This window comes from Oncorhynchus keta, chromosome 22 (genome assembly GCF_023373465.1).
Source record: "Oncorhynchus keta strain PuntledgeMale-10-30-2019 chromosome 22, Oket_V2, whole genome shotgun sequence".
NCBI classification, from domain to species: domain Eukaryota; kingdom Metazoa; phylum Chordata; class Actinopteri; order Salmoniformes; family Salmonidae; genus Oncorhynchus; species Oncorhynchus keta.
The window spans coordinates 43676105-43820283 of NC_068442.1; the positions used below are offsets into that span (position 1 = coordinate 43676105).

The 144179-nt window shown below is 45.1% G+C and overlaps 2 protein-coding genes across 10 annotated transcripts; one reads left to right on the forward strand and one right to left on the reverse strand.

Moving 5' to 3' along the window:
• The first annotated feature begins 13418 nt into the window (after window positions 1-13418).
• Window positions 13419-113937, forward strand: LOC118371897 (choline transporter-like protein 5-B). Of its 9 annotated transcripts, none has more exons than XR_008075646.1 (23): window positions 13420-13605; window positions 39633-39681; window positions 75644-75717; window positions 82215-82299; window positions 83223-83307; window positions 83442-83570; window positions 84174-84234; window positions 84435-84558; window positions 95294-95377; window positions 95561-95673; window positions 95985-96122; window positions 99966-100065; window positions 100187-100279; window positions 100543-100630; window positions 101925-102187; window positions 103708-103802; window positions 103914-104017; window positions 104193-104266; window positions 104403-104473; window positions 104724-104812; window positions 105305-105389; window positions 105982-107571; window positions 107604-108009. XR_008075646.1 is itself a non-coding variant. In XM_052475293.1 (22 exons), the coding sequence occupies exons 1-22, from the start codon at window positions 13569-13571 to the stop codon at window positions 108674-108676; spliced, it is 2154 nt and encodes a 717-aa protein (XP_052331253.1). In that variant the 5' UTR covers window positions 13419-13568; the 3' UTR covers window positions 108677-113937. The 9 variants fall into 9 exon arrangements, 2 of the variants coding, with proteins under 2 accessions (XP_052331253.1, XP_052331252.1); XR_008075647.1 differs by having other exon boundaries at window positions 105982-107538; XR_008075648.1 differs by having other exon boundaries at window positions 105982-107505.
• A 14534-nt stretch (window positions 113938-128471) lies between these two features.
• LOC118371895 (LIM/homeobox protein Lhx8-like) lies at window positions 128472-140687 on the reverse strand. The gene is given in 8 exon segments (XM_052475298.1): window positions 128472-128551; window positions 130450-130639; window positions 131233-131328; window positions 131624-131723; window positions 139564-139788; window positions 139998-140080; window positions 140082-140120; window positions 140312-140687. Coding segments are annotated over 8 exon segments (891 nt in total). The 5' UTR covers window positions 140390-140687.
• Between the last annotated feature and the right edge of the window lie 3492 nt (window positions 140688-144179).

Below are 144179 nucleotides of genomic sequence, written 5' to 3' on the forward strand. Positions count from 1 at the left end.
GAGCATGGCTCTTGTAATGGCAGGGTAGTGGGTTCGATTCCCAGGACCATCCATACATTAAAATAAATGTATGCACGCATGACTGTAAATTGCTTTGGATAGAAGTGTCTGCTAAATGGCATATATTATATTACAAGCTTAGTGATAGAAAGGAAGCAAATGCTGTCTGTGGACCAAAATAAATATTTTTTAATTAACTAGGCTCTCCTTTACAGTAAAACGACAGACGGTGGCTCGCCCAAGCTGCACTAGACACAATACAGAAGAGGACTAGGCAGCTCTGCTTGCATCTGTTTGATATTCTTCATGCTTTTCGTCACTCACTCCATTGTCCAGCCCTCTGAAGTGTCATAATTCTACACTTTAAAACATTCCAGGGTTTTTTCTCTTCAGGTAATTTACTGGCAGCCAGTAAAACATGTTTTTTTAAAGTACAGTATGTCACAGTAAATATTGTATTATCTAGTATTTTATAGGAATACACATTGGTTAGCAGAAAAGCATAGGAGGCGGTATGTGGATAGATAGCCACACAAACTAAAAGGAGCTATATGGGAGGCAGTGCAGTAGACACAACACAACCTCCAACAGATAATAGCAAGGTACAGTATAGGATGGACAAAGCTGCTGAATGTTAAGTTATTCTGGACAGATTCCGGGTGGGAGCTTTGACTCTGCAGTCCCCGGTGGGTCTGAGACTGTATCAATTGCCAAGAGACTCCACATATCAGCATCTCCCAGTGAATCTATATCTGACAGAAGATACTACTACTACCTGAGTAGAATGGTCAATTCTCTATCGGCAGGTGCACTGTACACTTCACATGATTATACTTCATGCCAGATAGTCACTAACTTGTTCTTTGAGCAAAGCCTCTGTATACCAGTGCAATCCCCTTCATACCTTTAGTGGATGCAATTTCCTCTTTCAGATGGACCTGATCTTTCACAACAGAATACTCTCAAGTTTGTTTTGTTATTGTGATCATTTTTCCGGTTGTTTTGTTGTTTTGTTTGTTTGAAACTCAAGAGAAAAAGCATTGCCGAGAGAACTACTGAATCACTTCCCTTCCTTATTTTGGAACTAGTTGTGTTTCAATACCAGGGAGTCACTGGGGTCGATTACAACCACAGTTCCTCATTACCCACTGAGTAGAAACAGAAGTAGTCTAGAGAAGCATGGCCCTGCCGTCCCTGCACTGATTGTCAACTCACTTCAGCTCTAAAATTGCAAATGGAAAATTACCTATTGTGTCTGCAAGTAGTGTAGCATCAGCAAATCTTCAGCCTGGAAACAAGAGAGAGATGGAAACACCATTAACCCATCACATCTGGCATGTACTGTTATTATAGATTATGCAATTAACAAGCTGTTGGTTGTTCCTCGTTATTTCAGTCAGATGGTGCGACAGGCAGCTTTTTGGCAAAGTGCTACTCCAGGACATTTGAGTGATTCTTGTTAATCAGGCTTTTTCAATCTGCCTAATGCAACTTCAATGTCTGTGCAATTACTAATCTGCTATCGTAATTAGATCACTCTGTTGTCACAGATCATTTTCCTCCGCTGCAGGTACTGTTTAAAAAGGCTTCCAAGGCTTGTAATTTCCACTTAAAAATGTCAGGCTTGATTTGCCCTGACACAAAATATATCAACCTCTACAAAAATGCCCATGAATTATAATGCACATAATAACTCACATTTCCCGTTGCTGCAGGATTATTTTCCAGCTGTGAGAAACAGGTCAAATTAAGACAGCACACTTGTAGATGGGTGGGTGTATAACACGAACGTCTAACAACTCAAAAGTTTGAATCTCCTCATGGACAACTTTAGCATTTTAGCTAATTAGCAATGTTTCAACTACTAAATACTTTTTTGCTACTTTGCAACTACTTAGCATGTTAGCTAAGCATTCCCCTAACACTAACCTTAACCGTTTTAGCTAAACAGTCCCCTAACCATAACCCTTTAACCTAACTCCTAAACTTAACTTTAACCTTAACCTTAACCCTAGCCCCTAACCCCTAGCCTGACTAACTTTAGCCAGCAAACTAACATTAGCTACCTAGCCACCTATCTAGAATTCATATCATATCAAACGTTTCACAAATTCGTAACATATAGTCCATTTTGAGAATTATTAACATATTGTAGATTTTTCAAATTCGGAACATACAGTGCATTCAGAAAGTATTCAGACCCCTTCCCTTTTTCAACATATTATATCAGACTTTTATGGCCTTTTATTACGGCCATTATATTACAGCCTTAATCAAAAATATATTTAAAAAAATGTATACTGATCAGTCTACACAAAATAACCCATAATGTAAAAGATTCTTATTTTTTTGGGTGCAAATATATTACAAATAAAAACAAAAATACCTTATTTACTTAAGTATTCAGACCCTTTGCTATGAGACACAAAATTGAGCTCAGGTGCATCCTGTTTCCATTGATCATCCATGAGATGTTTCTACAACTTGATTGGAGTCCACCTGTGGTAAATTCAATTGATTTGACATGATTTGGAAAAGCACACACCTGTCTATATAAGGTCCCACAGTTGACAGTTATTGTCAGAGCAAAACCCAAGTCATGAGGTCGAAGGAATTGTCCATAGAGCTCCGAGACAGGATTGCGTTGAGGCACAGATCTGGGAAAGGGTACTAAAACATTTCTGTAGCATTGAAGGTCCTCAATAACAGTGGCCTCCATCATCCTTAAATGGAAGAAGGTTGGAACCACCAAGACTCTTCCTAGAGCTGGCCGCTTGGCCAAACTGAGCAATTTGGAGGAAAGGCATTGGTCAAGGAGGTGACCAAGAACCCGATGGTCACTCTGACAGAGCTCTAGAGTTTCTCTGTGGAGATGGGAGAACCTTCCAGAAGGACAACCATCTGCAGCATTCCACCAATCAGGCCTTTATGGTAGAGAGGCCAGATGGAAGCCACTCCTCAGTAAAAGGCACATGACAGCCCGCTTGGGGTTTGCCAAAAGGGACTTAATGGACTCTCAGACCATGAGAAACAAGATAATCTGGTCTGATGAAAACAAGATTGAACTCTTTGGCCTGAATGCCAAGCGTCACGTCTGGAGGAAACCTGGCACCATCCCTAAGGTGAAGCATGGTGGCAGCATCATGCTGGGGAGATTTTTTTCAGCGACAGGGAGACTAGTCTGGATTGAGGGAAAGATGAATGGAGAAAAGTACAGAGAGATCCTTGATAAAAACCTGCTCCAAAGCACTCAGGATGTCAGTAGGAGTGACGGTTCACCTTCCAACAGGACAACAACCCAAAGCACACAGTCAAGACAACGCAGGAGCGGCTTCAGGACAGGACTTTGAATGTCCTTGAGTGGCCCAGCCAGAGCCCCGACTTGAACCCGATCGAACATCTCTGGAGAAACCTGAAAATAGCTGTGCAGAAGAACTCCCCATCCAACCTGACAGAGCTTAAGAGGATCTGCAGAGAAGAATGGAGAAACTCCCCAAATACAGTTGTTTCAAGCTTGTAGCGTCATACCCAAGAAGACTCGAGGCTGTAATCGCTGCCAAAGTACTGAGTAAAGGGTCTGAATGCTTATGTAAATGTGACATTTCTAAAAAACAGTTTTCACTTTCTCATTATGTGGTATTGTGTGTAGATTGATGAAGAAAAAAACGATTTAATACATTTTAGAATTAGGCTGTAACGCAACAAAATGTGGGAAAAGCCAAGGGGTCGGAATACTTTCTGAAATGTATAGTATTATACGAATCGCAACATATTAAATTAAACGGGTGATGGACATCTACAAACTAATACATACCATATGAAACAGAACATATCATACTTGCATAGCGTTTTTATGTACAGAATAATATGAAATGCTCTGAGACCAGGTTGGTATAATACAGTTGAAGTTGGAAGTTTACATAAACCTTAGCCAAATACATTTAAACTCAGTTTTTCACATTTCTTGACATTTAAATCCTAGTAAAAATTCCCTGTTTTAGGTCAGTTAGGATCACCACTTTATTTTAAGAATGTGAAATGTAAGAATAATTGTAGAGAGAATGATTTATTTCAGCTTCTATTTCTTTCATCACATTCCCAGTGGGTCAGAAGTTTACATACACTCAATCGCCTTTAAATTGTTCAATTTGGGTCAAACGTTTCGGGTATTGGATGAAGTTTGGCCCATTCCTCCTGACAGAGCTGGTGTAACTGAGTCAGGTGTGTTGGCCTCCTTGCTCCCACACATTTTTCATAGGATTGAGGTCAGGACTTTGTGCTGGCCACTCGAATACCTTGACTTTGTTGCCCTTAAGCCATTTTGCCACAACTTTGGAAGTATGCTTTGGGTCGGCAGGGTAGCCTAGTGGTTAGAACGTTGGACTAGTAACTAGCTGACAAGGTACAGATCTGTCATTCTGCCTCTGAACAGGCAGTTAACCCACTGTTCCTAGGCCATCATTGAAAATAAGAATTTGTTCTTAACTGATCTTGCCTAGTTAAATAAAGGTAAAAAATTGACCCATTTGTGACCAAGCTTTAACTTCCTGACTGATGTCTTGAGATGTTGCTTCAATATATCCACAAAATTGTCCTTCCACGTGATGCCCTCTATTTTGTGAAGTACACCAGTCCCTCCTGCAGCAAAGCACCCCCTGTGCTTCACGGTTGGGATGGTGTTCTTCATCTCCCAAGGATGAACCTGTAAGGGGTGCGTAACTGGTGGCAGGGAAGTCAGACGCAGGAGAGCAGAACTAGGTAATAGCCGGAGCAGTTTAATTGCAAAACCAATGGCATTAAGAAAACAACAACTTGGATACAAAACCCGATGCACACCAGTCAACATGTGCACAAGCACTTACAAACAAACAATACAACACAAAGACATGGGGGGAACAGAGGGTTAAATACACAATACATAATGATGGAATGAAAACCAGGTGTGTGGGAAAACAAGACAAGACAAAACAAATGGAAAATGAGAAATGGATCGGCGATGACTAGAAGACCGGTGACGGCGACCGCCGAACGTCGCCCGAACAAGGAGAGGAACCGACTTCAGTAGACGTCGTGACTGAACCAGACTTGTGGAGGTCTACACATTTTTTTCTGAGGTCTTGGCTGATATCTTTTGATTTTCCCACGATGTCATGTAAAAGAGGCACTGAGTTTGAAGGTAAGCCTTGAAATACATCCACAGGTACACCTCCAATTGACTCAAATGATGTCAATAAGCCTATCAGAATCTTCTAAAGTCATGACATAATTTTCTGGAATTTTCCAAGCTGTTTAAAGGCACAGTCAACTTAATGTATGTAAACTTCTGACCCACTGGAATTATAAGTGAAATAATCTGTCTGTAAACAATTGTTGGAAAATGACTTGTGTGATGCACAAAGTAGATGTCCTAACCGACTTGCCAAAACTGTAGTTGGTTAAACTTCTTAATGCACCCATCCCTTTAGCGGGATAATTTTTGTCAACATCCTCTGAATTGCAGAGTGACAAATTCAAATTAAATTACTTAAAATATTTAATTTTCATGAAATTACAAGTGCAATATAGCAAAACACAGCTTAAATTGTTGTTAATCCACCTGGCTTATCAGATTTCAAAAAAGCTTTTCCAAGCGTTTATGTAAGGACATCTCTCTCAGCAGACAAAACATTACAAACAGCTAGCAGGAAAGTAGATTGGTCATGAAAGTCAATAACATTAATTGCTTACCTTTGATGAACTTTGAATGTTTGCACTCACGAGACTCCCAGTTACACAATAAATGTTCCTTTTGTTCCATAAAGATTATTTTTATATCCAAAATACCTCCATTTTGTTGGCACGTTTTGTTCAGAAATCCACAGGCTCGAGCGGTCACGACGGGGCAGACGAAAATTCCAAATAGTATCCGCAAAGTTCGTAGAAACATGTCAAACCTTTTTTATAATCAATCCTCAGGTTGTTTTACAATATATAATCGATAATATTTCAGCTGGACCTTAGCTTTTTCAATAGGAGTGAGAGAGATAATGTCTGCTCCACTCTGTTGGTGCACGCAAAACGCTGCTGGCACCCAGCCATCCACTGACGCGATGGGATCTTTCCAGCTCATTTTTCAGAATAAAAGCCTGAAACTATGTCTAAAGATGGTTCAGACCACGTGGAAGCCATAGGAAAAGGAATCTGGTTGATATCCCTTTACATGGAGGGAAGGCATGCAATGGAACAGGGAGCTTTCAAAATAAGAGGCACTTCCTAGATGGATTTTCCCCAGGTTTTCGCCTGCAATATCAGTTCTGTTATACTCACAGACAATATTTTGACAGTTTTGGAAACTTTAGAGTGCTTTCTATCCTAATCTGACAATTCTATGCATATTCCAGCTCCTGGGCCGGAGAAATAGGCAGTTTAGTTTGGGTACGGTTTTCGTCCAAACATCAAAGTACTGCGCCCTACACTCAACAGGTTTTAACAAGAAATTTGTTGAGTGGTTGAAAAACGAGTTTTAATGACTCCAACCTAAGTGTATGTAAACTTCTGACTTCAACTGTATATCAATTATAAGACATGCATGATTCATGTATGACATGCATAAGACCAGGAGAAGCAACATGCTTATGTTACTAGCTCCTAACAATGCAGTAAAGTGTCCAACAAGTTCACAAATATTTGACATTATACTGCATTGTTAGGAGCTAGTAACATAAGCATGTTGCTTCTCCTGCTATAATATCTGCTAAACTGTGTAAGCAACACAGGGGTTAATATAATAATAATAATAATAGGTAATATTATTATTTTATTTCTTGCATGTTTGTCTTATGCATATTTTCCTTAGAAAATAATGTACTCCATACATTTCCCTGACACTCAAAAGTCCTCGCTACATTTGGACAGGAAAATCATCAAATTCACACATTTAGCAAGAGAATATCCCTGGTCATCCCTACTGCCTCTGTTCTGGCGGACTCACTAAACTAAAATGCTTTGTTTGTAAATTATGTCTGAGTGTTGGAACATGCCGCTGGCTATCCATCAAAAAAAATTGTGCCGTCTGGTTTGCTTTTACAGAATTTGAAATGGTTTATATTTTTACTTTTGATACTTAAGTACATTTTAGCAGTTCCATTTACTTTTGAATATTAAGTACAGTTAAAACCAAATACTTTTATACTTTTACTCAAGTAATATTTTACTGGGTGGCTTTCACTTTTACTTGAGTCATTTTCAATGAAGGTATCTTTACTTTTAGTATGACAAATTAATACTTTTCCCACCACTGCTTGTCACAACACAGCCGATTGGCTCAAATGCATTAAGAAGGAAGGAAATTCCACAAATGAACTTTTAACAAGGCACACCTGTTTATTGAAATGCATTCGAGGTGACTACCTCATGAAGCTGGTTGAGAGCAGGCCAAGAGTGAGCAAAGCTGTCATCAAGGCAAAAGGTAGCTATTTTGAAGAATCTCAAATATAAATATATTTTGATTTGTTTAATACTTTTTTTGGTTACTACATGATTTCATATGTGATATTTCATAGTTTTGATTTCTTCGCTATTATTCTACAATGTAGAAAACAGCAAAAATAAAGAAAAACCCTTGAATGAGTAGGTGTGTCCAAGCTTTTGACTGATACTGAGCCTTCCTCCTCTCCAGCGCTGCCGGAGTCTCCAACCTGTCCGGCGCTGCTGCCGGAGTGTCCCTCCTGTCCGGCGCTGCTGCCGGAGTGTCCCTCCTGTCCTGAGTGGGTATTCTATGTTACATGTCCAGTTTGTCTAGTTCTATGTTTGGCCTGATATGGTTCTCAATCAGAGGCAGGTGTTCGTCATTGTCTCTGATTGGGAACCATATTTAGGTAGCCTGTTTGGTGTTGGGTTTTGTGGGTGATTGTCCTTGTTACTGTCTCTGTGTTACTTTGCACCAGTATTAGGCTGTTTCGGTTTTCGTGGTACGTTTATTGTTTTTGTATTTGATTCGTGTTTACTTTGTTTCATTAAACATGGATTGCAATAGCCACGCCGCATTTTGGTCTGACTCTACTTCACCTAAAGAAAACCCTTACAGATACTGTATACTGTATCAGTCAAAAGTTTGGACACACCTACTCATTCAAGGGTTTTTCTTTATTTTTGCTGTTTTCTACATTCAAGGATTTTTCTTTATATATAGTATATAAATATACATATTTTTTACAAAGAAATGTCAGAACAAGTCCATTTAACAACCAAAATATCACTGTAACAGTAATCCAAATGCAATCTACAGCCAAGTACGTACTGTATATACACCACTTATAGTTTAGCGTAGAAAGGCATCACAAGAGATTGCATGAGCAACTTAGGTCAATAAAACTGTAGTGGATTGGATGTCATCGTTAATACCAGAGCTACAGTATAGTGTATATTTCTGAGGGAATTAAATATCTCAAACGGCATTTAATGCATTCTGATCTCCAGGACTAATCAAAATGTATTATCTGTAAAGCAGGAAACAGTTACTACAATTTTCATCTCTATAAATGACTCCTCATTTCAGTGCAGAAAATCAGTAAATCACCATCTGACCTGCCTGGGGGAAGTCAATCACTTTTTAATGATTGCCCTTGGGCAACTTGAGTAATTTAAATGGGTTTCATCGACAGCAACATTAGAGAGAGAAAGCAGATTTGGGTGTAAATGCTTTGGTAATCAGGCCACATAATCAGGGACGGTGTTCTTGTGGTTGCTAAGCCACTTGGGAGTTGATTAGTCTAGTATCAAATAACAATTGTACTTTAATAATCATAGGGGAATTTAAACAGATTCCCTCTTATTTGATGACGAGACATAGTCTGTAAAATAATGATAAAGTCAATATATTTTATGTTAAAGTACTTCAGATACTACATCCTGCCAGGATCAAACCTATAGCCTACTTTATACTCTATGGCTTTTCTACCTTCTGCTGCCACTCTCTGGCCATGCCCATGTAACGTAGTGTGTGTGTGTGTGTGTGTGTGTGTGTGTGTGTGTGTGTGTGTGTGTGTGTGTGTGTGTGTGTGTGTGTGTGTGTGTGTGTGTGTGTGTGAAGATGCCATGTCTTTGAATTCAATGCATCTTCCCTTATACATTGTAAATGTGTGTTTTATATTTGTGTTAATTGGACCGAAAACGGTGTTGTATTATTCAAACCTTTCAATATACAGTATGTATACATTTACTATCAACTTAATTCCCAACAGTCAGTAGTTTTTCTTGTCAATTTCAGTGTGTTCAGGTGTGTTGGCCACACCTAATAATTGGCCACACATGATGGGTATCCTACTACTGTCACATGTGCCGAATACAACAGGTGAAAGTAGACCTTACCGTGAAATGCTTACTTACAAGCACTTAACCAATAACGCAGTTTAAGAAATAGAGTTAAGAAAATATTTACTAAATATACTAAAGTAAAAATGACATAACAATAATGAGGCTATATACAGGGGGTACCGGTACCGTGTCAATGTGCGGGGGTACAGGTAAGTTTGTAAAGTGACTATGCATAGATAAAGAGTGAGTAGCAGCAGTGTAAAAACCAAGGGGGGAGGCAATGTAAATAGTCCGGGTGGGCATTGGATTAATTCTTCAGCAGTCTTACTGCTTATGGCTGTTAAGGAGCCTTTTGGTCCTAGACTTGGTGCTCCGGTACCTCTTGCCGTGCGGTAGCAGAGAGAACAGTCTATGACTAGGGTTGACTGGAGTGACAATCTTTCCTCTGACACCGCCTATATAGGTCCTGGACGTCAGGAAGCTTGGCCCCAGTGATGTACTGGGCCATACGCACTACCCGCTATAGTGCCTAGCGGTCGGAGGCCGAGCAATTGCCCTACCAGGCAGTGATGCAACCAGTTAAGTTCTCGATGTTGCAGCTGTAGAACCTTTTGAGGATCTCAGGACCCATGCCAAATCTTTGTAATTTCCCGAGGGGGAATAGGCTTTGTCGTGCCCTCTTCACAACTGTCTTGGTGTGTTTGGACCATTCTAGTTTGTTGGTGATGTGGACACCAAGGAACTTGAAGCACTCAACCCGCTCCACTACTAAACCGTTGATGAGAATGGGGGCGTACTCGGTCCTCCTTTTCCTGTAGTCCACAATCATCTCCTTAGTCTTGGTCACGTTGAGGGATAGGTTGTTATTCTGGCACCACCCGGCCAGGTCTCTGACCTCCTCTCTATTGGCTGTCTCGTCGTTGTCGGTGATCAGGTTTACCACTGTTGTGTCATCTGCAAACTTGATGATGGTGTTGGTGTCGTCCCTGGCCATGCAGTCATGGGTGGGTGAACAGGGAGTACATGAGGGGACTGAGCACACACCCCTGGGGGCTCCAGTGTTGGGGATCAGCATGGCAGTTGTGTTGCTACTTACCCTCACCACCTGGGGGCTGCCCATCAGGAAGTCCAGGATCCAGTTGCAGAGGGAGGTGTTTAGTCCCAGGATCCTTAGCTTAGTGATAAGCTTTGAGGGTGCTATGGTGTTGAACACTGAGCTGTAGTCAATGAATAGCATTCTCATATAATTGTTCCTTTTGTCCAGGTGGGAAAGGGTAGTGTGGAGTGGAATGAAGATTACATCATCTGTGGATCTGTTTTGGCGGTATGCAAATAGGATTTCTGGGATGATGGTGTTGATGTGAGCAATTACCAGCCTTTCAAAGCACTTCATGGCTACGGACGTGAGTGCTACGGGTCTGTTGTCATTTAGGCAGGTTGCCTTTGTGTTCTTGGGCGCAGGGACTATGGTGGTCTGCTTGAAACATGTTGGTATTACAGACTCAATTAGGGACATGTTGAAAATATCAGTGAAGACACCTGCCAGTTGTTCAGCACATGCCCGGAGCACACGTTCTGGTAATCCGTCTGGCCCCACAGCCTTGTGTATGTTGACCTGTTTAATGGTTTTCGTCACGCCAGCTACGGAGAGCGTGATCACACAGTCTTCCAGAACAACTGATGCTCTCATGCATGCCTCAGTGTGGCTTACCTGGACGCGAACACAGAAGTGATTTAGCTCGTATGGTAGGCTCGTGTCACTGGGCAGCTCGTGGCTGTGCTTCCCTTTGTAGTCTGTAATAGTTTGCGAGCCCTGCCACATAAGACGAGCGTTGGAGCCGGTATAGTATGATTCAATCTTAGCCCTGTATTGACGCTTTGCCTGTTTGATGGTTCATCGCAGGGCATAGCAGGATTTCTTGTAAGCTTCCGGGTTAGAGTCCTGCATCTTGAAAGCGGCAGCTCTGCCCTTTAGCTCAGTGTGAATGTTGCCTGTAATCCCTGGCTTCTGTTTGGGGTATGTACGTACGGTCACTGTGGGGACGATGTGCACTTATCGATAAAGCCAGTGACTGATGTGGTGTACTCCTCAATGTCATCGAACGAATCCCGGAACATGTTCCAGTCTGTGATAGCAAAACAGTCCAGTAGTTTAGCATCTGCTTCATCTGACCACTTTTTTATAGACCGAGTCACTGGTGCTTCCTGCTTGAAAAGAACAAGAATGTGAAAGTCCTTGAGTGGACCAGCCAAAGCCCAGACTTGAATCCCATTCAAAATCTGTGGAAATACTTGAAGATTGCTGTTCACAACTGATCCCCATCTAATTTAACAGAGCTTGAGAAGTTCTGCAAGAAATTATGGGAGAAAATCCCCAAATCCAGATATGCATAGCTAATGCAGACATACCCAAGACAACTCAGAGCTGTGATTGCCGCCAAAGGTGCTTCTACAAAGTATTGATTCGGGGGTGTGAATATTGAAAGTAAATTAGATATTTCTGTATTTTATTTTCAATAAATTGGCAACAATTTCTAAAAACATGTTTTAAGTTTTATCATTATGGGGTATTGTGTGTAGATGGGTGAGAACAAACATCTATTTAGACGTTTTGAATTCAGGCTGTAACACAACAAAATGTGGAATAAGTCAAGGGGTATGAATACTTTCTGAAGGCACCGTAGCTGTAAAATATAGATAGGATCTGTGCTGTCACAAGAAGTCCTGCAGAGGACAGTGTTTCATCACAAAGGGTCCATGTTAAACTCAAGAGATTTTACACAGTAAAATAGTGAAAGCTGTTTGAGAGAAAGCTATGGGCCAATGTTTACAAACTCCAGTCCTCCAGTATCCCCCAACAGTACACATTTTTGCTGTGGCCCCGGAAAAACACACCCGATTCAACTTGACAACTAATCATCAAACCCTAAAAGAGATGCGTCATCCCTTCGCAAAGGAATAGCTGCCGTGATTGGCTTTTTAGGTGCCTCTGCTACCACACGTAATATGAAGACTGATGATCGCTGTGTGGTACTCCTACACACTAATTTAGTTGAATAAGGTGAGTTTGTCAGGGGCTACAACACAAATGTGTTACTGGAAGGAGGAAACACTGCATAGGCTAGCAAACATTCATAATGTCACATATACAGTAGCATAATTAAGCAATAAGGAACGAGGAGGGGTGATATATTGGCAATATACCATGGCTAAGGGCTGTTTTTAGCATGACGCAATGCGGAGTGCCTGGATACAGACCTTAGCAATGGTATATTGGCCCTGAGGTGCCTTATTGCTGTTATAAACTGGTTACCAATGTAATTGGGGCGGCAGGGTAGCCTAGTGGTTAGCGTGTTGGACTAGTTGCAAGTTCAAATCCCCGAGCTGACAAGGTACAAATCTGTCGTTCTGCCCCTGAACATGCAGTTAACCCACTCTTCCTAGGCCGTCATTGAAAATAAGAATTTGTTCTTAACTGACTTGCCTAGTTAAATAAAGGTAAAAAAAAATTAGAGCAGTAAAAATAAATGTTTTGTCAATACCTGGGGTATTCGGTCTGATATACCACGGCTGTCAGCCAATCAGCATTCAAGACTCGTACCAGGCTCGTACCACCCCGTTTTAAAAAGAGGGATATAGTAGGCTGACTTTATTTGGATATTCCAACTGTAGATGCTCTACAGACTATCAGTAACATTTCAACTAGCTACTAACCCTAACCTTAACCCTTACACTAACCTTTATTCTGATCCTAACCCTAACCTTAACCCTTACTCTAACCTTAAGCCTTATCCTAACCCTAAACTCAACCCTAACCCTAACCTTTATTCTGATCCTAACCCCAAGGGTTGAGTTTAGGGTTAGGATAAGGCTTAAGGTTAGGGTAAGGGTTAAGTACTATCCAGACTATCCAAATAAAGCATGACCAACTGTAGTGTGACCATATTGCTTTCAAATTTGACTAATACATTCACAATATAGATGATTGTAACTATGTGTCAAATGTGAATCAGGTCTACATCGAGATTCATGTAAAACATTTTCATTGCAATCAGCCCTGGTGTGTGTGTGCCTTTTAGGGTTTTAATCACACAGTTGATGACAATACATGGTGCTGTAAACACCGCTGACGCTCAGTTGCGTTGCGGAGACAGCTCAAACCAAGGGCTGGAGCTGCTGTATTTACGTAGACTGGGCCATTCAAACGCTGTATTCACATCTCAAGCCTCATATGCCATCTCAAAGACGGTGCAGAATCTCCTGTCTGAGGTGCAATGGCTAGAAAGACAGACATTCCTCCTTCATACTATGGTGAGTCGCCACATTCGTCCTTGTTTAACGTCGGTAACCTCAAGTTCTTTCTTCAAGACAACAAAGGGTAACCAACAACGATATTCTTCAAACGCTATTCTTGACTTTGGTCAATGGGGCGGCTTTTCGCGCTATGGCTGATTTACAAAATGTACCATTGAAGCAAGATACAATGTAACAATGGTATGTCAGTGTAACGTTCATAGAAAGCGCTACAACTGGATACCGATAATGAATCATGAATGGAGCGGAGCCTCCTACCAAATTAGAAATTGCTTCGCGATAATATTTTAATTTGAAAGTAGGCTACTGGATATAAACATGGTAACGTTAAGATATTGTTTCTGTCACTCGAATCATGAAATGTAACACCAGTGGAACTAACAATCGTAGTTTGCTATGGAAGTCGAGCGTAGTTTTAAATGTATTTTTTCACATGATACAGGGCATCCTCTTGGGGATCGACACTTGGCATGTAGTGTACCTAGCTAACCGTATTGTTACGACATGTTATTGTTACAGTATTAAACACATACTATAGCTTAATTCTAACGATGTAAGACTGTTTTCTTTTCCCCAACCGTTGACAGACGAAAGACCTAAAGGTATTGTTTTGATGAAGAAAAAAAGTGAATTGCATCTGAAAGCCAAGACGAACAACAATACTCATTAACCATGTCCGTTGTTATTTGGCAAATACAAGGCAAACGATGTAAAAGACAATAGATGTTTGCCTTTGTCCCTAAGTGAGAGTTGTCCTCTGGTCGGCATATGGATAGTCAATCTCTGTGAAGATTTACTGGTCCATTAGCTGGTCCTCTTTGTTAGGTTGTCTATGAAAATCTGGGACTCGTGCCAGATGCCATAGAAACCACATTACTACAGTGTTTCAATTGTGAAACGACAGCTTTCATAAACAGTAACACGGTAATAAAACAGTTTACCACAGATTGTCAGACAAAGGAGCACTAATACGTAGACTAAGGCAGCCCCTGCACCTCTCTGATTCAGAAGATCCATTTCAGTTGAAGGAATTCAGTTGTACAACTGACTAGGTATCCATCTTTCCCTTTCCCCTATAGTAGTGCATGCAGAGATATGCAAGCTATGGCGTATGTAATTACAGTATAATAGTCAATACATCAAGGGCTTTATGACTCATGTCTGTTGGTTATTATAGACAGTGCATGTCATGGCATCTTATAAGTAACGGTTTTACTGTCATTATCATAGGAGGTGAACCCTCATTATAATCAATCATTTCTGTACATGATCATTCATTATAATTAGGCTCAAGCCATCCATATTATTGGTGAATTTGTCAAAAGACTGCTAATTCAACCAGCCCAGTTCATGCTGTGACAACTGGCAGATGTATATAGCATTGTCATTGTCAGTAAGTGACATAGTTAGTCTACTCAGTATGACTTCATGGGAAAGCTGCAGTGTCTCTCATCTCTCCCTACACACTGACCCAGGGTTTCACTCAGTTGCCATGACTCCAGGCCCCTGCCAATCATGTTTGTAGCCTGTCAGATGGAGATGAGGATTGGCTGCAGTGAAATAGACTCTCGCTGCCATCTCATCTCCAACTGCCCACTCAGAATTCAGCCCACACTTGAACATTGTGTCGAAGCAGAGGAAGCCGTACTGTACAGTACAAAATGATGTTCCGAACATCAGCATTTTATAATGAATAGTGCGTGCTTATGGTGCTGGGGCGGCAGAGTAGCCTAGTGGTTAGAGTGTTGGACTAGTAACCGGAAGGTTGCAAGTTCAAGCCCCCGTGCTGACAAGGTATAAATCTGTTGTTCTGCCCCTGAACAGGCAGTTAACCCACTGTTCCTAGGAAACAGAATAAGAATTTGTTCTTAAAAAATGGTACATGTGAGTTGATCATGCTTATGGTACATGTGAGTTGATCATGCTTATGGTACATGTGAGTTGATCATGCGTGAGTTGATCATGCTTATGGTACACATTTTGGTGTTTATTGTTGAGAGATTTGGGATAATCTTACTCTCCTCCATCTGAAAAGGAAACGAGGCCCTGCGTCTTTAAATGCAGCCTGGGCAGTTGGAGACTCAGCCAGTGGAGCATGGGATGGAGTTGTGCCGACTCCCCATGTTCAGGTCAGCTGCTGTGTCCAAGTGGCGTCTCTGGTGCTGGTGCTCAGTCAGCCAGCCTGTCCAAATGGCCTTTCACAGGCAGCTCAGGGCAGGGCTGTCATGCAGAGAGGGATGATAGGTGCAAAAACTCTATAGTCCTCGCCAACCTGCCTTTCTAGCAAATGGAAATGCGTGGCGAATGGTCACACACACACACGTACACACACACACACACACACACACACACACACACACACACACACACACACACACACACACACACACACACACACACACACACACACACACACACACACACACACACACACACACACACACACACACACACACACACACACACACACACACACACACACACACAGAGGAACACAGGAACACTAGTCAATCAAGCACCAATACACATCGAATCAATGCACACTTGCAGACATGCTCAATTTGTGCATTTTCCATCACACACCAACATTCACACTTCTTAGTGCATTTTTACAGACAAATAAAAATGTTAAATCATACATTTGCACAGTCATAGACAGTCCCTTCATTCATCCTCAACCTATTATAATGGATCCACAGCCAATACTTTCATCAATAATGCATCCTGAATGATGTTGTCATTCAGAAAGGTAGAAAATACTTGAGTTCGTAAGTGACTGTTTAGATTGAGTCTCGTTCAGCAACCAAAATGTTGAGCTGGTCACCTTGTTAATTAACACATTTCTCACATGGTCAGGATGCCTGAGCGTGGCATTCTCACACCCAGGCAATGCAGACTTTTCACAGAGGCTGACAAAGAGCTAGGAATACTTTTTTTCAAAGACTCTCCTCTCCTTATAAACTACCGCGGTCGTAGTTCAGATGCCTCATCCCTTCAGACAGGAATAAGTGCCATGATTGGATTTTTATTCAACCTTTATTTAACTAGGCAAATCAGTTAAGAACAAATTCTTATTTACAATGGTGGCCTACCGGGGAACAGTGGGTTAACTGCCTTGTTCAGGGGCAGAACGACAGATTTTTAACTTGTCAGCTCGGGGATTTGATCTAGCAACCTTTCAATTACTGGCCCAAATCTCTAACCACTAGGCTCCCTGCCGCTGTTAGTTGCCTCTGCTATCACACGTAATATGAAGACTGATGATGGGTGGTACTCCTACACACTTTAATTTACTCTTTATAATGCTCCTACTCAAATAAATAAAATAAATATATGCCATTTAGCAGACGCTTTTATCCAAAGCGACTTACAGTCATGTGTGCATACATTCTACGTATGGGTGGTCCCGGGAATCGAACCCACTACCCTGGCGTTACAAGCGCCATGCTCTACAAACTGAGCTACAGAACCACTACTGAATGAGGTTCTTCCCCTATGAAATTCTTCAGTGCTTTTCTCTGGCTACTACAGCAGGATATCACGGTTCCCTGATGTGTTTAGAGACTACAGAAAGGTATTCACAGTGCTGGCAGGCTTGACACAGTAAATACTTACACAAACTGGCTTCGTATCACGACAGGCAAACATGAACTACCTTTTGTAAACCCTGTGCGAAGTGAACAGAGTTGGCTCTAAATGTCCAGCTGTGTCTCCTTGTTACAGGCAACGCTATGCACGAAGGCGTTGGATATCCAGTTTGCAGTATGAATACAGTCCCTTTCTTTGTTGGGGTAGTGGGCTAACTGACATTATACAACGAGTGGCTCTAATCTAATCGTGGATGATTGTGCTGATTGATTAAAACTGACAATGATTTATTAAACACAACTCAACGATACAAACTGTGTATAGTGAGTGAAAGAGCTGCCGTTACAACACACATAGAAAACAGCTTCAGTCCCTGCTACTGTGAGGTTGGTGATGAGGACTTTGGTTGAGAGCAACACACTGTACTGAATGATTCAGGTCTATCAACAGATTCCACTCAGATGGATCATTATCCTGAGATGAAAGTCAGCTACTGTTGCTCCCTGTGTTATTTATTCTGTATGTGGGGAGATGAGGGACTTGCATAACACCTCAGGGATGTGCTGCGTTGCACCGGTTTCTCAGCCAACTCCAGGCTGATCTGAATGACAAAATGACTGTGAGAGATGAGAAGGAAAGGAGAGAGTGGTAGAGGCATACGCTTATGAGAATCCTTTATCGTGAGGATAACCCAGTGTTCCTACTGACATTGATCACGTTAGGAGGCTGATCCAGAACCAATTCTTACTGTCACTTAATCAGTGAAGTCAAGTAAGTCTGATTGCTTTGGGTCCTGTAACACCCCATGCAACCTCAGGCAAATTGACAACAGAGTCGAATTAGCGAGTTGTTATGCTCGACATTGAAGCTCCGCTGTAGTTAGGGAGAGGAGGCAGTCTGAAATGCAATATTTAGTGTGTGAATGACAATAAAGAAACATTGTGTGTGTTTATGTGTAGCTAAGCATTTAAGCTGTGCTGTCTCTCCCTGAACCTACACATTACACAAGACGGAGATGAAGAAACAGGCGTCATTCCCGTGACTCAACCTTAAAATCCATATAAACCCAAACCAAAGCCTGTTGAGATTGTCACTGATCCAGCATGAGAGACTAATTTCACAGGAACACAGGGCTGCTACTGATATGCCTGGGGACCTAGCTGCATTTCTGTCCCATCACACCCTGCTACATCACACAAGTAGCCAAGGTCACAATCCCCGAAACACTGCCTGCCTCTCTCTCTACTCTGCTCTGATCTCTCTCTCTCTCTCTACTCTCTACTCTGCCCCTCTCACTCTACTCTGCCCCTCTCTCTCTCTACCTCTCTCTCTCTCTACCTCTCGCTCTACTCTGCCCCTCTCTCTCTCTCTCTACCTCCCTCTCTACTCTGCCCCTCTCTCTCTACCTCTCTCTACTCTGCCCCTCTCTCTCTACTCTGCCCCTCTCTCTCTACCTCCCTCTCTACTCTGCACTTCTCTCTCTACCTCCCTCTACTCTGCCCTTCTCTCTCTACCTCTCTCTACTCTGCCCCCTCTCTCTACCTCTCTCTACTCTGCCCCTCTCTCTACCTCTCTCTCTACTCTGCCCCTCTCTCTACCTCTCTCTCTACTCTGCCCCTCTCTCTCTACCCCTCTCTCTACTCTGCCCCTCTCTCTCTACCTCCCTCTCTACTCTGCCCCTCTCTCACTACCTCCCTCTCTACTCTGCCCCTCTCTCTCTCTACCTCTCTCTCTACTCTGCCCCTCTCTCTCTACCTCCCTCTCTACTCTGCCCCTCTCTCTCTACCTGCCCCTCTCTCTCTACCTCTCTCTACTCTGCCCCTCTCTCTCTACCTCCCTCTCTACTCTGCCCCTCTCTCTCTACCTCCCTCTCTACTCTGCCCCACTCTCTCTCTACCTCCTTCTCTACTCTGCCCCACTCTCTCTCTACCTCCCTCTCTACTCTGCCCCTCTCTCTCTACTCTGCCCCTCTCTCTCTACCTCTCTCTCTACTCTGCCCCTCTCTCTCCACCTCTCTCTCTACTCTGCCCCTCTCTCTCTACCTCTCTCTCTACTCTGCCCCTCTCTCTCTACCTCTCTCTCTACTCTGCCCCTCTCTCTCTACCTCTCTCTCTACTCTGCCCTCTCTCTGCACTCTGCCCATCACTCTGCCCCCCTCTCTCTCTACTCTCTCTCTACTCTGGACCCCCCCCCCCTTCTCTCTCTCTACTCTGCCCTTCTCTCTCTCTACTCTGCCCTTCTCTCTCTCTACTCTGCCCTTCTCTCTCTCTACTCTGCCCTTCTCTCTCTCTACTCTGCCCCTGTCTCTACCCCTCTCTACTCTACCTCTCTACTCTCTCTCTACTCTGCCTCTCTGTTTGCTGTAGGCTAGCTGCCAGAGGCTGACACTGAAATGCCAACCCAAACCCCCTGTGGGAGCCCATCCTGTACCCTGCTGCCTCTTTCCCCTACGGAGTGGATGTCAGTGTGGTGTGTTTACAAGGCTGGTAACAGGGAGATGTTATAAATACTAGTCATGTCTTAATGTACTAACTCAGTGAGAGTCCACTCCAGATATTCCAGCCGAGTGTAGTTCCGGGGGCTCAGTTGGTTGGAACATGCTGGTTGTAACATAAACGTTGTGGGTTTGATACCTACACGGGCAGATTATCTATTGGGGAACCGAGTTAAGCTCAGGGAGGACCCAGGAGTTGGTTATATGAGTTCCTGTCTCTCAAAGGAGGAACTGGTGGCTCACATATGATTTTTATGTTTTCTGAGCAGATCAACCGATCAGCTGGTCAAATGTTTTAGGACATCTACTCATTGAAGGGTTTTTCCTAATTTTTTACAATTTTCTACATTGTAGAATAATAGTGAAGACACAAACTATGCAATCTCATATGGAATCATGTAGTAAGTGTTAAACAAATCACAATATATTTGAGATTCATTAAATAGCCATAATTTGCCTTGATGACAACGGCACACTCTTGGAATTCTCTCAACCAGCTTCACCTGGAATGCTTATTCAACAGTCTTGAAGGAGTTCCTACACATGCTGAGCACTTGCTGGCTGCTTTTCCTTCACTCTCCAGTCCGTCTCATCCCAAACCATCTCAATTTGGTTGAGGTTGGGGATTGTGGAGGCCAGGTAATCTGATGCAGCACCCCATCATTCTCCTTCTTGGTCAAATAGGCCTCACACAGCCTGGAGTTGTGTTGGGTCATTGTCCTGTTGATATGAACTGTAACTCAGAATCTTTGAAATTGTTGCTTTGCTGCAGGAGGGACTGGTGCGTTTCACAAAATAGATGGCATCATGAGGGTGGAAAATTATGTGGATATATTGAAGCAACATCTCAAGACATCAGTCAGGAAGTTAAAGCTTGGTCGCAAACAGGTCTTCCAAATGGACAATGACCCCAAGCATACTTCCAACGTTGTGGCAAAATGGCTTCAGGATAACAAAGTCAAGGTATTGGAGTGGCCATCACAAAGCCCTGACCTCAATCCTATAGAACATTTGTGGGCAGAACTGAAAAATCTTGTGCGAGCAAGGAGGCCTACAAACCTGACCCAGCTCTGTCAGGAGGAATGGGCCAACATTCACCCAACTTATTGTGGGAAGCTTGAGGAAGACTACCTGAAACGTTTGACCCAAGTTAAACAATTTAAAGGCAATGCTACCAAATACTAATTGAGTGTATGTAAACTTCTTACCCACTGGGAATGTGATGAAATAAATAAAAGCAGAAATAAATAATTCTCTCTACTATTATTCTGACATTTCACATTCTTAAAATAAATTGGGGATCCTAACTGACCCAAGACAGGGATTTTTACTAGCATTAAATGTCAGGAATTGTGAAAAACAAAGTTTAAATGTATTTGGTTGAGGTGTATGTAAACTTCCGTAAACTTCCGACTTCAACAGTATTCGATCGTATACTTAGGATGTAAGCAAGGTTTGAAATTATTATGTTTTAGTCTGACTTCTTGTAGTCCATTTGCCGTCCACAAATTATTTGTAATTATGTTCCGGCACCCTGAACTTCCGCTCAAGAAAAATTGACCCGTGGCTGAATCTAGGTGATGATCCCAGGCCTAGACCAGGTTTGGTGCCCCTGAGGAATAGTGAGAGAGAGGGAACTGTTTAGAGAGAAAGAGTGTGTGTGTGTCCATGTCTAAAATATAATACAGCCATCTGCAGCTGCTTCTAAGATAGATTCCAAATCATTTAGGTTGGGCAGAGAGAGTGTGATCAGCACACTGTACCCAATGGAGCCTCAGAGGAGTTTATGTGCAGGTCACTCACACTGCCTGTGTGTCATAACCCACCAAGCAGAGTTGAGATTGGTGTGCCAAGCCTCTAAGTTGGGTTTGGTGGAGAGACAGCACACAGTTATATTTTAGTCATTTAGCAAACACATTTATCCAGATAGAATTACAGTAGAGGTTTCATACGTTTTCTTCTCACTGATCCCCGATGGGAATCGAACCTGCAACCCTGGCATTGCAAGTACCATGCTCTACCAACTGGGCACCACAGGACCACAGACAGGGTTGCTACAGTAGAGACAGACCTGACAGAATACTAACAAGCGAGACATGTCTTAAAGGTGAAAAACACCACTCCCAGAGTCTTTGATATGTTCCTGAATGGATAGAATGAGAAAAGGTCAACCAAGAGCCATCTCAGGTCCAACCCATGCGTTGCACCGGCAGCTGTTGAGCCGTTTTCCTGGTCACCTTATGAAAGAAAGGAAGGTTGCAAGTTCAAGACCCCGTGCTGACAAGGTACAAATCTGTCGTTCTGCCCCTGAACAGGCAGTTAACCCACTGTTCCTAGGCCGTCATTAAAAATAAGAATTTGTTCTTAACTGACTTGCCTAGTAAAATTTTAAAAAATATATAAAATAAAATGGGGAAAGGTTGAGGAAATGGGGAGAATTTGAGGGTGTAGGGAGAAACGGTACTGTACTTATATTGTATATTAGGACAATAATGTACACAATCCCAGTAGGCCAATATCTCAATTAAGAGGTGTTTTAATAAAATAATATACGGCTGTGTTTGTGACCTGAGACATGTTTTATAACAGACACATGCATTCAGTCTGGCCTCATCTCTTTTGGAGCCTTTTGTTCCACCAATGATCATCACAACATTCATTTCTGTACAACGTCACTCTCACAACCCTCTACCAAGAACATCCTGTTCCACCAATGATCATCACAACATTCATTTCTGTACAACGTCACTCTCACAACCCTCTACCAAGAACATCCTGTTCCACCAATGATCATCACAACATTCATTTCTGTACAACGTCACTCACAACCTCTACCAAGAACATCCTGTTCCACCAATGATCATCACAACATTCATTTCTGTACAACGTCACTCTCACAACCCTCTACCAAGAACATCCTGTTCCACCAATGATCATCACAACATTCATTTCTGTACAATGTCACTCACAGCCCTCTACCAAGAACATCCTGTTTCACCAATGATCATCACAACATTCATTTCTGTACAACGTCACTCTCACAACCCTCTACCAAGAACATCCTGTTCCACCAATGATCATCACAACATTCATTTCTGTACAACGTCACTCTCACAGCCCTCTACCAAGAACATCCTGTTCCACCAATGATCATCACAACATTCATTTCTGTACAACGTCACTCTCACAGCCCTCTACCAAGAACATCCTGTTCCACCAATGATCATCACAACATTCATTTCTGTACAATGTCACTCTCACAGCCCTCTACCAAGAACATCCTGTTCCACCAATGATCATCACAACATTCATTTCTGTACAACGTCACTCACAACCCTCTACCAAGAACATCCTGTTCCACCAATGATCATCACAACATTCATTTCTGTACAACGTCACTCTCACAACCCTCTACCAAGAACATCCTGTTCCACCAATGATCATCACAACATTCATTTCTGTACAACGTCACACTCACAGCCCTCTACCAAGAACATCCTGTTCCACCAATGATCATCACAACATTCATTTCTGTACAACGTCACTCTCACAGCCCTCTACCAAGAACATCCTGTTCCACCAATGATCATCACAACATTCATTTCTGTACAACGTCACTCTCACAACCCTCTACCAAGAACATCCTGTTCCACCAATGATCATCACAACATTCATTTCTGTACAACGTCACTCTCACAGCCCTCTACCAAGAACATCCTGTTCCACCAATGATCATCACAACATTCATTTCTGTACAACGTCACTCTCACAGCCCTCTACCAAGAACATCCTGTTCCACCAATGATCATCACAACATTCATTTCTGTACAATGTCACTCTCACAGCCCTCTACCAAGAACATCCTGTTCCACCAATGATCATCACAACATTCATTTCTGTACAACGTCACTCACAACCCTCTACCAAGAACATCCTGTTCCACCAATGATCATCACAACATTCATTTCTGTACAACGTCACTCTCACAACCCTCTACCAAGAACATCCTGTTCCACCAATGATCATCACAACATTCATTTCTGTACAACGTCACTCACAGCCCTCTACCAAGAACATCCTGTTCCACCAATGATCATCACAACATTCATTTCTGTACAACGTCACTCTCACAGCCCTCTACCAAGAACATCCTGTTCCACCAATGATCATCACAACATTCATTTCTGTACAACGTCACTCTCACAACCGTCTACCAAGAACATCCTGTTCCACCAATGATCATCACAACATTCATTTCTGTACAACGTCACTCTCACAACCCTCTACCAAGAACATCCTGTTCCACCAATGATCATCACAACATTCATTTCTGTACAACGTCACTCTCACAGCCCTCTACCAAGAACATCCTGTTCTACCAATGATCATCACAACATTCATTTCTGTACAACGTCACTCTCACAGCCCTCTACCAAGAACATCCTGTTCCACCAATGATCATCACAACATTCATTTCTGTACAACGTCACTCTCACAGCCCTCTACCAAGAACATCCTGTTCTACCAATGATCATCACAACATTCATTTCTGTACAACGTCACTCTCACAGCCCTCTACCAAGAACATCCTGTTCCACCAATGATCATCACAACATTCATTTCTGTACAACGTCACTCTCACAACCCTCTACCAAGAACATCCTGTTCCACCAATGATCATCACAACATTCATTTCTGTACAACGTCATTCTCACAACCCTCTACCAAGAACATCCTGTTCCACCAATGATCATCACAACATTCATTTCTGTACAATGTCACTCTCACAGCCCTCTACCAAGAACATCCTGTTCCACCAATGATCATCACAACATTCATTTCTGTACAACGTCACTCTCACAACCCTCTACCAAGAACATCCTGTTCCACCAATGATCATCACAACATTCATTTCTGTACAACGTCACTCTCACAACCCTCTACCAAGAACATCCTGTTCCACCAATGATCATCACAACATTCATTTCTGTACAATGTCACTCTCACAGCCCTCTACCAAGAACATCCTGTTCCACCAATGATCATCACAACATTCATTTCTGTACAACGTCACTCTCACAGCCCTCTACCAAGAACATCCTGTTCCACCAATGATTATCACAACATTCATTTCTGTACAATGTCACTCTCACAACCCTCTACCAAGAACATCCTGTTCCACCAATGATCATCACAACATTCATTTCTGTACAACGTCACTCTCACAGCCCTCTACCAAGAACATCCTGTTCCACCAATGATCATCACAACATTCATTTCTGTACAACGTCACTCTCACAGCCCTCTACCAAGAACATCCTGTTCCACCAATGATCATCACAACATTCATTTCTGTACAACGTCACTCTCACAGCCCTCTACCAAGAACATCCTGTTCCACCAATGATCATCACAACATTCATTTCTGTACAACGTCACTCTCACAGCCCTCTACCAAGAACATCCTGTTCTACCAATGATCATCACAACATTCATTTCTGTACAATGTCACTTTTACAGCGCTCTGAAAGGATGCTAGAGATCGTCTAGTTGAAACTGTCCTATATCTTCAAGTACATCCATTGATTAGACACAGCATGATTGGAAGTGGAATGTGGTTGGAGTGAAACTCCTGTTCTGTACAGTATGTCACAGTCAATGCTGTCAGTTCTGTGGTGTACATTGACCCATAATGCTATCGCTATGGCAGACTGAGGATGCAAATGGGATTGGAGTATGAGGATTAGTGACAAAGCCTCTGTCTGAACCTGATGTGTAATGTCATACCCAGTCTGCCCTCAACGCCCCAGAGAGTAGCTATAATCGCCACAATTAATTTGCTGGGCTGAAGACATCCTATTGTTTTTAAGGTAAGGCAATAAATAGTCCATAGTGGAGAAATAATTACAATATAGCAATTAAACACTGGAGTGATAGAAGTGCAGAAGATGAATGTGCAAGTAGAGATACTGGGGTGCAAAGGAGCAAGATAATTAAATAAATACAGTATGGGGATGAGGTAGTTGGATGGGCTATGTACAGGTGCAGTGATCTGTGAGCTGCTCTGACAGCTGGTGATTAATGCTAGTGAGGGAGATATGAGTCTCCAGCTTCAGTGATTTTTGCAGTTTGTTCCAGTCATTGGCAGCAGAGAACTGGAAGGATAGGCGGCCGAATGAGGAATTGCCTTTGGGGGTGACCAGTGAAATATACCTGCTGGAGCGCGTGCTATGGATGGGTGCTGCTATGGTGACCAGTGAGCTGGGATAAGGCGGGGCTTTACCCCCGCTTTGTGAGTAAGACCTTTAGACAGGTCAACATTCACAATGTTGAAGCATGCGCTGACCAACTGGTAAGTGTCTTCACTGATGTTTTCAACCTGTCCATGACCGAGTCTGTAATTACTACATCTTTCAAGCAAATCACCATAGTCCCTGTGCCAAAGAACACCAAGCTAACCTGCCTAAATGACTACCGACCCGTAGCACTCTCGTCTGTAGCCATGAAGGGCTTTGAAAGGCTGGTCATGGCTCACATCATCACAAACATCCCAGAAAAACCCTAGACCCTCTCCAATTTGCATACTGCCCCAACAGATCCACAGCCATCTCTATTGCACTCCACACTGCCCTTTCCCACCTGGACAAACGAAACGCCTAAGTGCGAGTGCTGTTCATTAACTACAGCTCAGTGTTCAACACCATAGTGCCCTCAAAGCTTATCACTAAGCACCTCCCTCTGCAACTGGATCCTGGACTTCCTGACGGGCCTCCCCCAGGTGGTAAGGGTAGGCAACAACACATCTGCCATGCTGATCTTCAAGACGGGGGCCCCTTAGGGGTGTGTGGTTAGTCCCCTCCTGTACTCCCTGTTTACCCATGACGGAGTGGCCAAGCACAATTCCAACACCACCATTAAGTTTGCCAATGACACAACAGTCGGCCGCCTGATCACCAACGATGATGAGACAGCGTATTGGGAGGAGGTCAGAGACCTGGCCGTATGCTGCCAGGATAACAACCTCTCCCTCAATGTGATCAAGACAAAGGAGATAATCGTGGACTACAGGAATAGGAGGACCAAGCACATCCTCATTCTCATTGACAGGGCTGTAGTGGAGCAGGTTGAGAGCTTCAAGTTCCTTGGTGTCCACATCACCAACAAAAATATAATGTTCCAAGCACACCAAGACAGTCGTGAAGATTGCACGACAATATTCCCCCTCAGCAGACTGAAAAGATTTGGTATGGGTCCTTAGATTCTAAAAGTTCTAGAAATGCACCATCAAGAGCATCCTAACGGGTTGCATCACCGCCTGGTATGGCATCTGCTTAGCCTCCGACCGCGAAACGCTAGAGGGTAGTGCTTACAGCCCAGTACATCACTGGGGCCAAACTTCCTGCCATCCAGGACTTCTATACAAGAGAAAGACCCTAACAATTGGCAAAGACTCCAGCCACCCTACTCATAGACTTTTCTCTCTGCTACCGCACGGCAAGTGGTACAGGAGCGCCATGTCCAGGTCCAAAAGGCTTCTTAACAGCTTCTTCCCCCAAGCCATACTTCTGCTGAACAGCTAATCAAATGGCGACCCAGACTATTTGTGTTTGTTGTACGCTGCTGCTACTCGCTGTTTATTATCTATGCATAGTCACTACCCCTACCTACATATTACCTCGACCTACCTGTACTTCCGCACACTGACTCGGTACCAGTACCCTTTATATAGTATATAGTATAATATATATATATATTTTATTGTTGGTCTTTTTATTTATTTTTGTAAATATTTTCTTATCCAACGACGCAGTTTTAAGAAGGGCTCGTAAGTAAGCATTTCCCGGTATTGTATTCGGCGCATGTGACGAATAAAATGTGTTTTGATCCTTTACATATACACCCTCCAAACATCCTCATTCCTAAACTTTGTTTGTGCATGCATACTACAGACATCAACATATTTGTCTTTGCTCTATGTACACAACCTGCATCATCATCTAATGTCTTATGTAACAACACCTCAACGTGAGATGAGCCAACGCACTGAGAGTAGAGGAGCCGAGCAGGCACCAGGCAACATAGCCAACACACAGAGTAGAGGAGCCTAGCAGGCACCAGGCAACATTAGCCAAAACACTACATTAGCTAACTGCCACAGTATGCCTTGGAGGCATTTTCCAAATGTTGTTGACTACAGCCCTTCATTCAGCCTGACTGACCCCAGCACATCACACATCCACTACTCTCTCTACACTTGTTAAGTCTAAAAACAGCACAGTCGTCAACCAGGGCCGAGTCTACTGGTGGCCCAGTGTTACCGATTTAATGTCAGGCCCCCGGTACTGTATAATGGGACTGAAATCACTTGAGAATCAGAGTAACAGGGCAGGCTACTGTGGTGAGCCAAGTAGTCAAGGAATAAAGCCAAGCAGTCAGGTCTCATAGGTTGTGCCCAATAAGCAAATCCTGGTTTTGTGTGTACTGTAGAATCTAGTGCATTTCAGCTACTCATATTGTTGAGTAATGTTCTTAGGTGTTCACTGAGTCCCCTGATAACTTGTGTTTTATGTCCAAGAGAGTATTCAGACAATAGTATGATGAGCCACCCATGCCAAGCTGGTGTCCTCTCTTTACACCCTATAGTTGGCCGGGGCCCACGGCCCCCCCATCCGTTCCCCTGTTGGACACTGTGGGGTTTGTCAATGAAGTGGAGAGCGATATTGCAAGCCCTCCAGGGAAAAATATTCTCCTGCCCCTCGCTGTTGCGCAATCTGTCCTCTCAACATTAGCTTCCCTTCATCTCTGTATGAATTAGCTTCCACAATACCCCCCCCCCCCTCCCCCCGTACAGACCAGTCTGTTTTCACCACGATGGATGACAAAGACCAGGGAGCACTCAGTCGTTTGAAATGTTCACACCCTGAGGTCAATGAAAGAGATTTTTCTCTGTATTTCTAATCTACTTGGCTGCTTGGAACCCGGTCCAACAGATACAGTAGTCAGCTCACGGCCCCCGGCAGCTGGACCTCTAATGATCTCTGATGTTACTTCATCTAATCTACCTGGCTGCTTGGAACCCGGTCCAACAGATACAGTAGTCAGCTCACAGCCCCCGGCAGCTGGACCTCTAATGATCTCTGATGTTACTTCATCTAATCTACCTGGCTGCTTGGAACCCGGTCCAACAGATACAGTAGTCAGCTCACAGCCCCGGCAGCTGGACCTCTAATGATCTCTGATGTTACGTCATCTAATCTACCTGGCTACTTGGAACCCGGTCCAACAGATACAGTAGTCAGCTCACAGCCCCCGGCAGCTGGACCTCTAATGATCTCTGATGTTACTTCATCTAATCTACCTGGCTGCTTGGAACCCGGTCCAACAGATACAGTAGTCAGCTCACAGCCCCCGGCAGCTGGACCTCTAATGATCTCTGATGTTACTTCATCTAATCTACCTGGCTGCTTGGAACCCGGTCCAACAGATACAGTAGTCAGCTCACAGCCCCCGGCAGCTGGACCTCTAATGATCTCTGATGTTACTTCATCTAATCTACTTGGCTGCTTGGAACCCGGTCCAACAGATACAGTAGTCAGCTCACAGCCCCCGGCAGCTGGACCTCTAATGATCTCTGATGTTACTTCATCTAATCTACCTGGCTGCTTGGAACCCGGTCCAACAGATACAGTAGTCGGCTCACAGCCCCGGCAGCTGGACCTCTAATGATCTCTGATGTTACGTCATCTAATCTACCTGGCTACTTGGAACCCGGTCCAACAGATACAGTAGTCAGCTCACAGCCCCCGGCAGCTGGACCTCTAATGATCTCTGATGTTACTTAATCTAATCTACCTGGCTGCTTGGAACCCGGTCCAACAGATACAGTAGTCAGCTCACGGCCCCGGCAGCTGGACCTCTAATGATCTCTGATGTTACTTCATCTAATCTACCTGGCTGCTTGGAACCCGGTCCAACAGATACAGTAGTCAGCTCACAGCCCCCGGCAGCTGGACCTCTAATGATCTCTGATGTTACTTCATCTAATCTACCTGGCTGCTTGGAACCCGGTCCAACAGATACAGTAGTCAGCTCACAGCCCCCGGCAGCTGGACCTCTAATGATCTCTGATGTTACTTCATCTAATCTACCTGGCTGCTTGGAACCCGGTCCAACAGATACAGTAGTCAGCTCACAGCCCCCGGCAGCTGGACCTCTAATGATCTCTGATGTTACTTCATCTAATCTACCTGGCTACTTGGAACCCGGTCCAACAGATACAGTAGTCAGCTCACAGCCCCCGGCAGCTGGACCTCTAATGTCCTCTGATGTTACTTCATCTTATGCTACCTGCTGGCCGCTGGTTTGTAGGAACATCCACTGGGATATACAAACAACAACATGCGCCATGCATATACAGATCAAACCAATCTCTTACTGCACAGGACCTGGTTTCTAATATCTGCTCTGAAGCCATATACATTTACATTTACATTTAAGTCATTTAGCAGACGCTCTTATCCAGAGCGACTTACAAATTGGTGCATTCACCTTATGACATCCAGTGGAACAGCCACATTACAATAGTGCATCTAAATCTTTTAAGGGGAGGGGGGTGAGAAGGATTACTTTATCCTATCCTAGGTATTCCTTAAAGAGGTGGGGTTTCAGGTGTCTCCGGAAGGTGGTGATTGACTCCGCTGTCCTGGCGTCGTGAGGGAGTTTGTTCCACCATTGGGGAGCGAGAGCAGCGAACAGTTTTGACTGGGCTGAGCGGGAACTGTACTTCCTCAGTGGTAGGGAGGCGAGCAGGCCAGAGGTGGATGAACGCAGTGCCCTTGTTTGGGTGTAGGGCCTGATCAGAGCCTGGAGGTACTGAGGTGCCGTTCCCTCACAGCTCCGTAGGCAAGCACCATGGTCTTGTAGCGGATGCGAGCTTCAACTGGAAGCCAGTGGAGAGAGCGGAGGAGCGGGGTGACGTGAGAGAACTTGGGAAGGTTGAACACCAGACGGGCTGCGGCGTTCTGGATGAGTTGTAGGGGTTTAATGGCACAGGCAGGGAGCCCAGCCAACAGCGAGTTGCAGTAATCCAGACGGGAGATGACAAATGCCTGGATTAGGACCTGCGCCGCTTCCTGTGTGAGGCAGGGTCGTACTCTGCGGATGTTGTAGAGCATGAACCTACAGGAACGGGCCACCGCCTTGATGTTAGTTGAGAACGACAGGGTGTTGTCCAGGATCACGCCAAGGTTCTTAGCGCTCTGGGAGGAGGACACAATGGAGTTGTCAACCGTGATGGCGAGATCATGGAACGGGCAGTCCTTCCCGGGAGGAAGAGCAGCTCCGTCTTGCCGAGGTTCAGCTTGAGGTGGTGATCCGTCATCCACACTGATATGTCTGCCAGACATGCAGAGATGCGATTCGCCACCTGGTCATCATAAGGGGGAAAGGAGAAGATTAATTGTGTGTCGTCTGCATAGCAATGATAGGAGAGACCATGTGAGGTTATGACAGAGCCAAGTGACTTGGTGTATAGCGAGAATAGGAGAGGGCCTAGAACAGAGCCCTGGGGGACACCAGTGGTGAGAGCGCGTGGTGAGGAGACAGATTCTCGCCACGCCACCTGGTAGGAGCGACCTGTCAGGTAGGACGCAATCCAAGCGTGGGCCGCGCCGGAGATGCCCAACTCGGAGAGGGTGGAGAGGAGGATCTGATGGTTCACAGTATCGAAGGCAGCCGATAGGTCTAGAAGGATGAGAGCAGAGGAGAGAGAGTTAGCTTTAGCAGTGCGGAGCGCCTCCGTGATACAGAGAAGAGCAGTCTCAGTTGAATGACTAGTCTTGAAACCTGACTGATTTGGATCAAGAAGGTCATTCTGAGAGAGATAGCGGGAGAGCTGGCCAAGGACGGCACGTTCAAGAGTTTTGGAGAGAAAAGAAAGAAGGGATACTGGTCTGTAGTTGTTGACATCGGAGGGATCGAGTGTAGGTTTTTTCAGAAGGGGTGCAACTCTCGCTCTCTTGAAGACGGAAGGGACGTAGCCAGCGGTCAGGGATGAGTTTATGAGCGAGGTGAGGTAAGGGAGAAGGTCTCCGGAAATGGTCTGGAGAAGAGAGGAGGGGATAGGGTCGAGCGGGCAGGTTGTTGGGCGGCCGGCCGTCACAAGACGCGAGATTTCATCTGGAGAGAGAGGGGAGAAAGAGGTCAGAGCACAGGGTAGGGCAGTGTGAGCAGAACCAGCGGTGTCGTTTGACTTAGCAAACGAGGATCGGATGTCGTCGACCTTCTTTTCAAAATGGTTGACGAAGTCATCTGCATATATTGCAGAAATTGTCCATGGTGAATTAGTTTGGCCATTTGCCATTGGCAGTTAATTGAACTGGCTTTGAAAGTTCTGTTGAAACCTTCTCCATGACCCTGCTGGTGTCCCAGGGTCCATCCCGACATGTTTCACTCATCTAAGGGACATTTCTAAACATCTGTGTCCGGGTCACACAGATACTAAGGTGTTAGATGGTAGTTAAGGACAATGCGGTTGTTTTTCTGCTCTTGCCTGAGGAAATAGATGGTGTTGCTGTCATGACCTTCATGTCTTGGAACATGGCAGGCTAAATCACCAATTGGTTTGTCACTGCATCATTGATGTCTCATATCTTTATAGCACAGATGTGCATCCGTGTGTCAAACATATCGATGTGGTTTGCCTATTAAAATAACTTGATGTGCTATATAAGGAAATAGCTAACTCAGTAGCCTGGTCCCAGATCTGTTTGTGATGTCTTGTCCTGTGGTCATTGTCATGCAAAACGTGACCAGGCTGTTAACACAACTCTACATCTACGCTCTCTCTTATCTGAATTCCAAGGTTGCTGTAGTCTCCTGCTGACTGCACCTGGTCCTGTGACTCTTTGTGCTTGGCTGAGAGATGCAGATTAATCCTAGAAAATCTCCAAGGTCCCGGGCGTCTTTATTTAGAACCAAAATACAACGTCATTGCGGTAGAGAACAATGGACTGTATACTCAGTGGATTGGAGGAGCACAGCGTCTCTGGCACAGGGGGGTTATGGGTCCAAGTCCTTTTGAATGTCGTACTTTTACATTTCGCTTTGCATAAATAACTAATGACCTCCTCCGAATGTGATGCCTGAATGTCGGGACAGTGCTGATGGAGACAATGTCTTCACCCGGAAATGTTGAACACTTCAGCCACGTGATTGATCGTCAACATGAGAGCGTTGCCATGTATCTTCCTCACTCTCTCTCTCTCTCTCTCTCTCAGCCAATGACACCCAGTGATTCATGAGTGCTCAGTGAGGAGGCCAAGTGCATAGTACAGTGTCCCCGGTGCTGGGTTCTGCCAAGTGGGCTGTATCTCTGAGAGCAGAAGCAGGCCTTCAGAGACAGATGGGAGATAGGCCCACTCATGTTGCTCTGAGAAATTACACTCTCTGTGTGATGATGAATGTGCTCACAGGAACAGTTCATACTGCAACTCCACATGGACACCGGAAAACATATACAGCACACATACAAACACACGTTAGGAAGTGGATGTGGACACACTCTCACACACTCAAGCAGGCACGAACACATACACATAGTAGCTTGGCATCATGTTAGCATCTCAGTACTGGTACACAGGATGCGTCACAAATGGCACACCTCTACTTAGTCCACCAACTCAGCGACATTTGTGGGTTTTCAAGCATGAACTGCTCATTTCAAGTCCTGCCACAACATCTCAATTGGGATTAGGTCTGGACTTTGACTAGGCCATTCCAAAACTTCAAATGTGTTGCTATTTCACAATTTTAATGTAGACTTTATTGTGTGTTTTTGGATCATTGTCTTGGTACATGACCCAGCTGTGCTTCAGCTCCGATGGAAGGCTTGACATTCTCCTGTAGAATTAACTGATACAGAGAAGAATTCATGGGTCCTTCTATTAAGGCAAGTCATCCAGGTCCTGAGGCAGCAAAGCATCTCCAAACATCACACTACCACCACAATGCTTCACTGTTGGTATAAGGTTCTTACTGTGGGATGCAGTGTTTGGTTTTCACCAGGCATAATTGGACCCATGCCATCCAAAAAGTGATACTTTTTCCTCATCTGTCCATAGAGCATTCTTCCAGAAGTCTTGAGTCTTGATGATCATCCAGGTGCTTTTCAGCAAACATGAGTCAACTTTTTGGATGAGATGGGTCCCATTTATGTCTGGCGAAAGACCAAATTCCACAGTAAGATGTGAGAGACTGATAAGCAACTACAGGAAGTGTTTGGTTGTAGTCATTTCAGCTAAAGGTGACACAACCAGTTATTGAGCGTAAGGGATGTGGAAGGACCACTAGAGGGCAGGCTGGGCTCATGGATAGTAGCCCAACAAAGCATGGGAGACAAGGTAACCAGAGTCAATTAAGCACAGCTGACGGTACTAATGGGATACTCTCCTTCCCCTATAAAAGAGAGAATGGAACCAGCAGAGAAGGGGGAAAACTATCTCTGGAAGATGGCCACCGAGAGAGAGAGGCTGTGCTGAAAGAACCACGAAGATGGTGACAAACCCGTGATTTATGTTTGTTGTAGTTTAAAGATTATCCTATTGTGTTCTTGTTTCATCTGGAGAAGAAGATGTGTTTTTCCTTGGAAGATTTTTCATTGATTATGTTAGAATGTTTTTGGTTGACAAAATACCTCAATAGAGAACCGTGTTCAATCAGAAAAACCTACTCCTGACTCGTTTATTCCACCTTCCCGCTTTAGAGTGACGCCTAATTACTTGGTACGCTCACATTGCGAGAGGATGCGGGTATTAGGTGGACGAGTGACACAAGGATAAGTGAGTAAATTAATATTCTTCCAGAAGACCCGGAGGAACCATTCAAGAACGATGGATAACGCCCTACTACAACAATTGATCACGGCACAGCAGACAACCATAGAACTCCTGCAACAACAGCTGAGTCGACGAGAAGAACCTACAGTTAGGCCAAGAGCGGCTGCTCACGCCATCTTACCTCGTCTCTCCAAGGAGGATGATATTGAGGCCTTTCTCATGACCTTCGAAAGGACGGCCACCTTGGAAGAGTGGCCGCCCACAGAATGGGCTAGCGCATTAGCTCCTCTTTTGACCGGGGTGGCTCAGGAAGCCTATTTTGACCTGGATTCCCACGAAGCGGCGGACTATGGGCGACTAAAAACCGAGATCCTGTCCCGGTACCAGCTGACTGCCAGAGATAGGGCTGTAAAGTTCCATCAATGGACCTATACAGCTGATCAACCCGTCCGTGCTCAGATCTTCGCCTTAATACGACTGACGAAACAGTGGCTAGAACCTGGAAAGGGAGTAGGACATGTGATAGAGACTCTCGTAGTGGACAAGATATTGAGAGAATTACCCAGTGACTTAAAAAGGGTTGTGGGGCAAGCCAACCCGTTGTCAGCCGACGACATAGCCCAGGCGGTGGAAACATATCGGTCTACAGGGGAGTTGTTAAAAAGTGACAAGGAGGAACGGAAGGAGTCTTCCAATCCCGTACCACGACTCACCCCGGCGCGCCCGCCACCGAAACGCCCAAGCCCCCCGGAGGTGGGAGAAGTCAGCCACCACACAGCCGGGTCGGTGTTTTAAGTGTCAGTCTCCCAACCATTATGCCCCACAATGTCCTAGCAAGGATGAGCCCATGGTCACGGAGTCGTCACTGCCTACCCCCACACATCCCGTTTTGAGGGGGCAGGATCAACACTGTTGGTTAGCAGAGATAGCCCCAGCCTCAGAGATTCCGGTGCGAGTTGAAGGACAAGATGTGGTAGCTATTCTCGACTCGGGAAGTATGGTTACGTTAGTAGAGGAGCGGATGGTGACCTCCGCCACACTGCTACCAGACAAAGTAGCCGTATCCTGTATCCATGGAGACACCCACTATTACCCCACTGTGAATCTGCCTATTCTCACTCCAAAAGGAAGGTGTACAGTCAGGGCAGGGAAAGTGCCCCAGCTGAAGGTGCCATTATTGATCGGGAGAGACTGTCCCCTATATAAGGAGCTTCGGCAGATGACGTTATGCACGGGAAGAAGGGGGACAGGAAAGAAGAGAATCTCCAAGCCCGAGGTAGTAGTACTACAAGGAGACGTAGCCGCGTCCTCGTCCTCTACAGCAGAGGAAGAAATAGCGACCCAACGTTTACGACAGATATTCCAGGAAACCACTGACGAAGACACCTGTGAAGGGTTATACACAACGCAGGAAGGAAGGAGCAACCAGGCACTAAGGGATATATTTGAAGCTCCATCCGAGGAGGGAACCTGGAAGGGATTCTCCTCGGTCTCCCCTGATGGGGATGTGGAACAACCTCCACATCCCTCTACTGAGGTTGACCTGCCCCAGGAATTAAAGGGACAGTTCGGCACCTCGCAGCATAGAGACCCAGACCTAAGGGAGGCCATGAGGAAGGTGAAGGTGATCGACGGAAGGAACGTCGACGGATCAGGTGAGCCCCCTCTTCCTTACTATGCAATCAGGCGGGGTCTCTTATACTGGGTCGTACGACGAAGGGGGGAAAACCAGGAATTACTAATGGTGCCTAGACCATACAGGGATACAGTTCTACAGTTAGCCCATTCCCACGTCCTAGGAGGACACCTGGCACGAGACAAGACGATTGACAGAATCATGCAGAGATTCTATTGGCCCCGTGTCACCCGAGATGTGGCCAGGTATTGTAAGACGTGTGATCAATGTCAACGTACAGCCCCACGGCCACACCTACGTAACCCTTTGATTCCTCTCCCCATCATAGAGACTCCTTTGAACGCATAGCTATGGACCTCGTAGGACCCCTCCCAAAATCCGCCAGAGGACACGAGTACATCCTAGTGGTTATAGATTATGCTACCAAGTTCCCGGAGGCCATACCCCTACGTAACATGTCGTCAAAGGGAATTGCCAAGGAGTTATTCCTGATGTTCTCTCGTGTGGGCCTTCCCAAGACTATCTTAACCGATCAAGGAACCCCGTTCATGTCCCGGTTGATGAAGGACTTGTGTCGGTTATATCAGGTTCAACAGATACGTACAAGCATATTCCACCCTCAAACAGATGGGTTGTGTGAACGCTTGAACAAAACAATTAAAAGCATGTTGAGAAGAGTGGTGTCCCGAGACGGGAAAAACTGGGACATGCTTCTCCCACACTTAATGTTTGCCCTGCGAGAAGTACCCCAGGCATCCACTGGATTCTCTCCGTTTGAATTGCTCTATGGCAGACCCTGTCGAGGAATCCTCGACTTAGCCAAGGAGACCTGGGAGACCCAACCATGCCCCTTTCGATCTACAATAGAACACGTTACCCTGATGAGAGACCGCCTGTCAGCAGTGTGGCCCATAGTCAAGGAGCATATGGAGAAGGCCCAAAGGACCCAAGGTCGGGCCTATGATAAATCTGCGACCCCCGTGAGTTCACCGTGGGAGAGAAAGTGATGGTGCTTGTGCCCACGGCCGAACATCGCTTGCTGGCGCAGTGGAGGGGCCCTACGAGGTAATGAAAAGGGTCTCACCGGTCAATTACCTCATCAAGCAACCTGACAGGAGGAAGAAGGTCCAACTCTATCACATAAACCTGCTGAAGACGTACCATGGACGAGAGGAGGAGGTGGCTTTGATGGCCCTGGAGGGCAAAGAAAAAAAGAGGCTCTACCACAGGTGCGCCGTGGCCAAACTCTCCTACCGGAGCAGTCAAGACAGCTAGACAAGCTGATTATGAACTTTGGTCGAATATTCTCTCCATTCCCAGGACAAACAGATGTCCTGTTCCACCATATCCACACTGAACCCGGCAAGAAAGTGCATATCCGCCCTTACAGGATTCCTGAGGCTCGCCGAGTCATCGCTAAGAAAGAGGTGAGGGAGATGTTGAGGATGGGCGTGATCGAGCCCTCGACGAGCGAGTGGTCCAGTCCCATAGTCCTGGTCCCCAAAGCCGATGGTAGTATGAGACTCTGCAACGACTTTAGGGGCGTGAATGCCATCTCTACATTCGATGCGTACCCCATGCCCCGCGTGGATGAACTCTTGGAGCGCTTAGGAAAGGCCAAGTTCATCACTACCCTGGATTTGACGAAGGGATATTGGCAAGTGCCGGTGGCTCCGGAGGATCGCCCAAAGACTGCCTTCGCCACCCCAGAGGGGCTTTTCCAGTATGTGAGGATGCCCTTCGGACTGCACGGAGCTGCTGCAACCTTCCAACGCCTCATGGATGCCATTCTACGGCCCCATCAAGAGTATGCAGCGGCGTACATAGACGATGTGGTCATCCACAGCGAGGACTGGGATAGTCACCTCCTGCGATTACGGGCGGTGCTCGTGAGTTTGGAAGCCACAGGGTTGACAGCCAATCCAAATAAATGCTGCCTGGGCCTGTCCGAAGCGGAATACCTGGGGTATACCGTGGGGAATGGGAAAATACGCCCGCAGGCAGAGAAGACCAGGGCAATTCGTGACTGGCCTCGACCCCGGACCAAGCGAGACGTTCGGGCCTTCTTAGGGATAACAGGATATTATCGCCGTTTTATCCCGGGATATGCAACCATTGCCAACCCCTCACAAACCTCATCAGGAAAAACCTGCCAAACCAGGTAGAGTGGAAAGACGAGACGGAAGAGGCCTTTCAATTGTTAAAAGATGGCCTGTGTTCCGATCCCGTTCTACAGGCTCCGGACTTCTCACAAGAGTTCATTGTGCAGGTCGACGCCTCGGATACAGGGCTCGGGGCCGTACTAGCTCAGGGTGAAGGTGAAGCAGAGAAGCCGATTCTCTTCATTAGTAGGAAACTCAGCGATCGGGAACAGAGGTATGCGACCGTAGAGAAAGAGGCCTTAGCCATCAAGTGGGCCCTCGATTATCTCCGGTACTACCTACTGGGTCGGAGGTTTGCATTAGTTACTGACCATGCGCCCCTCACGTGGATGGCTGGTAAGAGAAACAATAACAACAGAATAGCCAGATGGTTTTTGTCTTTACAACCGTTCTCTTTCCATGTCATCCACAGGGCCGGATCGAGGAACGGGAATGCAGACGCGCTGTCCCGACGCGACCAAGACGGTGCGTCTGGCGCCCGATCCTCCGGTTCGGTCCTGGGGGGGAAGGTATGTGGAAGGACCACTAGAGGGCAGGCTGGGCTCATGGATAGTAGCCCAACAAAGCATGGGAGACAAGGTAACCAGAGTCAATTAAGCACAGCTGACGGTACTAATGGGATACTCTCCTTCCCCTATAAAAGAGAGAATGGAACCAGCAGAGAAGGGGGAAAACTATCTCTGGAAGATGGCCACCGAGAGAGAGAGGCTGTGCTGAAAGAACCACGAAGATGGTGACAAACCCGTGATTTATGTTTGTTGTAGTTTAAAGATTATCCTATTGTGTTCTTGTTTCATCTGGAGAAGAAGATGTGTTTTTCCTTGGAAGATTTTTCATTGATTATGTTAGAATGTTTTGGTTGACAAAATACCCTCAATAGAGAACCGTGTTCAATCAGAAAAACCTACTCCTGACTCGTTTATTCCACCTTCCCGCTTTAGAGTGACGCCTAATTACTTGGTACGCTCACAGGGAGCAATAACTTTTTAAACAATGGGGAATTGGATGTTGCATAACTTTGTTCATCAAATAAACAAGTATAAAAAAATGTGTATTTGTAAATTCAGGTTCCCTTTATCTAATATTACATTTTGGTTGAAGAATCAAAAATATACAAAAATAGAGTAAATCAGAAAAGTGGCAATTACTTGTACTTGTTCACTGTACATGTAAATGGTCTTAGCAATATTATAGACTTCCCTGTTTCTAAGCCGAGTAGTTCTCCGAGACACCGTTGTGTTGCATGTTAAAGAGGTAACAGACTCTTGGTTTATGAATGGTAACCACTCTATGATCTGCTTCCCTTACAGGTGAGCCACGCAACTTTGACCCGAGCTTCAGAGGACCAATCCATAACAGGTACTGTACTCACTGGTCAACTCCAACTTCCCTTGCATGTTTATTTCGACTTTTTCAGCTGAAGAAGCTACAGAGACATTACGTTTACATGTTAGTTATTGATCAGATGCTCTTATCGAGAGCGACTTACAGTAGTGAGTCATTTAGCAGACACTCTTATCCAGAGAGACTTACAGTAGTGAGTCATTTAGCAGACGCTCTTATCCAGAGCGACTTACAGTAGTGAGTCATTTAGCAGACGCTCTTATCCAGAGCGACTTACAGTAGTGAGTCATTTAGCAGACGCTCTTATCCAGAGCGACTTACAGTAGTGAGTCATTTAGCAGACGCTCTTATCCAGAGCGACTTACAGTAGTGAGTCATTTAGCAGACACTCTTATCCAGAGAGACTTACAGTAGTGAGTCATTTAGCAGACACTCTTATCCAGAGCAACTTACAGTAGTGAGTCATTTAGCAGACACTCTTATCCAGAGCGACTTACAGTAGTGAGTGCATACATTGTCATTCGCATTGGTTCCCCGTGGGAATCAAACCCACAACCCTGGTATTTCAAGTGCCATGCTCTACCAACTGAGCCACACGGGACCAGACATGTACAGTAATAAGCTGCATGATGGATGTTCAGCAGCCTATAGACAGGAGGCCTAGATTCTTCTTTACAAAAGTGTTATTTTCTTCTCTGCCCCAAAGATATGCCTATAGTCATCCTGTAAAACGGACCTAGAATGTAATTGTGCATGCTTTTAGAACCACACTGTTTCATAAGCTTCTTCGCGTGTCAACACACTGATCGTTTGTCAGGCAGTGTTAATCGAGAGCGGCTGAGGGCTGGCAGGTCTCTTTGCTACATCACACAGATCATTAGTCACATGGTGGTCTGGAGTTTACACACTCACATATCATAGGGAGTTTAGCGCGTTCACTGCAATATAAGATCCTCCTTTGACATATTTTCATTTAACAAGGAAGCAGTCAGAGGTTGAATGTTTGATCTTTACCTGGTCCATTGACCAATGCCATGTTGCTATGTCTTGTTTGCATTTGTTTGGATCTCACTTGACGATGTCATCTCAATAGACAACACAGTAAACAACATTGGTAACTTAGTATGCAGCTGCGTATGTCTGATAGCCTTTCAAAGTTGTGCTTATTCTCTTTGGACCACTGAAGCGTATCATTACTTCATACTGTAGAATATATTCAAGACCAGTTTCACAAGCTGGTGGGAAAGCATGTTCAGGTCCTCCTGAACTTCTCCATCCCACCCTCTCCATCTCCTCTCCATCTCCTCTCCATCTCCTCTCCATCTCCTCTCTATCCCACCCTCACCATCTCCTCTCTATCCCACCCTCTCCATCTCCTCACCATCTCCTCTCTATCCCATCCTCTCCATCTCCTCTCCATCTCCTCTCCATCTCCTCTCCATCTCCTCTCCATCTCCTCTCCATCTCCTCACCATCTCCTCTCCATCTCCTCTCCATCTCCTCTCCATCTCCTCTCCATCTCCTCACCATCTCCTCTCCATCTCCTCACCATCTCCTCTCTATCCCACCCTCTCCATCTCCTCTCCATCTCCTCTCTATCCCACCCTCTCCATCTCCTCTCCATCTCCTCACCATCTCCTCTCTATCCCACCCTCTCCATCTCCTCTCTATCCCACCCTCTCCATCTCCTCTCCATCTCCTCACCATCTCCTCTCTATCCCACCCTCACCATCTCCTCTCTATCCCACCCTCTCCATCTCCTCTCCATCTCCTCTCTATCCCACCCTCTCCATCTCCTCTCCATCTCCTCACCATCTCCTCTCTATCCCACCCTCACCATCTCCTCTCTATCCCACCCTCTCCATCTCCTCTCCATCTCCTCTCTATCCCACCCTCACCATCTCCTCTCTATCCCACCCTCTCCATCTCCCACCCTCCATCTCCTCTCTATCCCACCCTCTCCATCTCCTCTCTATCCCACCCTCTCCATCTCCTCTCTATCCCACCCTCTCCATCTCCTCTCCATCTCCTCACCATCTCCTCTCTATCCCACCCTCACCATCTCCTCACCATCTCCTCTCCATCTCCTCTCTATCCCACCCTCTCCATCTCCTCTCCATCTCCTCTCTATCCCACCCTCTCCATCTCCTCACCATCTCCTCTCTATCCCACCCTCTCCATCTCCTCTCTCTATCCCACCCTCTCCATCTCCTCTCTATCCCACCCTCTCCATCTCCTCTCTATCCCAACCTCTCCATCTCCTCTCTATCCCATGCTCTCCATCTCCTCTCTATCCCACGCTCTCCATCTCATCTCTATCCCACCCTCTCCATCTCCTCTCTATCCCACCCTCTCCATATCCTCTCCATCTCCTCTCTATCCCAACCTCTCCATCTCCTCTCTATCCCACCCTCTCCATCTCATCTCTATCCCACCCTATCCATCTCCTCTCTATCCCACCCTCTCCATCTCCTCTCTATCCCACCCTCTCCATCTCCTCTCTATCCCACCCTCTCCATATCCTCTCCATCTCCTCTCTATCCCAACCTCTCCATCTCCTCTCTATCCCATCCTCTCCATCTCCTCTCTATCCCACCCTATCCATCTCCTCTCCATCTCCTCTCTATCCCACCCTCTCCATCTCCTCTATATCCCACCCTCTCCATCTCCTCTCTATCCCACCCTCTCCATCTCCTCTCTATCCCAACCTCTCCATCTCCTCTCTATCCCAACCTCTCCATCTCCTCTCTATCCCACCCTCTCCATCTCCTCTCTATCCCACCTTCTCCATCTCCTCTCTATCCCACCTTCTCCATCTCCTCTCTATCCCACCTTCTCCATCTCCTCTCTATCCCACCCTCTCCATATCCTCTCCATCTCCTCTCTATCCCAACCCTCTCCATCTCCTCTCTATCCCACCCTCTCCATCTCCTCTCCATCCCACCCTCTCTATCCCACCCTCACCATCTCCTCTCTATCCCACCCTCACCATCTCCTCTCTATCCCACCCTCTCCATCTCTTCTCTATCCCACCCTCTCCATCTCCTCTCTATCCCAACCTCTCCATCTCCTCTCTATCCCACGCTCTCCATCTCCTCTCTATCCCACGCTCTCCATCTCCTCTCTATCCCACGCTCTCCATCTCCTCTCTATCCCACGCTCTCCATCTCCTCTCTATCCCACGCTCTGCATCTCCTCTCTATCCCACGCTCTGCATCTCCTCTCTATCCCACCCTCTCCATCTCCTCTCTATCCCAACCTCTCCATCTCCTCTCTATCCCACCCTCTCCATCTCCTCTCTATCCCACCTTCTCCATCTCCTCTCTATCCCACCCTCTCCATCTCCTCTCTATCCCACCTTCTCAATCTCCTCTCTATCCCACCCTCTCCATATCCTCTCCATCTCCTCTCTATCCCAAGCTATCCATCTCCTCTCTATCCCCCTCTCCATCTCCTCTCCATCTCCTCTCCATCTCCTCTCTATCCCAACCTCTCCATCTCCTCTCTATCCCACCTTCTCCATCTCTCTATCCCACCCTCTCCATATCCTCTCCATCTCCTCTCTATCCCACGCTCTCCATCTCCTCTCTAGCCAACCCTCTCCATCTCCTCTCTATCCCACCCTCTCCATATCCTCTCCATCTCCTCTCTATCCCACGCTCTCCATCTCCTCTCTATCCCACGCTCTCCATCTCCTCTCTATCCCACCCTCTCCATCTCCTCTCCATCCCACCCTCTCCATCCCCTCACCATCTCCTCTCTATCCCACCCTCACCATCTCCTCTCTATCCCACCCTCTCCATCTCTTCTCTATCCCACCCTCTCCATCTCCTCTCTATCCCAACCTCTCCATCTCCTCTCTATCCCACGCTCTCCATCTCCTCTCTATCCCACGCTCTCCATCTCCTCTCTATCCCATGCTCTCCATCTCCTCTCTATCCCACGCTCTCCATCTCCTCTCTATCCCACCCTCTCCATCTCCTCTCTATCCCACCTTCTCCATCTCCTCTCTATCCCACCTTCTCCATCTCCTCTCTATCCCACCTTCTCCATCTCCTCTCTATCCCAACCTCTCCATCTCCTCTCTATCCCACCTTCTCCATCTCCTCTCTATCCCACCTTCTCCATCTCCTCTCTATCCCACCCTCTCCATCTCCTCTCTATCCCACCTTCTCAATCTCCTCTCTATCCCACCCTCTCCATATCCTCTCCATCTCCTCTCTATCCCAACCTCTCCATCTCCTCTCTATCCCACCCTCTCCATCTCCTCTCCATCTCCTCTCTATCCCAACCTCTCCATCTCCTCTCTATCCCACCTTCTCCATCTCTCTATCCCACCCTCTCCATATCCTCTCCATCTCCTCTCTATCCCACCCTCTCCATCTCCTCTCTATCCCACCCTCTCCATCTCCTCTCTATCCCACCCTCTCCATCTCCTCTCCATCTCCTCTCAATCCCAACCTCTCCATCTCCTCTCTATCCCAACCTCTCCATCTCCTCTCTATCCCACCTTCTCCATCTCTCTATCCCACCCTCTCCATATCCTCTCCATCTCCTCTCTATCCCAACCTCTCCATCTCCTCTCTATCCCAACCTCTCCATCTCCTCTCTATCCCACCTTCTCCATCTCTCTATCCCACCCTCTCCATATCCTCTCCATCTCCTCTCTATCCCATGCTCTCCATCTCCTCTCCATCCCACGCTCTCCATCTCCTCTCTATCCCACCCTCTCCATCTCCTCTCTATCCCACCCTCTCCATCTCCTCTCTATCCCACCCTCTCCATCTCCTCTCTATCCCACCCTCTCCATCTCCTCTCTATCCCACCCTCTCCATCTCCTCTCTATCCCACCCTCTCCATCTCCTCTCTATCCCACGCTCTCCATCTCCTCTCTATCCCACGCTCTCCATCTCCTCTCTATCCCACGCTCTCCATCTCCTCTCTATCCCACCCTCTCCATCTCCTCTCTATCCCACCCTCTCCATCTCCTCTCTATCCCACCCTCTCCATCTCCTCTCTATCCCACCCTCTCCATCTCCTCTCTATCCCAACCTCTCCATCTCCTCTCTATCCCACCTTCTCCATCTCTCTATCCCACCCTCTCCATATCCTCTCCATCTCCTCTCTATCCCACGCTCTCCATCTCTTCTCTAGCCAACCCTCTCTATCCCACCCTTTCCATCTCCTCTCCATCCCACCCTCTCCATCTCTTCTCTATCCCAACCTCTCCATCTCCTCTCTATCCCAACCTCTCCATCTCCTCTCTATCCCACGCTCCATCTCCTCTCTATCCCACGCTCTCCATCTCCTCTCTATCCCACGCTCTCAATCTCCTCTCTATCCCACCCTCTCCATCTCCTCTCTATCCCACCCTCTCCATCTCCTCCATATCCCAACCTCTCCATCTCCTCTCTATCCCACCCTCTCCATCTCCTCTCTATCCCACCTTCTCCATCTCCTCTCTATCCCACCTTCTCCATCTCCTCTCTATCCCACCTTCTCCATCTCCTCTCTATCCCAACCTCTCCATCTCCTCTCTATCCCACGCTCTCCATCTCCTCTCTATCCCACGCTCTCCATCTCCTCTCTATCCCACGCTCTCCATCTCCTCTCTATCCCACGCTCTCCATCTCCTCTCTATCCCACGCTCTGCATCTCCTCTCTATCCCACCCTCTCCATCTCCTCTCTATCCCACCTTCTCCATCTCCTCTCTATCCCACCCTCTCCATATCCTCTCCATCTCCTCTCTATCCCAACCTCTCCATCTCCTCTCTATCCCACGCTCTCCATCTCCTCTCTATCCCACCCTTTCCATCTCCTCTCTATCCCACCCTCTCCATCTCCTCTCCATCTCCTCTCTATCCCAACCTCTCCATCTCCTCTCTATCCCACGCTCTCCATCTCCTCTCTATCCCACCCTCTCCATCTCCTCTCTATCCCACCCTCTCCATCTCCTCTCCATCTCCTCTCTATCCCAACGTCTCCATCTCCTCTCCATCCCACCCTCTCCATCTCCTCTCCATCTCCTCTCTATCCCAACCTCTCCATCTCCTCTCTATCCCACGCTCTCCATCTCCTCTCTATCCCAACCTCTCCACCTCCCTCTCTATCCCACCCTCTCCATCTCCTCTCCATCTCCTCTCTATCCCAACCTCTCCATCTCCTCTCTATCCCACCTTCTCCATCTCTCTATCCCACCCTCTCCATATCCTCTCCATCTCCTCTCTATCCCACGCTCTCCATCTCCTCTCTAGCCAACCCTCTCTATCCCACCCTTTGCATCTCCTCTATCCATCCCACCCTCTCCATCTCTTCTCTATCCCACCCTCTCCATCTCCTCTCTATCCCACCCTCTCCATCTCCTTTCTATCCCACCCTCTCCATCTCCTCTCTATCCCACCCTCTCCATCTCCTCTCTATCCCACCCTCTCCATCTCCTCTCTATCCCACCCTCTCCATCTCCTCTCTATCCCACCCTCTCCATCTCCTCTCTATCCCACCCTCTCCATCTCCTCTCTATCCCACCCTCTCCATCTCCTCTCTATCCCAACCTCTCCATCTCCTCTCTATCCCAACCTCTCCATCTCCTCTCTATCCCAACCTCCATCTCCATCTCCCTCTCTATCCCAACCTCTCCATCTCCTCTCTATCCCAACCTCTCCATCTCCTGTCTATCCCAACCTCTCCATCTCCTCTCTATCCCAACCTCTCCATCTCCTCTCTATCCCACCTTCTCCATCTCCTCTCTATCCCACCTTCTCCATCTCCTCTCTATCCCACCCTCTCCATCTCCTCTCTATCCCACCTTCTCCATCTCCTCTCTATCCCAACCTCTCCATCTCCTCTCTATCCCACCCTCTCCATCTCCTTTCTATCCCACCCTCTCCATCTCCTCTCTATCCCACCCTCTCCATATCCTCTCCATCTCCTCTCTATCCCACGCTCTCCATCTCCTCTCTAGCCAACCCTCTCTATCCCACCCTCTCCATCTCCTCTCTATCCAACCCTCTCCATCTCCTCTCTATCCAACCTTCTCCATCTCCTCTCTATCCAACCTTCTCCATCTCCTCTCTATCCCACCCTTTCCAGCTCTTATACCTCCTACATCTGTGTGGACTGAGTGAAGGCACTTTTATGTTTCTCTTGCTTGTAGGCTATTTTAATGAGAACTGGGAGAGAAGTGAAGCTCACTGCCTAAATGAAGTCCAGACCTGTGGTTAACAGTTCTCCAAAGAGTAGAAAAAATGGGCATATATTGTAGCTTTCTGACTAATTCTGCCTACAATTATCCTGTTGTACGAGCAGCATGTCAATCTGTAAAGTACGTTTGAATAATGTATGAATGGAAATAATGTAATTGACAGTGAACAGTGAACTGCGCGTCTTTTTAGTCAGGGCAGGAAAGTTAAAAAAAACACAAAAAAAAACATTCCAAACTGTCCTGCCTTCCATTGCTATCCCTGTTGGCTCTCCAGATGGTTAGACATTTTCCAGTGTGTTCCAGCATGTTGGAATCCACTATTTCTCCTCCTTTCTCCAAAACCCTCTCCCTGTTAATTCTCATTGTGTTGGAGACAGGCGGCCGGCCGGTGGTGACACACCAGAATGGTACCCAGGCTACTCTGTAGCAGCGTCTAACCAGTTATCACCACCACAGCCATGGCTCCCTAAGTGGAGTGAGCTTTACGAATAATACACACAGCTTCACATAGCATTGCAAGAATACCAGCCAGTATTCACTGCCTCACAGCACGTAGACTAGCAGCACACACAAACACCAACCCAGCAGGTGGAAAGCATTTGTTCTAGCCGATTGGCTTTTGGTTCAGATATGGGGGAGATCTAAGGCAGGCCAGGTTTGGAAATCAGAATGGGTTTAGACTAGGACAGGAATTTGACAGTGGACCACATTTGCATTCCAGCTGCGTTTGCTTCTCATAGATAAAAGAGACTATGTTTTTCTTCTCTCCTTTGGCATCTTCCTTTCAGCGTTCACCTTTGAATGACTCAAAGGTGGTTATTTGTTATTATCTGTGTTGTGCCAGTTTTGCCTTTGCCTTACGGAGGTAATTTCTAGGCCCTGGGGGGTTGGTTAGAAGACAGTGAAGACTGACCTCACAGTAAGGCAGTGAAGAGGTGTTAGAAGGTCTGCCTCGGAGTCCCACCCACTGGATCTCACCGACTAATCACCCATAATTCCTAGCTACCCGCTGGTCCACTGCATTACCTGACTCAACTACTAACAGCTCTTGTTCCTTGCCTTGAATGAAATGAAAAAGTAGTCCCTCATCTCTTTTTAATACAGTGTTTAATATTAGAGCAGGCAGTGCCTGAGGTGGCGTAGCTCCACTTCACACTGTATCAAATTAACCGTCTCTACAGGAACTGTCTCTACAGGAAGTCTCTACAGGAATCTAGTCAGTGTGATGGAGTTCTGCCTCAACTCCCTTTGTCTGGGTCTGTTTTCAAAATGTGGCATAGCCTTTGAAGTCTGAGTTTCATAACCATCACGCTATAGACATGCCATTCTTTGAGTCTCTGCCATCAAATATATATATATATATATACAGTGCATTCGGGAAGTATTCAGACCCCTTGACACCAGTCTCAACGTCAACGGTGAAGAGGTGACTCCGGGATGCTGGCCTTCTAGGCAGAATTCCTCTGTCCAGTGTCCTGTGTTATTTTGCCCATCTTAATCTTTCTTTTTATACGAACTGGAAAAGCTTGTGCAAGCAAGGCCTACAAACCTGAATCAGTTACACTAACTTATTGTGGGAAGCTTGTGGAAGGCTACCTGAAACATTTGACCCAAGTTAAACAATTTAAAGACAATGCTACCAAATACTAATTGAGTGTATGTAAACGTCTGACCCACTGGGAATGTGGTGAAAGAAATCAAATATAAAATAAATAATTCTCTACTATTATTCTGACATTTCACATTCTTACATTGGTACGGTCTGCACAACGCGTCACCGGGGGCAAACTACCTCCAGGACACTTACAGCACCCGATGTCACAGGCAGGCCAAAAAGATCATCAACAACCACCCGAGCCACTGCCTGTTCACCCCACTTACCATCCAGAAGGCGAGGTCAGTACAGGTGCATCAAAGCTGGGACCAATTAGACCGAAGCTATTTTTCAATCTCAAGGCCATCAGATTGCTAAACAGCTGTCACTAACACAGAGAGGCTGCTACCTACATACAGACTTGAAATCATTGGACACTTGAATAATGATGACGTCTCCAGACTTCATGTAATTCAGATGAGATTGGTGATAGACATTTAATTCAGCAGTGAGAAAGATGTGTATTACAGGTACTGTACTTTTGGATCTCATCCATTTACAGTAAAATCAGAAAGTATTCACACCCCTTGACTTTTTTCACATTTTGTTATGTTACAGCCTGCATTTACAATGGATTAAATGTCGTTTCGTTTTGCCTTAACACAATACCCCATAATGTCTAAGTGGAATTACATTTTTAGACATTTTTACTAATTATTTCAAGATGAAAAGCTGGAATGTCTTGATTCAATAAGTATCCAACCCCTTTGTTATGTCAACCCTAAATTAGTTCAGGGGTAAACATGTGCTTTCCAAGTCACATAATAAGTTGTGTGCAGTAACAGTGTTCAACATTATTTTTGAATGACTACCTCATCTCTGTATCTCACACATACAATTATCTGTAAGGTTCCTCAGCCAAACACAGATTCAGCCACAAAGACCAGGGAGGTTTTCCAATGACTCGCAAAGAAGGGCATTTATTGGTAGATGGCTAAAACAGTTTTAAAAAGCAGACATTGAATATCCCTTGTGTAATTAATAGTTACCTATTAATTACACTTTGGATGGTGTATCAATACACCCAGTCACTACAAAATACAAAATACAGGTGTCCTTCCTAACTCAGTCGCCAGAGAGGAAGGAAATCGCTCAGGGATTTCACCATGAGGCCTATTGTGACTTTAAAACAATTACAGAGTTTAATGGCTGTGATAGGAGAGAACTGAGGATGGATCAACAACATTGTAGTTACTTCAGAATACTAACCTAATGGACAGAGTGAAAAGAAGGAAGCCTGTACAGAATACACATATTCTAAAACATGCATCCTGTTTGCAATAATGTACTAAAGTAAAGATGCAACAATGTGGCAAAGAAATGAACTTTATGACCTGAATGTCAAGCATTATATTTGGAGCAAATCTAACAAAACACATCACTGAGTACCACTCTTCACATTTTCAAGCATGGTGATGGCTGCACCATGTTATGGGTATGCTTGTCATGGGCAAGGTCTTGAGAGTTTTTAGTGATAAAAATAAACCATTTAGAACTAATCACAGGCAGGATCCTTAAGGAAAACCTGGTTCAGTCTGCTTTCCAACAGACACTGGGGGGAAAATTCACCTTTCAGCAGGGCAATAACCTAAAACACAAGGTGAAATATACACTGGAGTTGCTTACCAAGACGGCATTGAATTTTCTTGAGTGCCCTAGTTACAGTTTTAAGTGAAATCGGCTTGAAAACAGAATATTTTGTCTAGATCGTTGAAAAAAGGACAAATCCATTTTAATCCAGCTTTAAACACAACAAAATTGTAGAGAATGTCAATGGGTGTGAATACTTTCTGAAGGCACGGTAACTGAGAAGGAATCTCAATGGTCTTTATTGTTGAACTCCAAAAAGCTCCACTTTCACATAACAACTCATTAGAGTGGAAAGATAATGCAGTGGCAATTACCTACGGTATTTATGTAGGCCATAAACATTCTGCTTAATTGCAACAGCACTTTGCAAAACATTCCAGGATCATTTGTGATGCAAAGCTTAAACTGTGCAATGCCATCTAAATCAGTTTGAGCCGTATTTAGTTACCTAAACGTGTGTGCTTTTCTAGCACACAATGACTACATCAAGCTTGTGACTACAATCTAGTTTGATGCATTTGCAGTTTGTTTTGGATCGGGATTTCAAACAATAAAAAAAATTAAGTAAATCACAGGATTTGCTGTGATATTAATAGGAAATTCAGAATTAATTGAGCTGTAATTTTAAGATTAGTTATACAAGATGCATTACAAAATATTGACGTCTTGATTTTGTAAAAAGTAACTGTAAGCAAAATCAGGTAACTTGATAAAGCACTCTTTCTCAATGTCAACTTGTTTTGACATATTGTTGTTTTTCGCTGTGTAGGTTGTGTATTTTGAATGATTTACGACATTGCGATTAATCACGATTAAAAAACAATTAGTGCAATGAGTACACTGACGGCCCTAGTAACTCTGACGGCCCTAGTTTTGGATTACATTTTGCCCAATAGGAACTGAATGGTGAATAATGCGTGTGTACTTACACTATTTTTCATTTTATTTTTTATTTCACCTTTATTTAACCAGGTAGGCCAGTTGAGAACAAGTTCTCATTTACAACTGCGACCTGGCCAAGATAGAGCAAAGCAGTGTGACACAAACAACACAGAATTACACATGGAATAAACAAAAGTACAGTCAATAACACAATTGAAAAGTCTTTATACAGTGTGTGCAAATGTAGTAAGATTAAGGAGGTAAGGCAATAAATGGGCCATAGTTACGTAATATTTACAATTTAGCAATTAAACACTGGAGTGATAGATGTGCAGAAGATGAATGTGCAAGTAGAGATACTGGGGTGCAAAGGAGCAAAATAATGAAATAACAGTATGGGGATGAGGTAGTTGGGTTGGCTATTTACAGGTGGGCTATGTACAGATTCAATGATCTGTAAGCTGCTCTGACGGCTGATGCTTAAAGTTAGAGAATGAGATATAAGACTGTAGCTTCAGTGATTTTTGCAATTCATTCTAGTCATTGCAAGCAGAGAACTGGAGGGAATGGCTTTGGAGATGACCAGTGAAATATACCTGCTGGAGCGCGTGCTACGGGTGGGTGCTGCTATGGTGACCAGTGAGCTGAGATAAGGTGGGGCTTTACCTAGCAAAGACTTCTAGATGACCTGGAGCCAGTGAGTTTGGCGACGAATATGAAGCAAGGGCCAGCCAACAAGAGAATACAGGTCGCAGTGGTGGGTAGTATATGGGGCTTTGGTGACAAAACGGATGGCACTGTGATAGACAACATCCAATTTGCTGAGTATGCCGTTCAGAAAAAAATACTCAAAAACATTGGTATTGGTACAGCGTTAGGATCCCCTTTAGCTGCTGCAAAAGCAGCAGCGACTCTTCCTGGGCTCCACATGAATCATGATATAATACTTAGTACAGAACATTATTAGTCAAGGACTGAAATACATATATTTAAAACATCACACACAGCCTACATATCAGTACATACACACAGTATATATGTGTATAAATATAAATATAAGTATAAATGCATAATGCAGTGAAAATGACAATACAAGACATATAAAATGTCTCTCTTCACAGTCCCCTTTTGTGCAGTAAGGTGTTTTTTAATCTGGTTTTATTGCTAGCTTGAGTTAACTGGGGTGGCAGAGTTCCATGTTGTTATGGCTTTATTTAATACGGTGCATTTCCCAACTTGATTTTGTTTCTCACCCATCTACACACAATACCCCATAATGAAAAAGTGAAAACATGTTTTTAGAAATGTTAGCAAATGTATTGAAATGGAAATATAGAAATATATCTCATTTACATAAGTATTCTCACCCCTATATATAGCCTTTAAAATAAAAAATGCTCTGAAACCAAAATATCTTTAGGTTTGGTGATCCTCTCAGCTCTGGCTCATTTTCAAGTCCTCTGGTGATTACAGTCCTAACACTGGAACGGGTAGCACCGTAGAAAGAAGCTGGCTTGATGAAAACGATGTACGTTTCGTCTTTTCTCTTTGGTCGCGATGTCTTTTTTTTTTTAGATAAACAGCTTGTTTTTGAATGGTAACTGTGTTAAGGGTGGAGTTTTGGGCGGGGTGAGGAAAGGCATGACTTTCAGGTTACAATAGGCTATAAGTATACAGCAGATTGCCGATTGTCCTCACTTTGATTATACTGTAGCACCATGACCAGGATCTCTATTAATTTAAGTGAGCAGATTAGGGCATTCAGGAGGAACGGAAAATCTACTGGTAGACTTGGGGATTTTGGTCCGGGACAGTGCTATTCGCAAACACTATCATCAGATGCCTGTTTTATTCTGAACTCGAAGCCCAGGAAAATGAACAGGTACAGTAAGCGACAATACTTTAATGTAGGCCTAATAATGCCAAAAATAATGCTTAAATAAATTGACTGGTCTTCACTGTATGCTGCACATTTTCAACTTGTATTTAATTTCCAGTGAGACTATTCAAACCATCGACTCACTGATGAATGAAGATGATGAGCGATCGGCAAAGGCAGTCTGTAATCTGCCGAGTTATAAAAAGTATATTGTCCTGCGAATAGGAAACATTTGCATGATGGGATACACATGCTACGATTGTGATGTCTTCACTATTATTCTACAATGTAAAAATATAGAAAAAACCTGGAATGAGTAAGTGTGTCCAAACTATTGACTGGTACTTGCTTAAAACCTCTCTAGGCTAGATGGGATGCTACCGTCCCACCTGACCAACATCCAGTGAAAGTGCAGGGTGCCAATTTCAAACTACAGAATTGTAAATATTTAACATTCTTGAAAATACACATGCAATATGTCAAAATAAAGCTTAACTTCTTGCTAATCCAGCCACAGATGTCAGATTTCAAAAAGGCTTTATGGCGAAAGCAAACCAAGCAAACCTACGCCAATCAAGCAATTCATTTCAACAATAATCTTCATTACATTTACATTTAAGTCATTTAGCAGACGCTCTTATCCAGAGCGACTTACAAATTGGTGCATACACCTTATGACATCCAGTGGAACAGCCACTTTACAATAGTGCATCTAAATCTTTTTAGGGGGGGGGGGTGAGAAGGATTACTTACCCTATCCTAGGTATTCCTTGAAGAGGTGGGGTTTCAGGTGTGTCCGGAAGGTGTTGATTGACTCCGCTGTCCTGGCGTCGTGAGCGAGTTTGTTCCACCATTGGGGGGCCAGAGCAGCGAACAGTTTTGACTGGGCTGAGCGGGAACTGTACTTCCTCAGTGGTAGGGAGGCGAGCAGGCCAGAGGTGGATGAACGCAGTGCCCTTGTTTGGGTGTAGGGCCTGATCAGAGCCTGGAGGTACTGAGGTGCCGTTCCCCTCACAGCTCCGTAGGCAAGCACCATGGTCTTGTAGCGGATGCGAGCTTCAACTGGAAGCCAGTGGAGAGAGCGGAGGAGCGGGGTGACGTGAGAGAACTTGGGAAGGTTGAACACCAGATGGGCTGCGGCGTTCTGGATGAGTTGTAGGGGTTTAATGGCACAGGCAGGGAGCCCAGCCAACAGCGAGTTGCAGTAATCAAGACGGGAGATGACAAGTGCCTGGATTAGGACCTGCGCCGCTTCCTGTGTGAGGCAGGGTCGTACTCTGCGGATGTTGTAGAGCATGAACCTACAGGAACGGGACACCGCCTTGATGTTAGTTGAGAACGACAGGGTGTTGTCCAGGATCACGCCAAGGTTCTTAGCGCTCTGGGAGGAGGACACAATGGAGTTGTCAACCGTGATGGCGAGATCATGGAACGGGCAGTCCTTCCCCGGGAGGAAGAGGAGCTCCGTCTTGCTGAGGTTCAGCTTGAGGTGGTGATCCGTCATCCACACTGATATGTCTGCCAGACATGCAGAGATGCGATTCGCCACCTGGTCATCAGAAGGGGGAAAGGAGAAGATTAATTGTGTGTCGTCTGCATAGCAATGATAGGAGAGACCATGTGAGGTTATGACAGAGCCAAGTGACTTGGTGTATAGCGAGAATAAGAGAGGGCCTAGAACAGAGCCCTGGGGGACACCAGTGGTGAGAGCGCGTGGTGAGGAGACAGATTCTCGCCACGCCACCTGGTAGGAGCGACCTGTCAGGTAGGACGCAATCCAAGCGTGGGCCGCGCCGGAGATGCCCAACTCGGAGAGGGTGGAGAGGAGGATCTGATGGTTCACAGTATCGAAGGCAGCCGATAGGTCTAGAAGGATGAGAGCAGAGGAGAGAGAGTTAGCTTTAGCAGTGCGGAGTGCCTCCGTGATACAGAGAAGAGCAGTCTCAGTTGAATGACTAGTCTTGAAACCTGACTGATTTGGATCAAGAAGGTCATTCTGAGAGAGATAGCGGTAGAGCTGGCCAAGGACGGCACGCTCAAGAGTTTTGGAGAGAAAAGAGAGAAGGGATACTGGTCTGTAGTTGTTGACATCGGAGGGATCGAGTGTAGGTTTTTTCAGAAGGGGTGCAACTCTCGCTCTCTTGAAGACGGAAGGGACGTAGCCAGCGGTCAGGGATGAGTTGATGAGCGGGGTGAGGTAAGGGAGAAGGTCTCCGGAAATGGTCTGGAGAAGAGAGGAGGGGATAGGGTCAAGCGGGCAGGTTGTTGGGCGGCCGGCCGTCACAAGACGCGAGATTTCATCTGGAGAGAGAGGAGAAAGAGGTCAGAGCATAGGGTAGGGCAGTGTGAGCAGAACCAGCGGTGTCGTTTGACTTAGCAAACGAGGATCGGATGTCGTCGACCTTCTTTTCAAAATGGTTGACGAAGTCATCTGCAGAGAGGGAGGGAGGAGGGGGGAGGAGGATTCAGGAGGGAGGAGAAGGTGGCAAAGAGCTTCCTAGGGTTAGAGGCAGATGCTTGGAATTTAGAATGGTAGAAAGTGGCTTTAGCAGCAGAGACAGAGGAGGAAAATGTAGAGAGGAGGGAGTGAAAGGATGCCAGGTCCGCAGGGAGGCGAGTTTTCCTCCATTTCCGCTCGGCTGCCCGGAGCCCTGTTCTTGTTTTAAGGACATTACATCAAAGTTGGATCAGCCTGTAGTATGGTTTTCCACTTTAATTTTGAGTGTGACTCCAAATCCAGACCTCCATGGGTTGATAAATTTGATTTCCATTGATAATTTTTGTGTGATTTTGTTGTCAGCACATTCAACTATGTAAAGAAAAAAGTATTTAATACCCCCCAGAACATTCACCATGTGTAGGTAGATGTGGAAAGATGGATACATAGATGTGGAAAGATGGTGGGGGTTGAGGGGGGGTTCACACTTAGCTCAAGTTGGGAAGGGAGGGGGGAGGGGGGGGTTCACACCTAGCTCGAGTTGGAGAGGGGAGTTTGATACACCTGGTATTGGATATGACTGAAATATATTTTTTTGCTAAATAGCGATTTTCGTAAATTAACTTTATGGCAAAAAATGATGCACAATTGTTTGTCTCTACATTAACTAACATATTCCTCTCAATTGTCATTTTTTTGCTTGACTTGTTATGACGTTATAATTACTTAAATTAGCTCCCACCGTTATGTTTTGTCAGCCATCTTTGCTGAAGAAAGTCACCAGGGACGGGTGGCTCACGTCAAAATTCGTCATTGGAACCACTCGATATGATTGGTCATATAAAATCCTTAGGACCCAAATGCATATTGAGTGCTCTAACTCCTCCTTGCGGTGGTCTGGAGCAATGAAGCCGTAACGCTGGGTCCCGCGGTGTAAAGCTCGCAACTTTCAAAGGAGGAACCACTGTATATATTGATGATTTATAAGGCCAAGCACATTTAGAAGTTAGGCTATTGTTTATGCACTATATATACAAAAGTATGGGGACACTTCTAATTAGTGGATTCGGCTATTCCAGCCACACCCATTGCTGACAGGTGTATAAAATCAAGCACACAGCCATGCAATCTCCATAGACAAACATTGGCAGTAGAAGCACCTTACTGAAGAGCTCAGTGACTTTCAACATGGCACCGTCATAGGATGCCACCTTTCCAGCAAGCCAATTTGTCTTCGCTGCTAGAGCTTCCCAAGTCAACTGTAATTGCTGTTATTATGAAGTGGAAGGTTAGGAGCAACAGTGGCTCAACCGAGAAGTGGTAGTCCACACAAGCTCACAGAATGGCACCACCGATTGCTGAAGTGCGTAGTGTGTAAAAATCGTCGAGTTTCAAACTGCCTCTGGAATCAACGTCCTCACAAGAACTGTTCTTTGCGTGCTTCATGAAGTGGGTTTCCATGGCCGAGCAGCCGCACACAAGCCTAAGATCAAAATGCGCAAGCATCAGCTGGAGGAGTGTAAATAATCTGGGTTTGTGGATGCCAGGAGAACACTACCTGCCCCAATGCATAGTGCCAACTCTAAAGTTTGGTGGAGGAGGAATAATGGTCTGGGGCTGATTTTCATGGTTTGGCTAGGTCACTTAGTTCCAGTGAAGGGAAATTGTCTCCCTCTGTTGATTCTGTGCTTCCAGCTTTGTGGCAACAGTTTGGGGAAGGCTTTTTCCGTTTTCAGCATGATAAGGCCCCCATGCACAAAGCGAGGTCCATACAGAAATGATTTGTTGAGATCGGTGTGGCTGAATTTGACTGGCCTGCACAGAACCCTGACCTCAACCCCTCACTAATGCTCTTGTGGTTTAATGGAAAAAAGTCCCTGCAGCAATGTTCCAACATCTAGTGGAAAGTCTTCCAAGAATTGTGGAGGCTATTGTAGCAGCAAAGGGTGGGACCAACTTCATATTAATGCCCATGATTTTGGAATGAGATGTTCAACAAGCAGGTGTCCACATAATTTTGGTCATGTAGTTTAGACCTAATTAATTTGGGGTTTCCTCTCTCCTCACTTTTCTTAGACAATAAGATCTTCAAGCGATGGTCTTTTAAGGTAGTATGCGAGCACGCCGACTTCAGCTATACGCCAGCTGAACTGCAGCATGCGGATGCCTTAAGAGGACACCATAAGGTTGAAGTTAGGGAGGGTTTTTGTAAGACGGGCCATGGAGGGGCAAGGCTGACTGCTCCTCTGAGGGGAGATACGGGGGAAGACTTCTTATCTGTTGACAGAAGGAGAAAGCCCAGCTCTGAAGGAGACAGACTCCCCTCTCTAAAGGGGGCAAAGATGTACCATACTGTTGTGGAATCCAACCTTGAGAACCTCTGTCGGGGGAGATCTCTATGGAGAGAATAAACTATCGGAGGGGTCTCTGTGGAGATGGTAAAACCTCTGTCGGTGGAGTGTGGAGATCGTAAGCTCTGTCGGAGGAATCTCTGTGGAGAGCATAAACTCTGTAGGAGAGATCTCTGTGGAGATTGTATGACCTCCGGGGCTTTGTCTCATTAGAAATTCAGTGTACCTCGGAATGTTTTTATCTGAACTCAGTCTTAACATGACACCTGGTCTGGTGGCAAATTCTGCTCCCAACTTAGGAGCAGAACTTTCCCTTTATCTCTCTCTCTCAATTTAATTTAAGGGTGTTGTAGCATTTGCTGTCATTAAATGTTAAGACATTAAATTAAATGTTAAATTATCAAATCAATTCATTGTGTAATTATTCCTTATGTGATTGAAACTAATCATGTAACTTTAATTAACTAGGAAGTCGGGGCACCAGAGTAAAATTTTTATAAGAGTCTCTATTTCCCAAATGAACTCTTCAGATATTTTCATATCTTATCGATTATGGTCTACTATTAATGTATTATTACCTCATCAATCTCATCCCTGAATGTCGCAAATCTGCACAAACCCTTGCATCATAAATCATGAGTCAGCGGTATACAAATTGGCTTAATTATTTATTTACTAACTAATCAATCACAGAATTACATAAACACACACACAATAGGTTATACATTGGTTATACATGATAACAAGGAAAAAGTTCCTAGTGGATGAAACCCATATGATGGATTGGTAGATGAGAAAGAGCGGGAGAACAGAATGGACCCACTACATACGCTACCATTCAAAAGTTTGGGGTCACTTAGAAATTCATTTTATTTTTGAAAGAAAAGCCATTTTTTGGTCCATTTAAAATAACATAAAATTGATCAGAAATACAGTGTCGACATTGTTAATGTTGTAAATTACCATTGTAGTTGGAAACGGCAGATTTTTAATGGAATTTCTATATAGGAGTACAGAGGACCATTATCAGCAACCATCACTCCTCTGTTCCAATGGCATGTTGTGTTAGCTAATCCAAGTTTCTCATTTTAAAAGACCAATTGATCATTAGAAAACCCTTTCGCAATTATGTTAGCAAAGCAACAGCTGAAAACTGTTGTGCTTAATAAAGAAGCAATAAAACGGTCCTTCTTTAGACTAGTTGAGTATCTGGAGCGTTAGCATTTGTGGGTTCGATTGCAGGCTCAAAATGGTCAGAAACAAATAACTTTATTCTGAAACTCATCAGTCGATTCTTGTTCTCAGAAATGAAGGCTATTCCATGCAAGAAATTGCCAAGAAACTGAAGATCTCGTACAACGCTGTATACTACTCTCTTCACAGAACAGTGCAAACTGGCCCTAACCAGAATAGACAAAGGAGTGCGAGGCCCCGGGGCACAACTGAGAAAGAGGACAAGTATATTAGTTTGAGAAACAGACGCCTCACAAGTTCTCAACTGGCTTCATTAAATAGTACCTGCAAAACACTAGTCTCAACAGTGAAGAGGCGACTTCGGGATGCTGGCCTTCTAGGCAGAGCTGCAAAGAAAAAGCCATATCTCAGATTGTCCAATAAAAAGAAAAGAGGGAAAAAGAACACAGACACTGGACAGAGGAACTCTGCATAGAAGGCCAGCACCCCGGAGGAGCCTCTTCACTGTTGATGTTGAGACTGGACAGTGGAACTCTGCCTAGAAGGCCAGCAGCCCAGAGGAGCCTCTTCACTGTTGATGTTGAGACTGGACAGAGGAACTCTGCCTAGAAGGCCAGCACCCCGGAGGAGCCTCTTCACTGTTGATGTTGAGACTGGACAGTGGAACTCTGCCTAGAAGGCCAGCAGCCCAGAGGAGCCTCTTCACTGTTGATGTTGAGACTGGACAGAGGAACTCTGCCTAGAAGGCCAGCACCCCGGAGGAGCCTCTTCACTGTTGATGTTGAGACTGGACAGAGGAACTCTGCCTAGAAGGCCAGCACCCGGAGGAGCCTCTTCACTGTTGATGTTGAGACTGGACAGTGGAACTCTGCCTAGGCCAGCAGCCCAGAGGAGCCTCTTCACTGTTGATGTTGAGACTGGACAGAGGAACTCTGCCTAGAAGGCCAGCACCCCGGAGGAGCCTCTTCACTGTTGATGTTGAGACTGGACAGTGGAACTCTGCCTAGAAGGCCAGCAGCCCAGAGGAGCCTCTTCACTGTTGATGTTGAGACTGGACAGAGGAACTCTGCCTAGAAGGCCAGCACCCCGGAGGAGCCTCTTCACTGTTGATGTTGAGACTGGACAGTGGAACTCTGCCTAGAAGGCCAGCAGCCCAGAGGAGCCTCTTCACTGTTGATGTTGAGACTGGACAGAGGAACTCTGCCTAGAAGGCCAGCACCCCGGAGGAGCCTCTTCACTGTTGATGTTGAGACTGGACAGAGGAACTCTGCCTAGAAGGCCAGCACCCCGGAGGAGCCTCTTCACTGTTGATGTTGAGACTGGACAGTGGAACTCTGCCTAGAAGGCCAGCAGCCCAGAGGAGCCTCTTCACTGTTGATGTTGAGACTGGACAGAGGAACTCTGCCTAGAAGGCCAGCACCCCGGAGGAGCCTCTTCACTGTTGATGTTGAGACTGGACAGAGGAACTCTGCCTAGAAGGCCAGCAGCCCAGAGGAGCCTCTTCACTGTTGATGTTGAGACTGGACAGAGGAACTCTGCCTAGAAGGCCAGCACCCCGGAGGAGCCTCTTCACTGTTGATGTTGAGACTGGACAGTGGAACTCTGCCTAGAAGGCCAGCAGCCCAGAGGAGCCTCTTCACTGTTGATGTTGAGACTGGACAGAGGAACTCTGCCTAGAAGGCCAGCACCCCGGAGGAGCCTCTTCACTGTTGATGTTGAGACTGGACAGAGGAACTCTGCCTAGAAGGCCAGCACCCGGAGGAGCCTCTTCACTGTTGATGTTGAGACTGGACAGAGGAACTCTGCCTAGAAGGCCAGCACCCCGGAGGAGCCTCTTCACTGTTGATGTTGAGACTGGACAGAGGAACTCTGCCTAGAAGGCCAGCACCCCGGAGGAGCCTCTTCACTGTTGATGTTGAGACTGGACAGAGGAACTCTGCCTAGATGGCCAGCACCCCGGAGGAGCCTCTTCACTGTTGATGTTGAGACTGGACAGAGGAACTCTGCCTAGAAGGCCAGCACCCCGGAGGAGCCTCTTCACTGTTGATGTTGAGACTGGACAGTGGAACTCTGCCTAGGCCAGCAGCCCAGAGGAGCCTCTTCACTGTTGATGTTGAGACTGGACAGAGGAACTCTGCCTAGAAGGCCAGCACCCCGGAGGAGCCTCTTCACTGTTGATGTTGAGACTGGACAGTGGAACTCTGCCTAGAAGGCCAGCAGCCCAGAGGAGCCTCTTCACTGTTGATGTTGAGACTGGACAGAGGAACTCTGCCTAGAAGGCCAGCACCCCGGAGGAGCCTCTTCACTGTTGATGTTGAGACTGGACAGTGGAACTCTGCCTAGAAGGCCAGCAGCCCAGAGGAGCCTCTTCACTGTTGATGTTGAGACTGGACAGAGGAACTCTGCCTAGAAGGCCAGCACCCCGGAGGAGCCTCTTCACTGTTGATGTTGAGACTGGACAGTGGAACTCTGCCTAGAAGGCCAGCAGCCCAGAGGAGCCTCTTCACTGTTGATGTTGAGACTGGACAGAGGTACTCTGCCTAGAAGGCCAGCACCCCGGAGGAGCCTCTTCACTGTTGATGTTGAGACTGGACAGAGGAACTCTGCCTAGAAGGCCAGCACCCCGGAGGAGCCTCTTCACTGTTGATGTTGAGACTGGACAGAGGAACTCTGCCTAGAAGGCCAGCACCCCGGAGGAGCCTCTTCACTGTTGATGTTGAGACTGGACAGAGGAACTCTGCCTAGAAGGCCAGCACCCCGGAGGAGCCTCTTCACTGTTGATGTTGAGACTGGACAGAGGAACTCTGCCTAGAAGGCCAGCACCCGGAGGAGCCTCTTCACTGTTGATGTTGAGACTGGACAGAGGAACTCTGCCTAGAAGGCCAGCACCCCGGAGGAGCCTCTTCACTGTTGATGTTGAGACTGGACAGAGGAACTCTGCCTAGAAGGCGAGCACCCGGAGGAGCCTCTTCACTGTTGATGTTGAGATTGGACAGAGGAACTCTGCCTAGAAGGCCAGCACCCCGGAGGAGCCTCTTCACTGTTGATGTTGAGACTGGACTGAGGAACTCTGCCTAGAAGGCCAGCACCCCGGAGGAGCCTCTTCACTGTTGATGTTGAGACTGGACAGAGGAGCCTCTTCACTGTTGATGTTGAGACTGGACAGAGGAACTCTGCCTAGAAGGCCAGCACCCGGAGGAGCCTCTTCACTGTTGATGTTGAGATTGGACAGAGGAACTCTGCCTAGAAGGCCAGCACCCCGGAGGAGCCTCTTCACTGTTGATGTTGAGACTGGACAGAGGAACTCTGCCTAGAAGGCCAGCACCCGGAGGAGCCTCTTCACTGTTGATGTTGAGACTGGACAGAGGAACTCTGCCTAGAAGGCCAGCACCCGGAGGAGCCTCTTCACTGTTGATGTTGAGACTGGACAGAGGAACTCTGCCTAGAAGGCCAGCACCCCGGAGGAGCCTCTTCACTGTTGATGTTGAGACTGGACAGAGGAACTCTGCCTAGAAGGCCAGCACCCGGAGGAGCCTCTTCACTGTTGATGTTGAGACTGGACAGAGGAACTCTGCCTAGAAAGCCAGCACCCCGGAGGAGCCTCTTCACTGTTGATGTTGAGACTGGACAGAGGAACTCTGCCTAGAAGGCCAGCACCCCGGAGGAGCCTCTTCACTGTTGATGTTGAGACTGGACAGTGGAACTCTGCCTAGAAGGCCAGCACCCCGGAGGAGCCTCTTCACTGTTGATGTTGAGACTGGACAGTGGAACTCTGCCTAGAAGGCCAGCAGCCCAGAGGAGCCTCTTCACTGTTGATGTTGAGACTGGACAGAGGAACTCTGCCTAGAAGGCCAGCACCCCGGAGGAGCCTCTTCACTGTTGATGTTGAGACTGGACAGTGGAACTCTGCCTAGAAGGCCAGCAGCCCAGAGGAGCCTCTTCACTGTTGATGTTGAGACTGGACAGAGGAACTCTGCCTAGAAGGCCAGCACCCGGAGGAGCCTCTTCACTGTTGATGTTGAGACTGGACAGAGGAACTCTGCCTAGAAGGCCAGCACCCGGAGGAGCCTCTTCACTGTTGATGTTGAGACTGGACAGAGGAACTCTGCCTAGAAGGCCAGCGGAGGAGCCTCTTCACTGTTGATGTTGAGACTGGACAGAGGAACTCTGCCTCACCCGGAGGAGCCTCTTCACTGTTGATGTTGAGACTGGACAGAGGAACTCTGCCTAGAAGGCCAGCACCCCGGAGGAGCCTCTTCACTGTTGATGTTGAGACTGGACAGAGGAACTCTGCCTAGAAGGCCAGCACCCCGGAGGAGCCTCTTCACTGTTGATGTTGAGACTGGACAGAGGAACTCTGCCTAGAAGGCCAGCACCCCGGAGGAGCCTCTTCACTGTTGATGTTGAGACTGGACAGAGGAACTCTGCCTAGAAGGCCAGCACCCCGGAGGAGCCTCTTCACTGTTGATGTTGAGACTGGACAGAGGAACTCTGCCTAGAAGGCCAGCACCCCGGAGGAGCCTCTTCACTGTTGATGTTGAGACTGGACAGAGGAACTCTGCCTAGAAGGCCAGCACCCCGGAGGAGCCTCTTCACTGTTGATGTTGAGACTGGACAGAGGAACTCTGCCTAGAAGGCCAGCACCCGGAGGAGCCTCTTCACTGTTGATGTTGAGACTGGACAGAGGAACTCTGCCTAGAAGGCCAGCACCCCGGAGGAGCCTCTTCACTGTTGATGTTGAGACTGGACAGAGGAACTCTGCCTAGAAGGCCAGCACCCCGGAGGAGCCTCTTCACTGTTGATGTTGAGACTGGACAGTGGAACTCTGCCTAGAAAGGCCAGCACCCCGGAGGAGCCTCTTCACTGTTGATGTTGAGACTGGACAGAGGAACTCTGCCTAGAAGGCCAGCAGCCCGGAGGAGCCTCTTCACTGTTGATGTTGAGACTGGACAGAGGAACTCTGCCTAGAAGGCCAGCACCCCGGAGGAGCCTCTTCACTGTTGATGTTGAGACTGGACAGTGGAACTCTGCCTAGAAGGCCAGCAGCCCAGAGGAGCCTCTTCACTGTTGATGTTGAGACTGGACAGAGGAACTCTGCCTAGAAGGCCAGCACCCCGGAGGAGCCTCTTCACTGTTGATGTTGAGACTGGACAGTGGAACTCTGCCTAGAAGGCCAGCAGCCCAGAGGAGCCTCTTCACTGTTGATGTTGAGACTGGACAGAGGAACTCTGCCTAGAAGGCCAGCACCCCGGAGGAGCCTCTTCACTGTTGATGTTGAGACTGGACAGAGGAACTCTGCCTAGAAGGCCAGCGGAGGAGCCTCTTCACTGTTGATGTTGAGACTGGACAGAGGAACTCTGCCTAGAAGGCCAGCACCCCGGAGGAGCCTCTTCACTGTTGATGTTGAGACTGGACAGAGGAACTCTGCCTAGAAGGCCAGCAGCCCGGAGGAGCCTCTTCACTGTTGATGTTGAGACTGGACAGAGGAACTCTGCCTAGAAGGCCAGCACCCCGGAGGAGCCTCTTCACTGTTGATGTTGAGACTGGACAGTGGAACTCTGCCTAGAAGGCCAGCAGCCCAGAGGAGCCTCTTCACTGTTGATGTTGAGACTGGACAGAGGAACTCTGCCTAGAAGGCCAGCACCCCGGAGGAGCCTCTTCACTGTTGATGTTGAGACTGGACAGTGGAACTCTGCCTAGAAGGCCAGCAGCCCAGAGGAGCCTCTTCACTGTTGATGTTGAGACTGGACAGAGGAACTCTGCCTAGAAGGCCAGCACCCCGGAGGAGCCTCTTCACTGTTGATGTTGAGACTGGACAGTGGAACTCTGCCTAGAAGGCCAGCAGCCCAGAGGAGCCTCTTCACTGTTGATGTTGAGACTGGACAGAGGAACTCTGCCTAGAAGGCCAGCACCCCGGAGGAGCCTCTTCACTGTTGATGTTGAGACTGGACAGAGGAACTCTGCCTAGAAGGCCAGCACCCCGGAGGAGCCTCTTCACTGTTGATGTTGAGACTGGACAGAGGAACTCTGCCTAGAAGGCCAGCACCCCGGAGGAGCCTCTTCACTGTTGATGTTGAGACTGGACAGAGGAACTCTGCCTAGAAGGCCAGCACCCCGGAGGAGCCTCTTCACTGTTGATGTTGAGACTGGACAGAGGAACTCTGCCTAGAAGGCCAGCACCCCGGAGGAGCCTCTTCACTGTTGATGTTGAGACTGGACAGAGGAACTCTGCCTAGAAGGCCAGCACCCCGGAGGAGCCTCTTCACTGTTGATGTTGAGACTGGACAGAGGAACTCTGCCTAGAAGGCCAGCACCCCGGAGGAGCCTCTTCACTGTTGATGTTGAGACTGGACAGAGGAACTCTGCCTAGAAGGCCAGCACCCCGGAGGAGCCTCTTCACTGTTGATGTTGAGACTGGACAGTGGAACTCTGACTGGACAGTGGAAGGCCAGCAGCCCAGAGGAGCCTCTTCACTGTTGATGTTGAGACTGGACAGAGGAACTCTGCCTAGAAGGCCAGCACCCCGGAGGAGCCTCTTCACTGTTGATGTTGAGACTGGACAGAGGAACTCTGCCTAGAAGGCCAGCACCCCGGAGGAGCCTCTTCACTGTTGATGTTGAGACTGGACAGAGGAACTCTGCCTAGAAGGCCAGCACCCCGGAGGAGCCTCTTCACTGTTGATGTTGAGACTGGACAGAGGAACTCTGCCTAGAAGGCCAGCACCCGGAGGAGCCTCTTCACTGTTGATGTTGAGACTGGACAGAGGAACTCTGCCTAGAAGGCCAGCACCCCGGAGGAGCCTCTTCACTGTTGATGTTGAGACTGGACAGAGGAACTCTGCCTAGATGGCCAGCACCCGGAGGAGCCTCTTCACTGTTGATGTTGAGACTGGACAGAGGAACTCTGCCTAGAAGGCCAGCACCCCGGAGGAGCCTCTTCACTGTTGATGTTGAGACTGGACAGTGGAACTCTGCCTAGAAGGCCAGCAGCCCAGAGGAGCCTCTTCACTGTTGATGTTGAGACTGGACAGAGGAACTCTGCCTAGAAGGCCAGCACCCGGAGGAGCCTCTTCACTGTTGATGTTGAGACTGGACAGTGGAACTCTGCCTAGAAGGCCAGCAGCCCAGAGGAGCCTCTTCACTGTTGATGTTGAGACTGGACAGAGGAACTCTGCCTAGAAGGCCAGCACCCCGGAGGAGCCTCTTCACTGTTGATGTTGAGACTGGACAGTGGAACTCTGCCTAGAAGGCCAGCAGCCCAGAGGAGCCTCTTCACTGTTGATGTTGAGACTGGACAGAGGAACTCTGCCTAGAAGGCCAGCACCCCGGAGGAGCCTCTTCACTGTTGATGTTGAGACTGGACAGTGGAACTCTGCCTAGAAGGCCAGCAGCCCAGAGGAGCCTCTTCACTGTTGATGTTGAGACTGGACAGAGGTACTCTGCCTAGAAGGCCAGCACCCCGGAGGAGCCTCTTCACTGTTGATGTTGAGACTGGACAGAGGAACTCTGCCTAGAAGGCCAGCACCCCGGAGGAGCCTCTTCACTGTTGATGTTGAGACTGGACAGAGGAACTCTGCCTAGAAAGCCAGCACCCCGGAGGATCCTCTTCACTGTTGATGTTGAGACTGGACAGTGGAACTCTGCCTAGAAGGCCAGCAGCCCAGAGGAGCCTCTTCACTGTTGATGTTGAGACTGGACAGAGGAACTCTGCCTAGAAGGCCAGCACCCCGGAGGAGCCTCTTCACTGTTGATGTTGAGACTGGACAGTGGAACTCTGCCTAGAAGGCCAGCAGCCCAGAGGAGCCTCTTCACTGTTGATGTTGAGACTGGACAGAGGTACTCTGCCTAGAAGGCCAGCACCCCGGAGGAGCCTCTTCACTGTTGATGTTGAGACTGGACAGAGGAACTCTGCCTAGAAGGCCAGCACCCCGGAGGAGCCTCTTCACTGTTGATGTTGAGACTGGACAGAGGAACTCTGCCTAGAAGGCCAGCACCCGGAGGAGCCTCTTCACTGTTGATGTTGAGACTGGACAGAGGAACTCTGCCTAGAAGGCCAGCACCCCGGAGGAGCCTCTTCACTGTTGATGTTGAGACTGGACAGAGGAACTCTGCCTAGAAGGCCAGCACCCCGGAGGAGCCTCTTCACTGTTGATGTTGAGACTGGACAGAGGAACTCTGCCTAGATGGCCAGCACCCCGGAGGAGCCTCTTCACTGTTGATGTTGAGACTGGACAGAGGAACTCTGCCTAGAAGGCCAGCACCCCGGAGGAGCCTCTTCACTGTTGATGTTGAGACTGGACAGTGGAACTCTGCCTAGGCCAGCAGCCCAGAGGAGCCTCTTCACTGTTGATGTTGAGACTGGACAGAGGAACTCTGCCTAGAAGGCCAGCACCCCGGAGGAGCCTCTTCACTGTTGATGTTGAGACTGGACAGTGGAACTCTGCCTAGAAGGCCAGCAGCCCAGAGGAGCCTCTTCACTGTTGATGTTGAGACTGGACAGAGGAACTCTGCCTAGAAGGCCAGCACCCCGGAGGAGCCTCTTCACTGTTGATGTTGAGACTGGACAGTGGAACTCTGCCTAGAAGGCCAGCAGCCCAGAGGAGCCTCTTCACTGTTGATGTTGAGACTGGACAGAGGAACTCTGCCTAGAAGGCCAGCACCCCGGAGGAGCCTCTTCACTGTTGATGTTGAGACTGGACAGTGGAACTCTGCCTAGAAGGCCAGCAGCCCAGAGGAGCCTCTTCACTGTTGTTGTTGAGACTGGACAGAGGTACTCTGCCTAGAAGGCCAGCACCCGGAGGAGCCTCTTCACTGTTGATGTTGAGACTGGACAGAGGAACTCTGCCTAGAAGGCCAGCACCCGGAGGAGCCTCTTCACTGTTGATGTTGAGACTGGACAGAGGAACTCTGCCTAGAAGGCCAGCACCCCGGAGGAGCCTCTTCACTGTTGATGTTGAGACTGGACAGAGGAACTCTGCCTAGAAGGCCAGCACCCCGGAGGAGCCTCTTCACTGTTGATGTTGAGACTGGACAGAGGAACTCTGCCTAGAAGGCCAGCACCCCGGAGGAGCCTCTTCACTGTTGATGTTGAGACTGGACAGAGGAACTCTGCCTAGAAGGCCAGCACCCCGGAGGAGCCTCTTCACTGTTGATGTTGAGACTGGACAGAGGAACTCTGCCTAGAAGGCCAGCACCCCGGAGGAGCCTCTTCACTGTTGATGTTGAGACTGGACAGAGGAACTCTGCCTAGAAGGCCAGCACCCCGGAGGAGCCTCTTCACTGTTGATGTTGAGACTGGACAGAGGAACTCTGCCTAGAAGGCCAGCACCCCGGAGGAGCCTCTTCACTGTTGATGTTGAGACTGGACAGAGGAACTCTGCCTAGAAGGCCAGCACCCCGGAGGAGCCTCTTCACTGTTGATGTTGAGACTGGACAGAGGAACTCTGCCTAGAAGGCCAGCACCCCGGAGGAGCCTCTTCACTGTTGATGTTGAGACTGGACAGAGGAACTCTGCCTAGAAGGCCAGCACCCCGGAGGAGCCTCTTCACTGTTGATGTTGAGACTGGACAGAGGAACTCTGCCTAGAAGGCCAGCACCCCGGAGGAGCCTCTTCACTGTTGATGTTGAGACTGGACAGAGGAACTCTGCCTAGAAGGCCAGCACCCCGGAGGAGCCTCTTCACTGTTGATGTTGAGACTGGACAGAGGAACTCTGCCTAGAAAGCCAGCACCCCGGAGGAGCCTCTTCACTGTTGATGTTGAGACTGGACAGAGGAACTCTGCCTAGAAGGCCAGCACCCCGGAGGAGCCTCTTCACTGTTGATGTTGAGACTGGACAGTGGAACTCTGCCTAGAAGGCCAGCAGCCCAGAGGAGCCTCTTCACTGTTGATGTTGAGACTGGACAGAGGAACTCTGCCTAGAAGGCCAGCACCCCGGAGGAGCCTCTTCACTGTTGATGTTGAGACTGGACAGTGGAACTCTGCCTAGAAGGCCAGCAGCCCAGAGGAGCCTCTTCACTGTTGATGTTGAGACTGGACAGAGGAACTCTGCCTAGAAGGCCAGCACCCCGGAGGAGCCTCTTCACTGTTGATGTTGAGACTGGACAGTGGAACTCTGCCTAGAAGGCCAGCAGCCCAGAGGAGCCTCTTCACTGTTGATGTTGAGACTGGACAGAGGAACTCTGCCTAGAAGGCCAGCACCCCGGAGGAGCCTCTTCACTGTTGATGTTGAGACTGGACAGAGGAACTCTGCCTAGAAGGCCAGCACCCGGAGGAGCCTCTTCACTGTTGATGTTGAGACTGGACAGAGGAACTGCCTAGAAGGCCAGCACCCCGGAGGAGCCTCTTCACTGTTGATGTTGAGACTGGACAGAGGAACTCTGCCAGGCCAGCACCCCGGAGGAGCCTCTTCACTGTTGATGTTGAGACTGGACAGAGGAACTCTGCCTAGAAGGCCAGCACCCCGGAGGAGCCTCTTCACTGTTGATGTTGAGACTGGACAGAGGAACTCTGCCTAGAAGGCCAGCAGCACCCGGAGGAGCCTCTTCACTGTTGATGTTGAGACTGGACAGAGGAACTCTGCCTAGAAGGCCAGCACCCGGAGGAGCCTCTTCACTGTTGATGTTGAGACTGGACAGAGGAACTCTGCCTAGAAGGCCAGCACCCCGGAGGAGCCTCTTCACTGTTGATGTTGAGACTGGACAGAGGAACTCTGCCTAGAAGGCGAGCACCCCGGAGGAGCCTCTTCACTGTTGATGTTGAGATTGGACAGAGGAACTCTGCCTAGAAGGCCAGCACCCCGGAGGAGCCTCTTCACTGTTGATGTTGAGACTGGACAGAGGAACTCTGCCTAGAAGGCCAGCACCCCGGAGGAGCCTCTTCACTGTTGATGTTGAGACTGGACAGAGGAGCCTCTTCACTGTTGATGTTGAGACTGGACAGAGGAACTCTGCCTAGAAGGCCAGCACCCCGGAGGAGCCTCTTCACTGTTGATGTTGAGACTGGACAGAGGAACTCTGCCTAGAAGGCCAGCACCCCGGAGGAGCCTCTTCACTGTTGATGTTGAGACTGGACAGAGGAACTCTGCCTAGAAGGCCAACCGGGCCAGCACCCGGAGGAGCCTCTTCACTGTTGATGTTGAGACTGGACAGAGGAACTCTGCCTAGAAGGCCAGCACCCCGGAGGAGCCTCTTCACTGTTGATGTTGAGACTGGACAGAGGAACTCTGCCTAGAAGGCCAGCACCCCGGAGGAGCCTCTTCACTGTTGATGTTGAGACTGGACAGAGGAACTCTGCCTAGAAGGCCAGCACCCGGAGGAGCCTCTTCACTGTTGATGTTGAGACTGGACAGAGGAACTCTGCCTAGAAGGCCAGCACCCCGGAGGAGCCTCTTCACTGTTGATGTTGAGACTGGACAGAGGAACTCTGCCTAGAAGGCCAGCACCCCGGAGGAGCCTCTTCACTGTTGATGTTGAGACTGGACAGAGGAACTCTGCCTAGAAGGCCAGCACCCGGAGGAGCCTCTTCACTGTTGATGTTGAGACTGGACAGAGGAACTCTGCCTAGAAAGCCAGCACCCCGGAGGAGCCTCTTCACTGTTGATGTTGAGACTGGACAGAGGAACTCTGCCTAGAAGGCCAGCACCCCGGAGGAGCCTCTTCACTGTTGATGTTGAGACTGGACAGTGGAACTCTGCCTAGAAGGCCAGCAGCCCAGAGGAGCCTCTTCACTGTTGATGTTGAGACTGGACAGAGGAACTCTGCCTAGAAGGCCAGCACCCCGGAGGAGCCTCTTCACTGTTGATGTTGAGACTGGACAGTGGAACTCTGCCTAGAAGGCCAGCAGCCCAGAGGAGCCTCTTCACTGTTGATGTTGAGACTGGACAGAGGAACTCTGCCTAGAAGGCCAGCACCCCGGAGGAGCCTCTTCACTGTTGATGTTGAGACTGGACAGTGGAACTCTGCCTAGAAGGCCAGCAGCCCAGAGGAGCCTCTTCACTGTTGATGTTGAGACTGGACAGAGGAACTCTGCCTAGAAGGCCAGCACCCCGGAGGAGCCTCTTCACTGTTGATGTTGAGACTGGACAGAGGAACTCTGCCTAGAAGGCCAGCACCCCGGAGGAGCCTCTTCACTGTTGATGTTGAGACTGGACAGAGGAACTCTGCCTAGAAGGCCAGCACCCCGGAGGAGCCTCTTCACTGTTGATGTTGAGACTGGACAGAGGAACTCTGCCTAGATGGCCAGCACCCCGGAGGAGCCTCTTCACTGTTGATGTTGAGACTGGACAGAGGAACTCTGCCTAGAAGGCCAGCACCCCGGAGGAGCCTCTTCACTGTTGATGTTGAGACTGGACAGAGGAACTCTGCCTAGAAGGCCAGCACCCCGGAGGAGCCTCTTCACTGTTGATGTTGAGACTGGACAGAGGAACTCTGCCTAGAAGGCCAGCACCCCGGAGGAGCCTCTTCACTGTTGATGTTGAGACTGGACAGAGGAACTCTGCCTAGAAGGCCAGCACCCCGGAGGAGCCTCTTCACTGTTGATGTTGAGACTGGACAGAGGAACTCTGCCTAGAAGGCGAGCACCCCGGAGGAGCCTCTTCACTGTTGATGTTGAGACTGGACAGAGGAACTCTGCCTAGAAGGCGAGCACCCCGGAGGAGCCTCTTCACTGTTGATGTTGAGATTGGACAGAGGAACTCTGCCTAGAAGGCCAGCACCCCGGAGGAGCCTCTTCACTGTTGATGTTGAGACTGGACAGAGGAACTCTGCCTAGAAGGCCAGCACCCCGGAGGAGCCTCTTCACTGTTGATGTTGAGACTGGACAGAGGAGCCTCTTCACTGTTGATGTTGAGACTGGACAGAGGAACTCTGCCTAGAAGGCCAGCACCCCGGAGGAGCCTCTTCACTGTTGATGTTGAGATTGGACAGAGGAACTCTGCCTAGAAGGCCAGCACCCCGGAGGAGCCTCTTCACTGTTGATGTTGAGACTGGACAGAGGAACTCTGCCTAGAAGGCCAGCACCCCGGAGGAGCCTCTTCACTGTTGATGTTGAGACTGGACAGAGGAGCCTCTTCACTGTTGATGTTGAGACTGGACAGAGGAACTCTGCCTAGAAGGCCAGCACCCCGGAGGAGCCTCTTCACTGTTGATGTTGAGACTGGACAGAGGAACTCTGCCTAGAAGGCCAGCACCCCGGAGGAGCCTCTTCACTGTTGATGTTGAGACTGGACAGAGGAACTCTGCCTAGAAGGCCAGCACCCCGGAGGAGCCTCTTCAATGTTGATGTTGAGACTGGACAGTGGAACTCTGCCTAGAAGGCCAGCACCCCGGAGGAGCCTCTTCACTGTTGATGTTGAGACTGGACAGAGGAACTCTGCCTAGAAGGCCAGCACCCCGGAGGAGCCTCTTCACTGTTGATGTTGAGACTGGACAGAGGAACTCTGCCTAGAAGGCCAGCACCCCGGAGGAGCCTCTTCACTGTTGATGTTGAGACTGGACAGAGGAACTCTGCCTAGAAGGCCAGCACCCCGGAGGAGCCTCTTCACTGTTGATGTTGAGACTGGACAGAGGAACTCTGCCTAGAAGGCCAGCACCCCGGAGGAGCCTCTTCACTGTTGATGTTGAGACTGGACAGAGGAGCCTCTTCACTGTTGATGTTGAGACTGGACAGAGGAACTCTGCCTAGAAGGCCAGCACCCCGGAGGAGCCTCTTCACTGTTGATGTTGAGACTGGACAGAGGAGCCTCTTCACTGTTGATGTTGAGACTGGACAGAGGAACTCTGCCTAGAAGGCCAGCACCCCGGAGGAGCCTCTTCACTGTTGATGTTAAGACTGGACAGAGGAACTCTGCCTAGAATGCCAGCACCCCGGAGGAGCCTCTTCACTGTTGATGTTGAGACTGGACAGAGGAGCCTCTTCACTGTTGATGTTGAGACTGGACAGAGGAGCCTCTTCACTGTTGATGTTAAGACTGGACAGAGGAGCCTCTTCACTGTTGATGTTGAGACTGGACAGAGGAGCCTCTTCACTGTTGATGTTGAGACTGGACAGAGGAGCCTCTTCACTGTTGATGTTGAGACTGGACAGAGGAGCCTCTTCACTGTTGATGTTGAGACTGGACAGAGGAGCCTCTTCACTGTTGATGTTGAGACTGGACAGAGGAGCCTCTTCACTGTTGATGTTGAGACTGGACAGAGGATTCTCTTCACTGTTGATGTTGAGACTGGACAGAGGAGCCTCTTCACTGTTGATGTTGAGACTGGACAGAGGTGCCTCTTCACTGTTGATGTTGAGACTGGACAGAGGAGCCTCTTCACTGTTGATGTTGAGACTGGACAGAGGATCCTCTTCACTGTTGATGTTGAGACTGGACAGAGGAGCCTCTTCACTGTTGATGTTGAGACTGGACAGAGGAGCCTCTTCACTGTTGATGTTGAGACTGGACAGAGGAGCCTCTTCACTGTTGATGTTGAGACTGGACAGAGGAGCCTCTTCACTGTTGATGTTGAGACTGGACAGAGGTGCCTCTTCACTGTTGATGTTGAGACTGGACAGAGGAGCCTCTTCACTGTTGATGTTGAGACTGGACAGAGGAGCCTCTTCACTGTTGATGTTGAGACTGGACAGAGGAGCCTCTTCACTGTTGATGTTGAGACTGGACAGAGGAGCCTCTTCACTGTTGATGTTGAGACTGGACAGAGGAGCCTCTTCACTGTTGATGTTGAGACTGGACAGAGGAGCCTCTTCACTGTTGATGTTGAGACTGGACAGAGGAGCCTCTTCACTGTTGATGTTGAGACTGGACAGAGGAGCCTCTTCACTGTTGATGTTGAGACTGGACAGAGGAGCCTCTTCACTGTTGATGTTGAGACTGGACAGAGGAGCCTCTTCACTGTTGATGTTGAGACTGGATAGAGGAGCCTCTTCACTGTTGATGTTGAGACTGGACAGAGGAGCCTCTTCACTGTTGATGTTGAGACTGGACAGAGGAGCCTCTTCACTGTTGATGTTGAGACTGGACAGAGGAGCCTCTTCACTGTTGATGTTGAGACTGGACAGAGGAGCCTCTTCACTGTTGATGTTGAGACTGGACAGAGGAGCCTCTTCACTGTTGATGTTGAGACTGGACAGAGGAGCCTCTTCACTGTTGATGTTGAGACTGGACAGAGGAGCCTCTTCACTGTTGATGTTGAGACTGGACAGAGGAGCCTCTTCACTGTTGATGTTGAGACTGGACAGAGGAGCCTCTTCACTGTTGATGTTGAGACTGGACAGAGGAGCCTCTTCACTGTTGATGTTGAGACTGGTGTTTGCCTTTGTTGTCCCTCTCTGTGATCGCCGGTCCATCTCTGTGATCGCCGGTGTCTGGTTTGTCCACCAGAGATTAAAGTCGTCCGTAGTTGTAGGTTGTTATTATGGATACGACAGAGTACCATTCTAAATGTTTTTAGGATGGATGCGTTTACCAGACTAAAGTATTTAAACAGGTGCAGCCTGAAAAATTGGTCTTTTAGTTTGTAGATTTTTTCACCGTTTCAGCGTGGGGATGATCTCCACATTCTCTGGTCTTGTCTTTTGTAGAGTTGTAGTTTAAACCATTTAAACCAAATACTTGAATCAGTTATAGAACCCATTGTACTTTATGGTTGTGAGGTCTGGGGTCTGCTCCCAAACCAAGAATTCACTAAATTGAGACTGCATGCAGAATTCTGCAAAAATATCCTCTGTGTTCAACGTAAAACACCAAATAATGCATGCAGAGCAGAATTAGGCCGATTCCCGCTAATTATCAAAATCCAGAAAAGATACCTTAAATTCTACAATCACCTAAAAGGAAGCGATTCCCAGACCTTCTATAACAAAGCCATCACCTACAGAGAGATTAACCTGGAGAAGAGTCCCCTTTGCAAGCTGGTCCTGGGGCTCTGTTGACAAACCCAAACAGACCCCACATAGCCAATGGACAGCAACACAATTAGACCCAACTAAATTATGAGAAAACAAAAAGATAATTACTTGACATAAAGGAAAAAAATAAAATAAAAAACAGATCACACTAGAATGCTATTTGGCCTTAAACAGAGAGTACAAAGTGGCAGAATACCTGACCACTGTGACTGACCCAAACTTAAGAAAAGCTTTGACTATGTACAGACTCTGAGCATAGCCTTGCTATTGGCCGCCGTAGGCAGACCTGGCTCTCAAGAGAAGACAGGCTATGTGCACACTGCCCACAAAATGAGGTGAAAACTGTGCTGCACTTCCTAACCTCCTGCCCAATGTATGACCATATTAGAGACATATTTCCCTCAGATTACACAGATCCACAATTTTGATCAACTCTATCTACTGGGTGAAATACCACAGTGTGCCATCACAGCAGCAAGATTTGTGACCTGTTGCCACAAGACAATAGCAACCAGTGAAGAATAAACACCATTGTAAATACAACACATATTTGTTTATTTATTTTCTGTTTTGTACTTTAACCATTTGCACATCGTTACAACACTGTTTATATACATAATATGACATTTGAAATGTCTTAATTATTTTGTAACTTCTGTGATTGTAATGTTTACTGTTCATTTTGATTGTTTATTTCACTTTTGTTTATGTATGTATGATCCTATGATCCTCCCCCAAGGGCAGTCATGACAAGGGCTTTGGCATGGGAAACATATGTTAACTTTGCCAAAGCAAGTGAACTAGATAATTAACAATACAAATGTACAGTAAATATTACACTCTGTCTCTCTCTCTGTTTCTCTATCTCTCTCTCTTCTCCCCAGGGCCTGCACGGATGTGTTGTGCTGTGTCATCTTCGTCATCGTCATCCTCGGCTACATCGCTCTGGGCACCGTGGGTGAGTTGTCATGTTGCTGCATATTTCATCAGACAGAGGATTCATAACAACAAAGTCCCAGTGTCCCACACACATCCCCCTTCCCTCTGTTGTACCTCAAAGAAGGATGTGGTCTAAGACAGAACCCAAACCGGCTGCGCGCGTGCGCCATCGTGTACTTACGTGCATAAATGTATTTTGTCCCCCTACACCAAACGCTATCACAACACGCAGCTTGCTGTTGCTAATTTGTCCTGGGATATAAACATTGAGTTGTTATTTTACCTGAAATGCACAAGGTCCTCTACTCCGACAATTAATCCACACATAAAACGGCCAACCGAATCGTTTCTAGTCATCTCTCCTCCTTCCAGGATTTTTCATCTTTGAACTTATATGGTGATCAGCATCTAAACTTTCATAGTATTACCATGACTACCGGAAAAACAGTTAGTCTTTCAATCACCCACGTGGGTATAACCAATGAGAAGATGGCACGTGTAACTGCTTCTATAAACCAACGAGGAGATGGGAGAGGCAGGACATTCAGCGCGATCTGCGTCGGAGTTCTATTTTAGCCCTTGGCATCGCAGACTCTCCGGTCTGGTCAGCATGTAAGCCAGTGTTTCCCAACACTGGTCCTCAAGTACCCCTATTCGTACACTATTTCATTGTAGCCCTGGACAAGCACACCTTATTCAACTTGTCAACTAATCATCAATCCCTCAATGAGTTGAATGAGGTGTGTTTGTCTAGGACTACAATGAAAATGTGTACTGTTGAGGGTACTCAAGAACTAGGGTTGGGAAACACTGGTCTAAGCAGATGGTGTGAGGAAAGTTGGTGTGTGTGTGAGTTCGTCTGTGTTCATGTTTGTTAGTTAGTGAGTTTCTGCGTGCCTAGCTCTCATCTAGACAGTCTGTGTTCTATATATTCCACCAACTGTGGTGCCATATCGATGTTAGTGTTGTATTTGATGCCATTTTTGCATTGAGCAACAGAGCCTCTGATTGTGTAGTGTGTGGGAGGTAGAAATATGAGCGCCTGAGTTTCCCCAGAGACAGACCCATTCCTTAATGAGCAGGAGTTCTTAACAACAGTATGTTTGTATGTGAGGCACTTTCTGTTTTCTGAGGTTACTCTATGGCAGATATTGCAATGCCGTCGGGGGTACGCCAAATAAAAATGTGATTCACGTTTAAAAATGTCAAATATATATTTGTTTTTAACATTTTCAAACGGTCCATTTATATTTTCCAACGGGGCTACACAGTTTTTTTTCTCTAGCCTGAGTAGCCTTGTCTCAGTGCCAAAAAAACAAACAAAAAAACATCTCGTGTTCAGCAAAATAACATCACAATGTCAAATACAGGTAGCTTAGTCAAATAATTAACATCCAATCACATTAACCGTTACTCTCCAGCGGGAATTCCACTAACGGTCCGTATGTAGCCAAATGTAGCTGCTGCTCATTCAGTTTGCTCGAAAATGGATAAAGGGTTAAAAAAAAGTAAGGCCAGCATTTCCATAGAGACTCATACCAGCTCTACTGGTAGTAATGCTACTACCAGCAGTACTACAGCAGTACTACACCTGCACCTGTCAACGACACAAGTTGTTCCGCTTCCATGAGCACATCCAATGCTCGCATCAGTAATTCTACATTTGTTGTTAGCCCAGCTAGCATGGACACTGACACTTGTTGAATCTGATGCAGCCGAATAGCTTCTGCCCCCATTGCACCATCGAAGAGGCACAAATATAATGGACTTCAGGAAACAGCAGAGGGAACACCCCCCTATCCACATCGACGGAACAGTAGTGGAGAGGGTAGCAAGTTTTAAGTTCCTCGGCATACACATCACAGACAAATTGAATTGGTCCACTCACACAGACAGCATCGTGAAGAAGGCACAGCAGCGCCTCTTCAACCTCAGGAGGCTGAAGAAATTCGGCTTGTCACCAAAAGCACTCACAAACTTCTACAGATGCACAATCGAGAGCATCCTGGCGGGCTGTATCACCGCCTGGTACGGCAACTGCTCCGCCCTCAACCGTAAGGCTCTCCAGAGTGAAATTGAGGTCTGCACAACGCATCACCGGGGGCAAACTACCTGCCCTCCAGGACACCTACACCACCCGATGTTACAGGAAGGCCATAAAGATCATCAAGGACATCAACCACCCGAGCCACTGCCTGTTCACCCCGCTATCATCCAGAAGGCGAGGTCAGTACAGGTGCATCAAAGCTGGGACCGAGAGACTGAAAAACAGCTTCTATCTCAAGGCCATCAGACTGTTAAACAGCCACCACTAACATTGAGTGGCTGCTGCCAACACACTGACACTGACTCAACTCCAGCCACTTTAATAATGGGAATTGATGGGAAATGATGTAAATATATCACTAGCCACTTTAAACAATGCTACCTTATATAATGTTACTTACCCTACATTATTCATCTTATATGCATACGTATATACTGTACTCTATATCATCGACTGCATCCTTATGTAATACATGTATCACTAGCCACTTTAACTATGCCACTTTGTTTACATACTCATCTCATATGTATATGTATATACTGTACTCGATACCATCTACTGTATCTTGCCTATGCTGCTCTGTACCATCACTCATTCATATATCCTTATGTACATATTCTTTATCCCCTTACACTGTGTATAAGACAGTAGTTTTGGAATTGTTAGTTAGATTACTTGTTGGCTATTACTGCAGTGTCGGAACTAGAAGCACAAGCATTTCGCTACACTCGCATTAACATCTGCTAACCATGTGTACGTGACAAATAAAATTTGATTTGATAATGAGAACTACATTGATTTGGGGTTCACTTATATTGGGTGTTTGCCTTTCCTCAGCCACAGTATGTTATATGTGCAAAAGTACTATCTCACAACTCTTGTGCAGACATTTAGAAACAAAACATGCACATTTGAAAAATAAGCACGGGAGGTTTTTGAGCGAGAATTAAGTCGACTTTCGCGTAGTAAGACATGTATAAAAGCAGCAGATACCATTAATAAGAAGAGGCTAGAAGCGTCTTATATGGTGAGCTACTGAGTCGCTAGGACAGGCAAGCCCCAGACTATTGTGGAGGACTTCATTCTTCCTGTTTCTGCGGCTGTGGCTGGGACAATGCTGGGGGAAAAGGCCAAAACAACTATATAGACAAAGACTTCATCAAATAACACTGTTTCACGATGCATCATTGACATGGCAGGAGATGTTTTTAAACAATTACTGCTTCGCATACAAGCCAGTGAATTATATGCGTTACAGCTGGATGAGTCAACAGACGTGGCGGGCCTGGCACAGCTGTTGGTATATGTCTGTTGCGTTTATGGGGGGTCAATTAAGGAAGACATCCTCTTCTGGAAACCAGGACAACAGGAGAGGATATTTTTGAAGAACTGGACAACTTTGTGACATCAAATGGAATTTGGTGATCAAGATGTGTTGGTATCCAGGATGCAGTTGTAAATGAGAACTTGTTCTCAACTAGCTTACCTGGTTAAATAAAGGTGAAATATACAGTGCCTTGCGAAAGTATTCGGCCCCCTTGAACTTTGCGACCTTTTGCCACATTTCAGGCTTCAAACATAAAGATATAAAACTGTATTTTTTTGTGAAGAATCAACAAAAAGTGGGACACAATCATGAAGTGGAATGACATTTATTGGATATTTCAAACTTTTATAACAAATCAAAAACTGAAAAATTGGGCGTGCAAAATTATTCAGCCCCTTTACTTTCAGTGCAGCAAACTCTCTCCAGAAGTTCAGTGAGGATCTCTGAATGATCCAATGTTGACCTAAATTACTAATGATGATAAATACAATCCACCTGTGTGTAATCAAGTCTCCGTATAAATGCACCTGCACTGTGATAGTCTCAGAGGTCCGTTAAAAGCGCAGAGAGCATCATGAAGAACAAGGAACACACCAGGCAGGTCCTAGATACTGTTGTGAAGAAGTTTAAAGCAGGATTTGGATACAAAAAGATTTCCCAAGCTTTAAACATACCAAACATCCCACACAGGGCTTTCCATCATTGTATGATTTTTGTGTGCAAATGATCACGCTTACGGACAATGTCAAATATGGTATAGCGAAGCACCTGAGTGAGTTGGGTGTGCAATTACGCAGGTACTTTCCCAAAACGGATGGCACAAACAACTGGATTCGTTATCTCTTTCATGCCCTGCCTCTAGTCCACTTACCGATATCTGAGCAAGAGAGCCTGAACGAAATTGCAACAGGCGGTTCTGTGAAAATTTAATTTAATCAGAAGCCACTGCCAGATTTCTGGATTGGGCTGCGCTCAGAGTATCCTGCCTTGGCAAATCGCGCTGTTAAGACACTGATGCCCTTTGCAACCACGTACCTATGTGAGAGTGGATTCTCGGCCCTCACTAGCATGAAAACTAAATACAAGCACAGACTGTGTGGAAAACGATTTAAGACTGAGACTCTCTCCAATACAACCCAACATTGCAGAGTTATGTGTATCTTTCAAGCACACCCTTCTCATTAACCTGTGGTGAGTTATTCACAATTTTCAATGAACGATATATTATATATGTAAGATGGTTAAATAAAGAGAAAAATTATTGATTATTTGTGTCCTGGTCCTATAAGAGCTCTTTGTCACTTCCCACGAGCCGTGTTGTGACAAAAACTCTCACTCATTCTTATGTTTAATAAATTTATTGTATAGTGTGTGTGTGTGTGTGTTTGTGTGGCAGGACTACAATGATGGCAGAAAACAACATTTGAGAGTGCGCTGACCCTGGTGCTAGAGGGGGTACGCAGCTGGAGGTGGATTGTTTGAAGTGGTACGGGACTATGAAAAGTTTGGGAACCACTGCTCAATGGCATCTCCCTAATCTGTGCTTCTAATCTTCCGATTGGAGCTTAGAGCATGTTCTCTAGAGAAATGGGTGATGTCCTCTGGCCTCCATGCCTTTTTAAGGCATTTAATTAGAGCAGTTAAACACAGCATACTCCAGTGTTCCTCTCAGTAGATTGGAATCAATCATGTGAATCTCCTCACACACACACCTAAGTCTGTATGTAGTCTGTATGACACACACACCCTCAGTGAGTCAAATGAAATCAACGTTGATGTCTTCTCTCAAAGTGGAGTCCCTCTCAGACTTCGATTGGCAGTGTAGTCACGTCCGAGTCTGGGCAGAGGAAGGACTGTCTGTTGCCCAATTACTTTAAGAGAGCCAGAGCCATGAAAATGGAGGTGACTTCAAATAGACACTGGCATGTCAGCAATTACGTGAAGAGCTTTTCATTCTTTCTCCTCCCATGTGCTCTTCCTCGTGGATAACTTCCCTTTCTCAACCTCCCAGCTGTGTGAGGCAGGCTAGAAAATAATATGTTATTGTCCTCCTAGGTAATTCTTTGCTGTTTATGTTTTGAACAGGTTAGAAAAACTATTGAACACAGGATTGCATCGTGAATTGAAGCCTCAAAAGATGCAGACTGGTGGAGAAAGTGTTGGAATTATTGGATTACCTTGGCTTTGGTTTTGTTAGTGCCTTTCACTCGTATTATCACTCTGTATCAAATCAAATGTATTTATGTAGCCCTTCGTACATCAGCTGATGTCACAAAGTCACAAAACCTAGGAAGAAACCTAGAGAGGAACCTAGAGAGGTCCTCTTCTGGCTGTGCCGGGTGGAGATTATAACAGAACATGGCCAAGATGTTCAAATGTTCATAAATGACCAGCATGGTCAAATAATAATAATCACTGTAATCTCTGTAAGATAAACTGTAAGTTTCTCACATAGACCTTTTCAGGTTGTCCTTGTAATGTCTGAACAGCCAGTCTCAGCTTGACACACTAATATATTCATATCTGGCTTCTGATTTTGATTCATAACAGCAGTCTACATTGGATCCCATTTTACCTGTTTTTATACTGATGTACAGTAGCTGTGGGCTGAAGTGATAATGGTAGTCAATCAAATCAATCACATAAAGCCCTTTTTACATCACCAGTTGTCACAAAGTGCTTATACAGAAACCTAAAACCCTAAAGAGCAACAATGCAGATGTAGAATCACGGTGGCTAGGAAAAACTCCCAAGAAAGGCAGAAACTTAGAGAGGAACCAGGCTCTGAGGGGTGGTCAGTCCTCTCCTGGCTGTGCCGGATGGAGAATATAGGAGTACATCGTCATTAAGGCCAGATCGTTCTTCAAGATGTTCAACATTTATAGATGACCAGCAGGGACAAATAATAATCACTGTGGTTCTAGGGGGTGCAACAGGTCAGCACCTCAGGAGTAAATGTCAGTTGGCTTTTCGTAGCTGAGCATTCAGAGGTCAAGACAACTTGTGCATGTGCATTAGACTGTCAGAATATTCCAATACATACACAGTCAGGCAGAGCCTATCACTAATTCATGTCCAGAGTGATTGACATATGACAGGTCTGTGAATGAGGCTAATGATGTGGCCGTCTGTCTGGTTGCAGCCTGGATCCATGGTGACACCAGGAAGGTGGTCTACCCCACCGACAGCCACGGACAGTTCTGTGGACAGCAGGGGACCCCCAACGCGTAAGTAGAACGAAAGACCGCTCTCTGTGTTTGGAGAAAAATGTATTGTATATACAGTACAATGGATAGTATATAGTTACTATGGATAGGTATAGTACTATATCATTGCATTGCACTTAGGACAAGTGTGGCTTCACATTAATATCCTCAAAAATAATTCTGCACTTGGAAGAGAATGTAAGCAGCCTGGGATTAGTCTGTAAACATAGTCATTTTAAGCTACCCTTCTATGTTCAGCAAGGCTCTCCAACCCTGTTCCTGCAGAGCTACTGTCCTGTAGGTTTACACTCAACCAGTCTAGCGCACCGGATTCAAATACTTAGCAGATTGAGAAGGTGAATCAGGTTAGTTACAACTGGGGTTGGAGTGAAAACCTGCACAAGGGTGTGGCTTCCGTGTTGCTCAGTTAGTTGAGCATGGCGCTTGAAACACCATGGTTGTGGGTTCAATTCCCATGGGGGACCAGTAAGACAAATACGTACAAAAATGTATGTACTCACTACTGTAAATCACTCTGTAAAAGAGTGTCTACTAAATGTAAAGGAGGGTAGCTCTCCAGGAACAGGAATGGAGGGAAAGCCTGCAGGAGGGTAGCTCTGCAGGAACAGGAATGGAGGGAAAGCCTGTAGGAGGGTAGCTCTCCAGGAACAGGGTTGCCGAGCCCTGCTTTACAGTAATCCCCCCTTTAGTTTGTATAGGGCTTTGCGTGGCATGTATGAAAAGTGAATTTAAAGTAGCATTAACCACCACCACAGGCTTCCCTGCACCCTGTGTGTTTACACTGTGTCTTGCCTCTGTTTGACAGGCAGCTCAATCTGCCATTATTTTCAATACATCATTTGTTCTCAGCGTTTTCTAATAAAACTGTCATTGTGTGTGTTGGAAAACAAATTAATATTCTCTCCATTTCACTGTGGTTACAGCAACAAAGCCATATTATTCTACTTCAACATATTGCAATGTGCCAATCCTGCCGTTCTCATTAACCTCCAGTGCCCTACAACCCAAGTAAGAGGCCCCTCTTTACGTGGCACACATTATGCTATTCTGCTCCTGCTCGTTTTTCTTGCTTGATTATACAAGGTCAGTGTTCTCTGTTGTTAAGCATTGATGAATGTTTGTCTCTACCTCTCTCTTCTCAGCTCTGTGTCTCCAAGTGCCCAGACAGATTTGCCACATACCTAGACATGCAGTACAACTACAGGTACAACAACAGCTACTGGGAGTATTACAGGCAGTTCTGCAAGCCGGGCTTCGACAATCCTAGAAAGGTACAGAGACCTGATGCCTCCAGTCACCTTATCAAGTCCTTGAGTGTTCTGAACAGATGTCATCTGTAATGGTTATCCGTCTAGAAGTCAGTAGCGACCAAGACTCTTCCGAAATGGCAATCTTATTAGAATCAGTAAGTAATTTAGTTGCTGCAATTAGAGTATATCTTGTTGTACATTTAATTATACGGAAAAACACTATATTGCTTTATAAGTACTAGGCCTATGTAATGTATTATGTAAAGGAAACATAATGAGATTTAAAAGTTCTGTGGCTAAGAGGGAGTGACTGAAAGGGGGAAAGAGGGAGGAAGAGAGAGAGGAAAAGAGTGTGCGCTTCGTCTGCAGAGACCAGAGTGCTAAAACAACAAATGACTCAGGAAGGGTTCCCTACCAGTCTCTAATGTATGACAGTCTTCTGTTCTGTTCCACACGCCCACTCTCCTCATGGTCCTTTTGGATAATGGCAAACTCATAGGAAACTGATAGGATGTCTTACCAGTCATCCTAACCTATGAGTTGGTATAAACACTCAACTCTGAGGATTTGACGTCACTGAATTTACATTGTTTGACGTCTTCTTCCTCTCTTTTCTCCCTTTAGTCAGTTGCACATGTCTTGAGAGATGAGGACTGCCCATCTATGATAGTGCCAAGCAGACCTTGTAAGTGAATCTAGATTCTGCACACAGTTCCTCCACTATCATTATGGTGACTTAAGATTCAGACTGTCTATTCTAAGACTTAGGTTCTGTGGGAGGGGGCATTATGTGTTAGGGGTTGGGAAAGGAAAGTGATACTTATAAACAGTCTATGACATTGAAACATTATTCTTAGCCATTAAATATTTATTTGTGTGTTTCAGTCCTTCAGAGGTGCTTCCCTGACTTTATCACCAGGAACGGGACGCTAACTGTCGCCAACAAGACAGACTTCAAAGATGGGTTAGGTAAAACGAGGAGCGTGATCGATCTCAGGGACGCTGCCAAGTAAGTCCTGCTCTCCTCAACGTACCTCTGTTGTAGTCAAAATGTTGTCGAGGTAGTTTGGTGGAAACACTATTTATAGACTGATAGCCTACCATACAAATTATATCAAACTTACCGCCAATGTCATTCATAGCCAATTGAATTCAAGTAAACCAACAAAATTAACATATTAACACTTTCTATTTATTAATGACATATTTAGTGCATTCAGAAGATATTCAGACCTGTAACGTGTACGCTGTGAGTCAGGTAGCAAGTTCAGGGAGTGCAAATGTAATAATAAGTAGAACATAGTACAAAACAGGGAAAGCGTACAGACATGAAACAGAAACAGAGTCAATAACGCCTGAGGAAAGAACCAAGGGGAGTGACAGATACAGGGGAGGTAATCAGGAAGGTGATGGAGTCCAGGGGAGTGACAGATACAGGGGAGGTAATCAGGAAGGTGATGGAGTCCAGGGGAGTGACAGATACAGGGGAGGTAATCAGGAAGGTGATGGAGTCCAGGGGAGTGACAGATACAGGGGAGGTAATCAGGAAGGTGATGGAGTCCAGGGGAGTGACAGATACAGGGGAGGTAATCAGGAAGGTGATGGAGTCCAGGGGAGTGACAGATACAGGGGAGGTAATCAGGAAGGTGATGGAGTCCAGGGGAGTGACAGATACAGGGGAGGTAATCAGGAAGGTGATGGAGTCCAGGGGAGTGACAGATACAGGGAGGTAATCAGGAAGGTGATGGAGTCCAGGGGAGTGACAGATACAGGGGAGGTAATCAGGAAGGTGATGGAGTCCAGGGGAGTGACAGATACAGGGGAGGTAATCAGGAAGGTGATGGAGTCCAGGGGAGTGACAGATACAGGGGAGGTAATCAGGAAGGTGATGGAGTCCAGGGGAGTGACAGATACAGGGGAGGTAATCAGGAAGGTGATGGAGTCCAGGGGAGTGACAGATACAGGGGAGGTAATCAGGAAGGTGATGGAGTCCAGGGGAGTGACAGATACAGGGGAGGTAATCAGGAAGGTGATGGAGTCCAGGGGAGTGACAGATACAGGGGAGGTAATCAGGAAGGTGATGGAGTCCAGGGGAGTGACAGATACAGGGGAGGTAATCAGGAAGGTGATGGAGTCCAGGGGAGTGTCATGAGGCGCAGGTGCGCGTAACCATGGTGGCAGGTCTGCATAATGATGAGACAACTGGCGACGTCGAGCGCCGGAGAGGGGGAGCGGGAGTAAACGTGATAGTACTCTTTGACTTTTTCCACATTTTGTTATGTTACAGCCTTATTCTAAAATTGATTAAATCGTTTTTTTCCCCCTCATCCATCTACTCACCCCATAATGACAAAGCAAAAACAGGTTTTTAGTTTGAATTATTTTTAACATTTGCCAAAAAAAATCACATTCACGTAATTATTCAGACCCTTGACTCAGTACTTTGTTGAAGCACCTTTGTCAGCAATTACAGCCTTGAGTCTTTTTAAGTATGGCGCTACAAGCTTGGCACAACTGTATTTGGGGAGTTTCTCCCATTCTTCTCTGCCCAATCAATTTAATTTACTACAGGTGGACTCCAAGTTGTAGAAACATCTCAAGGATGACCTACAAGTAGCACCGGAGCTCAATTTCGAGTCTCATAGCAAAGGGTTTGAATACTTGTACTTGTAAATAAGGTATTTAATTTAGATTTTTTTTAAATATAAATTTGCAAACATTTCTGAAAACCTGTTTTCACTTTTACATTATGGGATATAGTGTGTAGATTGATGAGCATAAAAAATATTGAATCTGTTTTAGAATAAGGCTGTAACGTAACACAATGTGGAAAAAGTCAAAGGGTCTGAATACTTTCTGAATGCACTGTATGAGGCACTGTAAGGGCAATTAGAAATGCCAGATGGGCTCATTTTAAAAAAACTATTATTGATCACTATTAATCAGAATAATTTGACAGTGCTCTTTTCGACCAATGATGGCCTGTAATCCTACCCCCGCCAACCTACAGTATGTGAATTTTCCTCCACATCTAAATGTGATGAGTTTGCGGCATTTTTTAGAGAGAAGAAAACCAACGTTAGGCTGGGTATCAGTCAAGCAAGACCTGATGAGAAGCTTGATATGTGCCCTAGACGACCATTTAAAGGCAATATGGAGTAATTTTCCCTGGTTGACACAGACATGCTCAGGAAAGTGATCTCACAACTTAAGCCTTCTACATGCCTTCTTGATCCTATTCCCAACATCTTCTTCAAAACAGTTTTTAATTGCATATCTGAAGAAGAGGCAGCCTTTAGTTATCACTCCTTGTTCACAGGCATTTTCCCCACTGCATTAAAAACAGCTATGATGGAACCCCTTCTGTCATCTAGATTCATCAGCACTTAGCAATTTTTGGCCAATTTCCAACCGTACTTTCTTAAGCAGAATTCTGGAGAAATTTGTGTTCAAACAGCTAAATATTTTTTTTATGTGCCAACTGTATCTCTGAAAAATTCCAATCTGGGTTTTGTGCCCACCACAGCACAGAGACAGCCTTAGTTCAAGTAGTAAATTATCTTAGAGCCAATACAGATGCTAAACAGCTCTCGCTACTCTTAGATTGAAGTGCTGCATTTGACACTGTTGATCATCATGTCCTTCACAGACTGGAGAGGTCTGGCCTCTCCGGTCCAGTTCTAAATTGGTTCAGGACCTATTTAACCTGTCGAGAGGTTTTTGTCATCATTGGTGAACATAACAGTGAAAAATGCTGTTCAGTAACCCCTTGGCAGCGTTATCAGAAAGCACTGCTACTCAGACGATACACCATTTTACATTTCTGTGTCATCAGAGGATTTTATCTCCATGTATAAATTATTATATTGTATTAGTGATTTAAATACGTGATATGTCTCACAACTTCCACCAGCTAAATCAAGACAAGTCCAACGTTCTTATTGTTGGAGCCAAAGTACCTTGGGAAATAAAGCTAAAACACCAGGTTAAAAACCTAGGTGTTATTTTAGATACTGATCTAAATTTGGAATCACACAGTAGAACGTGATTAAAATAGCTTTTTGCCACCCGAGGAACATTGCCAATGTGTGGCCGTTTCTCTCTCCGGCTGATAAAGAGAGACTCATCCATGCATTTATTACAAGCACACTTGACTACTGTAATGCTCTCCTGTCTGGTTTATACAAGAAAGCCATTGGTCAACTGCAAAACATACGGAATGCTGCAGCATGGGTTCTGACCAAGACCAGGCGGTGGGTGTAGCTGGTGCATGAAGTCAGGCGCAGGAGAGCAGAGATGAGTGAACAACGCACTTACTCAAGAAAATAGCACAAGTAACAGTACGAACATTAACGGTTGCCACAAAACAAGGGTGAAACCAGCACCCGGACAAAACCAAACGGAAACGTACCGACGTAAACAATAAACAATCACACATAAAGACATGGGGGGAAACAGAGGGTTAAATACATGACCAGTAATTGGGAAATGGAAACCAGGTGTGTAGGAAACAAAGACAAAACCAATGGAAAATGAAAAGTGGATCGGCGATGGCTAGAAGACCGGCGACTTCGACCGCCGAGCACCGCCCGAACAAGGAGAGGAACCGACTTCGGGTCACCTGTCACCAAAGCCTAGGACCAAGAGGCAGCTTTTAGTTATTATGCCCCCAGCCTGTTCAATAGCCTGCCAGAGAACCTGAGGGGGGCTGAAACTGTGGACATATTTAATAGATCTTAAAACAATATTTTTAGCTTTTAGCTTTTATTTTCATTGTTTTGTATTCGTTTTTTTTCTCCTGTAAAGCACATTGTGTTGCATTCCATGTCTGAAATGTGCTGTGTATATATAAAGCTTGATTAGATAGTTGGAATTTTTGTCCAAGTAAGTCCTGCTCTCCTCAACGTCCCATTGTGTTGTGAAAATGCTGTCGAGGCTGAGGGAGACTGTTGCATAAGTGGAAGACCTGTTATGGGTGATGGTATCAAATGGTTGAATATTTTTGACCAGCAGACCTGAAAGATTAACGCTGCACAAATCTGTTCACTGAGGCTTCATTGATGTTTGGTAATGTGAATGGATTGAAACCAGGGGCGCAACTTTGGTTTTAGAAGTGGATCCAGTTGGATAAACACTCCAAACAGCCTACCCGACCGCTCGGAGGCATCTGCATGGTCCTAAAGCACACGGTTGCCTCGTTTTGTATCACATTCAAATGATAAAACTGGGATGAAAAAAATGCTATTTCAAAATGTGGAGGGGGACATGACCGTTCCCAGTGAAAGTTGCGCCCCTGGCTCATATGGATTCCACTCTTGAACCCAGAGTCAACTGGACAGCTATTGCAGGGTCGGACAACTGGGCAATGAGACTCATGCCCAATAGCGTGTGGAGTGTGGATCATTCATGCATATTGAAAGCCGTCTATGCATGTCGGAATGAAAATACAACGTATGCTGTAGCTTCAGAGTAGTACAGTTAAGTGACTTTCAATAAGTTTAGATTAACTGGTGGGAATGATTACAGGAGCAATTAAGACAGATGCAGGGTCTTGATAGTTTTGTATCAATGAGTTGCCATCATTAGTGCATCAAATTCCATGGTTGCATTGATTTAAACCCGTTTGCCTTTGAAACAAGAAATTGATGACCAGTTGAATGCTTTTCCTTCATAGCCAGGTTATCGCCATGCAGCAAGGATTGGAAAGGTCTCAAACTAATTACAGTGTTTCAACCTTCGGTCCCCCCGAGTTCGCTGTTTTCAAACTAACCTTCCCACTTGAATGTGCATCATCGGTAATCTGCTGCTGCTCCTCTCTTGACTGTGGCTGTGGAAAGGAAAGGGGACAGATTACCTCCAAATGTTGTATGATGTCAATATCAAAGCCCTAATAAAGAGTAACAATGTAGCTTACAGTTGATGTACTATTGGTCTTTCAAAGCTTGAGTGTCACGTCACCTGGCTTTCATGAATGTGTTCCTTCGTCATCGTGTTCCTTCGTCATCGTGCTCCTTCGTCAACGTATTCCTTCGTCATCGTGTTCCTTCGTCAACGTATTCCTTCGTCAACGTGTTCCTTCGTCAACGTGTTCCTTCGTCATCGTGTTCCTTCGTCAACGTGTTCCTTCGTCAACGTGTTCCTTCGTCATCGTGTTCCTTCGTCATCGTGTTCCTTCGTCAACGTGTTCCTTCGTCATCGTGTTCCTTCGTCAATGTGTTCCTTCGTCATCGTGTTCCTTCGTCAACGTGTTCCTTCGTCATCGTGTTCCTTCGTCATCGTGTTCCTTCGTCAACATATTCCTTCGTCATCGTGTTCCTTCGTCAACGTGTTCCTTCGTCAACGTGTTCCTTCATCAACGTGTTCCTTTGTCATCGTGTTCCTTCGTCATCGTGTTCCTTCTTCAACGTGTTCCTTCGTCAACGTGTTCCTTCGTCAACGTGTTCCTTCGTCAACGTGTTCCTTCGTCATCGTGTTCCTTCGTCATCGTGTTCCTTCTTCAACGTGTTCCTTCGTCATCGTGTTCCTTCGTCATCGTGTTCCTTCTTCAACGTGTTCCTTCGTCATCGTGTTCCTTCGTCATCGTGTTCCTTCGTCATCGTGTTCCTTCTTCAACGTGTTCCTTCGTCATCGTGTTCCTTCGTCAACGTGTTCCTTCGTCAACGTGTTCCTTCGTCAACGTGTTCCTTCGTCAACGTGTTCGCCGTCATCGTGTTCCTTCGTCGCCGTGTTCCTTCGTCAACGTGGTCCTTCGTCAACGTGTTCCTTCGTCAACGTGTTCCTTCGTCATCGTGTTCCTTCGTCAATGTGTTCCTTCGTCAACGTGTTCCTTCGTCAACATGTTCCTTCGTCAACGTGTTCCTTCGTCATCGTGTTCCTTCGTCAACGTGTTCCTTCGTCAACGTGTTCCTTCGTCAACGTGTTCCTTCGTCAACGTGTTCCTTCGTCATCGTGTTCCTTTGCCAACGTGTTCCTTCGTCATCGTGTTCCTTCGTCAACGTGTTCCTTCGTCAACGTGTTCCTTCGTCAACGTGTTCCTTCGTCATCGTGTTCCTTCGTCATCGTGTTTCTTCGTCATCGTGTTTCTTCGTCATCGTGTTCCTTCGTCATCGTGTTCCTTCGTCAACGTGTTCCTTCGTCATCGTGTTCCTTCATCATCGTGTTCCTTCATCAATGTGTTACTTCTTTTTTATCATAATGTTTGCAAAGATTTAATTTAGTAAAACTGGAAAAGAGCACCCTCAGATTAGTGTAGTAATTAGCGTTATTACCACAGTAATTACCACAAGTTATATTTAGCAAGTTATATTTAGCTCTTAGGCCTACCTCCGTCTATGAAAGTCAATCTGAACACAAAGTTTCGTAGCTGAAAATGAAGGTGGTATTCTGATGTCCTTGTCATGAGTTGAAACTGTTTTGAAGACCGTTTCTGACAGTGTGTTCTTTGCTTCTGACAGAGTAGGGATGATGTCCTCTAACCTATCCTTCCCTCAGTCTCTGAACCAGAAAGATTTATCTCTGAGCCTCAAGCCACCAGACTCAGTGGCACTCGCTTTGTCTGCTGTACTTGTGCCTTGATGTTATGACTGCTCTATTTAAAAATATATATTTCTATATTTCTCCTTTATTTAACCAGGTAGGCTAGTTGAGAACAAGTTCTCATTTACAACTGCGACCTGGCCAAGATAAAGCAAAGCAGTTAGACACATACAACAACACATAGTTACACATGGAATAAACAAACATACAGTCAATAATACAGCAGAAAAAAGTCTATATACAATGTGAGCAAATGAGGTAGAATAAGGGAGGAAAGGCAATAAATAGGCCATAGAGGCGAGGTAATTACAATATAGCAATTAAACACTGGAATGGTAGATGTGCAGAAGATGAATGTGCAAGTAGAGGTACGGGGGCCGCAAAGGAGCAAGATAAATACAGCATGGAGATGAGGTAGTTGGATGGGCTATTTACAGATGGTCTAGGTGCAGTGATCTGTGAGCTGCTCTGACAGCTGGTGCTTAAAGCTAGTGAGGGAGATATGAGTCTCCAGCTTCAGTGATTTTTGCAGTTTGTTCCAGTCATTGGCAGCAGAGAACTGGAAGGAAAGGCGGCCAAAGGACGAATTGGCTTTGGGGGTGACCAGAAATATATACCTGCTGGAGCATGTGATACGGGTGGGTGCTGCTATGGTGACCAGTGAGCTGAGATAAGGTGGGGCTTTACCTAGCAGAGACTTGTAGGTGACCTGGAGCCAGTAGGTTTGGCGACGAGTATGAAGCGAGGGCCAGCCAACAAGAGCATACAGGTCGCAGTGGTGGGTAGTATATGGGGCTTTGGTGAATGACATCGCCAAAGTCGAGGATCGGTGGATGGTCGGATTAACGAGGGTATGTTTGGCAGCATGAGTGAAGGATGCTTTGTTGCGAAATAGGAAGCCGATTCTAGATTTAATTTTGGATCGGAGATGCTTAATGTGAGTCTGGAAGGAGAGTTTACAGTCTAACCAGACACCTAGGTACTTGTAGTTGTCCACATATTCTTAGACAGAACCGTCCAGAGTAGTGATGCTGGACGGGCAGGCATGTGCGGGCAGCGATTGATTGAATAGCATAATTTAGTTTTACTTGCATTTAAGAGCAGTTGGAGGCCACGGAAGGAGAGTTGTATGGCATTGAAACTCATCTGAAGGTTAGTTAACAGTGTCCAAAGAAGGTCCAGATGTATACAGAATGGTGTCGTCTGCCTAGAGGTGGATGAGAGAATCACCAGCAGCAAGAGCGACGTTATTGATGTATACAGAGAAGAGAGTGTGCCCGAGAATTGAACCTTGTGGCACCTCCGATGTAACACACTGAACTCTATCAGTAGTAGTTGGTGAACCAGGCGAGGCAATCATTTGAGAAACCAAGGCTGTTGAGTCTGCCGATAAGTATGTGGTGATTGACAGAGGCGAAAGCCTTGGTCAGGTCGATGAATATGGCTGCACAGTAATGTCTCTTAGCGATGGCGGTTATGATATAGTTTAGGAACTTGAGCGTGGCTAAGGTGCACCCATGACAAGCTCTGAAACCAGATTGCATAGCGGAGAAGGTATTGTGCAATTCGAAATGGTCGGTAATCTGTTTGTTAACTTGGCTTTCAAAGACCTTAGAAAGGCAGGGTAGGATAGATATATGTCTATAGCAGTTTGGGTCTGGAGTGTCTCCCCCTTCGAAGAGGGGGATGACCGCGGCAGCATTCCAATCTTTGGGAATCTCAGATGATACGAAAGAGAGGTTGAACAGGCTAGTAATAGGGGTTGCAACAATTTCGGCAGATCATTTTAGAAAGAGAGGGTCCAGATTGTCTAGCCCGGCTGATTTGTAGGGGTTCAGATTGATGTCCTTATTGTTGACTAGTCGTCTGTCATCCTCATTGTTTTGACTGGTGTAATGATATTGTTGTGACTGGTGTAATGTTTTTGTTTTGACTGGTGTAATGCTATTGTTTTGACTGGTGTAATGTTTTTGTTTTGACTGGTGTAATGTTTTTGTTTTGACTGGTGTAATGTTTTTGTTTTGACTGGTGTAATGCTATTGTTTTGACTGGTGTAATGCTATTGTTTTGACTGGTGTAATGTTTTTGTTTTGACTGGTGTAATGCTTTTGTTTTGACTGGTGTAATGCTTTTGTTTTGACTGGTGTAATGCTTTTGTTTTGACTGGTGTAATGCTTTTGTTTTGACTGGTGTAATGCTTTTGTTTTGACTGGTGTAATGCTATTGTTTTGACTGGTGTAATGCTTTTGTTTTGACTGGTGTAATGCTTTTGTTTTGACTGGTGTAATGTTTTTTGTTTTGACTGGTGTAATGTTTTTGTTATGACAGATGTAATGTTATCTTTCATCTCACCCAAATGGTGAACTTCGTATGACCACAAACCACTGTTAGGGTGACAGCTCCTTCATTTCCCATATTTTTTTCTTTACAGCAATTTTAAAGGGCCGTTTTTGTAATCTCTCAGCTTTTCGCCTGGTGGTGAACCCCTCAGGCATGGCTGGGCTCGTCTCACCCTTACACGTGATTTGTCCACCCCAGTGCCTTTCCCATATTTCCCCCTGAATGTCAAGCGCTTCAACTTTCTGTCCAAGGACAGAGCATTTCAGGCCAATTACACTTCTTACAACCAACCACTTCAACATAGCATCTATTATTTTGCTTTCGACTGGAGGTTTGGCTGAACTCCGTCTGTTAAATTCTGGTCTGTGGAGTGCATTAGGCACATTAGCACAGCACTCCATGTGTATCCACAGAGTTGGGTGAATCTGCCTTTTCCTACCAGGTCCCTATCATGTGGAATAATCTCCAAGTAATGTTTGGATGTGTTGTTGTCTCTGGGTCAGTTTAGGAGAAATGTTAGGGATTTTTATAGTGATAAAGGTGTTTGTTTTGTTTGATTGTGTATATATTTTCTATTTATTTAATTTTGTGTTTTAAATGGTCTAATTTTATTTGTTGTATCGTTCCCAGTGCACATTTGCAAATGAGACCTAGGTCTCGATGTGTTTTTCCCTGGTTAAATACAAGTTAACAAATGGTTTCATTAGTACTGATGGAGATCAGGGACTCTTTTTTCATAACAACAAAATGACGTAAGTAAATTGTATTTTGTGCTACTATAGTGATTTCTATAGAAGTACAATGGCCCAGATTAAATGAACACCTAGAGTGAGCTTTGCTCTTGACATGAGGTAGCTGTCCTCATAAAACAGATTAGTGCTTGACTCCGGAGGCATCCCACACAGTTTCAGTGGAAGGTTGGTTCTAGTCTCATGCTACTGTTGTCCACCAGTCCTGTAGAGGCTGAAAGTCTAGTGAGCAAAAGCATCGGGGAACATTTTAGTTCAGATATCTACAATTCAAATTATGAACAATATAACTTGTGTTAACGTTGCCAGTTTACCAATGCAATAATGAGGAATCACAAAGCCAGATATTTGCATGATTTTATAGAATCTCTGTAGTTACAGTGGATTTCTGATCAAAGTATTCTAGGTGGTTTTTGCTATCACCGCTTTCTCCAGCTTGTACATTGAACCGTTACCATACCCTGCTTGTACATGTAATGGGGCGGCAGGGTAGCCTAGTGGTTAGAGCGTTGGACTAGTAACCGGAAGGTTCCAAGTTCAAACCCCCAAGCTGGCAGCCGTTCTGCCCCTGAACAGGCAGTTAACCCACTGTTCCTAGGCTGTCATTGAAAATAAGAATTGGTTCTTAACTGACTTGCCTAGTTAAATAAAGCTAAAATGTAATTTTTACGGAAAGAGATTCAGGAATAATTAATAATCATTTCTTTGTCATTTCTTTGTTTAATCAGACAATTAATTGGTAACTGCTGTAGAGTAGTAACTTGCTGCTTCAGAGTCATAGAGAGCATCACTGCTTCCACTTTGATAACCCCGATGTTGACTTGTGACATTTATAAGGGAGGCCTGCCTACAACCTGTGCAGTCTCCCAGGGTTGTACAACCCCCTCATAAACTGCAATATGTCATGACCTGCTGTGTGAATGAGTGAGTCACTGTTATACAACACAGGTCAGTCAGTATAAGTCAATGTTTCTCTCTCTGTGGACATGTTCTCACTCTCTCTTTCTCCCTCCCTCTCTTTCTCCCTTCAATCTCCCTCTCGATCTCCCTTTTTTCTTTCCACAATTCTCCCACCCTACTATATTTGTCTATCCCACTCCCCCTCTTCCTCTCTCACAGTGGCATTACCAGTCTGCTAGATGCCAAGGAGGTTGGCATGAAGATATTTGAGGATTACGCCAGCTCCTGGTACTGGATCTTACTGTAAGACCTGCGTCTCTGTGCGTCTGTGAGTGCCATATGTGTGTTTTACTGTGTTTTTCACTCTGACATAAAGGTGTGTGTGTGTGTGTGTGTGTGTGTGTGTGTGTGTGTGTGTGTGTGTGTGTGTGTGTGTGTGTGTGTGTGTGTGTGTGTGTGTGTGTGTGTGTGTGTGTGTGTGTCTAGAGGTCTGGTGATAACCATGGTGGTCAGCCTGGCTTTTATCCTGCTGCTACGGTTCACAGCCGGAGTTCTCCTGTGGCTCATCATCTTTGGAGTCATCGCTGTGGTGGGCTATGGTTAGTAATACAATACAGTACACTCTGCCACTAATCAACAGCAACTTTACCCTCAGTAAAAGAGACTAATGCCGTCTTTAGTCTGAGTACAGTACCCACACTCCACCAGCCCATACCGTATTTAAGGTAACATACCGCTACTGTATATAGATTTGTGGGAGACAGTGTCCACATCTTCTAACATCCAACTGTCACCAACACCTCTCTTGTCATGGCAAACCAACACCTGCTGTCATGGCAAACCAACACCTGTTGTCATGGAAAACCCAATGTAGCAGATAACTTCTCATATCTCTCTCTCTCTCTCTCAGGGATCTGGCACTGCTACTGGGAGTTCAGTACACTGAGAGGGAAGCCACACAGCGATGGTGATGTTACCATCTCTGACATCGGCTTTCAGACGGACTTCAGGGTTTACCTGCAGCTCAGTCAAACCTGGCTCATCTTGAGTGAGTGACCATCCCTCTATTTAAGCACAGGGGGATACTATTTATTTATTTTATTTAACCTTTATTTAACTAGGCAAGTCAGTTAAGAACAAATTCTTATTTACAATGATGGCCTACCAAAGGGCAAAAGGCCTCCTGCGGGGACGTGGGCCTGGGATTAAAAATAAAACATAAATATAGGACAAAACACACATCACAGCAAGAGAGACAACAATGCTACATAAAGAGAGACCTAAGACAACAACATATCAATGCAGCAACACATGACAACACAGCATAGTAGCAACAAAACACAACAACAACATGGTAGCAACACAACATGGTAGCAGCACAAAACATGGTTCAAACATTATTGGGCACAGACAACAGCACAAACGGGAAGAAGGTAGAGACAACAATACATCACAATAAGCAGCCACAACTGTCAGTAAGAGTGTCCATGATTGAGTCTTTGAATGAAGAGATTGCGATAAAACTGTCCAGTTTGTGTGTTTGTTGCAGCTCATTCCAGTCGCTAGCTGCAGCGAACTGAAAAGAGGAGTGACCCAGGAATGTGTGTGCTTTGGGGACCTTTAACAGAATGTGACTGGCAGAACAGGTGTTGTATGTGGAGGATGAGGGCTGCAGTAGAAACTTAGAATGTGGGGGAGTGAGGCCTAAGAGGGTTTTATATAGAAGCATCAACCAGTGGGTCTTGCGACAGGTATACAGTGATTACCAGTTTACAGAGGAGTATAGAGTGCAGTGATGTGTGCTATAAGGAGCGTTGGTGGCAAATCTGATGGCCAAATGGTAAAGAACATCTAGCCGCTCGAGAGCACCCTCACCTGCCGGTCTATAAATGATGTCTCCGTAATCTAGCATGGGTAGGATGGTCATCTGAATCAGAGTTAGTTTGGCAGCTGGGGTGAAAGAGGAGCCATTACAATAGAGGAACCCAAGTCTAGATGTAACTTTAGGCTGCAGCTTTGATATGTGCTGAGAGAAGGACAGTGTACCGTCTAGCCATACTCCCAAGTACTTGTATGAGGTGACTACCTGAAGCTCTAAACCCTCAGAGGTAGTAATAACACCTGTGGGAAGAGGGGAATTCTTCTTACCAAACCTCATGACCTTTGTTTTGGAGGTGTCCAGAACAAGGTTAAGGGCAGAGAAAGCTTGTTGGACACTAAGAAAGCTTTGTTGTAGAACATTTAACACAAAATCCTGGGAGGGGCCAGCTGATTATAAGACTGTATCATCTGCATATAAATGGATGAGAGAGCTTCTTGCTGCCTGAGGTATCATGTGGAAGTAAATTGAGAAGAGTGTGGGGCCTAGGATCGAGCATTGGGGTACACCCCTGGTGACAGGCAGTGGCTGAGACAGCAGATTTTCTGACTTTATACACTGCACTCTTTGAGAGAGGTAGTTAGCAAACTAGGCCAAAGAGCCCTCAGAGACACCAATACTCCTTAGCCGGCCCACAAGAATGGAATGGTCTACCGTATCAAAAGCTTTGGCCAAGTCAATAAAAATAGCAGCAGAATATTGTGTAGAATCAAGGGTAATGGTGACATAATCGAGGACCTTTAAGGTTGCAGTGACACATCCATAACCTGAGTGGAAACCAGATTACATACCCAAGAAACCCAGTCAGTTGACTATTGGCAAGTTTTTCCAACACTTTTGATAAACAAGGCAAAATAGATATAGATCTATAACAGTTAGGATCAGCTTGATCTCCCCCTTTAGATAAAGGACGAACTGTGGCTGCCTTCCAAGCAATGGGAACCTCCCCAGAAAAGAGAGACAGGTTAAAAAGGTTTAAGATAGGCTTGGCGATGACCCAGATGTTTTTTGGGGGTCAAGTTTAAAGAGCTCTTTTAGCACCTTGGAGTCAGTGACTGCCTGATGGGAGAAACTTTGTATCGGGGCAGGTGAAAAAGAGGGAGTAGCATCGGGGATGGTTGCATTAGAAAGGGTGGGAGATGTGGAAATGTTGGACGGGCAAGGAGGCATGGCTAAGTCAAATAGGAATCCTGACTTAATGAAGTGGTGATTAAAGAGCTCAGCCATGTGCTTCATGTCAGTAACAACCACATCATCAATATTAAGGTACATGGGCAGCTGTGAGGAGGAGGGTGGTTACTGAAGGGAGCTACAGAGGGATTATTCTCCAGGTCGTTAACCATTTTCCGTATCTTCTTGGGGTTAGATCCATAGAGAGAGAACTGCTCCTTAAAGTAAATAACTTTGGCCTTCCGGATAGCCTGAGTGCACTTATTTCTCATTTTCCTGAACGATAGCCCGTCAACCTGAGTATGCGCGTGCGGAGCCTTTCGCCAAATGGAATTCTTGAGGTGGAGTCATTTTGGTGTGGCAGGTAGCCTATTGGTTAGAGCGTTGGGCCAGTAACCGAAAGGTTGCTAGATCGAATCCCCTGACATGGTAAAAATCTGTCATTCTGGCCCTGAACAAGGCAGTTAACCAACTGTTCCTAAGCCGTCATTGAAAATAAGAATTTGTTCTTAACTGACTTTCCTAGTTAAATAAAGGTTAAATAAGAAAAAAAAGATCACGGTTGAACCAGGGGCTGAAACTGTTTTTAATTAGAATTTTATGGGGTGTGGTTAACAATACCGCTGATTCTATACCATCTTACGAAGGCCAATTCATGAAGAAAGGCTTTCTCATTGAAGTTTTTTAGCAATCATCTATTACAAATCAGGACAGGTCGTTTCACTGAGCATCCATTACGACCACGGACTGTAAAACAGTGATCACTAAAGTCATTACAGAAAACACCAGACTGACACCTATCAGGATTATTTGTGAGGATAACATCGATGAGAGTAGCCTTTTCTGGGTGTTTGGAGTCAGACCTTGTGGGATTGGTAATAATCTGAGAAAGATTTAGGGAGTCCCATTGCTTTGGGACTTGGTCAGGTGGTTTAAGCATGTCCCAGTTGAGGTCACCTAGCAGGACAAATTCAGACTTAGTGTAAGGGGCCAGGAGAGAGCTTAGGGCAGGTAGGGTACAGGTCGGTGCTGATGGAGATCGAAAAAAAATAGATATTTGAAAATGTAATGCTTAAAACCAGCAAATAAAATGGTTTGGAAACAGACTTGGTGGAGACAACCGAGAACTGAAGGTGATCCTTGGTGAAGATAGCCACCCCCCCACCTTTGGAAGATCTGTCTTGCCGAAAAGGTGATAACCAGAAAGGTTAACGTCAGTGTTCAAAACACTCTTCCTTAACCACATCTCAGTAATGACCAACACATCTGAATTGGAGCTGTGAACCCACACTTTATTTTACAAGAGCAGAAATCAGTGAAGCAGATATTAGAGCACAAGTCAGAATTGGGGCTAGCAACAGTAGATGGGCCGGGGTTTACGTGCACATTTCCAGATATCATCAACAGTAACAATCACGGCACGGCATAGCACACTAGCCTGGCACAAGGCTGCCACAACTCAGTTTTCTCTGTGTGTCACAAGGTGCAGGGTCTCTCTAAGTTGCTAGGGAAGCAGTTGGGTGTGTCTGCTGGTTTTGTTCTTATTTCTCAATCGACCAATGATTTAGAGCAGGAAAACCATAGGCCTTCCTGTTAACTGTATTTTATTTATTTATTTTTATTTAACTTTTATTTTATCAGAGAGTCATACTGAGACCAAGGTCTCTTTTATAGAAAGGCCCTGAATTTACATAAAATACCAAATTAAACCTGATATTGTTTAAATTTGGCAAATCCCAGGAGGTGCTGTGGCCTGAGAGGATCGATTTTTGGGTTGTTGTCCACCTCTGCTGTAAAGGAACCATACATTTTTGAACTCAACAGTAATAATTTGTATTGCAGTGATCTCCCTATCAGTCATTGAGGCGGTCATCATAGTAATCCTGATATTCCTGAGGAGGAGAGTACGTATCGCCATCGCTCTGCTGAAGGAGGGGAGCAGGTGAGTCGTGTTCTTCACTCAGGAGATTAAGTCGGACATCTTGTTGTGTCACTTCCAATGAAACCAGCATCTGTGAGTTCAAACTTTTCTCCCCCTTTCTCTGTGTCTCTCTTTTCTCCAGGGCCATTGGTTTCATCATGTCCACTCTCTTCTACCCGATCATCACTTTTGTGCTGCTGGCCATCTGCATAGCGTACTGGGCAGTCATTGCTGTGTATCCTCTCTATGTAGGTCTTCTCATCCTCACTGTGTGTACAATTTTACACAGTTATCTTTACATGCAGCATTGCCCATTGTAGTGACACGTGAAGCATCCTGAACTGTCACCAATGGCATCATAGAGATAAAGACTGGATGAATTGAACCTATTGAAACTGCTCAACCCGTAGTGTAGATGGCTCATAGGCAGGCACACATTTTGTTTCTTATCACTGCTTATCACTGCTCCGTGTTGCCCTTGACTGGTTTTGCCCTCAGCTTCTTAGCGTCATCTGGTGATGCTGTGTACAAGGTCATGTCGACGCAGGACAAATGCATGTATGCCAACCTCACCTGTGATCCAGAGGTTGGCTTTTCTTTTTACTGTCTTCCTCTTTGTCACATTGACGTTATTGCTGTATTGCACACTCCTAGAATACTGTATGTTATTGGCCTTGAAACCCTGAATTAGAGCAGCTTATTGAAATTCAGCTCAGTGTGCTTGCCAGCAGTACAAATCACCCAGCTGTGGATACAGTTGAAGTCAGAAGTTTACATACACTTAGGTTAGATCAATAAAACTAGTTTTTCAACCACTCCACAAATTTCTTGTTAACAAACTATAGTTTTGGCAAGTCGGTTAGGACATCTACTTTCCTCATGACACAAATACTTTTTCCAACAATTGTTTACAGACAGATTATTTCACTTATAATTCACTGTATTACAATTCCAGTGGGTCAGAAGAATACATACACTAAGATGATTGTGCCTTTAAACAGCTTTGAAAATTCCAGAAAATGATGTCACGGCTTTAGAAGCTTCTGATAGGCTATTTGACATAATTTGAGTCAATAAGAGGGGTGCACCTGTGGATGTATTGCAAGGCTTACCTTCAAACTCAGTGCCTCTTTGCTTGACATCATGGGAAACTCAAAATAAATCAGCTAAGACCTAAACATTTTAGACCTCCACAAGTCTGGTTCATCCTTGGGAGCAATTTCCAAACGCCTGAAGGTACCACGTTCATCTGTACAAATAATAGTATGCAAGTATTAACACCATGGGACCACGCAGCCGTCATACCACTCAGGAAGGAGATGCGTTCTGTCTCCTTGAGATGAACGTACTTTGGTGCGAAAAGTGCTAAACAATCCTCCAAGGTATTGGAGTGGCCATCACAAAGCCCTGACCTCAAACCTATAGACAATTTGTGGGCAGAACTGAAAAAGTGTGTGCGAGCAAGGAGGCCTACAAACTTGACACCAGCTCTGTCAGGGGGAATGGGCCACAATTCACCCAACTTATTGTGGAAAGCTTGTGGAAGGCTACCTGTAATGTTTTACCCAAGTTAAACAATTTAAAGGCAATGCTACCAAATACTAATTGAGTGTATGTAAACTTCTGACCCACTGGAATGTGATGAAAGAAAGAAAAGCTGAAGTAAATCATTCTCTCTACTATTATTCTGACATTTCACATTCTTAAATTAAAGTGGTGATCTTAACTGACCTAAGACGGGGAGTTGCCGTTGTAAACTCTGTCCAAAGGTAGTGAACTGTATAGGGAATAGTGTGCCATTATAAACTCTGGCCAGAAGTAAATAGAGAAATGGGTGCGATTTCCTTCTAACCCAATAACTTACCCCTATCTCTCCCCAGAAGTTCAGTCAGACCAACGTGACCATGGTGTGCCCAGGCTCCCAGTGCACCTTTGCCTTCTACGGCGGCGAGAGCCTCTACCACAACTACATCTTTGTGCTGCAGCTGTGCAACCTGCTGGTGTTCCTGTGGCTGGTCAACTTTACCATCGCTCTGGGACAGTGCACCCTGGCCGGGGCCTTCGCTTCCTACTACTGGGCCCTGAGGAAGCCCCAAGACATACCATCATGCCCCTTGTTTTCCTCCTTTAGCAGGGCTGTACGGTAGGCTGTCTCAGTCATATAGGTTAACGTATAAGGAAGGTGAAGATGATGTTGAGTTGGACACTGAACAAAAATAGGAACTTACATGGAAAGTGTTGGTCCGATGTTTCATGAAATAAAAGATCACAGAAATGTTTCATATGCATTTTCTGCACAAATTTGTTTACATCCCTGTTAGTGAGCATTTTTCGTTTACTAAATTAGTCCATCCAGTTGACCGGTGTGGCATTTCAATAAACTGATTAAACAGCATGATCATTACACATGTGCTGGGTACAGTAAAAGGCCACTAAAATGTGCAGTTTTTTCACTATGCAATGCCACAGATGTCTCTAGTTTTGAGGGACTGTGCAAATGGTATGCTGGCTGCAGGAATGTCCAACAGAGCTGTTGCCGGAGAATTAGTGTTCAATTCTCTACCATAAGCCGACTCCAACGTTGTTTTAGAGAATTTGACAGTACGTACAACTGGCCTCACAACCGCAGACCACGTGTATGGCGTTGTGTGGGCGAGAGGTTTGCTGATGTCAATGTTGTGCCCCATGGTGACAGTGGTGTTATGGTATGAGCAATTTGAATGCACAGAGATACCATGACGAGCTCCTGAGGCCCATTTTTGTGGCATTCATCCGTCGCCTTCACCTCACGTTTCAGCATGACAATGCACAGCCCCATGTCGTAAGGATCTGTTCACAATTGCTGGAAGATGAAAATGTCCCAGTTTTTCCATGGTCTGCATACTCACCAGACATGTCACCAATTGATCATGTTTGGGATGCTCTGGGTTGACGTGTACAACAGCGTGTTCCATTTCCCGCCAATATCCAGCGACTTCGCATAGCCATTGAAGAAGAGTGGGACAACATTCCACAGGCCACAATCAACAGCCTGATCATCTCTATGCGAAGGAAATGTCACGCTGCATGAGGAAAATACTGGTCACACCAGATACTGACTGGTTTTCTGATCTACGCCCCTACCTTTTTTTTAAAGGTATCTGTGACCAACATATGCATATCTGTATTCCCAGTCATGTGAAATCCATAGATTAGGGCCTAATTAATTTATTTAAATTGACTGATTTCCTCAGTAAAGTTGTTGAAATTGTTACATTTTGCTTTTATATTTTTGTTCAGTATAGTTTATAATGGCACATCTTGCTTCGAGAGATATTCCCTAAGGGAGTTATCCTAGTACTGCACTAATAAACTATTTCAGATTCTCCATTAAGCCTTTAAATCCAAGATGAGGTATAATCTGTGAGGAAACTGGTCCTACATGTGTTGAGGGTTTTAAACCTACGATGGGAAGTGTGTGTGTGTGTGTGTGTGTGTGTGTGTGTGTGTGTGTGTGTGTGTGTGTGTGTGTGTGTGTGTGTGTGTGTGTGTGTGTGTGTGTGTGTGTGTGTGTGTGTGTGTGTGTGTGTGTGTGTGTGTGTGTGTGTGTGTGTGTGTGTGTGTGTGTGGTGGATATACAGCTCTATTTTGTATTAGTAATACAGTGTATTGTGTATCTCCCAGGTACCACACAGGCTCTCTGGCATTTGGCTCTCTGATCCTGGCCTTTGTGCAGATGTTTCGCATCGTTCTAGAGTATCTGGATCACAAACTCAAAGGTGGGTTTTCTGCTCGTACTTAACCCACTGCCTTTCGTATGTTTACATACAGTACTGTATATTTATTTATATGGCATGTTTTCTTGAAGATGATCATCATGTATTTTTCAGGTGCTCACAATGCTTTTGCCCGTTTCCTGATTTGCTGTCTCAAATGCTGCTTCTGGTGCCTGGAACATTTCATCAAGTTCATGAACAGGAACGCCTACATCATGGTGAGTCTGGGTAGCTTCTGTCAAAATATTTTTCAATACCATCCATCCAGTACCTTTGAGGCATTTCAGTAGTTAGTACACCCATTACTATTGTGATCATGCTATTTGATAACCATCTCACAGAAAGTGTTGGAATCGTGAATAACATGGTCTTACTTTGAATTTCTCACCCTAGATGGCGATATATGGGAAGAGCTTCTGCACTTCGGCCAAAGATGCTTTCTTCCTCCTGATGAGGAACGTAGTAAGGTAAGACAAGGTCTTTTGTATCGGTTCATTTGATTGTCTGTCCCTCAGACAGTTTTTTGTGTCTGTCTGTCTTTCATGGTGGTGACTGTCTCTCTCTGGGCTTCTGGGCTCCTCCAATGAGGTGTCTCCTCTGTAGGGTGGCAGTGCTGGATAAGGTGACAGACTTTCTCCTCTTCTTGGGAAAAGTGCTTATTTCAGGGAGTGTTGGTGAGTTCCCTTTCCCACACACTGGTGATAACCTTGTGGTATGTTTAACTATGAGGGCTGATGTTAAAATTACCCAATGCATGAACAAGACTAAACAAACAACACACGCTGGAAAATAGTACCATAACGTACTCGGCAGAGGCGTTCTCTATAAGACAATGCCCATAGATACTATGTTACACTAATTGTACATTTGTCAGTGTTTGCTCAGGTTGTTATTTTGTTATTAAGGATTCCGATCCCCCCCCAGGTGTTCTAGCATTCTTCTTCTTCACCCGTAAGATTCCAGTTATTCAAGAGGAGGTGCCATCACTAAATTACTACTGGGTCCCCCTACTGGTAAGAAATAGACTTACATCATATGAGTCAGCATTGCTTGTTGATAAATGTGCCCACATACGTAGGTTCTGTTTGCTTGTAGCCGAACTTGGCTAGGCGAAGCGACTTCTGTGCTCTCATACTCCCTAAAGACATTCGCTTGAATAACTAGAAAAAAACACCAATGTTAATGTTGTTCGCACAATTTTACATTTAGCTAAGATGTTTGGTGCAGAAAAAATGTGCATGAAAACTAGTCATCACTCGTTGAATGACAAACACTTCACGTTCTCACTCTGACTAGGAGTATTACTATTGTCTAATCAACTAAACTTCGACTTGCCTCAAGAAATGTTTTTGTCTGCACAAACAGCTGGAACAAAAACTCCCGAAAACCAAAAATACACAAACGTCACACAATTTTGTGATAATATATGCGTAATCTGTTTTGACTGGGAAGCATACGGTAAGCTTTATTGTGCTTACTGACTTGGACTTTTCTGCCATTGTCAGACGGTGATATTTGGATCCTACCTGATCGCCCATGGCTTCTTCAATGTCTATGCTATGTGTGTGGACACCTTATTCCTTTGTTTCTGTAAGTACACCATTCATCTCTTTTAAATGCAGGCCAGTCTGGAGTGTGAGGGTGTTTATATGATACACAGGGAGTACACTCCAGGGTTTGTGTTGGAACTGACTGCAGCGTTGTGAGCTAATTGAATGCTTCCTCATTTCTACTTCATGTTGCTCTCTATTATATCAATAGCGGTGTACAGTTTTCTTCATAAGACAGAAAAAGGTTGTTCTTGCACTGCGTGATTTTTTTTTTTTACACTACTGTCATTGTTTTACCAATTCAATCATTTATATTGCATGTTCTTGCAGTGAATACTATTGTATAGGGCCTGTGCTATATGCATTATATTTATCAAACTTTTCCTCTGCTGCATACTAATCACTGAACCAGTTGGCTATAATGCACTGGCCATTTTGGCTGACTGAAACCTATATCAACTTTTTTTCCTAATTAATTTCCCTGCTTGGCTTTCTAAATCGTTTGGCTCAAACTCCTTTCTCTTTCTCTTTCTGCCTTCCTACCTATACGTTGTCTGCTCCTCTCCTCCTCGTCTTTCCTCCTTTTCTCCTCCTCTGTGACAATGCTTTGTCTTCCGTCGGTCCTGGATCAGGTGAAGACCTGGAGAGGAACGACGGCTCGCCCCTCAAGCCCTTCTACATGTCCCCTCAACTGCACAGGATCCTCCGCAGAGAGCAGGGCTCCAAGCTCTACGCTTCCTCCTGATAGGCCACAACACTGAACCTCTTTCTCCTGATAGGCCACAACACTGAACCTCTTTCTCCTGATAGGCCACAACACTGAACCTCTTCTCCTGATAGGCCAAAACAATGAACCTCTTTCTCCTGATAGCCAGAACACCTGATACACCGAAGGACTGTCCCATTCAGCATCTGTGTGTGGGGGTGATTGTGTTCTGGAGGATACTAGAGCAGGGCCTTATGGCTGGGCTGGACTCATGCATGGAGGTGACCTGACTGGTCAGGACTGACCAGGAAGGCCTTGGCAGGACATGGCAGGACCCAAGAGGGTGGTGTATGTGGGTGGGGTTTAGAAAGAGGCGGAGCTCTGTTCAACTTCCTCCCTCTCACCGCCTGCACCGCCGCTGATACTTCTAATATTAGCCTTTTTTCTCTGCTGTGCTTCTGTCCCTTTCTTTGTTGTGTCGAGACTCTGCTGGCCTCTGCCTTACTTAGAGAGCGCTGCAGCATCACAGTGGACATGGGTGAAATTGCCATTAGCCCAATACACTGCAAGAGGCACATACACTGCAGAAGGAGATCTCTGTATTTCGGATGCAATTGGTGTAGTTTTGCAGATGGTTGTGGGGTGATGCAAGGCAAGGGCGCCCCCATGTGACACTACTGTGTTTGTGCAATGGTTCCATGTACTGTAATGTAAGGTCACGTGTAGGGTGAAGTTGCCCTTCGACACTGATCTTGGGTCAGTTTAGCATTTTCCTCAACAATGGTTAGGATTGGGGAAGCTAATCCTAGATCTGTACCAAGGGGAAACTTCATCCCTGAGCTATTTTTAGGCGCTCTCATGTGTTGGAAAATAACCCTGAGGTGGCTTTTCTGTCTAGCATGATTATTTTAATGGCTGTTTAGTCTTTGGTTGAAGAGGCACTTTTGGTCCACCATATTTATTGGCACTGTTACAGACACAGTTCAAAACTTAACGTGCAATGCTACGGATAGATAAACTTGACATACTCCTGGGGCGGCAGGTAGCCTAGTGGTTAGAGCATTGGCCTAGTAACTGAAAGGTTGCAAGATTGAATCCCCAAGCTGACAAGGTAAAAATCTGTTGTTCTGCCCCTGAACAGGCAGTTAACCCATTGTTCCTAGGCTGTTATTGAAAATAAGAATTTGGTCTTAACTGACTTGCCTAGTTAAATAAAGGTCAAATAAATTAATACAAATTACATGGTTACAGACCCTTGTAGGATGTTTTGGTTTTACACTGTCAGGTGTAACACTAGATATTGGTTTTACACTGTCAGGTGTAACACTAGATATTGGTTTTACACTGTCAGGTGTAACACTAGATATTGGTTTTACACTGTCAGGTGTAACACTAGATATTGGTTTTACACTGTCAGGTGTAACACTAGATATTGGTTTTACACTGTCAGGTGTAACACTAGATATTGGTTTTACACTGTCAGGTGTAACACTAGATATTGGTTTTACACTGTCAGGTGTAACACTAGATATTGGTTTACACTGTAAGTGACAGTTATAATGTAGGCTCAGGGAGGTCAAGACTTCTGAACACATTTGATGCTCATGGTGAACGATTTGAATGGACCCTGACACCTTCCAGGGATTCCGACTGCAGTTGCTAGTAAATGTGCCTAGTTCTAAATGGAGAAATGTTCCTCTTTATTGTTTTGTGGTTTTACGATCTACCACCGAGAACCTTTTGAAATACCATTTATAAAAGGATGTTAAAGCCATTTTTGGTATTTTTATATGGAATAGTGCAGAACTGCAGTAGTACGGTTTTTAATACTAGGTACTGTAACACACATCTGTTCTGAGGATATTTAATGTTTTTGTACAGGATAACTCTTTTTGTATCAATGACACCATGAAAATGTGAAATCTTTTTTTAAATAAATGTGAATGATTTCATTAGCAAATTTTCGAGGCAATTCATATCTAATTTGTATATTGTATTTAAGGGTTAATGACATTATAAATTGATAGTTGGTTTGGGATATTCAAGGTTTTTGGGGTAGACCTGTTATCAAACAGTGGGTTTGAGGAAATCAGAGGTGTCTTGTTTGGGATCAAGAGGACTTTTATGAAACAGTGATTTTTGAGGGTAAGTATCTAAACTTGAGTTAGGTATTTCAAATGGATTTGAAGGAATTTCCAATAACAGTGAGTTTGAGGTATATGACTGCGTTTCAGAATGTTTAGCAGTAGGTTATGGGTATACAGAGTCTTGTATTTAGAGTTTGGCCAGCTTTTAGAATGTTTTATATTGTTCTAATTCTATACATGTCATTATTTGAATGTTCCCCTTGTAATGTTAATGGGGCGCTGCCAATGATGCCATAGAATGTTGTGTTGTCATTTAAATGTGACGTAATGCAGAAACTGCAATGGCCCAACTTTCTAAATACATGGGGGTATTTAACAGCGTTTCTGTGGTATGTGACTGGCTATGTGTTCATGTCCCCAGTGGTGGATCTGGAGGTGAACAACGGCTCTGCAGCCAGACCCTTCTACATGAGCAGAACCCTGAGACACATCCTCAATAAGAACACCAACAAGAGGAGGAAAGACAAGAGATAGACGAGAGAAGAAGAGAGGAACGTATACAGGGTGACTGGAGGAGTATGGATAGACAGAAGCAGGAAAGGTGATAGGGAAGACAACCGTGTAGGATCAAGTAGAGAGGGAGGTAAATACTAATTCAGGTCCATATTGGACACAGACTATCGCCCCGTAGCATTCACTTCTGTCATCATGAAGTGCTTAGGGAGACTAGTCAATAATCATACCACTGCCACCTTACCTGCCACCCTAGACCCACTTCAGTTTGCATACCGGCCCAACAGGTCCACAGACGATGCGATCGCACACTGCCCTATCCTATCTGTACAAGAGGAATACCTATGTAAGAATGCTGTTCATTGAGTACAGCTCAGCACCATTGTAACCTCCAAGCTCATAATTAAGCTTAAGGCCCTGGGTCTCAACCCCGCCCTGTGCAATTGGGTCTTGGACTTTCTGACGGGCCGCCCCTAGGTGGTGAAGGTAGGAAACAACATCTCCACTTCGCTGATCCTCAACACTGGGGCACTCAAAGTGTCGTGTCAGGAAAACAGACTCTCACTCAACAAAACAAAGGAGATGATCAGGACTTCAGGAAACAGCAGAGGGAGCACACCCTATCCACTATCCACATCGACGAGACAGTAGTGGAGAAGGTGGAAAGTTTTAAGTTCCTTGGCATACACATCACGTACAAACTGAAATAATACACCCACACAGACAGTGTGGTGAAGAAGTTGCAACAGCTTCTCTTCAATCTCAGGAGGCTGAAGAAATGTGTCTTGTCACCTAAAACCCTCACAAACTTTTACAGATGCACAATTGAGAGCATCCTGTCGGGCTGTATCACCGCCTGGTACAGCAACTGCACAGCCATCAACCGCAAGGCTCTCCAGAGGGTGGTGCGGTCTGCACAACGCATCACTGGGGGCAAACTACCTGTCCTCAAACACCTACAGCACCCCTTGTTACAGAAAGGCCAAAAAGATCATCAAGGACAACAACCACTGAGCCACTGCCTGTTAACCTTGTTACCATCCAGAAGGCGAGGTCAGTACAGGTGCATCAAATCTGGGACCGAGAGCCTGTACACAGCTTCTTTCTCAAGGCCATTAGACTGTTAAACAGCCATCACTAACACAGAGAGGCTGCTGCCTACATACAGACTCAATCATTGGCCACTTCAATAAATGAATCACGAGTCTCTATAATGCCACTTTAATAATGTTTACATATCTTACATTATTCATCTCATATGTATATACTGTATTTTATACCATATATCTGCTAGGCCATCGCTCATCCATATATATTTATATGTACATATTCTTATTCCATCCCTTTACATTGTGTGTGTATAAGGTAGTTGTTGTTGAATTGTTAGATCACTTGTTAGATATTAGTGCACTGTCGGAACTAGTAGCACAAGCATTTCACTACACTCGCATTAACATCTGCTAACCATGTGTATGTGACTGATTTGATTGCTTCTGATTGCATTATCATTACGTGCTTTGGACCTACAGTTGAAGTCTGAAGTTTACATACACTTAGGTGGGAGTCATTAAAACTCGTTTTTCAACCACTCCACAAATTTCTTGTTAACAAACTATAGTTTTGGCAAGTCGGTTAGGACATATACTTTGTGCATGACATAAGTAATTGTTCCCACAATTGTTTACAGGCAGATTATTTCACTTACAATTCACTGTATCACAATTCCAGTGTGTCAGAAGTTTACATACACTAAGTTGACAGTGCCTTTAAACAGCTTGGAAAATTCCAGGAAATTAAGTCATGGCTTTAGAATCTTCTGATAGGCTTATTGACATCATCAGTCAATTGGAGGTGTACCTGTGGATGGATTTCAAGGCCTACCTTCAAACTCTATGCCTCTGCTTGATATCATGGGAAAATCAAAAGAAATCAGGCAAGACTTCAGAATTTTTGTTGTAGACCTCCACAAGTCTGTTTCATCCTTGGGAGCAATTTACAAACGCTTGAAGGTACCACGTTAATCTGTACAATCAATAGTACGCAAGTATAAACACCATGGGACCACGCAGCCGTCATACCACTCAGGAAAGAGACTCATTCTGTCTCCTCAAGATGAACGTACTTTGGTGCAGAAAGTGCAAATCTTTCTCAGAACAGCAAAGTACCTTGTGAAGCAATTTAAATGCAATGCTACCAAATACTAATTAAGAGTGTGTAAACTTCTGACCCACTGGGAATGTGAGGTAAAAGCTTAAATAAATCATTCTCCCTGACATTTCACATTCTTAAAATAAAGTGGTGATCCTAACTGACCTAAGACAGGGAATTTTTACTTGGATTAAATGTCAGGAATTGTGAAAAACGTGAGTTTAAATGTATTTGGGTAAGGTACTTCCGACTTCAACTGTATGTAATATTGGAATTTATTATCTTTCCATACAGTACTTTATGTACTAACAAAACATCACCTTAAAGAGTTTCTCCAGTCATTTTGTATACTTTTTAGACAGTTGTTCTGAAAGTAGTGCTCCCGAGCCAAAAGTGGTCCTCAAATTGGCATATAAATGGCATATATTATTATAAACTCAGCAAAAAAGGAAACGTCCCTTTTTCAGTCAGGACCCTGTCTTTCAAAGATAATTTATAAAAATCCAAATAACTTCATAGATCTTCATTGTAAAGGGTTTAAACACTGTTTCCCATGCTTGTTCAATGAACCATAAATAATTAATAAACATTCACCTGTGACACTAACAGCTTACAATTAAGGTCACAGTTATGAAAACTTTGGACACTAAAGAGGCATTTCTACTGACTCTGAAAAACACCAAAAGAAAGATGCCCAGGGTCCCTGCTCATCTGTGTGAACGTGCCTTATGCATGCTGCAAGGAGGCATGAGGACTGCAGATGTGGCCAAGGCAATAAATTGCAATGTCCTTACTGTGAGACGCCTAAGACAGCGCTACAGGGAGACAGAAAGTACAGCTGATTGTCCTCGCAGTGGCAGACCACGTGTAACAACACCAGCACAGGATTGGTACATCTGAACATCACACCTGATGGGCAGGTACAGGATGTCAACAACAACTGCCCGAGTTACACCAGGAACACACAATCCCTCCATCAATGCTCAGACTGTCCCCAATAGGCTGAGAGAGGTTGGACTGAGGGCTTGTAGGCCTGTTGTAAGGCAGGTCCTCACCAGACATCACCGGCAACATTGCCTTTGGGCACAAACCCTGTCAAAAAGTGCTCTTCACTGACGAGTCGCGGTTTTGTCTCAAAGGGTGATGGTCGGATTTGTGTTTATCGTTGAAGGAATGAGCGTTACACCGAGGACACATTTTTCCATTTATGTCAGTCACATGTCTGTGGAACTTGTTCAGTTTATGTCTCAGTATGTTCATACAAATATTTACACTTGTTAAGTTTGCTGAAAGTAAACGCAGTTGACAGTGAGAAGACGTTTCTTTTTTTGCTGAGTTTATTATTTAAAAATGCGTAGTACGTCACGTGAAGATTTGTGCACCACGTCATTGCTCTCTGCTGTGGATGCATCATCTGCCTCTTGCTAGCTGTCACTAATATGGTGAGGGGCTGAAGCTCATTGGTTGAACTCCACTTACTAGGTGGCTGGCCCACGTGGGGGAAAACTAGAGATTTTGTGTGTAACTGAGTTAAAACCGTACTTATATATTGTGCATGCATTCAAATTGACACATTCAGCCCAAAGCGGGAGGTTTAAAAAATGCTTAGTATATGTCAAAGTTCCAGAGCATGTCTTTAAATGCACAATAATAACAGTATGGTTAGCATAAAGGCAACTGCAAGACATTGTTGATTTTACCAATGTACTGTACAGCACTTACTTGAGTGAAAAATCAAGTATATAATTTTATAACAATATGTTGCTCTACATATTACCCAGCAGGCACTTGTAACTCTGTATGCAGTGACTCAAACCAGTCACAGGGTGGTACTACAAATATTCAGAAACCTCCCAAAAGGTTACACCAAGACAACTGATTGAACGGCTGCTCTGGTTAATGCTGTACATGAAATGCCCATAATTCCCATGTATAATTATGTATAATTATGCTCTTCAATCTCCTTGGAGCACTAACTTTTATTTTCTCATATTGAGAAAGCTATTTTCCATGCAATTGTCCATTGGGCTAATTTCTTTGTGTCAACCCTCTTAACTTTTCCAATTGTGAGTATGTAATAGCCCTACAATTTAAAGGTGTTTCAGTAAGTGCCAGCCTTTGAGGACCCATGCCTTGTTCATTGCATTCTAACCACAATTGACCATAAATCACACTGATGAAGTCACAAATGAGTCATGTTTGGACCCTGTCCCTCTGGTGTGCCATTCAAGGTTTTTTGCTTGAAGGTCTTTGTCCCTTGCTTTCTTTGTGCAGTAGCACTGTGGAGACCAATAATGTGCCCTCACTGTCTCTGTCACACCGTTGCATCACTGTCAATATCACACCACATCCTCCTTCACCATACTGTAGCACAACATGCCCATATATGCACAAGCCATACCATGTTTGTCATTGACATCCGACCTGTGTAAAGGCACAACAATGTCATGATCATGTAACATTAAAATACAGATGAAATGTATTTTATATTTGTGCTGGTTATAGAATGTCATGGAAGGTCCCTATCGAACCACCAAGACTCTTCCTAGAGCTGGCTGCCCGGCCAAACTGAGCAATCGGGGGAGAAGGGCCTTGGTCAGGGAGGTGATCAAGAACCCGATTGTCACTTTGACAGATTTCTAAAGTTCCTCTGTGGAGATGGGAGAACCTTCCAGAAGAATAACCATCTCTGCAGCACTCCATCAATATGGCCTGTATGGTGGAGTGACCAGATGGAAGCCACTCCTCAGTAAAAGGCACATGATAGCCCACTTGGAATATACAAGATTCTCTGGTCTGATGAAACCAAGATTCAACTCTTTGGCCTGAATGCCAAGCGTCAAGTATGGACTAAACCTGGCCATCCCTACGGTGAAGCATGGTGGTGGGATGCTTTTCAGCGGCATGTCCTTGAGTGGACTTGAATCTGATTGAACATCTCGGTAGAGAATTGAAAATAGTTGTGCAGCAACGCTCCCCATCCAACCTGACTGAACTTGAGAGGATCTGCTGAGAAGATTGGGAGAAACTCCTCAAATATAGGTGTGCCAAGCTTGTAGCGTCATACCCAAGACTCGATGCTATAATCGCAAAAAAAGTTGCTTCATTAAAGTACTGAGTAAAGGGTCTGAATACTTATGTAAATGTGATGTTTTTTAAAGTTTAAACATTCTTTTAAACAACCTGTTTTTGCTTTGTCATTATGGGGTATTGTGTGTGGATTGATGAGGAACACAACAATTTAATACATTTTAGAATAAGGTTGTAATGTAACAAAATGTAGACAAAGTCAATCACATTTATTTATAAAGCCCTTCTTACATCAGCTGATATCTCAAAGTGCTGTACAGAAACCCAGCCTAAAACTCCAAACAGAAAGCGATGCAGGTGTAGAAGCACAGTGGCTAGGAAAAACTCCCTAGAAAGGCCAGAACCTAAGAAGAAACCTAGAGAGGAACCAGGCTATGAGGAGTGGCCAGTCCTCTTCTGGCTGTGCCGGGTGGAGATTATAACAGAACATGGCCAAGATGTTCAAATGTTCATAGATTACCAGCAGGGTCAAATAATAATAATCACAGTGGTTGTCGAGGGGGCAACAGGATATAACCCCACCCACTTTGCCAAAGCACAGTCCCCACACCACTAGAGGGATTTCTCCAACCACCAACTTACCACCCTGAGACAAGGCCGAGTATAGCCCACAAAAGATCTCCCCCACGGTACAACCCAAGAGGGTGAGCCAACCCAGACAGGAAGATCACGTCAGTGACTCAACCCACTCAAATCACCAGTAAGCCAGTGACTCAGCCCCTGTAATAGGGTTTGAGGCAGAGAATCCAAGTGGAGAGAGGGGAACCGGCCAGGCAGAGACAGCAAGGGCGGTTCGTTGCTCCAGTGCCTTTCCGTTCACCTTCACACTCCTGGGCCAGACTACACTCAATCATAGGACCTACTGAAGTGATGAGTCTTCAATAAAGACTTAAAGGTTGAGACCGAGTCTGCTTCTGCATCCCTCACATGGATAGGCAGACCATTCCATAAAGAAAATCTAGGGGCAATAAGGAGGCCTGCGTCTTGTGACCGTAGCGTACGTGTAGGTATGTACGGCAGGAACAAATTGGAAAGATAGGTAGGATAGAATTTGTTCTTAACTGACTTGCCTAGTTAAATAAATGTAACAAAACATGGGTGGGGCATGCAGGTAGGCTGGAAAAGGATTAGCAGTTCTTCTGGAGACAGATCAACATATTTGTGTTCTCTTGCAGAAGTCAGGACCTCTCCTGGCTTATTGTGTTTCCTGCAGTCGAAAATACCCTCTCACTAGGGGTGGAGGAGGTAGCTTGCTGAAATGTTTGTGAGGAGGGGCAGAGTAGCTCTCTTCTCCCACCACCACATCACAGGATCTTCAGCCATGGAGATGGGAGGCCTTTGTAGAGCTCCACCTCTAGGTCAACATGCTTGCTGAGGGACAAGGTGTCCTGTTGGATCGTCAATCTCAACTCCCTGTGCTCCTCTGAGAACAGCTCCTCCAAGCCACTCCTTGTTTTGTACATTGGAGGGACTGTCGCCTCCATTTCCTCTCCTTCAGACTCCTCCTGTTGCTGGTGCTCTGTGTCTTTCTGCTCCGGCTCCTCTGACAGCCCTGGTGTTGCTCCTGTCACAGTGGCTTCAACATTTTCCTTCCTCAGCCTGTCCCAAGTGGCGTCACTCACCAGCCTCCCTTTAAATCTGGGGTCCATTGCTGTGGCCTCATACAGGAAGGCTTGAATGTCCTCATCCTGATAGCGCTTGGAGAGGTTCTCCCACACCTTCTCTTTGATGTTTGCCACAAACGTATCTTCATGCTTCACAGTGAAGTGCTCTTCCAGTTTGTGGAGGACGGGTATGATCTGTCCACAGGTGGAATTATTTTCACATGACACACCCAGTGTAGATGTATAGAGGATTCTCATGAGCTGGACAAACTCCTTAGCCTTATGGAAGTCCTCGTCCTTCAGACGGTCCAGGTTGTCCTTGGTCATTGCTTTTCTCAGTCGTGGGTCCAAGGCTGCTGCTTGGGTCGCTGGATACTGCTCCATGAATCTCTCATTAGATAGAGTTCCATCTGGTCTTCACATCAAGGATGAGTGAGTGTTGCGGAAGGCCTGAAACAACAACAAAAACAACATACATTTAATTACCGCACACTTGAATATTGAATTAAATTGTTAAATGTGGGAATTTCAAAATAATACTTTAAAAGATTGAACTGGCTTCTTCCGAAAGAGCTGCTGCTTTTCCTTCAGGGCTGTTTTGGACATCGAGGATCTCTTGAACCACATGACCACTGCTCTGATTGGGGCTGGACATCTTGGATCTCTTGAACCACACGACCACTGCTCTGATTGGGGCTGGACATCTTGGATCTCTTGAACCACACGACCACTGCTCTGATTGGGGCTGGACATTGAGGAGCTCTTGAACCACACGACGACTGCTCTGATTGGGGCTGGACATCGAGGATCTCTTGAACCACATGACCACTGCTCTGATTGGGGCTGGACATCTTGGATCTCTTGAACCACACGACGACTGCTCTGATTGGGGCTGGACATTGAGGAGCTCTTGAACCACACGACGACTGCTCTGATTGGGGCTGGACATCGAGGATCTCTTGAACCACATGACCACTGCTCTGATTGGGGCTGGACATCTTGGATCTCTTGAACCACACGACCACTGCTCTGATTGGGGCTGGACATCGAGGATCTCTTGAACCACACGACCACTGCTCTGATTGGGGCTGGACATCTTGGATCTCTTGAACCACACGACCACTGCTCTGATTGGGGCTGGACATCGAGGATCTCTTGAACCACACGACCACTGCTCTGATTGGGGCTGGACATCTTGGATCTCTTGAACCACACGACGACTGCTCTGATTGGGGCTGGACATTGAGGAGCTCTTGAACCACACGACGACTGCTCTGATTGGGGCTGGACATCGAGGATCTCTTGAACCACATGACCACTGCTCTGATTGGGGCTGGACATCTTGGATCTCTTGAACCACACGACGACTGCTCTGATTGGGGCTGGACATTGAGGAGCTCTTGAACCACACGACGACTGCTCTGATTGGGGCTGGACATCGAGGATCTCTTGAACCACATGACCACTGCTCTGATTGGGGCTGGACATCTTGGATCTCTTGAACCACACGACCACTGCTCTGATTGGGGCTGGACATCGAGGATCTCTTGAACCACACGACCACTGCTCTGATTGGGGCTGGACATCTTGGATCTCTTGAACCACACGACCACTGCTCTGATTGGGGCTGGACATCGAGGATCTCTTGAACCACACGACCACTGCTCTGATTGGGGCTGGACATCTTGGATCTCTTGAACCACACGACGACTGCTCTGATTGGGGCTGGACATCGAGGATCTCTTGAACCACATGACGACTGCTCTGATTGGGGCTGGACATCGAGGATGTCTTGAACCACATGACCACTGATCTGATTCGGGCTGGACATCTTGGATCTCTTGAACCACACGACCACTGCTCTGATTGGGGCTGGACATCTTGGATCTCTTGAACCACACGACCACTGCTCTGATTGGGGCTGGACATCTTGGATCTCTTGAACCACACGACCACTGCTCTGATTGGGGCTGGACATCGAGGATCTCTTGAACCACACGACCACTGCTCTGATTGGGGCTGGACATCTTGGATCTCTTGAACCACACGACCATTGCTCTGATTGGGGCTGGACATCGAGGATCTCTTGAACCACACGACCACTGCTCTGATTGGGGCTGGACATCTTGGATCTCTTGAACCACATGACGACTGCTCTGATTGGGGCTGGACATCGAGGATGTCTTGAACCACATGACCACTGATCTGATTCGGGCTGCCCATTTATCAATGGAAGTCATTTTGTAGATTTTCTGCGCTGCCAGATTCAATATGTGTCCAAAGCATCCTATTTTTTTGGATGTGTAGCCTCTAGATGGTAACATTCATATTAACAGCATTATCAACAGTCACAGCTACAATCTTGCTCAGCTCCATCTCAAACTCTTCCAGAATGTCTGAGATCTCCTCTGCCACTATACTTCGCCAGTTCGCGATTTGTACACTGCCCTGGTGTGGAGGACCCTCTGTTTAACACTGCCCTGGTGTGGAGGACCCTCTGTTTAACACTGCCCTGGTGTGGAGGACCTTCTGTTTTACACTGCCCTGGTGTGGAGGACCTTCTGTTGTACACTTCCCTGGTGTGGAGGACATTCTGTTGTACACTGCCCTGATGTGGAGGACATTCTGTTGTATACTGCCCTGGTGTGGAGGACATTCTGTTGTACACTGCCCTGGTGTGGAGGACATTCTGTTGTACACTGCCCTGGTGTGGAGGACATTCTGTTTTACACTGCCCTGGTGTGGGGGACATTCTGTTTTACACTGCCCTGGCTTGTGTATGTAACGGATGTGAAACGGCTAGCTTAGTTAGCGGTGTGCGCTAAATAGCGTTTCAATCGGTTACGTCACTTGCTCTGAGACCTTGAAGTAGTAGTTCCCCTTGCTCTGCAAGGGCCGTGGCTTTTGTGGAGCGATGGGTAACGATGCTTCGTGGGTGACTGTTGTCGATGTGTGCAGAGGGTCCCTGGTTCGCGCCCGGGTATGGGCGAGGGGACGGACGTAAAGTTATACTGTTACATTGGTGCCGTGACCCGGATTACTGGTTGCTGCGGAAAAAGGAGGAAGGTCAAAAGGGGGGTGAGTGTAACGGATGTGAAACGGCTAGCTTAGTTAGCGGTGTGCGCTAAATAGCGTTTCAATCGGTTACGTCACTTGCTCTGAGACCTTGAAGTAGTAGTTCCCCTTGCTCTGCAAGGGCCGCGGCTTTTGTGGCACGATGGGTAACGATGCTTCGAGGGTGACTGTTGTCGATGTGTGCAGAGGGTCCCTGGTTCGCGCCCGGGTATGGGCGAGGGGACGGACGTAAAGTTATACTGTTACATGTAGTGCACTGTAACAGAGAGATAGTTACAGGACAGAGGCTGGTCCACCCGTCTGATGAGATGGCCAGCTTTGGCACGTCCTTCAGCTAGGTATTCACATGGGCCTTTTCTACACCAAACCAGGATGGAATGAATGTGTATTGTGGAGTGATGGGACTAACATACAACTCTTTTATACTACTATATCCTAAAAATGTATACAACTCAATATATACTGACAGTATATATATACTCAATATATACTGTTACCTAAAGCCCTTAGACTCCACTGTTGCAAAGGGGTGTAGGCCTTTCACTATGAACCTGGTCACGATTAGGTGGCACTCATTCACCCTCTCCTCAGTCATCCTACATTTACATTACATTTAAGTCATTTAGCAGACGCTCTTATCCAGAGCGACTTACAAATTGGTGCATTCACCTTATGACATCCAGTGGAACAGCCACTTTACAATAGTGCATCTAAATCTTTTAGGGGGGGTGAGAAGGATTACTTATCCTATCCTAGGTATTCCTTAAAGAGGTGGGGTTTCAGGTGTCTCCGGAAGGTGGTGATTGACTCCGCTGTCCTGGCGTCGTGAGGGAGTTTGTTCCACCATTGGGGGCCAGAGCAGCGAACAGTTTTGACTGGTGGATGAACACAGTGCCCTTGTTTGGGTGCGGGGCCTGATCAGAGCCTGGAGGTACTGAGGTGCCGTTCCCCTCACAGCTCCGTAGGCAAGCACCATGGTCTTGTAGCGGATGCGAGCTTCAACTGGAAGCCAGTGGAGAGAGCGGAGGAGCGGGGTGACGTGAGAGAACTTGGGAAGGTTGAACACCAGACGGGCTGCGGCGTTCTGGATGAGTTGTAGGGGTTTAATGGCACAGGCAGGGAGCCCAGCCAACAGCGAGTTGCAGTAGTCCAGACGGGAGATGACAAGTGCCTGGATTAGGACCTGCGCCGCTTCCTGTGTGAGGCAGGGTCGTACTCTGCGGATGTTGTAGAGCATGAACCTACAGGAACGGGCCACCGCCTTGATGTTAGTTGAGAACGACAGGGTGTTGTCCAGGATCACGCCAAGGTTCTTAGCGCTCTGGGAGGAGGACACAATGGAGTTGTCAACCGTGATGGCGAGATCATGGAACGGGCAGTCCTTCCCCGGGAGGAAGAGCAGCTCCGTCTTGCCGAGGTTCAGCTTGAGGTGGTGATCCGTCATCCACACTGATATGTCTGCCAGACATGCAGAGATGCGATTCGCCACCTGGTCATCAGAAGGGGGAAAGGAGAAGATTAATTGTGTGTCGTCTGCATAGCAATGATAGGAGAGACCATGTGAGGTTATGACAGAGCCAAGTGACTTGGTGTATAGCGAGAATAGGAGAGGGCCTAGAACAGAGCCCTGGGGGACACCAGTGGTGAGAGCGTGTGGTGAGGAGACAGATTCTCGCCACGCCACCTGGTAGGAGCGACCTGTCAGGTAGGACGCAACCAAGCGTGGGCCGCGCCGGAGATGCCCAACTCGGAGAGGGTGGAGAGGAGGATCTGATGGTTCACAGTATCGAAGGCAGCCGATAGGTCTAGAAGGATGAGAGCAGAGGAGAGAGAGTTAGCTTTAGCAGTGCAGAGCGCCTCCGTGATGCAGAGAAGAGCAGTCTCAGTTGAATGACTAGTCTTGAAACCTGACTGATTTGGATCAAGAAGGTCATTCTGAGAGAGATAGCGGTAGAGCTGGCCAAGGACGGCACGTTCAAGAGTTTTGGAGAGAAAAGAAAGAAGGGATACTGGTCTGTAGTTGTTGACATCAGAGGGATCGAGTGTAGGTTTTTTCAGAAGGGGTGCAACTCTCGCTCTCTTGAAGACGGAAGGGACGTAGCCAGCGGTCAGGGATGAGTTGATGAGCGAGGTGAGGTAAGGGAGAAGGTCTCCGGAAATGGTCTGGAGAAGAGAGGAGGGGATAGGGTCAAGCAGGCAGGTTGTTGGGCGGCCGGCCGTCACAAGACGCGAGATTTCATCTGGAGAGAGAGGGGAGAAAGAGGTCAGAGCACAGGGTAGGGCAGTGTGAGCAGAACCAGCGGTGTTGTTTGACTTAGCAAACGAGGATCGGATGTCGTCGACCTTCTTTTCAAAATGGTTGACGAAGTCATCTGCAGAGAGGGAGGAGGGGGAGGGGGAGGAGGATTCAGGAGGGAGGAGAAGGTGGCAAAGAGCTTCCTAGGGTTAGAGGCAGATGCTTGGAATTTAGAGTGGTAGAAAGTGGCTTTAGCAGCAGAGACAGAGGAGGAAAATGTAGAGAGGAGGGAGTGAAAGGATGCCAGGTCCGCAGGGAGGCGAGTTTTCCTCCATTTCCGCTCGGCTGCCCGGAGCCCTGTTCTGTGAGCTCGCAATGAGTCGTCGAGCCACGGAGCGGGAGGGGAGGACCGAGCCGGCCTGGAGGATAGGGGACATAGAGAGTCAAAGGATGCAGAAAGGGAGGAGAGGAGGGTTGAGGGGGCAGAATCAGGAGATAGGTTGGAGAAGGTTTGAGCAGAGGGAAGAGATGATAGGATGGAAGAGGAGAGAGTAGCGGGGGAGAGAGAGCGAAGGTTGGGACGGCGCGATACCATCCGAGTAGGGGCAGTGTGGGAAGTGTTGGATGAGAGCGAGAGGGAAAAGGATACAAGGTAGTGGTCGGAGACTTGGAGGGGAGTTGCAATGGGGTTAGTGGAAGAACAGCATCTAGTAAAGATGAGGTCGAGCGTATTGCCTGCCTTGTGAGTAGGGGGAAGGTGAGAGGGTGAGGTCAAAAGAGGAGAGGAGTGGAAAGAAGGAGGCAGAGAGGAATGAGTCAAAGGTAGACGTGGGGAGGTTAAAGTCGCCCAGAACTGTGAGAGGTGAGCCGTCCTCAGGAAAGGAGCTTATCAAGGCATCAAGCTCATTGATGAACTCTCCGAGGGAACCTGGAGGGCGATAAATGATAAGGATGTTAAGCTTGAAAGGGCTGGTAACTGTGACAGCATGGAATTCAAAGGAGGCGATAGACAGATGGGTAAGGGGAGAAAGAGAGAATGACCACTTGGGAGAGATGAGGATCCCGGTGCCACCACCCCGCTGACCAGAAGCTCTCGGGGTGTGCGAGAACACGTGGGCGGACGAGGAGAGAGCAGTAGGAGTAGCAGTGTTATCTGTGGTGATCCATGTTTCCGTCAGTGCCAAGAAGTCGAGGGACTGGAGGGAGGCATAGGCTGAGATTAACTCTGCCTTGTTCGCCGCAGATCGGCAGTTCCAGAGGCTACCGGAGACCTGGAACTCCACGTGGGTCGTGCGCGCTGGGACCACCAGATTAGGTGGCCGCGGCCACGCGGTGTGGAGCGTTTGTATGGTCTGTGCAGAGAGGAGAGAACAGGGATAGACAGACACATAGTTGACAGGCTACAGAAGAGGCTACGCTAATGCAAGGAGATTGGAATGACAAGTGGACTACACGTCTCGAATGTTCAGAAAGTTAAGCTTACGTAGCAAGAATCTTATTGACTAAAATGATTAAAATGATACAGTACTGCTGAAGTAGGCTAGCTGGCAGTGGCTGCGTTGTTGACACTACACTAATCAAGTCGTTCCGTTGAGTGTAATAGTTTCTACAGTGCAGCTATTCGGGGCCAGCTGGCTAGCTAGCAGTGTTGATTACGTTACGTTGCGTTAAAAGAACGACAATAGCTGGCTAGCTAACCTAGAAAATCGCTCTAGACTACACAATTATCTTTGATACAAGGACGGCTATGTAGCTAGCTATGTAGCTAGCTACGATCAAGCAAATCAAACCGTTGTGCTGTAATGAAATGAAATGAAAATGTGATACTACCTGTGGAGCGAGCGGAATGCGACCGGGTTGTTGAGTGGGAAGTTAATTCGGTAGACGTTGGCTAGCTGTTAGCTGTTAGCTAGCTAGCAGTGTCTCCTACGTTAAGGACGACAAATAGCTGGCTAGCTAACCTCGGTAAATTAAGATAATCACTCTAAGACTACACACTCTAAACTACACAATTATCTTGGATACGAAGACAGCAAAGACAACTATGTAGCTAGCTAACACTACACTAATCAAGTCGTTCAGTTGAGTGTAATAGTTTCTACGGTGCTGCTATACGGTGGATGTTAGCTATGTGGCTAGCTGCTGGGCAGTAGACTACGTTAGGACGACGAAATACGATAATTACGCAATTATCTTTGATACAAAGACGGCTATGTAGCTAGCTAAGAAGAAATTGCTAAGATTAGACAAATCAAACCGTTGTACTATAATGAAAAGTAATGAAAAGTAATACTACCTGCGGACCGAAGTGCGAATGCGACCGCTCGCTCCAACCCGGAAGTAGGAAAGTCCTTCACTAGCTGTCAGCGTGAAGTGGCTTTGGACTTGTTGTCACAACTTCCACTGAAGTTGGTCCCTCTCCTTGTTCGGGCGGCGTTCGAAGGTCGAAGTCACCGACCTTCTAGTCATCGCTGATCCACTTTTCATTTTCCATTGGTTTTGTCTTGTCTTCCATCACACCTGGTTCCAATTCCATCGATTACATGTTGTGTATTTAAAACTCTGTTCCCCCATGTCCTTATCGGTAACTGTTTCTTGTAGTGCTTATGCACAGGTATACTGGTATTTACCGGGTTTTGTTTGACCCATTTACTGTATTGTTCTGTTGACGGTGGTTTATGGATATGAAATGACACCGTTGTAAATTAGTTTTCGCTCTCCTGCGCCTGACTTCTCTGCCGCCAGTACGCACCTCACTATACCTGTCTTTGGCTTGGACCACCGGTATTAGAGGGAGGTGTGGGTTGGTTCATTGTAACTGCAACTTTAACAAAACAGTTGCAAAATCTTTAAATGGGTGATTGAATTTCTGAACGCACCCATAGCTAAACAATCAGCTGGCTAATGGTTACTTTTGATCATGAACCCATGTTTACATAATTTATTTAACTCCGTGTGTGGGCTCTAGGCTGCTAGCATACATACTTAACGTAGATCGGACAACGAGAGATGAACTACGAGTTAGGCAGTCGAAAACTGCATTTCTCTGCCTGTACATAATGCACTTTCGATAGATGTTTGGACAGATTGCTCATATTTCCGCCCTTACAAGCAAAAGTCTTGTTGCACTTGTGGCAACAAGCACTGTCAGCATCGACTCTGGTGAAGTGTAAGCACACTTTTGAACGTTTACCTCTCCGCCATCGTCACAAATGAAGAGCAGGGTGCTGTAGCATGTGAGAGACACAGGCTCCGCGCGAGAGATCTCTTCTGGATTGGGAATAGCGAAAATGCATCACAGACGAGTGTCTTAATCTCATTGAAAATTAGAAACGGTTGGTGAGATGAAATGTGCAAGATAATGTTTATGTAGCAATAATAAATAGGAAATCTATTTTCTTAATTTCTCCACTACCGAAAGCAGAACCGATAACGCCGGACATTATCGATACTATAGTCTTTCATAATTTAGCCCCGGGGCCCGTTTAATACCGGGTTTCGGTACCCATCCCCATTAATAACCTCATTATTGGCTACAATATAGACATATTAATACTCACTTAAAAATGTATTGATTACATTGACTGAACCCGTTTGAACTTTTTGCATACATGGTTGTTGATGTGAGTAGAAAACACTCACGGTTATTATTTTTTAAATAATTTTGTCAATATTTATTTTCTTAACCACATACAATAAATAAATTAAACAATAGTTCAAATACTGATGTACAAATAATTCATAATTTAAAGATGTAACTTCACAATGGCTTGTCAAATGCAGTCGAGTTTCCCACCTTAGATCGAAGACCATCAAACTGTTACACCGTGCAATTAAGAACAAAAAGGCCAGTACACACTCGGGTTGTTTAACTGCTGTACAACGTATTCGATACAATGGTTGTGTTAAAACTCATATGTGTGTGATCAAATACAACAGATGTAGACCTTACAGTGAAATGCTTACTTACAAGCCCTTAACCAACAATGCAGTTGTAAGAAAAATACCGAAAATAAATAAAAGTAACAAATAATTTAAGAGCAGCAGTAAAATAACAATAGCGAAGCTATATACAGGGGATACCGATACAGCGAGGCTATATACAGGAGAAACCGGTACAGGGAGGCTATATACAGGAGAAACCGGTACAGGGAGGCTATATACAGGAGAAACCGGTACAGGGAGGCTATATACAGGAGAAACCGGTACAGCGAGGCTATATACAGGAGAAACCGGTACAGCGAGGCTATATACAGGAGAAACCGGTACAGGGAGGCTATATACAGGGGATACCGATACAGCGAGGCTATATACAGGAGAAACCGGTACAGGGAGGCTATATACAGGAGAAACCGGTACAGGGAGGCTATATACAGGAGAAACCGGTACAGGGAGGCTATATACAGGAGAAACCGGTACAGGGAGGCTATATACAGGAGATACCGGTACAGGGAGGCTACATACAGGAGATACTGGTACAGGGAGGCTACATACAGGAGAAACCGGTACAGGGAGGCTATATACAGGATATACCGGTACAGGGAGGCTATATACAGGAGAAACCGGTACAGCGAGGATATATACAGGAGAAACCGGTACAGGGAGGCTATATACAGGAGAAACCGGTACAGGGAGGCTATATACAGGAGAAACCGGTACAGGGAGGCTATATACAGGAGAAACCGGTACAGGGAGGCTATATACAGGAGAAACCGGTACAGGGAGGCTATATACAGGAGAAACCGGTACAGGGAGGCTATATACAGGAGAAACCGGTACAGGGAGGCTATATACAGGAGAAACCGGTACAGGGAGGCTATATACAGGAGAAACCGGTACAGCGAGGCTATATACAGGAGAAACCGGTACAGGGAGGCTATATACAGGATATACCGGTACAGGGAGGCTACATACAGGAGATACTGGTACAGGGAGGCTACATACAGGAGAAACCGGTACAGGGAGGCTATATACAGGATATACCGGTACAGGGAGGCTATATACAGGAGAAACCGGTACAGCGAGGCTATATACAGGAGATACCGGTACAGGGAGGCTACATACAGGAGATACTGGTACAGGGAGGCTACATACAGGAGAAACCGGTACAGGGAGGCTATATACAGGATATACCGGTACAGGGAGGCTACATACAGGAGAAACCGGTACAGCGAGGCTATATACAGGATATACCGGTACAGGGAGGCTATATACAGGATATACCGGTACAGGGAGGCTACATACAGGAGAAACCGGTACAGCGAGGCTATATACAGGAGATACCGGTACAGGGAGGCTACATACAGGAGATACTGGTACAGGGAGGCTATATACAGGAGATACCAGTACAGGGAGGCTACATACAGGAGATACTGGTACAGGAGGCTACATACAGGAGAAACCGGTACAGGGAGGCTATATACAGGATATACCTCCATGGTACATTGGGAGGCTACATACAGGAGATACTGGTACAGAGAGGCTACATACAGGATATTGACAACCATTGGTCCTCCTCCCAGAGCGCTAAGAAGGGAGGCTATATACAGGATATACCGGTACAGGGAGGCTATATACAGGAGAAACCGTTCAACCTTCCCAAGTACAGCGAGGCTATATACAGGATATACCTCCAGGTGACAGGAGGCTATCCACCTCTGGCCTGCTCGCCTCCCTACCACTGAGGAGAAACAAAACGGTGGCCCCCCAATGGTGGAACAAACAGCGAGGCTATATACAGGAGACATACTTCAGTACAGGGAGGCTACATACAGGAGATACTGGTACATGGAGGCTACATACAGGAGAAACCGGTACAGGGAGGCTATATACAGGATATACAGGTACAGGGAGGCTACATACAGGAGATACTGGTACAGAGAGGCTACATACAGGAGAAACCGGTACAGGGAGGCTATATACAGGATATACCGGTACAGGGAGGCTACATACAGGAGAAACCGGTACAGCGAGGCTATATACAGGATATACCGGTACAGGGAGGCTATATACAGGATATACCGGTACAGCGAGGCTATATACAGGATATACCGGTACAGGGAGGCTATATACAGGAGATACCGGTACAGGGAGGCTATATACAGGAGATACCGGTACAGGGAGGCTATATACAGGATATACCGGTACAGGGAGGCTATATACAGGATATACCGGTACAGCGAGGCTATATACAGGATATACCGGTACAGGGAGGCTATATACAGGATATACCGGTACAGGGAGGCTATATACAGGAGATACCGGTACAGGGAGGCTATATACAGGATATACCGGTACAGGGAGGCTATATACAGGATATACCGGTACAGCGAGGCTATATACAGGATATACCGGTACAGGGAGGCTATATACAGGAGATTTTTTTTTTTTTTTTTTCACCTTTATTTAACCAGGTAGGCTAGTTGAGAACAAGTTCTCATTTGCAACTGCGACCTGGCCAAGATAAAGCATAGCAGTGTGAACAGACAACACAGAGTTACACATGGAGTAAACAATTAGCAAGTCAATAACACAGTAGAAAAAAATGGGCAGTCTATATACAATGTGTGCAAAAGGCATGAGGAGGTAGGCGAATAATACAATTTTGCAGATTAACACTGGAGTGATAAATGATCAGATGGGCATGTACAGGTAGAGATATTGGTGTGCAAAAGAGCAGAAAAGTAAATAAATAAAAACAGTATAAAAACAGTATGGGAATGAGGTAGGTGAAAAAGGGTGAGCTATTTACCTATAGACTATGTACAGCTGCAGCGATCGGTTAGCTGCTCGGATAGCTGATGTTTGAAGTTGAGAGGGAGATAAAAGTCTCCAACTTCAGCGATTTTGCAATTCGTTCCAGTCACAGGCAGCAGAGTACTGGAACGAAAGGCGGCCAAATGAGGTGTTGGCTTTAGGGATGATCAGTGAGATACACCTGCTGGAGCGCGTGCTACGGATGGGAGTTGCCATCGTGACCAGTGAACTGAGATAAGGCGGAGCTTTACCTAGCATGGACTTGTAGATGACCTGGAGCCAGTGGGTCTGGCGACGAATATGTAGTGAGGGCCAGCCGACTAGAGCATACAAGTCGCAGTGGTGGGTGGTATAAGGTGCTTTAGTGACAAAACGGATGGTACAGAGATACCGGTACAGCGAGGCTATATACAGGATATACCGGTACAGGGAGGCTATATACAGGATATACCGGTACAGCGAGGCTATATACAGGATATACCGGTACAGGGAGGCTATATACAGGATATACCGGTACAGGGAGGCTATATACAGGAGATACCGGTACAGGGAGGCTATATACAGGATATACCGGTACAGGGAGGCTATATATAGGATATACCGGTACAGGGAGGCTATATACAGGATATACCGGTACAGGGAGGCTATATACAAGGGGCACAAACATGTTTAGGCAAACCATTCTGTGGTGTCTGCACAATGCTTGTGTAATGATATTTTATAACATTTTTGAAAATCTCTTTGTTGTATCACAACCATTGTGCCAAATGCGTTGTTGTGTAACTTAAGTGTGCACGGGGCCAGAGAAACACACACATCCACAAGATAACAATATGGACCTTAGTTTAACTTAGTAATGTTGCAATTAATTAAACCTGCTAAACTGAGGACATTGTGCGTGTGTGGCTCAGGCGTGTGTCACAGGCTGGGAGGTAATGGTGTGGAGGGACAGCAGTGGCTGGAACAGCTTAGACTGAGGAGAGTGCACTGTAGAGAAGGAGAGACAGAGATCAGAAAGAGAGTTGATTAGATGAGACTCGTAACCAGGGCTTTGCCATGGCATACGTCCCTGACAGTAGAGAGAGAGAGAGAGAGAGAGAGAGGGCATTAGAATGAAATGCTCAAATAATAACGTTATTATAATGTTATAGGACACTACACAGGGCTCTGGTCTTATAGGACACACAGGGCTCTGGTCTTATAGGACACACAGGGCTCTGGTCTTATAGGACACACAGGGCACTGGTCTTATAGGACACACAGGACTCTGGTCTTATAGGACACACAGGGCTCTGGTCTTATAGGACACACAGGGCTCTGGTCTTATAGGACACACAGGGCTCTGGTCTTATAGGACACACAAGGCTATTCTCTTATAGGAAACACAAGGCTCTGGTCTTATAGGACACTACACAGGGCACTGGTCTTATAGGACACTACACAGGACTCTGGTCTTATAGGACACACAGGGCTCTGGTCTTATAGGACACTACACAGGGCTCTGGTCTTATAGGACACTACACAGGACTCTGGTCTTATAGGAAAAACATGGCTCTAGTCTTATAGGAAACACATGGCTCTGGTCTTATAGGACACTACACAGGGCTCTGGTCTTATAGGACACTACACAGGGCTCTGGTCTTATAGGACACTACACAAGGCTCTGGTCTTATAGGAAAAACATGGCTCTGGTCTGACAGGACACACTACACAGGACTCTGGTCTTATATGACACACAGGGCTCTTGTCTTATTGGAAACACAGGGCACTGGTCTTATAGGACACAACACAGGGCTCTGGTCTTATAGGAAGCACAGGGCTCTGGTCTTATAGGAAACACAGGGCTCTGGTCTTGTAGGAAACACAGGGCACTGGTCTTATAGGACACAACACAGGGCTCTGGTCTTATAGGAAGCACAGGGCTCTTGTCTTATTGGAAACACAGGGCACTGGTCTTATAGGACACAACACAGGGCTCTGGTCTTATAGGAAGCACAGGGCTCTGGTCTTATAGGAAACACAGGGCTCTGGTCTTGTAGGAAACACAGGGCTCTGGTCTTGTAGGAAACACAGGGCTCTGGTCTTGTAGGAAACACAGGGCTCTGGTCTTATAGGAAACACAGGGCTCTGGTCTTGTAGGAAACACAGGGCTCTGGTCTTATAGGAAGCACAGGGCTCTGGTCTTATAGGAAAAACATGGCTCTAGTCTTATAGGAAACACATGGCTCTGGTCTTATAGGACACAACACAGGGCTCTGGTCTTATAGGACACTACACAGGGCTCTGGTCTTATAGGACACTACACAAGGCTCTGGTCTTATAGGACACTACACAGGGCTTTGGTCTTATAGAGCATTACCTAAGGCTCTGCCCCCAACTCCCCTTAAGCACCACCTTCACCCAATTTTGATGTGTCCAAATAACCAGTGACAGAAAACCAAAGCACTGGAGCTACTGTTGCTCATTAGTCATTGCATCCCACAGTCTTTTGACATACGTTACAATACCATTTTTGTTATGCAGTCTGTCCACAAGAGATGGCTATTCCTATAACTCTGAACCAGGGGTAGGCAACTATATTCAGCCGTGGGATGATTTTTAGTCGGAGCGGACGGTTGGGGGGTTGGATCATAATTACAATCATTTGTAAACTGCAAATTGACCACAGCTAAGTGATTGTCTTTTTTGACCCCCTCCTGCCCAGTGGGCCGTCTTACTGGTGCGTACTGTCTCTATATGTCTCTGGTACAGCCTATGTGCGTCCCAAATGGCTCCCTATTTACTTTACAGTGCACTGCTTTTGACCAGGGCCCATCGCCCCTAAAGGTAGTGCACTATAAAGGGAATAGGGTGCCATTTGGGATGCATCCTTTCTATCCACTTACCATCTATGTAGGAGTGCAGAGCAGTGAGCATGGATCCCTCTAAGGTGCTATAGGTTGTGTACTGCCGCTCTTCTGGGGCTGGGGTGGGCTGGGAGTGGCAGCCGGGCTGCAGGGAGGACAACGGCGTGGCTGAGGAGTGGTTGGGGCTCACATGCTTCTTATGGCGTGCTCTGCAGTTCTGGAACCAAACCTGGATAGGATGTAGAAAGTGTTATGTTTTTAGTACCAGCATTCAATAGGGACACACTTAATTGATGTGTGTTTATTAAAGAGCCAATCGGATTCAAACAGCAACGAAGTGGTCACCTAATAACTCGTTTTGGTGAGCAAATGTACAATCCCAGACTGCTGTTTTAGAGGAAATGTCAGAAAACCAAGTGGGTGTTTTTACAGTTTTTTTTCTTTTCAATTCTTTTCAACACAACAAATCCTCAAAAATTTTACAAATGTACTGTAGAAATGCAGTCATATCCTATCCTGTTTGTGAGGCATGCGTTGACTAAAACTGTGTATGAATATCTAACCCAGGGATGGGTAACTTTGATGGGGGTTGGGGCCACAGTGGTTCTCGGGTCTGCTTACCCATGTAAGCAAAAATGTTTTGCTCCTCTTGACAGCAGAAAGAGAAAATTGAAGTTTGAGAGTTAATTTCCTGCAATTCTACACATTTTGCCATGGGGCGTAAAGAAAATGTTGCAGTTTTAAAGACAAGTTTGCTGCAATTCTACACATTACAACAACAACAAAACAACGGGTCGCCAAAAAGACCATCTCTGATCTAACCTGTATGACTCTCCTACTCAGGCCTGTCTGTTCTGCCAGCTTCTGCAGGGCCTGGGCATTCGGGTTGTTGTCCTGGGCAAACTGGGCCTGCATCACCTGGAGGGGTCATAAAGTCACTGAGCTCAATCACAGGTCAATCACATGAGGTCAGACATATGTTAATCACTTTTCCTGAACCCCTTGGCTGGGAACAGTCAGACATAATTGACAAGGCTTGGTGACATCTGCAGGGGCTGGATTTAAGCTCCCAGGAAGGATTTTTTTAAATGAACAAACCTGTGGCATTAATTCATATTGAACTAAATTATGAACCTTGGTATTCAGCTTTATCGCAACGCTATTGACCTGGGGATGGTCTCCCAGGTACGTTTGGTGGATCATTGATACTCACCTGTAATTGGTCAGCGGTGAAGCTGGTGCGCGCTCTCTTCGACGGCCTGGGCTGATTCACTTGCTGTTCTGTTGGCATCGTCGTCTCTAGGTTCATACCACTTTCTGAAATGAGATGATTGCTCTTCTTAATTAATGAGCTCATAATCATGCTACTCGACATGCAAGCCGTAGACATCCGTAGACATCACACCAGGCACAGACGTCAATTCAAGTTGGTTCAACATAATTTCACTGAAATGACGTGGAAACAACATTGATTCAAGCAGTGTGTGCCCGTTGGGATTATTATGTGTTATTATTATTATTATATAATATATTATTATTTATGCATTGAATGGCTTCTCATCTGTGAAATGGGAAGTTGCTTTTGTTCTATATCAAAGACAATAGGCTGTATTATTTTGTATCAAATGTCAAGGGGCTTTGTCTAAAGGTTTATGCATTTTACAGTATAGTAAAAGTATTCATAGAGCCTTCAGAAAGTATAAACACCCCTTGACTTTAACACATTTAGTTGTGTTACGGTCTGAATTTAAAATGGATTAAATGTAGATGTTTTGTCACTGGCCTATACACAGTACCCTGTAATGTCAAAGTGGAATTATATGTTTTTAAAATGATTATTATTTATTATTATTCAACCACAAAGACCAGGGAGATTTTCCAATGCCACGCAAAGAAGGGCACATACAGGTAGAAAGAAAACATTTCATATCAATTTTAGTTATTCATTACAATTTGGATGGGTTACCAATACACCCAGTCAATAAAAAGATACAGGCGTCCTTCCTCACTCATTAGCCGGAGAGGAAGGAAACTGCTCATTGGATGTCAGCATGAAACCAATGGTGACTTTAAAACAGTTACAGAGTTTAATGGCTTTGATGGGAGAAAACTGAGGATGGATCAACAACATTGTAGTTACTCCACAAAACTAACTGAGGATGGATTAACAACATTGTAGTTACTCCACAAAACTAACTGAGGATGGATCAACAACATTGTAGTTACTCCACAATACTAACTGAGGATGGATCAACAACATTGTAGTTACTCCACAAAACTAACTGAGGATGGATCAACAACATTGTAGTTACTCCACAAAACTAACTGAGGATGGATCAACAACATTGTAGTTACTCCACAAAACTAACTGAGGATGGATCAACAACATTGTAGTTACTCCACAATACTAACTGAGGATGGATCAACAACATTGTAGTTACTCCACAATACTAACTTAATTGACAGAGGGAAAAGAAGGAAGCCAGTATACAGTAGAATACAAATATTCCAAAACATGTATTCTGTTTGCAACAAGACACTAAAGTAATACTGAAATACCAAAAACATTTTGATGTGCTCAGATGACCGTTGTTAGCATGTTTTAACCACTCATATATAGATGGTAGATTAACATATACACAACAATATTTAACATTACATTTAAGTCATTTAGCAGACGCTCTTATCCAGAGCGACTTACAAATTGGTGCATTCACCTTATGACATCCAGTGGAACAGTCACTTTACAATAGTGCATCTACATCTTAAAAGGGGGGGGGGGGTGAGAAGGATTACTTATCCTATCCTAGGTATTCCTTAAAGAGGTGGGGTTTCAGGTGTCTCCGGAAGGTGGTGATTGACTCCGCTGTCCTGGCGTCGTGAGGGAGTTTGTTCCACCATTGGGGGGCCAGAGCAGCGAACAGTTTTGACTGGGCTGAGCGGGAACTGTACTTCCTCAGTGGTAGGGAGGCGAGCAGGCCAGAGGTGGATGAACGCAGTGCCCTTGTTTGGGTGTAGGGCCTGATCAGAGCCTGGAGGTAACAAGAAGGTCTGATTTCATTATTACTCAAACAGGCCCTTACACTTCAGTGTTGTGATGCAAATATTATATTAAAATGCATAGCATTAAAAAGGTATTGTCGAATATTATTCATCCTAATCAGACAGGTTTTTTTATATGGACGATAGATTGGCGATAATATACGACAAGTACTGGAAACAATAGAATATTATGAAAAATCTGGGAAACCAGGCCTGGTATTCATAGCTGACTTGCCTGGAATATTTCAATTTGGAGAATCTCTTATAAAATGGGTTAAAGTTATGTATAGTAACCTTGGGTGTAAAATACTAAATAATGGCTTCTTCTCAGAAAGTATTAAACTGTCGAGCATTAAAACAAGGTTGTCTACCATCGCCAGATTTACAGTGTATTCGGAAAGAATTCAGACCCCTTGACTTTTTCACATTTTGTTACGTTACAGAATTATTCTTTTTTAAAATGTCCTCGTAAATCTACATCTATTACACCACAATGCGAAGCAAAAACAGGCTTCTAGAAATGTTTACAAATGTGTTAAACTGAAATATTACATTAACATAAGTATTACGAATTTTTACTCAGTACTTTGTTGAAGCACCTTTGGCAGCGATTACAGTCTCAAGTCTATTTGGGTATGACGCTACAAGCTTGGCAAACCTGTATTTGGGGAGCTTCTCCCATACTTCTCTGCAGATCCTCCAAGCATCACGTCTGCTCTGTGACGCAGACGTGACGCTTGGCATTCAAGCCAAAGAGTTGAATCTTGGTTTCATCAGACCAGAGAATCTTGTTTCTCATGGTCTGAAAGTCCTTTAGGTGCCTTTTGGCAAACTCCAAGCGGAATGTCATGTGCCTTTTACTGAGGACTGGCTTTCATCTGGCCACTCTACCATAAGGCCTGATTGGTGGAGTGCTTACTTCTGAAAGGTACTCCCATCTCCACAGAGGAACTCTGGAGCTCTGTCAGAGTGACCACCGGGTTCTTGGTCACCTCGCTGAACAAGGCCCCTCTCCCCCGATTGCTCAGTTTGGCTGGACGGCCAGCTCCATGAAGACTCTTGGTGGTTCCAAACTTCTTCCTTTTAAGAATGATGGAGGCCACTGTGTTCTTGGGGACCTTCAATGCTGGTGACATTTTTTGGTACCCTTCCCCAGACCTGTGCCTCGACACAATCCTGTCTAGGACCTCATGGCTTGGTTTTTGCTCTGACATGCACTGTCACCTGTGGTATCTTAATTTTAATGGTATCTTAATTTTGTTCAATTTTGAGTCTCATAGCAAAGGGTCTGAATACTTATGTAAATAAGTTATTGCTGTTTTTTATTAGCTAAAAACCTGTTTTCACTTTGTCATTATGGGGTGTTGTGTGTAGATTGATGATATTTATTTAATCCATTTTAGAATCATGCTGTAACGTAACAAAATGTGGAAAAGGTGTAGGGGTCTGAATACTTTCCGAATGCACTGTATTTATTATGGTCATCTAAATGTTAGCTATTAAAATCAGATCCAACAATAATATCAAGGTGCTAGAAATTCAGGGATTAAAAACAAAGGTGTCATTGGACGCTGGTGATTAATGTTTTCTTTAAATCCACTATTTGGATCCCTCCACAGCCTGAGGATCTAGATCATTTTCAAACCTCTCTAGATTACAACCACATTATGATAAATGTACAACCTTTATTACGTGTTGGATCACTACAAAATTCAACTTTTACATTACTGTGTAGTTGACAAATAAAATGGTCTGACGATGATGTAGACATACTCGGTATTCATGTCCCAAAATAAATACATCTCGCTACCATGGAAAGAAAAATAGTCTGTGGAAAAATCACCCTGATTAACTCTTTAGTCATATCCCAGTTTATCTATTTGCATATGGCCTAGTGGCTTGTTTTTTAAATGATATAGGCAAAAAAATATGGCACGCCTGACAAAATTAAATGTGCATATTTATATCATCTATATGAATTGGGAGGGCAGAAATGATTAAATATTAAAGTACCTCTGAATTAAGTCTTTAGTGATACACAGGTTGTCCTTGTAAAAACAAGTATAGTCTTTGAAATTGATATCATAAATATGACTGGTGGAGATGTCACACATGCAGCTAACAAAAACATATGGAAATGTCTGCTCTACCCAAAATTACAACCAACTAATTGCAGCATTACAGTAAAAATGGAAGAGGCAAGTGGAATGGGGGAAAAGTATTGAATTTATCAGCTGTGCCATATAGATTGCAAAATAGTTAGATTTTCGATGTACCGATTTCATGGCACATGGTTTAGGAACTGATACACAAAATGACGCCGGATTCAAAATGTATAATTTTTCAATAGTAAATATTCTACAAAATTCTTGCAACCAATAGAATGTCATATGGTTGTATCACTGCTGGGTGATACAACCATCCCAGCTCTGCATATTTTGCTGCGAAGAGACAGATCATATGTCATTTGTATTGGTACTGTCCATATTTATAGAAGCTTGTTTTTGGTTGCAGGTTCAGGAATGGCTGAAGAATGGCACCATTTAGTTGGAGCAAACTCTGTAAATAGCACTGCTGGGTGATTTGAAAAGTCATAGTCAATCAATTACTAATATAATAATACTTTTAGCAAAAAATGTTATCTTTAATTTCAATCTGTAGAAACTATGACAATAGAAAGGTTCAGAACTTTTGTGAAAGATCCCAGCACAGTTGAAAAATAAATTGCAAATAGAAATCAAAACTGGATGGTGTAGAGATAAATGGGAGGGGTTGAGGGTAGCTCAAGGGTGGCACTTAAAACAAGATGTCTAATGTCAAATTTTCCGTGTCTGTAAAATATATATAACTTCAGAACTTTTGTGAAACAGCATAGTTAAAAATATATGGCAAATAGGTAGGGGTAGGGTTAGAGGAAAATAATAAAGGAAAATATATATATTTGTATCATACAGTTGAAGTCAGATGTTTACATACACTTAGGTTGGAGTCATTAAACTTGTTTTTCAACCACTCCACAAAGTATAGTTTTGGCAAGTCAGTTAGGACATTTACTTGTGTATGACACAAGTCATTTTTCCAACAATTGTTTACAGACAGATATTTCACTTATAACTCAGTGTATCACAATTCCAGTGGGTCAGAAGTTTACATACAATAAATTGATTGTGCCTTTAAACAGCTTGGAAAATTCCAGAAAATGATGTCATGGCTTTAGAAGCTTCTGATAGGCAAATTGACATCATTTGAGTCAATTGGAGGTGTACTTGTGGATGTATTTCAAGGGCCTACCTTCAAACTCAGGGCCTTTTTGCTTGACATCATGGGAAAATCAAAAATAAATCAGCCAAGACCTCAGAAAAAAAAGTCTGGTTCATCCCTGGGAGCAATTTCCAAATGCCTGAAAGTACCACGTTCATCTGTACAAACTATAGTACGCAAGTATAAACTCCATGGGACAACGTAACCATCATGCCGCTCAGGAAGGAGACACGTTCTGTCTCCTAGAGATGAACGTACTTTGGTCTCAAAAGTGCAAATCAATCCCAGAACAACAGCAAAGGACTTTGTGAAGATGCTGGAGGAAACTGATACAAAAGTATCTACATCCACAGTAAAATGAGTCCTATATCGACATAACCTGAAAGGCCGCTCAGCAAGGAAGAAGCCACTGCTCCAAAACCGCCATAAAAAAGCCAGACTACGGTTTGCAAATGCACATGTCCTCTGGTCTGATGACTGTCATTGAAAATAAGAATGTGTTCTTAACTGACTTGCCTGGTTAAATAAAGGTACATTTAAAAAATATTTGTTTTTAAATGTTGTGGGGGTGTGTTACGTTCCCCAGTTTATGTGTTACAGTTTGTATGTTTGCATGTGTTTATTTCAGGAAATGGCTTCCTGAAATCCCTCAAGCAGCTGATTGGTCGACTCCATGGCTAATTGGAGAGCTGACCCCGCCCCCTCATCACGACGCAGCTGTCTCCAATTACCCATTCCTTCAGAAGCTATATAAAAGCCAGTGTTCTGTTCAGGAGGGAGAGATTTGCTGGGAGGTCATTGCAGAGATTTTGCTAGAGAGATTTTGCTAGAGAGATTTTGCTAGAGAGATTTTGCTAGAGAGATTTTGCCAGAGAGATTTTGCCAGAGAGATTTTGCCAGAGAGATTTTGCCAGAGAGATTTTGCCAGAGAGATTTTGCCAGAGAGATTTTGCCAGAGAGATTTTGCCAGAGAGATTTTGCCAGAGAGATTTTGCTAGAGAGATTTTGCTAGAGAGATTTTGCTAGAGAGATTTTGCTAGAGAGATTTTGCTAGAGAGATTTTGCTGGGAGTTCATTACAGAGACTTTGCTAGAGGTTGATTTTGCTGGGAGTTCATTGCAGAGACTTTGCTAGAGGTTGATTTTGCTGGGAGTTCATTGCAGAGAGTTGGTATGTTTTGTGAGTTTGTTGCTCAGATAGAGCTTATTTGATGTCCTTTGTTTCTTAGTTTGTTTGTGAAAATTGTTTAATATTCTGTTTCATTTGTTCCCAGGGGGGAAGGGGAAGGCACCTAGGGAGTGCTTAGGCAAGAGGCCCGCGGGCATACATATACCCGTAGCATATTCGCTGTCTAGGCACACTAGGTAAGACCTACAAACCTGACTCGGTTACACCAGCTCTGTCAGGACAAATGGGCCAAAATTCACCCAACTTATTGTGGAAGGCTACCCTAAACGTTTGACCCAATTTCTTTACTTATCTATTTTTCACCTAATACCTTTTTTTTAACTTAAAAATTGCACTGTTGGTTAGAGGCTGTAATTAAGCATTTGACTAAGTTCTACACCTGTTGTATTCGGCGCACGTGACAAATAAACTTTGATTTGATTCGATATACAGTGGGAACCAAAAATCTCCAATTTGGACTCCAGACCAAAGGACAAATTTCCACCTGTCTCATGTCCATTGCACGTGTTTCTTGGCCCAAGCAAGTCTCTTCTTCTTATTGGTGTCCTTTAGTTGTGGTTTATTTACAGCCATTCGACCATGAAGGCCTGATTTCTTGCAGTCTCCACTGAACAGTTGATGTTTAGATGTGTCTGTTACGTGAACTTGGAAGGTTGGTAACTCTAACGAACTTATCCTCTGCAACAGAGAACTCTGGGTCTTCCATTCCTCACGAGAGCCAGTTTCATCATAGCACTTGGTGGTTTTTGCGACTGCACTTGAAGAAAGTTCTTGAAATGTTCCGTATTGACTGATATTCATGTAATGATTGAAATGCATTCCAGGTGACTACCTCAAATCTGGTTGAGAGAATGGCAATAGTGTGCAAAGCTGTCATCAAGGGAAAGAGTGGTTAGTTGAAGAATCTCAAATATAATATATATTTATTTAACACTTTTTGGTTACTACATGATTCCTAATGTGTTATTTCAGAGTTTTTATGTCCTCACTGTTATTCTACAGTGTAGAAATAGTAAAAATAAAGAAACTCTTGAATGAGTAGGTGTTCTAAAACTTGGACAGGTAGTATGTAAATAAGATATTTCATTTTCACTAAATTTGCAAACACTGTTTTCACTTTGTCATTGTGATGTATTATGTTCAGATGGGTGAGAAACATATATTCAATCCATTTTGAATTCAGGCTGTAACACAACAAAATGTGGAATAAGTCAAGGGGTATGAATACTTTCTGAAGGCACTGTATCTCCTATGATCACTTTGACCAGAAAATATTAATCAAAGATATTACTCAAAGATGTTGAATAATTGATTCATTGTATTTTTTTTCTCAGTGGTTTCCAGAACATTTTAACAAACATAAGCCAATAAGCAGAGTTAACATTTTAGTTGCTTCTGGAGCAGTAGTTCTCCAGACATCACAATAAGCATTGATTAATTCAGGAACAGGTGCAAATATTATACATTTAAGAAACACCTTCAATATCTATTGTGTTACTTATTTAGGCTCCACTTGACCTATGTTGATAATAAATCATAATTCGTTTAGGTTTTTAAGTTATCAATATTGCTGCAGATTATGAGTTTATAGATTTGTCTATCATCATTCAGCTCCCTATATCAGCAGAAGTTGTGAATTCGTGTCACTCCACTGCAAAATGCTCACCTTTCTCCAGGGCACATTTCAGGTTGTCCAGCATACAGTCGTAATGTACACGACACAGCACCTTCTCCTCCACCAGGGCAAACTCTTCCCCCGTGGACAACTGCCTCTTACAGGAGAAACAGGTGAAACAAGCCAGGTGGTATACGTTGCCCTTCGCCCGGCGGACCCAGTCGGTAGAGTATATATTTCGGCCGCAGCACGCGCACCATGTTCCATACCTTCTGCAATAAATACAGGTTTTAAAAATCAGGTAAATAACCGCCCTGTTGGTTAGATGGCAGTTGAATATTGGAATTACGTGTTACAAATAAATATTATACAGGATAAATACTGAAGGATGTGCACATGTAGGCTATATACATAAATGGCAAAAATGTTATTTAAAAATCACTTTTGATTTGATTTAATATGCAAAAACAATCTGAAATACCTAAAGTAGTCCAATTTGCAGAAGACCTCTTTGTCTTTGATGTAACAACTTGTATGACTGCCAAGCGATGTTTGACACATGCTTACAGGAGAGACAACGCACATGCCAGCACAAGTCGTTAACCTGTGAACAAAAACATGATAATTAAATAACATAATAATATTCGGACATTATTTAGTAGAAATGCAAACGCAAAAACATATTGTCGTACAGTTAGTCAACTAAAATCGTATACAAAAAGCACAAGATATCCACGAAATGAGCACCCCAATGAAATTTGAAATGTTGCGACAAGATGAAACCACATATTTTACCTTCAGCAAGTATTTATCCACAATTTCCTCACTGCAACTTGAACAAACAGTTCTACCCAACAGAGGCGGATATACCATATCTCGCAGCGACGGGGAGGATGAGCCGAGGGAGCATACATCTTCATCCAATACTTCAACTGGTGTTCCCTGAATAGAACAATATACCGCGGTTAGGATGCATGTGTGCCGAATTCTTTAGCCTTTATAGCCTACATGTGCTCAACGAAAACTTTGGCGCACATTAAACATTTACATTACGCATGTGACAATGTAGTTGCGCGGAAATGAGACATCTGAGGTTATCCGGTTCATTCCAATTAAAACCTTTTAGCAAAAGGCCTATTTTAGAGTTGTTGACAGGCACATGCGGTTAAAACAAAACAAACAAATCTCTCCATATAATGTAAAAACAATTATCTCATGTGAGTAGACTTAATGGTGAATTTCTAAGAAATATTATATTTAGTTAGTTTTCTAATTATTCATTATATTATATTATGATATGTTACCATTCATTTCTCTCCTGCCCTCACTGCACCTGCTGATAACCTCTGCGTCGCTTCTGCAATCTTCACATATGACGACAAGCTATACATGGCATGGGAGGAACAGGGGTTTTGGTCTGTCAAACTTACACTCAGCCGCTTCAGAAACCTTCAAAGCTATATCCCATAACTACCAACCTCTTTACCTTTTACCATGACAACCCCAGCGATTACCAAAATGACATTTAAAAAGGGATGTATTGTCATTAGTTACAAAAACAGGCGACACTTGAGGTAATAGTTATCCAATGTGCAGTATGCTCTTGATATTTGCATTTGGGGGTTCTGAACTGCTAAGCACAATGGTTGACTCCCAAACATAAATTTCGCATGTCAATCAAAACCAGCATATCAATCAGAACCCAAACGTTTGCCCAGAGCAAGCTAAAGGTGAAGAGGTCGTATTAACTATTTCAGTCTTAATTGCTGAATATTTAGGAAGTGAAAACACTGAATTTGCTGCTATATAAGTCTGCCAATATAATATTGATAGGCATAATTGGTAAAGTAACTTCAAGCAATTCAAATTCAACCCCTATTTGTCAAAATGTTGCGCCCTTTTTCATAATAAACCTATAGGTATATGTGTTTCATAATAACCCTATAGGTATATGTGTTTCATAATAACCCTATAGGTATATGTGTTTCATAATAAATAATATAGGTATATGTGTTTCATAATAACCCTATAGGTATATGTGTTTCATAATAACCCTATAGGTATATGTGTTTCATAATAACCCTATAGGTATATGTGTTTCATAATAAACCTATAGGTATATGTGTTTCATAATAAACCTATAGGTATATGTGTTTCATAATAACCCTATAGGTATATGTGTTTCATAATAACCCTATAGGTATATGTGTTTCATAATAACCCTATAGGTATATGTGTTTCATAATAACCCTATAGGTATATGTGTTTCATAATAAACCTATAGGTATATGTGTTTCATAATAACCCTATAGGTATATGTGTTTCATAATAACCCTATAGGTATATGTGTTTCATAATAAACCTATATGTGTTTCATAATAAACCTATAGGTATATGTGTTTCATAATAAACCTATAGGTATATGTGTTTCATAATAACCCTATAGGTATATGTGTTTCATAATAACCCTATAGGTATATGTGTTTCATAATAAACCTATATGTGTTTCATAATAAACCTATAGGTATATGTGTTTCATAATAAACCTATAGGTATATGTGTTTCATAATAACCCTATAGGTATATGTGTTTCATAATAACCCTATAGGTATATGTGTTTCATAATAACCCTATAGGTATATGTGTTTCATAATAACCCTATAGGTATATGTGTTTCATAATAAACCTATATGTGTTTCATAATAAACCTATAGGTATATGTGTTTCATAATAAACCTATAGGTATATGTGTTTCATAATAAACCTATATGTGTTTCATAATAACCCTATAGGTATATGTGTTTCATAATAACCCTATAGGTATATGTGTTTCATAATAAACCTATAGGTATATGTGTTTCATAATAAACCTATATGTGTTTCATAATAAACCTATAGGTATATGTGTTTCATAATAACCCTATAGGTATATGTGTTTCATAATAAACCTATAGGTATATGTGTTTCATAATAACCCTATAGGTATATGTGTTTCATAATAAACCTATAGGTATATGTGTTTCATAATAAACCTATAGGTATATGTGTTTCATAATAACCCTATAGGTATATGTGTTTCATAATAAACCTATAGGTATATGTGTTTCATAATAACCCTATAGGTATATGTGTTTCATAATAACCCTATAGGTATATGTGTTTCATAATAAACCTATAGGTATATGTGTTTCATAATAACCCTATAGGTATATGTGTTTCATAATAACCCTATAGGTATATGTGTTTCATAATAAACCTATAGGTATCATAATAAACCTATGTGTTTCATAATAACCCTATAGGTATATGTGTTTCATAATAAACCTATAGGTATATGTGTTTCATAATAACCCTATAGGTATATGTGTTTCATAATAACCCTATATGTGTTTCATAATAAACCTATATGTGTTTCATAATAAACCTATAGGTATATGTGTTTCATAATAAACCTATATGTGTTTCATAATAAACCTATAGGTATATGTGTTTCATAATAAACCTATAGGTATATGTGTTTCATAATAACCCTATAGGTATATGTGTTTCATAATAACCCTATATGTGTTTCATAATAAACCTATATGTGTTTCATAATAAACCTATAGGTATATGTGTTTCATAATAAACCTATAGGTATATGTGTTTCATAATAAACCCCTATAGGTATATGTGTTTCATAATAAACCTATATGTGTTTCATAATAAACCTATATGTGTTTCATAATAAACCTATAGGTATATGTGTTTCATAATAACCCTATAGGTATATGTGTTTCATAATAACCCTATAGGTATATGTGTTTCATAATAATAATAATGTGTTTCCCTATAGGTATATGTGTTTCATAATAAACCTATATGTGTTTCATAATAACCCTATATGTGTTTCATAATAACCCTATAGGTATATGTGTTTCATAATAAACCCTATAGGTATATGTGTTTCATAATAAACCCTATAGGTAAACCTATGTGTTTCATAATAAACCCTATAGGTATATGTGTTTCATAATAAACCTATAGGTATATGTGTTTCATAATAAACCTATATGTGTTTCATAATAAACCTATAGGTATATGTGTTTCATAATAAACCTATAGGTATATGTGTTTCATAATAAACCTATATGTGTTTCATAATAAACCTATAGGTATATGTGTTTCATAATAAACCTATAGGTATATGTGTTTCATAATAAACCCTAACCCTATAGGTATATGTGTTTCATAATAACCCTATAGGTATATGTGTTTTAATAAACCATAATAAAACCCTATAGGTATATGTGTTTCATAATAAACCTATAGGTATATGTGTTTCATAATAAACCTATATGTGTTTCATAATAAACCTATATGTGTTTCATAATAAACCTATATGTGTTTCATAATAACCCTATAGGTATATGTGTTTCATAATAAACCTATATGTGTTTCATAATAAACCTATATGTGTTTCATAATAAACCTATAGGTATATGTGTTTCATAATAAACCTATATGTGTTTCATAATAACCCTATAGGTATATGTGTTTCATAATAACCCTATAGGTATATGTGTTTCATAATAAACCTATAGGTATATGTGTTTCATAATAAACCTATATGTGTTTCATAATAAACCTATATGTGTTTCATAATAAACCTATATGTGTTTCA

Bases quoted from the DNA above. Each gene is read 5' to 3' on its own strand.
- LOC118371897 (XM_052475293.1), top strand. From the start codon at position 13,569: ATGGCTAGAAAGACAGACATTCCTCCTTCATACTATG. The intron at 82,300-83,222 runs GTAAGTAGAACG...CTGTGGTTACAG, and splicing joins CAGCAGGGGACCCCCAACGC to CAACAAAGCCATATTATTCT. The intron at 83,571-84,173 runs GTACAGAGACCT...TTCTCCCTTTAG, and splicing joins GCTTCGACAATCCTAGAAAG to TCAGTTGCACATGTCTTGAG.